The sequence below is a fragment of the Aplidium turbinatum genome, chromosome 17 (genome assembly GCF_918807975.1).
Source record: "Aplidium turbinatum chromosome 17, kaAplTurb1.1, whole genome shotgun sequence".
Lineage (NCBI taxonomy): Eukaryota > Metazoa > Chordata > Ascidiacea > Aplousobranchia > Polyclinidae > Aplidium > Aplidium turbinatum.
Window position 1 is genome coordinate 20,967,473 of NC_137488.1, and position 143,409 is coordinate 21,110,881.

The window sequence follows — 143,409 nt, forward strand, 5'->3', positions numbered from 1 at the left end:
ACCTAGTGGATGGAATAATTCTCCGGCAACAAGACTTCAACAATCGGAAATTTCACTCTGTCAGTCTCGGTAACCGGCCCTGCGTCAAGAGCCTCTACAAGTATGCGAAACTAGCAGGAATAACTTGTCAAGGCTCTGTCAGTCCGAGGATAAAGATTCAAAACCAAACCAAGTGCCACGGCTTATATGAACTTTAGTGCGAGAGTGAAAAGGTCGTTGGGTTTGGAAAAATTTCAATTTCCAACTTTGAAACCTTCCTGCTGGTTTCATCTTTTGCAGGTTGGTGATATCGATGGTGTATTATGGTCTGTCGTTGAACGCGGGCGCGCTTGCGGGAGATATCTTTCTGAACAATGCTCTCAATGGAGTTCTAGAAATTTCTGGCTACATATTCGTACAACTGACAATGAACAGGCGAGTTACCACACAACTTGAAAGTGGGTGATACCAAATTTTCATTAATATCAGTAAAAACTCACTTCCTCTCTCTCTTGGTATGTTAAGCCTTGTTTTTTACTTTTAAATCATATTGAGCCTGATCATAGCTGTATGAGCCACGGAGAAAGAGAGAGCCATAACCCTAACCCATATTCGGACAAAAATATGTTACATAAAAAGCTATAAACTGCCTCCTTGATTCTTTTATGAAACTGTTCAAATCAATAAGTTAAATTGGGCATCAACAAAGAATGAATTTATCTGAATCTGACTAATCTCTCTATGAAACTGTTTTAATCTGTGATTCGCAACCTTTTTCAGCACAAAGGCCAAATTCAAATTCTAAATTTTAAAATTATTCCTAAAAGGCTCTTTACTCGCCACGTTTAAAAGTAATGTTAACCTCCACAGATTAGGTCGGAGAGTGCTTTTGGTCGGCATGATGGTTCTTCAAGGAACGGCTTGTTTGATCAGTACTATCCTTACAGCACTGGCCGATGAGAATCAAGGTAAAGATTTCATTCGGCGTTTTTCTGTTTGTTATGTGTCTTGTTTTACAGTAGCTAACGAAAATTTTGTTCTGTTAAAACTTAAGCCTCGCAAATTGGTCTTTTTTATGTTGATATTCATTGTCTGGAGACGCAAACGTCTGCAATGTTAAAAAAGACCTGGGTTTTTTTGACAATTTATAAGCTATCATCCAAAGTAAACAAAGTACAACCTGCTTCCTTTAAGATTGAAAGGCATACTCATTACTCATTATTTCCCACATTCCCATTCAGCGATGATCACCGCAGGAGTTGTGTTTGCTTTCATTGGGAAGGTGGGAGTGGCGAGCTCATTCGCGATCATATACAACTATACTGCCGAACTATTTCCCACTGTCGTCCGGTAAGGCTGAACGCGACTAAATATTCTGAACAAAGCCAGAGTCCTACTTTGTTTCCAACTAATTGGACTGGTAGTCATTGTCGTTACATTGTCGGCCCCGTTAGCTCAGTGGTTACGCGCCCAGCTCAAAATCACGCGGCGCTGGTTTGGCACTCAGGGTGTGTGTTTGAGCAATGTATTTCAGAACTGCTCTCCATTCAGCGGCACCTAGTGAATGGAATAATTACCTGGCAACAACACTTCAACAATCGGAAAACTTCACTCTGCCAATCTCGGTAACCGGCCCTCCGTTAAGAGCCTCTACAAGTATGCGAAGCTACCAGGAATAAACAATCAAGGCTTTGTCAGTCCAAGGATAAAGATTCAAAACCAACCAACCACAAAAATTCAACTCAGACCTGTAAGGTCAATGTTGGCAATGTTTTGGACTGCGCTGAGATCAATCTATCTAATTGGAAGTTTGCTTGATTACTTCAATTTATTTTATTTTTCTTTGCTGAAACGCAAAAGAAACAACACTGTAAAAATAAAATACAGCAACAAAACCAACAAAAGGAAAAGGTGACAAAACCGTAATGGTTTAAGACGTGCATGTAGAAATTCTAATTTTGTGCTATCAATTAATGAATATAGGCTAGTTAGGCACGGCTATCAAACTTGATAGTTGAAACAAGTAGTCTAAATGGATTAGTTGAAGAAATTAGTCGTCTCCTCGGTTCCTAAAACCTCTGGATTGCCAATTGTTGAGACGAGAGTCTATGCATCTTTTCACCACCCCATGTTGGTGGTGCTTTCCCGGACCACTAGAGAGCACCCAATAGACCTTTAGTCTCATCGTCCAAGAAAAACTATGTTTTGATTCAATTATTGTCGACACTTCATTGACTAATGATTGTTTATACAGCGGAAACGCAATCGGAGTCGGATCGATGGCAGCTCGTGTAGGCAGCGTCGCGTGTCCTTACATCATCTTGCTCCAGGACTATGTTTCATGGCTCCCAACCACCATCTTTGGAACGCTTTCGGTAGTTGCAGGATTCGCAGCTCTTACCTTTCCTGAAACAATGAACAGGGGAATGCTTCAAACAATACAAGAAGCCGAACTCTTTTACAAAGGAAAAAGTTCAGCGTAAGTAGACAGGGCTATTTGACACGGTAGCCTACTAACTCAACCATGAAACTGTAGGTACAATATTCCAGCCAGCAAACCCGACTGGGCCCAGTAAAAATTCAAGTGAGCACTTGGGATTGTGAGCTCACCATGTAGGTTATTTATGGGTCACAAATGGGTTAACGCAGGTCCAGCTTTTCATGTTTGTTTAATTAATTGCCACAAACAGAGGCCCATCTCTTAACTTCAACTTATTATTATTTTATTTCAGTTTGAAAAAGAAAGCAGAGAATACGAGCACTAATGTGGGTTGAATTTGGGCAGCCCAGTTGTAAAATCACCCAAACATGGGTGGTAAGTGGGTTGTTCAATATTAAAAAATGTTTTTACAAAACAAAAATAATTATTGGCAGTATAAAAACAACTTTGTCAGTGTTGTTTTAATACTGCCAGTAATTATTTTTGCAAGGGTTCATGTGAGATACCATGTGGGTTCAGTCTGGGCAGCCCATTTGCGCAACATTTTACAAAATTTAGTCTGAGTTGAATTTCCCACATTAGCTCAGAATATGAGTGGGCTAATTCAAATTATAAAGGCAAGATAGATATTTTTACACATTTTCTTCTTTCATCTTCCTTTCAACTACGAAGAAAAGATGGTTTGATTCTAGATTCGAAATGCTTTGGAGTAAGGTTCAGTGGCGTATCGTCTGGAATCCAGTTACCAAAGACATCAGTTCGACACCGCTCGGAAGCGTTTTTTTCAAACATTTTTAAACTGGGTTGTCTATAATTGGGTAGGAGCATGAGCCCGCGGACAAATAGGCTACAACAGGAACCCAATTGGGCAGCTCAGTTGGGGCCCAACATGTTGCCTGATTGGTACCCAGTTGTCATTGCTGGCTGGGATAAAATCGATTTGCAAATCTAAACTCAACTTCAAATATAGGCTATTGTTTTTTGATGTAGGCTAAGTGATCGGAAGAGTTAGGAAAAAATAAAGAACAGGCTAAGTAAAAAATACCGAGGTTTTTCAGTTCCAATAAAAACCCTTATTTTGTTTGTTTCACAACAATGGAGCTTTATTTCTATTTATTTTCAGTTCATTGGAAAACAAAGAAGAATTGATTGGAGAAATAAATGGAGCTTTCAAAAGCACACAACTCTAGTGTTTGTTTCTTCTATTGATCATATAACTTACTCTGCACTTGACAGTTTATGTGTCTATTCCTTCGTTATGCACTGCATATTGTTGTCATTTTCGTCAGTACAAATTCTAAAAGCGGTTGCCCTCATAGGCTAACCAAGGAAACTCGGTCTATTGCAAATTATAGCTAAGTTGAAAACAATATGACCAAGGAAAAAAGCAGTTTTTCTTTTCTGGTGAAGTATAGGCCTTCCATCATGCATTGAAATGGTTTATTATAATGCAGCTCAAAAAGAAACTGGTGTCTTCTCATTTTGTTCAATAAGTAGACGACGTGTCTTCCGTAATAATATTGTATAGCCTAACCAACGTATTCAAATTACTTTGATGGTATTCTTGTTTAGGTTGCACAATATTAATTTGGAATTCTTACTTGTAATTTGGTTTGCTTTGGCTACACGATAATATATCACAGTTTGATGTGAAGAGCAGCCATGTTTATGGTAGTTGGATTTACCGACAGCAGGCTGCAGAAGCTTTACAAATAATCTACCTCTCTCCGTGGTGGAATCTACTTATTCGTTTCACACAAAGTCGTACAATAGGATGTGACCAGTTGATTGTGATGTCAGAATTTTATTCTTCGGGCTGAAAAACTTTGTGCACGAAAAAATCTTGAAACCAAGCGGAGCCGGTTTGGCTCTCGGGGTGTGCGCTTGAGCAACGCATTTTAAAGGACATTTATTCGTTTAGCGGCACCTAGTGTATAAGTTGATTTCAGACAACAACAATAGGAAACTTCACTTTGTCAAATTTTGTGATCAGTATTCTGTCGGTGATTTCGAGCCTATGCAAGTACACCAAACTGCTACAAGTAACTTGTCAGAGGATTTGTCACACCGAGAATAAAAACTCAAACCCACTGTGGCGCTTCACACACGTTTCGAGAAGTGGTCGGAAGTTGTATAAAAAATCATTGAATTGCAAAACTAACCACAAAAATAACGGCAGCAAAAGTAACAAAGCAGTGAAGAAGTGAATTTCATGATTTTTTTCGACAGACCAACAACAAAAACTAACTAACGTGACCATACCACTTACCAAAACGTTAAACCATTACACATGAATGACATGACCATAGAATTAACAAGAAGGAAATTTTAATTTTTCGTTTTCGAAATACCTCATATTTCCTTACAGCTCATGCTTAGACTATCTTTTTTTTGTAGGTAAACCATTAGACACAACCATAGAATTAACAAAGAAGTCAGAAATCAAAACCCCAGACAGTAAAATTTGTCACTTTAACATGCTGTCTGGGATGTTTATTATAAAAAAAAAAGTAAACTTTCTGACTTCCTTATCACGGGAAGCAGCTGACTCAGTTCAGTTCAGTTGTTTTTTATTTCTGACCATCATATTATCAAAAACAATACACGTCAACATAACAAAGGCCGAGAAAAAGGTAGAAGCGACAAAACGCGGACGTTAACCGTATTAAGACTGGGGTTGGGCATAATGTGCCCACCCCAATTTCAAACGAATGTATTTTAATGGGCATACGTGCTAATAAGCTGAAATTTCTTGACTTTTCCTAAATATTACTTGGCTAAACGTATTTAAAGTTTCGTGGCTATACCTGATTCAGTTTGGGAGATATTCTACTGTTTTTAGCTTGTACCTTGAAATATTTCATTGATTTGCTCCTGGAGTGAGAGCAGATTGCGCTTGGTTGGTTTCTTTTATAAAAAGAGTGACAGATCATCGATCGTTTATTCAAAGGCGCCAAGCCGCCAAGTCGAGTCGCCTAATGAGTTTATCGCGCGTGTAATTTGATTAGTTGTGAAGAAGACACTGCATAATGATTTGCGTCTGGTGTAAATTGCATACAATTACTTCTGTCTGTGACTGAAATAAAAGCATTTATTTTACGCAACGGATATATTCTTCTTGGAATAACCTACTTCAAAGTTTGGTTGCTTTGTCTATCAGTTTTCAGTCTTTAGATGTTCCTCTAATGTGAAATTGGCGAAATGAAGCAGATATCGACAGAAAAAAAATAACAATATGTTGATGAAATGTATTTTAAAAATGAATTCGCATATGTATATGAAGGAATTTCGAACTAGATAAGTTGTCTAATACAAGTCAAGTGCATTACTTTACTAATTGGGGAATGGTATATAATGCTATGAATGATATATCTCTAACCTCGTACAAGCCTGATGGCAGCAAGTGCCATGTTTTCATCGATTCAATATCATCAGCTGTTGAATCGATTTAATAATCGACAAGTTTGCGATGAGAGAATGCTTGCACACGATCGCTTATACTATAAGATTCTTATATCGAATCAACGTTAGACGAGTTTGATTTATCGTAAACTTGGCTGCCTCCAATCACTGCACAAGTGGACGTCGCTTATTGTTATGTTTCAAAAGATAAGCGTTAGAACAGCACACTGCTGTTTCAGCTTTGATTTATTATCATCATGGTTGAACCGATGTAAAATGACGTAACTCGTGGGTATAGAATGCGAAAAGTCTGTAACTTTATATTTTCGCACTACGTTTTTGTTTTGCATCTGTTTCTGCAGAAACGTGGTAAATAAACAATTCCTGATTTCGCTAATTGGATTGTTCTAAACATCGGCAAACTGTTGCAATTTATACCCAGCTCGAAAACTCGATAAGTTTGGCATTAGTTCTACGTTGCTAGACGTTGAATCAACATAAATATGACAAATTGTACGAGCTGTGTATCAGCGTGTAGATTGAGTAACAACGTGATTTGTTTCTTTTTTCACTCTGAAATGCATATAGTATATAGCTAACGGAGGTTACGGTACACAAGCCATGCATAAGGATAAGCTGGTTTACACTGGCGCGAGAGAACAACCATCAAAATTAATTTAGTCGAGTGTTGTGATGCCAAATAAAAGATTTCACAACGCGGGCGGTCGCTACGCATCATTGTTTGACTTATAACCCGTAGACTGCTGTCCTCCGGTTTGTTTTTCGCACCCAGGAATGGGGGCGACTGGAGTGGCCTCTCCAGAGTGCTGGCCTGGGCGTCTGTATGGAGGTCTTGCGCTGCCCAAAAACACAACAGGACCCTCCTCTCTGCCTCTCCGGCGTGGTCCAAGGGAATGCAAAGCGTGACACTCGGCGACGGTTTGGCTGCAGGAGTTGCCGGAAGGATGTCAGAGTTTGACAGTCGACCGCCTCACGTACTCCACTCCGGATTTTCTGTCTGGGTTGTCTCCCGTAGCCTTTCCCAGGACTGGATATAGCCGCAAGACAGCGGAGGTTTTTGAATCAGGGTTTGCCTTCCCCGAGACGAACTGCCGTCCAAGGCTGACGGGCTCCGTCTGCCCGGCTGTTGTACTGTCTTTTGTCTGGCCTCTCACCTCTAACCTGCCCGACATGGTTAAACCTGCCAGGGGCTACGAGCCCCCTTCGGTATAGCCCACAGGATCCTTGAGGTACTCAAGCCTCCCCACCGCGGCAAGGTAACAGTACGGGGAGAAGAACATTGTAAACCGACTCTATTAGCTTGTATCATGCAACTACAAAACAAACCGTGGTTATTGTTCAATGATTTTGATGTAACGCTGATGTTCAATCGATATAACTCGCTCGCTGTAATACGGTATTGAATAGAATCAACGTATTTTGATTTCATTTGCATTTGATAGTTCAATTCAATTCAATTTATTTTTCTTTGTCGGAAAACAACAGCAATGATAAAGTTACACCATTGTCACGCAGATCCAACGTCAAACGACGTAAAAACGTTGCTGCGATTGAAACAAACAGAAATAAAATCGTTTCCATCCCAGCCAGCAAGCCCATATGGGCCCCATATACTATTTTAATGGGCTTGTAGGCATGTGGGTTCTATGTGGGTTTTTGCCATATGTGCCCAATATGGGCTTTCTTGCAGAATGTGTTGCTAAATGACAAGGTGGAATATAAAACTTCCAGTCTTCAAATGCGTGATCATATAAATGCATTTTAATAAATTTAGCCACATAAAATTATTGATCATGGGCTAAGCATGAAATATTGATGGGCTTCCCACTTTGTTTATGGGCAGACCATGGGCTGCCCACATTTTTTATGGGCAGAACATGGGCTGCCCACATTTTTTATGGGCAGAACATGGGCTGCCCACATTTCTTATGGGCAGAACATGGGCTGCCCACATTTTTTATGGGCAGAACATGGGCTGCCCACATTTTTTATGGGCAGACCATGGGCTACCCACATTTTTCATGGGCAGAACATGGGCTGCCCACATTTTTTATGGGCAGACCATGGGCTACCCACATTTTTCATGGGCAGAACATGGGCTGCCCACATTTTTTATGGGCAGACCATGGACTGCCCACATTTTTTATGGGCAGACCATAGGCTACCCACACAGTGATTCAAAGATTTGTGGGCAACCCATACTAATATGATATACACCTCGATCAGCATTTGTCTAGACTTTGAGATTTTTTAGTTGTCTCAAACGACTTTTATTGATCTTTTAAACAAACACAAAATGAAATTGAACAAGCAAAATTACTGAGGGCACCTTGCTATGCATTGCGCAAAACTCACTGCTTGCAGTTGGAGCACTTTGGCAAGTTTGCCAATAGTACTATTTTTGGTGCTTACGTACCACAAATAGAAAAATGTCACGTGGAGCTATATACCTTCATGGCCATTCCAGTGTATAAATTACTAAACGGTGGTCACTCTCTGTTACGCTCTTGGCTTACGCCGATTGAGCACTTTACTGGGGGCACCTTGCTATGCATTGCGCAAAGTTCACTGCTTGCAGTTTGAGCACTTTGGTATCTGTATGCAGTTATATATATACCTGATATTCATATGGGCAGCCTGTATTAGATTTATAGGTTACATATGGGCAGCCCATATTAGATTTGTGGGTTGAGTGTGAGCAACCCACATGAAACCCATAAATGAATATGGGCAGCCTATATGGGGGCAATGTGATGCCCGCGGACACAATGTGTATGGGCCCCATATAGGCAGCTCACATGGGGCCCGTACATCAGCCCATATGGGTCCCCATGTGGGGCCCATATGGGCTTGCTGGCTGGGATGTGCTTGTTCTCCACTGGAAAATCGGTTATTTTTACGTCGATTCAACGACTAAAGACGTTGAATCAACGCAAAAGGAGTGGAATGGTTAGCTGTGTAAGAATATATTTTTTGCTGCTTGTAGCCAAATCTGCCTACATCTCAAGCAACACTTGTTTCCGATATTCGCATCTTTTCTAACAAACTGAAGTCAAATAAACAATTTTTACGTCTAAGCACTGTGGTCAAACGTTGAGTCGATATAATAATGTCGCACTTTTGCCGGCTGGATGATTACAGAATAAATAGTTTCTCGGCAGTTGATGAGCCGTTACGGTTGTTAGTGTGAGAGACATAACGCAAAGTGTTATTACCGTGGGAATACCGTGACCTCATTATCTCAAGCCGAGCAAGATAAAGCCTTGTTTCTTTATTATAATTTACATCTAACTTTGGCGATTTGATGCCTGTCTAATAAATCTATTATAGCTATAGATATACACATGATTCGAAGACAAGTTTGAATTTGTTGGAAAGTCAGATAAATTTTCTTTCACTTGGTAAAATATCTAACTGACAGCATGCATATCAAAGGCGTAATAAACGTTCAAAAACCGTGGGCATTTTATGCCCCCCCTCCCAACTCAGGGAATCCCTTCAGAGCCCAGTCTTAATACGGTTAAAACGTGCTTGTGACCGAAACTCGATGACTGATATAGTCTTTCGCTGTTTCCTGTCTGTTGTGGTATCTAGATTGCTATGGTGCTGTTTCATTCGTATTGTTTATAATTGTACCGTACTATTCTCGCAACGCACGAAATAAAGGTTTCTCTCGAATTTAAGAAACCTGTGAAAATGCTTCGCTCGGGTGAGTTTTGCAAAGTTGCCATTTTTTTCAATGGGTCATTAAGCAATTTCAACTGAAAATCTAACAGAAATCAAACTGCCAACACACATAACAATATACACAACAGAAACACCAATAAATACGTTTAGTAAAATTTAGGTTTTCAATATTTGAAGTTGAATTTGAATTATGTTGAAAGTTTAATTTTGAGTTGAATTTGAGGAGCGGATTAATCTTTTTTAGCCAAAATGCTATGGTTAAAACAGGTTAAAATCCTTTTCAGAACTTTCCAATGTTTTGAATTGAAAAAAAGCTGTGTGTAAGGATTTTTTTATGTTTTGTACACGCATCTTTCTGCAATTAAGTTAGGGAAATTTCCTTAGAACTAGGAAAGTATTTTGGCAATAATTAATTAAACTACCATTCAACGTTTTATAGGCAGAGAAAACTTTTTCTCAAACCGTAGAAAATTTCATTATCAGATCATCGCTTCAATGCGTGATGGAAATCTACAGATAAATCTGCAATATTTTTGCAATATCAGCAGAATTTTTGTTGTTGGTAGTGGGTGTCTGGCAACTTTGGGTAACCAAGTGATTGCAGACCACAGTCATTCTGGCAGAATAGTTCTTCCGCTTTCCGCCTAAAAAAGTTATCCGTGAATAAGTGCGAGGCATACACTGCGACATGACATACTTTCGAAAAATCTTAAATAAGGAACGGTTCAAAGATGGAGAATATATTTACGATATTCAAGAAAATAATACGATTTTGCATAAAAAACACATCTCCAAACATCTTCGAATAAAACTATATTCCGCAACACGTGCCACTTAAATTTTGCATGCATCGGATTCAGTATTAAATTACCTTTCCAGAGATGTGCATCAATAGGTCGGCATTTGGGAGGAACATCCAGCAGAATGGTTCAAAGATGGAAAATATATTTACAATATTCAAGAAAATAATACAATTTTGCATAAAAAACACATCTCCAAACATCTTCGAATAAAACTATATTCCGCAACACGTGCCACTAAAATTTTGCATGCATCGAATTCAGTATTAAATTAACTTTCCAGAGATGTGCATCAATAGGTGGGCATTTGGGAGGAACGTCCAGCAAAATAGTTAAAACATGGAGGATATTCTTAAGATATACAAGAAAATCATACGATTTTGCATAAAAAACACATCTCCAAACATCTTCGAATAAAACTATATTCCGCAACACGTTCCCCCAAATGCCCACCTATTGATGCACATCTCTGAAAAGGTAATTTATAATACTGAATCCGATGCATGCAAAATTTAAGTGGCACGTGTTGCGGAATATAATTTCATTTGAAGATGTTTGGACATATGTTTTTTATGCAAAAATCGTATTATTTTCTTAAATATCGTAAGTATATTTTCCATCTTTGAACCATTGTGCTGAACGTTCCTCCCAAATGCCTACCTATTGATGCACATCCCTGGAAAGGTAATTTAATACTGAATCCGATGCATGCAAAATTTAAGTGGCACGTGTTGCGGAATATAGTTTTATTCGAAGATGTTCAGAGATGTGTTTTTTTTTGCAAAATCGTATTATTTTCTTGAATATCGTAAATATATTCTCCATCTTTGAACCGTTCTGCTGGACGTTCCTCCCAAATGCCCACCTATTGATGCACATCTCTGGAAAGGTAATTTAATACTAAGTTCGATGCATGCAAAATTTAAGTGGCACGTGTTGCGCAATAAAGCTTTATTCGAAGATGTTTGGAGATGTTGTTTTTTTTTAAACTGTATTATTTTCTTGAATATCGTAAATATTACCTCCATCTTTGAACCGTTCTGCTGGACGTTCCTCTCAAATGCCCACCTATTGATGCACATCTCTGGAAAGATAATTTAATACTAAGTTCGATGCAAGCAAAATTTTAGTGGCACGTGTTGCGGAATATAATTTTATTTGAAGATGTTTGGAGATGTGTTTTTTATGCAAAAATCGTAATATTTTCTTGAATATTATAATAATATTCTCCATCTTTGAACCGTTCTCCTAAACCTTCCTCCCAAATGCCCACCTATTGATGCACATCCCTGGAAAGTTAATTTAATACTAAATTCGATGCATGTAAAATTTAAGTGGCACGTGTTGCGGAATATAGTTTTATTTGAAGATGTTTGGAAATGTTTTTTTTTTGCAAAATCGTATTATTTTCTTGAATATCGTAAATATATTCTCCATCTTTGAACCGTTCTGCTGGACGTTCCTCCCAAATGCCCACCTATTGATGCACATCTCTGGAAAGGTAATTTAATACTAAGTTCGATGCATGCAAAATTTAAGTGGCACGTGTTGCGCAATAAAGCTTTATTCGAAGATGTTTGGAGATGTTGTTTTTTTTTAAACTGTATTATTTTCTTGAATATCGTAAATATTACCTCCATCTTTGAACCGTTCTGCTGGACGTTCCTCTCAAATGCCCACCTATTGATGCACATCTCTGGAAAGATAATTTAATACTAAGTTCGATGCAAGCAAAATTTTAGTGGCACGTGTTGCGGAATATAATTTTATTTGAAGATGTTTGGAGATGTGTTTTTTATGCAAAAATCGTAATATTTTCTTGAATATTATAATAATATTCTCCATCTTTGAACCGTTCTCCTAAACCTTCCTCCCAAATGCCCACCTATTGATGCACATCCCTGGAAAGTTAATTTAATACTAAATTCGATGCATGTAAAATTTAAGTGGCACGTGTTGCGGAATATAGTTTTATTTGAAGATGTTTGGAAATGTTTTTTTTTTGCAAAATCGTATTATTTTCGTGAATATCGTAAATATATCCTCCATCTTTGAACCGTTCTGCTGGACGTTCCTCCCAAATGCCCACCTATTGATGCACATCCCTGGAAAGGTAATTTAATACTGAATCCGATGCATGCAAAATTTAAGTGGCACGTGTTGTAAAATATAGTTTTATTCGAAGATGTTTGGAGATGTGTTTTTTTTGCAAAATTGTTTTATTTTCTTGAATATCTTAAGAACATCCTCCATGTTTCAGTTCAGTTCAGTTCAGCTGTTTTTATTTCTGACCATCATATCAAAACAATACACGTCAGCATAGCAAAGGTTGAGAAAAAGGTAGAAGCGAAACAAAACGCGAACGTCATAACGTGCTTGAGACCGAAGTAAGTTATTGAGTTGAAAGAAATTTGGCACGGTCGCAACACCTTCAGAAAAATTTAAGATATAAAGGGAAAATAAAAAAAGAAAAAGTTACGAAAACAACATATATTTAGGCTATAGCTTTATTAGCCCACATAGCTTTAGCTGATATATTTAGGATTTGTATGGACAGTTGCTATGAAGATCGGCCATGGTGCGTTATCAAGAGTGCTGATGGTCATAAGGGGAACACGTCTTGATGCGTTTAGCTCATAGCAAAGAAGAGCAAGGCAGGCAAAGAAAACCCCACAAAGAAATCCTACCACGGGCAAAGCCATTTCAAGCGCAACGCACCATAGGCCTTGCACGACTCACAAAATAGATAGGCTATAACTTGACGACATAAAAACAATGACAAAAACAAGTAAAACAAACTAGCAAAAACAACATCATCATCTTGCGGAAATTTTATTATACCCAGGGAAGTTATGTCTTGAAGATATCAAGCGTGCTTTGATAAAAGTTGCGTTGATAAAGCGATAATTTTAGACCTCAGTCAGCTAAACTCGTCACCTCCATTCTGCTGGACGTTCCTCCTAAATACCCACCTATTGATGCACATCTATGGAAAGGTAATTTAATACTAAATTTGATGCATGCAAAATTTAAGTGGCACGTGTTGCGGAATATAGTTTTATTTGAAGATGTTTAGAGATGTGTTTTTTATGCACAAATTGTAATATTTTCTTGAATATTATAATAATATCTTCCATCTTTGAACCGTTCTCCTGGACGTTCCTCCCAAATGCCCACCTATTGATGCATATCGCTGGAAAGGTAATTTAATACTGAATCCGATGCATGCAAAATTTAAGTGGCACGTGTTGCGAAATAAAGTTTTATTCGAAGATGTTTGGAGATGTGTTTTTTATGCACAAATTGCAATATTTTCTTGAATATTATAATAATATCTTCCATCTTTGAACCATTCTGCTGGACGTTCTTCCCAAATTCCCACCTATTGATGCACATCCCTGGAAAGGTAATTTAATACTGAATCCGATGCATGCAAAACTTAAGTGGTACGTGTTGCGGAATAAAGTTTTATTTAAGATTTTTCGAAAGTATGTCATGTCGCAGAGTATGCCTCGCACTTATTCACGGATAACTTTTTTAGGCGGAAAGCGGAAGAACTATTCTGCCAGAATGACGGTGGTGATTGCAGCAAGGTGCATAATTGCATTTTGCAAATACAAAATTCACTGACAACCGAATAATGAGTTTGTGTTGGGTTAAATAGCAAGAAATTGAATGGTTTCCTTTATGTGTGAATTTGTTCAACTTGGTTGGTTTTCAATCTCTATCCTCGGACTGACTAAGCCTTGTTAGGTTATTCTTGGTTGTTTCGCTTAGGCTACGGAATTTGCAGAGGCTTTTGACACAAGGCTGGTAACTGGTTACCAAGATCGGCAGAGTAAAGTTTCCGATTGTTGAAGTGTTGTTGCTGGAGAATTATTGCATGTACTAGGTGCCGCTGAATGGAGAAGTGAGAACAGTCCTGAAATGTGTTGCTTAAGCACATACCCTGAAAGCCGAATCAACGCCATGTACGGTAATCTTATGTCGAGCGCTTAACCACTGAGCTAACTCTGGCGTATGCCGTTTAAGGCAACCTATTCTCATTGGGCATGCAAGCTCGATACTTCAAGTGGCATTTACTACCGTACTCTTCAGTTGAATGAGGAGACAACTGATTTTTTCAAGCAATTTACCGGTATCTACGGTAGCCTATCGTACCTACCGTACATGTTTAAACCATTAGGTTTAGTGGTTGTCGTGCCTTAGGCTATAGTCTATACACGTATTTGCGACCATTTTTTTCAAGGACCTCCAAAAATCATATTTGTTAACCTAAACTGTTACTCTATTTTTATTATAAAAATCGGAGTTTTTCTAAAAATGTAATTTGAATTCATTGGTGAATATACCATACATTAGATTTTTTTGCAAGTACATCTTAAGCTATTACAGTTTTTACACCTTTTGTTGCCTTCAATTCATTGTTATTGTAAGGATATTTGACAACACCTGCTGTGTAAGTTACGCCTATATTAGACTTAGCGTTAGATTGGAGATTCTGGAGATGTTGCTTTGCTGCAATACTACATTATGTATTGAATACTAAAAAGTTTGGGTGTTAATTAGGATTAGATACTTCATTTTTTGATTAATTAAGATATATGTAAGTATTGTTTCTAGCACCAGTTGCAATTTTTATCTGATGAAAGTAAAAGCAAAGAGAAACAAGTTAATTCATTGCTTTACTGATGTTTTATTCACCATGACAATGAGCATCCTCAGAGCGAGTAACATACAAAATAAAATTTAAGAAGTTATATAGCTTCTGCAAAATCTGCAGTGCGGCTAAGGGCAAGAGAAAAAAAAGTGAAACTCACATCTTAAAGTGTACGGTACGGTATATATTTTTAATACATTACCAAAATCTGTTCAACTACGTTCTCAATTATGGTACCATGCTCGCTTTAATTTTTGGATCAATAGCGTTGCCAGACAAGGAATTCTGCCCTAATTTGAGAAAAGTTTAAAGCTGTTGAAAACAAAAACTTGTATATATTTTGGATTTTTTTTAGTCCTGGGCAAAGAACAAAACCCTCTCTCTCTCATACGACGAAGAAGAACAAAACCCTAACCTTATTCCTAACTCTAACCCTTACCTTAACCCTTCCTAACTTTAATCCTAACTCTGGCAACACCTGATTGTAACCATGGCAACAAGTGGGTAAAAATAGCCGCTTTGTTAATTTTTTGATTGAAGTAATGCACTGAAGTTCTTACCATATTTGTACAGACAATATATAATTTTCTTTACTTCATTGCAAAATCAAAGTTAGGCCTGATAATGGAATTTGACAGTGTTGAAAGTTGTCTCGAAAAACATATTCCTGAAGAAGAATTGAAAGAAGTTAAAAGGATCTTGTATGGAAATGATTGTCCGTGAGTATTACACTTTGTACCTTCAACATTTTCCTGATATATCAGGCTATATCAGGGCTTCTAATGTGTCCACAGCTCAAGCGTCAGATTGCATAATGCATAGCCCTGTAGATGGTGGGATTTGTAAGGAAGTAAAAACTAATTTGTATTTAGAAAACTTGATATCCCAGCCAAAGCACAAGATATAAGTAAATCAAGAGATTTTGAAGTTGCAGCCTACGAAATTCCTAGTTCAACTTCAATACCACGGAGAGTAAAAGTTGGTGCAATACAAAACAAAATTGTTGCTAGCACGAATTGCTCTGTCAAGGAACAGGTACGTTGCCACTCAGCTTACCAGTGATTGGTAACTCAATGTTGTAATTTCGTGCAACAACGTTGCATAGTAAATCAAAATACATTACATTTCAGCTGTTCAATTATTTGATAGAAATTTTTTATGACTAGCTTTTTTACTTGCCCGATATGCTGGTGAAAGTTAGTAGTCATGAACCTTCCTATTGGCATGGTTTGTCTCTTCAGACTTCGTATTCTCTAATATCTTTGCATATAAGAATATATGAAATTCAATCACTATCGAAAAACATGGCAAAAACAGAGAGAAATGACTACAATTGCTAGTGGCTGGGATTTAACCAATGTTGTCTGTAAAGCAAATTGTTCTGAACTTAATCGTAGGTGGGCTTGCAGCTAATTGGTAGGAAGCATGCACAACCAGACATCATATCTTGTGAATGAGCAAGACAATTGTATGATGCGATTGGTGGTAAAAGGAGCACCATTACTTTTTTGTACTGGCTGCTCATTGAAGTGACTTGTTTTCTTTAGATTAATGCTTTGCACAAGCGAATCAGTGAGATCTGTGAGGTTGCTTCGATTTGTGGGGTCAACATTCTTTGCCTGCAAGAAGCGTGGAGTGAGTTGGACTTTAATGGCTGAAGTGTTATGCTTTTGTCTAAATATTTAAACGACTAACGTTTGTTCGGTCGGTATAAAGACTTATTTGTTTTGTTTTGTTTTCCATAAATTCATTTTGATTACAAGCCACCTTTCTTCTCAGCGATGCCGTTTGCGTTCTGCACTCGTGAAAAGACCCCATGGACAGACTTTGCCGAATCAGCAGAGGATGGAAGGACCACAAAGTTTCTCCAAGAGGTAGTTTGGGTTGGATGGACATTTCGACCCTGTAGTTGTAGCTTAGTGTCTGCCCCATCACTGTGACGATCTTTTCAACTCGTGACGTCTGGTTTAGTTTGGTCTGGTTTTATCCTCGGACTGACAACGCCTTGATTGCTTACTCCTGGTAGTTTGGCATACTTGTAGGTAGAGGCTCTTGACGCAGGGTCGGTTACTGAGATTGACAGAGTGAAGTTTTCCGATTGTTGAAGTTTTGTTGCCGGAGAATTATTCCATCTATTAGGTGTCGCTGAATGCAGAGCTTCCTCAGAATGCGTTGCTCAAGTGCACACCCCGAAAGTCGAACCAGCGCCGCTTGATGTTGAAGCTTTTTTGTTCACGAAGTCATGCGCTAACTAACTAAGCTATCGCGACGGACTCCACACAAACCAATCACGTGATGTTGTTTATTGAAGATCGCGCGACGTCACAACATGGTTATTGTATCTCCGATCCTGGAGCGGGATGACGCGCACGGCGGGATCTTGTGGAACACCGCGGTCGTGATCTCGAATACGGGGAAAGTATTGGGGAAGTCCCGGAAGAACCACATTCCCAGGGTCGGCGATTTCAACGAGGTGCGCGATGCTTGAAGCACTTCAGTGCTTTGTTTCGATTAATTATGATTTCATCACTTTCACTTCCACCACAAGGGTGGAAGTCATTACGTCATTATGGCGATTTGATGAGGCAAGACTGGAAATATCGGAAAAATATTCGTCAGTCGTTGCTATCGCTACCAACTTCTTTAGAGAAATGCAGAAAATTCGCATTTGTTTTCATTGTTTGCTCATTGAAATAAATTGTGTTTAAATAATTAAAACAACTTTCGCGAGGACAACTAATTCGAATTCGGTTGATTCTATTCTTCAGTCAACTTACTACATGGAAGGCAATACTGGCCACAAAGTGTTCCAAACTGCTTTCGGGAAAATCGCCGTTAACATTTGCTATGGGAGACACCATCCTCTCAACTGGTGAGTTGCTTGAGTTCAGAAGCAGCAATAAACCGCAATGAATACATTAAGCTAATCAAATCAAAGTTATAACTTTGTAACTTTAGTTAGAATTTTTGAATCTGGTTTCAATTTCTAAAAAAATCCCCAGATTTGGATCTGATTCCATTAGTTTTCGTAGATATTTTTGTAGGCCTGTTGGACCTGTACCACTTTGCTTTATTTGTTTCATGGAATTAAATTTTGGGATTTTTTGGCTTCAGAAACGACTTTTCAGATGTGGCCATAAAATATTCAAATATAGCTCCTGCTTTCAACGTTGAACCTTGTTGTCGACATCGACGAAATTCGGTGCTTGTGTCGCAATACGGAATTGGCGGAGATTAATGTCCAGTCCAAGTATCTTTAATTCTTAAATTAATTTCTAACCAGATCTGCAAATTGCTAGATCAAGAAACACCAGTTCAATTGCTGCTGGCATGTACGCTCAAGCAACGCACAACTGACAACTCTACATCCAGTGATATCTAGGGTTTGAAAAATAATTTGTATCACCTCTGTCACCTTTTAAGTACTCAAATACTCAACCTCGGTGGCCGGGCAGGCGTCACTAGTTCGAGGCCAATCCGAAAGTTATTTGCAACATTTGTTGTTGCACAGCGGCTTCATACTCTGCTGGTATAATGGTGGCAATATATCAGAACAGCGTATATTTATGTTCTTTTTACGTTGTGTAGGTTGATGTACGGCGTCAATGGAGCAGAAATTGTGTTTAACCCCTCAGCGACAGTGGGGGCTCTATCTGAACCCATGTGGCCTGTAGAGGCTCGCTGCGCTGCCATAGCGAACCACTACTTTACCTGCGCCATCAACAGAGTGGGATCGGTGAGTGGCTACGGTTGTTACGTCACTGTGTTGCCAATAGTTGATTTCAGTTACTTGTGATATTTTGTTACTTATGAATACAACCAATTGGTACCAACGGTTATGCGTCTATTCAAAGCCGATAATTCAAAGTGGTAAATTCAAAGCCGATAATTCAAAGATAACAATTCAAAGCGGTCGATTGAAAGCCGATAATTCAAAGACGACAATTCCAAGCGGTCAATTGAAAGCCGACAATTGAAAGCCGGCAGTTCAAAGTTGACGATAATTAATCCGCTTGATTGGAAAAGTCAATAATTGAAATTAATTAATCTTATTGTGATGTGATAAGAGTGCGAGCTCGTACTGTACTCAAAAGTCCATCGTTTTGCAATGCTGAAGTTAGTCAGAAGTCGAACAAGGAGTAGTATGGACGTTTCTTTCACGAAAACGGAAAGAGGAAGGAATAAAGCATGCCATGGCGGCTACTGCTATAATCACGACAGGGATAGTAAGCTTGGTGAGGGGTTAAGCTTCTGGTTGTGTGAAGAGTATTGGAAGGAAAATAAGTGCAAAGCAAGAATGCATGTCTGCAATGAAAAGGCAGTGAAATTTGTTGGAGAACATAACCACGCTCCAAATGGTTAGCGTAAGCAGGTTTTGGACGTTTGTGCCCAGGTTAAGTTGCAAGCAGCAACGTCTTACGCTACAACTCAGCAAATCATTACGGCGGCAACAGCAGATTTGCATCCAAATGCAGCAGCTCAAATTCCTGAGGAACGTGTTTTGAAACGCAGCATTCAGCGAGCCAGAAGGCAAGTACAAAATACTCCTGTGGAGCCGTCAAATGCTGAAGAACTGGTAATTCCATTACAATTCAAGAAATTGGATGATGGTACTGTGTTTCTGCTTTATGAGTCTGGGCCTGGAAATGATCCCATATGCATCTTCAGTACCCAGCGTAACCTTGAACTTCTCTCTCAGAGTCAAAGCTATTTCTCTGATGGAACGTTTAGCACAGCTCCAAGCCATCTCTTTCAACAGCTATATACCATCCATGCTATTGAATTAGGCACAATTGTACCTCTTGTCTATGCTCTTCTTCCGAACAAAGCTGCTCAAACCTATTGTCGACTTTTGCAGGCTATAAAAAACTTTCGACCTCAAATAAATCCAATGTCCTGGATGACAGACTTTGAGAAGGCTGCAATCAATGCCATTCAAGACAATTTTCCCGCAACTTCACTGACGGGCTGCTTTTTCCATTTACAGCAATGTGTTTGGCGTAAAATACAGCAATTTGGATTGGTAGCAGCTTATAAAGAAGATGATGGAAAGTTTGCAATGAGTGCGCGGAGCCTGGCAGCACTAGCTTTTGTACCAGAACAAGACGTTGAGAACGCATTACAAGCCCTAGTGACAGATGAAGAATTTGATCACCGAATTCAACCTGTAGCTGATTACTTTGAGGACACTTGGATTGGTCGACCAACTCGCCACGGGCATCGAAGACCTGCTGTGTTCCCAAATGAACTTTGGAATGTTTATCAGCGCACTTTGCGTGGAGAGCATCGTACCAACAATAGCATTGAAGGGTGGCATAGACGTTTTCAATCAACTGTCGGTTGCTTTCGTCCGTCTATCTTTCGCTGCATCAACGCTCTTAAGAAAGAGCAAAAACATAACGAAGTCCTAATGGAACGTCTTGTGGCAGGTCACAATCCTCCATCTCGAAAAAGGAAATATGAACAACTGAATGAACGGATCCTTCGCATTGTGCAACAGTATGATGCTCGAACAACGGCTCAGTATCTGCGTGGAATTGCTCACAACTTTGGCATGTAGTTTTCTTGCGAACTATTTTCTGTTAGAATTGTCGGCTTTTGGTATGTAATTAAAGTGAAACTGTTTTCTTATGAACTATTTTAGGTTTGAATTGTCGGCTTTTCTCTGTTTTGTTTTTTGTCGTTAATCTCAGCTTTGAATTATCGGCTTTTAATTGACGGCTTTGAATTTTCGTCTTTGAATCGTCGTCTTTGAATCAACCGCTTTGAATTTTCGTCTTTGAATCATCAGCTTTGAATAAACGTTAACGGCTTTGAATTTTCGGCTTTGAATTGTCTGATTTAAATTGTCGTGCTACCGGTACCAACTAGCACATAATCATGTAAATTGGCATGAAAAGGGGAAGGCTTACGCTCTGCAGTGGGCTCTCACAGGCTGAAAATGATGATGATGATGATATTTTGAATGTAAACTATCTGCTATTTTTTCATGAGCATTCTGAGAATATGTGCATCCAATAACATGCCACGACGCTGTTTGCTCCATCAAGCAATCACGCGTTGTTGGCAAGTCGGTGTTCGTCCGCCCCAATAGCTCAGTTGGTTAGCGCTGGTTCGACTCTCGGGGTGTGCGCTTGAGCAACGCATTCTAAGGACTGCTCTCCATTTAGCTGCACCTAATGGATGGAATAATTCCCCGGGAACAACAATCGGAAAATTTCACTCTGCCAATCTAGGTATCTGGTCCTGCGTCAAGAGCCTCTACGAGTATGCGAAACTACCAGGAATAACCTATCAAGGTTTTGTCTGTCCGAGGATAAAGATTTAAAACCAAACTGGTGGAAGATGCTCAGCTCCCACTGACCCTGGTTTAGGCCGCTTTGTTAGCATTCTGACCGTCCGTCATGGGATGCAATCCTGTGTTTGGTATTCTGTACCCGTCTTGCTGAGGTCATTCAACGAACAGTGTTCTGAGAGGGCGCGACTGTATTGTTGACCACAAGTTTCATGTCAGCCCTCGGTCGATCTGTTCGGTCATAATCTGCGGTTTTGTTTAGGAAACTTTTCCAAACGAATTCACATCCGGGAATGGGTTGCCGGCCCATAAAGACTTCGGCCACTTTTATGGTAAGTGGGTGAATGGGGGTTCATTGGTTGCTAAGTGTTCCCTGCTTACTATGGTAACCAGGGCAACCAGACAGCAAGTTGTCGTTTCGTTCGAGGAGACTAAATACCGTCTGTCTAGAGTCTAGACTTCAAAAAATTGTTTCCAAGAGAACCCTGTAGATTTTGGGCGCCTGAGCAGTTTGTCATACGTCATTGTCTCTGACGACAGATGCGCATTGTGTGGTATAGAAGCGTGGAAGTACATACATTTTATTGGCACATTTACTGATTTGGTTTGTTGTGAGGCAGGGCAAGTGTTCTACGGGGAAACCATGACGTCATAATGCTTCTAGTGGCGACACCTAGCGTACCGACCACCTTTATTTGTTCCTCAGGTTCCAGCTACGTAGCGGCACCAGATGGCGCTCGCACACCCGGTCTTTCTCGAACCAGGGACGGCCTACTGGTAACGTCAGTCGACCTGAACATGTGCGAACAGATATCTGACAAATGGTGTTTCAGGGTGAGTGGAATCGCGTAAGGTTTGGTGTAGATTTGTCATTTTCAATGTGTTTAAAAAATTCGATCGAATAAACAGCAGATTGGCACAAAAGCCTCTTTTAAGCATTTCCTCGCTGTTTGCCATTCAAAATGTCGACTCGAGTGTATCTGATGATCTGCTACCAATATTTTTGTACTTGGCTACGTTTCGCGTGTTCGCAACGGCGATGGTTGGGTTGAAACCTGTTATGGTTTATAGACAGAAATCAGAGAGAATTATCAGTCAAATTTGTCTATGGTATTCCAGAATGACTTCTCTCCCTAAAGTATACTGTTGTAGTTTATTAAAACGAGGAGTGGTAATACAATATCACTTGGTGGCAGCGTATTATTATTATCGTCCCCACAGATGACAGCACGCCACGAGCTGTACGGAGATGCTCTGAAGCAATCCACCAGCTTGGACTACCAGCGGGACATCATCAATGAGAAGTAGAAGCGTCGCCAGTTATCGCCTCGCTCGTCTTCGACCGACTCTGACATTGTGATGAAATAGTTTGTAATTATGAAGCAATTAGCGGATGAGGTTCCGAGAGGTTGCATGGCAGGTGCCAAATCTGGGTTATGGAACAATTCCTGCATCAATGCTACGTGTTATGCATCTTAGATTATTATTTTTCTGCGTCGGTATTTAATTTGACAATTTCCGCTTTGAAACTTTCTATCTCCGCGCTGTGTGTTTACATTTGCTCGCAACAGGATTCCCTGCTTCGAATGAATCATGCAACTTATTGTGATGAAATATTTCTATCGTACATTGAAGTATCAGCAGAGTGATGCAATTTAAACGAAATAAAATCTGTCCCAATCGGCTTGTTGCGAACGCTGGATCTACGATAGGATGGATGGATTCGTTGTTGCAATGCTGGTCAGTAGATGCCGCTTAGTGGCGTAATGGAGGTGCCATACTTTAAAAGTTTTTTCTTTTTGCCTCATCCATTCCATCGACTGTCTATTCGATTGCAAATTGATCACAAGCCGCTTCGAAGGCTACCATAGAAAATTGAAGCCATTTTCCAACTGTTCTGTATTCCTCGCTTATGGCTTCAATTGATCCCGTGAGGCTAACATGATGTGCAAATGGGAGCTCAATCCTGGTGGTTTCGCATACTTATAGTGGCTTTGAACCACTGACACAGGGTTGGTGTTGCCAACTGCCCAACGGTATGTCATCTCAGCTATTTATGTTGCGTTGCAGGGCTGCACACCTTGAGAATTGAACCATCGTCGCTTGGTCTTCACTTTACATCTTTCTTATATACCGTAGCCCATTTTAAATCAAATATAGTTATTACTATCTGAAGCCTTTACAAATTGTTTCACCTAACGGATCATCAGAAGGTCTTCACAACACCCATCTATACGAGATGGTTCGTAAGATTAAGTTCAAACCCATTTACAATTTCTTTTCAGAGAAAACTAACTAATGACATTAAGAACATTATTAACTCTCCGGATCTTTTGATATCAGCAGATAAAACTACTAACTTGTACAAAGTTAAAACCCAGGATTATAAAAAATTACTTAATGATAATGTATCGGCAAAATACAAAAAGGTGAATCCTGCTATCAGTGACACAATCAATACTGAGGCTAAAAAGATTGCCAAGGCGTTAAAGGTTGATGATCGGGTTGAAAAAGTATCAAGCAACCCAGCGTTTATTACGCTAAAAGATCATAAACCTAACTTTACATCGAACCCTAAATGCAGGTTGATTAACCCTTCCAAGTCCCAGATTGGCCGTATAAGTAAACAATACTTGGACTCTATTAACGTAACCATCCGTGATGCATCACGACTGAATCAATGGAAAAACACAGACTCTGTGTTATCCTGGTTTAAGGCTATTCCATCTAAACGTCAATGCACCTTTTTGAAATTTGACATTGTTGATTTTTACCTATCCATTACGGAGGAGCTTTTGTGTAAAGCAATTGAGTTTGCCAAACCATTTGTGGATTTGGATGATTGTATCATACAAACAATTTTCCATGCTAGGAAATCGTTGCTTTTTGATGGTGGTGAAACTTGGGCTAAGAAAGATGGTTTGTTCGATGTTACAATGGGCTCATTTGATGGTGCTGAGATTTGTGAGTTGGTCGGCTTGTTTCTTATGAACGAACTTTCTGCTATTGTTGACAGAGACATGCTTGGGTTATATCGTGATGATGGTCTGGCTATTTTGCGTAATTTATCTGGCCCTAAAGTTAATAGTTTGAGAAAAAATGTCATTCAATTATTTAAACAACATGGCTTAAATATTACTGTGGATACTGGTCTAATTGAAACTGATTTTCTTGACGTTACTTTGAATTTGCTATCTGGTAAATTCTGGCCTTATCGAAAACCCAATAATGATCCCATTTACATCCATGCCCAGTCCAATCACCCACCCAACATTAAGAAACAAATCCCGACTATGATTGCTAAGCGATTGTCCGCCACATCATTTGGCCAATATGAATTTGATAAGACCGCATCTCTTTATAATGATGCCCTATTGAAAAGTGGTTTTGCGGAGAGAGTTTGCTACAACCCTGCTAATAACTTACGAACATCTAGGAAAAGGAGTCGAAAAATTTTATGGTTTAACCCTCCTTTTAGCTTGCAGGTTGATAGCAATATTGGTAAGGAATTTTTCAAACTTGTTTCCATACACTTTCCGCCCCATCATAGATTGCATAAAATATTCAACCGTAACACTATTAAGCTGAGCTACAGTTGTACTCCGAATGTTGCAAGCATCATATCCTCCCACAATAAAGCAATATTGCAGACTGATAATGAACCATCGCAGCCTGGTTGCAATTGCAGGGTGAAGACAGATTGTCCTTTGAATGGGCAATGCTTGCAGAAGGCCGTTGTTTACAAAGCTACCATTGATAACGGCCCGAAGGTCCTTAATTACATTGGTTGTTGTGAAACTACTTTTAAAAAACGTTTTTCCAACCATAAATGTACCTTTAATGATAGTTCTAAACGAAACAGCACCGAACTATCTAAGGCAGTTTGGGACCTTAAGGACAAGGGTGTTGATCCTAAAATATCTTGGTCCATCCACAGCTATGCTCGACCTTACAGTGGAGGTGGTCGTAATAATTGTGGCCTATGTTTGGCTGAAAAGCTGGCCATTCTGAAGGCTGATAGTGGCCACCTTTTGAACAAGCGTTCCGAACTGGTGTGTAAATGTCGTCATAGAAACAAATTTAAACTCAAGTACTTCAAAATAAAATAAATTCCTTTTGATTTTCACAGGTTATTTTTAAAAAAAATTTCATTTGATTTTTACAGGTTATAAATCTCATTTAATTTTTACAGGTTTATAAACAGATTTTATTTCATTTATTCAGGTTGCTACAGATTGCATCATCACAGTTCCTTGTGATTTTCACAGGTTATAGTTTTGAAAAAATTAAATTTCATTTGATTCTTACAGGTTATAAATCTCATTTAGTTTTTACAGGTTTTTAAACAAACAATTTCCATTTATTTTTTTCAGATTACTACGGGTTGCATTGATCATCAAACTGCATTTGCTTTTTTGTGATGTCATAGAGGTTGCCATCAATGTTGCTTGGTTTTCAGATGGACAAATCCATTGAAACTTTGTAGTAATGGATGAAGACCTTCTGATGATCCGTTAGGTGAAACAATTTGTAAAGGCTTCAGATAGTAATAACTATATTTGATTTAATTTGCTCTGCTTTGCTTTTTTGCTTAGCATTGAGCACTTTTTTGTAGTATTGATAGTTTTCATTGTTTTAGCCCATTTTATATTTTTATTTATAGTATTCTTATATATCGTTCACATCTTAGATCCAATTTATCTACTGAGAGGAGAATTTCCACAAACATTTCTGATCATCACAACAAATAACAATATATACCAAACATAGCTAAGGTCTAAGAAATAGTAGAAGCGTCAAAACGCAGACTTTATAACGCCCTTGATGCCTAAAAATGACAATCAGTTTAAAATTTAGAAAGCAAAAAGAGTACGGTAGGCTAAGTAAAATTTAAGTGCAAATTGTAGCCTGATTGGTCGAAGCGGATTCGCTGCAAGTTGGATCGGAACAAATTAAAATTTCAAGTTTTTAATCAAATGCTTTTGAGAGAGTAGAACCAAAAGTTATTTGCGAGAGCAACGTTTTGCAAAAGTGGGTTAGTTCAGTGGTACAGCAATCAATTGACCATCTAAACTCAAAGGTTCAAAGACCCATCTACTTGCCAAGCTCTCGCCACAGGTATTGGGTGGCACACATGTCTTGGCAGCCTTAAAACACCAATAAAAATGATAGTTGAGTTTTTCCATCAGAGTTTTTAAACATGACTTAAAATAAGTGCGAGCAATCGATCGAAGATCTGTGATCAGTTATAAGGTATTAAGGTCGACACATTCCATTCCTCAACAATGACATCTTGTTCAACTTGTTGCATGTCTCAATACGTCTGACATTTACAGATGAAGTGTTTCAAACATGATGTAGATATGTTCGCTACAGAAACGAACTGAGTGAGAACGGGAACACGTTCAATAACCTTAGCCAGTGATATATTGAAGACTTGCGTCATTTAACGAAGAGTGATCCGGGATTACTGGAAGCACTGAACGGCAAGCCAGCTACCCAATGGAGTGCGTTAAATAAGTTTCCAGATATCTCTTTGAATTAGGTGAAAGGATGCAGGAAAGGTGAGTCGACCCAAAATTTCCAAAACCAAACAAAATGAATCTGAAGTGCTGTCAAGTCACATATCAATGCAACAGTAGCTATATAAGAATTTAGTCCAGTCAAAACAACTTTGCCTTAAACCAAAATAACGCAACGCTAAGCACAAACACATTAACTATGATTAACAGTTAATATATTTGAAAGAAGTATTCCCGAAAGTACGTGTTATAAAACGAACCTGTATTTCGTTTGCTAAAGCAGCTTCAACTGACGAGCACGAAGCACCATTGCATTTATGTCTTGAATTCTTAAGGTGTTTAGAGTTATGCTGAGTTGATGAATTCTCAAGTCTCTGAATTCTTTTGATGAGGTTTTGTAAATTTTGAGTCAACCATAATTTCTAGACAAGAAAAATAAAATTTGGATTGAAATGTACCCGGCAACAGGAAGCACTGTTTACTTAACGTTTCCTACTCCCAATTGATTGCTTCGCATTCCAATGCTTTTGAAAATCTCCTTAAAAACTATGCATTGAAAAGCAATGACCAACTGATACGTCCCGCCCAGGGGCGTAGCCAGCACAAACTTCATGTGCAACGTCATATGTGCAACGTCACATATGCAACGTCACATATACAACGTCACATGTGCAACGTCACATGTGCAACGTCATAGCCTTTTCTGCTTTCTCAATGTTGCAAAGTTTTTGTTATATTTCAAATAGAAATTTAACGAAAGCACTAAAGTACTTGAGACTTCTCAACAGCACGATCGAACGAACAGCAATTCAAGGAGTTTTCACAATTTGAGATTCTATCAAGTTTCAAAGTACTCGCTCAAGTCAGCTCATGAAGAACTGAAGCCCCAAACCACATTCCAAACCAGGAATATTCAGTTAAACGTAGATTGATTAGCCGATTGCCACAACGAAATCAGGATAATGTCTCTCTGAACCAACTGACGATTTACATCTGGAGTCAAGTCTTGTTCAGTATTAGTAGCAAAGCGAATGGATACCCAAGATGAGCGACTGAGTCCCAAAAAGAAATCATGACGTAACAATTGACCGTGTGTGATTGTATTCTGGATGATAGGATTGCCTTTGACTCCGTGTCTTCAAAGAGCAATCTCGAATTTATTAGTTTGCTTCTCCAGCTCTTCTTTCAACTTCCGGATGTTTTGCTTCATCTTATGGAAAATCTTCTGATGTTGAGGTTCATCTTGCTGACTCCGATGTGGCGAAGAGGAGAAAAATGGGAAAGCAGAAGAGAAGATTTACCATCCGAGAGATCACAAGCTGAGGAGTAACACACTTCATTGTAAACATAGACGAGAAATAACTCCTTCGAACAAATTACAAAACAAAATTAAATGCTTTCGGCGCAACTTATGTCCTCATTAAGAAAATAATAATCAAATACTGAAAGGTAAGTGTGAATAATATTTAACACACATTGGAAACAACGTATTGAGCACACATCAAGCTGATTAAATCTCCGACGATTGAATTTGTTCCGCCACCACTCTTATTTGTTTGAATGATATTGTCCAAACAAAATATTTTGCTGTCTATCAATTGTATACAAAAAAAATATTTTCTAAAGTTATCGTATTGATGTGACTTTGCTCTGGGTCAATCATGTTTGTTGTACTGTTCATCGAAAACTATTGTTAGTCAAAAATGATAATTACAAGAGAACGATAATGATAAAGATGGCTTCATCGCTACATGATCGGTGATCATTATCATTATGATCATCATCACAAGATGATCTTGATCATTATCATCATCATCGACTTCCTTACCTTTGATCAACCTCGTCAACTCTTCTTCCTCCTCCATTTCGAATGTGACGTCATCAAGCATATCCGCGTGCTCGTCGCAGCTTCGTTGCGCTCTGATCAGCGTCAGTTCGCTTCGGACATCCAGCAACATCCGGGCTAGCTTATTATCTTCGATCCTCATCACCATCTGAACCAAGCACGTCATTTGAACAAGCATTCATGACATCACAATAGTTTTAAAGCTGCTACTGGATTATGCTACAACCGGACCAAATAGTCGCCACAAAGTGCAACATCCCTTGGAATTTTATCTCGAGTTTTATTTCTTATGTTTGTCGGATAAATATTTGACTGAAGTGGACGGGTGTGCAAATATACCGACTATAGTGCCCGCTTTTAAGCATGGCATTAGGTGTCTTTCCAAGATACTGACTGATATGCTCTTACTGGGTTTCGAACAGGTACCCCTCCGATCACCAGTTGGATGTGCAATCAACATAAAAGTAATTTGAACTTGAATCGAAACGAAACTTCAAGATATTTTTCCGCTTTCAAACACCTCTAGTGGTCACATTCGAACACAGATATTTATCCACAGTCGTCAGAAAGTCCTCATCAGAAGGTATGCAATATGCTTACGTATGTTGTTTTACAACACGTTGGTTCCTGAGAACCTGTCGTGAGTCGTACAGACAAGATGGTTTGTGGTGATTATAGTGAACATGCGATTCAATGGTTACTCAACGTAGTCGCGACAATTTGTTGCTGCCGTCTACGTCGCAACCGGTTTGTTGTAGTTTCTGTTTATTTGATCGATTTCTTTGCTTAATGTCGCAATTTCAAATCACGTCATGTAAGATCCTGTACTTTTACAACGACATTCAAATTATGACAAAACAATCACTTTATGAGAACATCTAATGGAGGGTTTCTCTTGAAAAGAGCAGTTTTCGTTGGGTAATGTCAAAGGCAATTCATGGATGGTCATCCCTCATTGTTAGCAGAAAACGTTGATGTTCGCTGTTAGTTGAATATTTCCATATTAAAAAATTAAACATTTTTATCAACAAAATATTTCGTTTGAATGGATTTCTCATCACACATCTACATTTGCGATGAGTGTGAGGTTAAACCAGATTCACATTTTAATTGATTTATGGAGAGTTGGTCTTTTCAGGGATTCAGCTCCCTGCTCTAAACATGGAATCCACATCGAAAACTACGTCAACTCACCAAATCGCGTCTCATCTTCTCGATCGATTGATTGATTCTTTGGCATCGTGACGTCATATCAACGCTAGCGACGTCAGAGCCGAGCGGCGACAACTTGTCGCTGGAAGTTTTGTGTGACGTTACGGTTTGTGACAGCGGAGAAGGGTCCGAGGTGGTGTTTGTGACGCCATCGTCACATGGATGTTGGCCAGGAGGACACTCAATTGTGAGCTCAGGGATAGCGATTTGCGCGATGCGGCGTTGTCTTCGGGAAGAAGTTTGTGCTGATGACTTTGCAAGGCTACCAGGCGAAGTTGCGACAGGGACATCATTGAGATTTCGCGATGAGTCATTGTGATGTTTAAATGGGGTGCTCTAGAAATAAAATACCTTTTTTCGAATCATAAAAGTAATTTCCATACAAAATGGCTTGGTAGTTACAAAACAAGGCTGCAAGTTTGTTTTAAATTCTTAGCAAAAATTTTATTTTCATGGAATACATTAACCTTAAAAGAGTTAGATTAAAGTAACTTTAAAGTTTGAAGCAATAATCTTAACCATCTTTTTCACGCCAAGTTTATCGCCTTCCCTTACCGTTTGTTGCGCAACAATGTCCGGATGTTCAAGATGCAGATGCGTTGCGTAATGCCCAGTCGATTTGCGATATTCAATTACCTGGAAACAATCATCGGGTAAAAAGAGCACACAAACACCTCCTCTTCCTAGAGCCAGTATCTGGCCACTATCACCGCTAGAAACGGTTGAAACTGTTACATCATAAACACTTTGAATGGCTCTTCATGTCGCTGTGAAGCACTTCAGCGAACGAAAGTCGTTCAACGCGACAACGCTTGTATTGACAATCAGCCGTTGAGTGTTGACTTACCAAATCTCAAAACTGTCGAGTTCTTGATATTTTCTGCGATTTCTGGTATAACTTGCTGCAATTATGAAGTTCAACAAGTTACTTCAAGTATTTGCTACTTCGATCACTTGAAAATATTCCTTGTAATTTTAATTCGAGATTCCTCGCAACTTTCGCTAGTCAGCAAAGCTCTCATTGTTCAATCACAAAGTTTTTTGTTATCTTAAACAAATTGTGTTCTTGGGTCGTAGGAAACAAAATAAAAATTCTTTCAATGTAAACAATATTTATTGCCAAGCCCAATGTGGCTCAACAATTTCAACAAGATGTCAACAACCAAGAACTCTCCAAATTAAAATATCCCATCACGCGAGTATGAGGTTCATAGCTCTGATAAGGATTCAAGGAAAACTAGTTTTTCCTTCTTGACTTTCAGCTTTTTTTTTTTGTAGAAATTTTGTTAAATTATAATTTTGACGCATTCTAAAGCGCCGATTGCAACGCACGTTGTGAATGTCAGATGAAAGCACATTATTATTATTAGACAATCTCCCACAAAAGGTGGCATTTTCCAAACCTGCTTCCATTGCACGACCGATGGCCTCCTTGTCTCCAGATGAAGCTTCTTGGATATTTCCTTCAACTTAAGCAAATCATTGACAGTCTCCACTCCTTCTAATCCACTGTTGCCTGGTACCCTCAGTGATGTCACAGGTGGCGTAATTGGTGACATCATAGTGGTCATGAAAGATAATTACACAATTACAGAAGAGTGCACTTGCAATTGAGCTTCTTAAAACGTCACAATCAACAATTTACTGATTTAGACTGAAAATTAGAATGCCTTACAATCTGCAGGAATCTACAAAAAGTTTGATCAATAGAACTCTGAGTAAATTTGGATAAAAACTAAACTGTCTGAAGACGTTCATGGACGCATTTCAAAAACAAAGAATGTGAACATGTTTGTTATTCATCTACCGAGCGCTGAAAGAAATATTTGCTTCTTCAAGCACAAAATAATGTCAAACGAGCTAGCGTCGAAACACCTTTCAACTAAACCGGTAATTTGAAAGGTTAATCGAGGCCGTACTGCTCTAAGAACAGCCTTCATAACATGAAGCCAAGCCAGTCAGGCGAAGCAACTTTCCTCATAAACAAGCTCATCCGTTCAATCATTTGTTTCATTTCTTGGTTAATTTGACGTAAATTTGATGTTGAGCACTTTTTAGTCCTATCCAAGATGACGCCTTCTAGCGATGACGGTTTACAATGATAGTATGCAAACGTTGAATCAATGTATAAAGACAGATTTGCTGGCGACCGGGCGGCTTGAAAATCAAAACAAACTCATCCTTCGGCTTACAGTGTTGCTACTGGCTACAACATGGTTATCATTAAAATCGTTTAAATCCTTTCTGGTTTACAAACAAAGCTCTCCTGAGATGCGCCATATTTTCGTGCCTGGTGGTTGTCAGCTTGCAAACGTCGCGCTATCTTTGGGTTCACTGTGGGAAAGCAGCCATGCGCTGTTTCATGTGCAGTTTAATCGAGTCAACGCGTTCATCGTCAGAACGCGACATGAAACGAATACAATTGAAGACATCGCGGGTCGTGCGTCTACATCAGCGGTTGTTAAACTTATTTGGACTACGGCACACAAAGAATTTCAGAATCTACCGAGGCACATTGCCCTTCTGCTTCTCACTTACTTTTGATCAAAGCGGCCAAAAAACTATACGTTGAAAAAACTATACACGATAGAGATCACTTAAGTTGAAACTATTTACTGCAATATAAAAGATTTGCTTGTTCTTGTGCATCAATTGCTTTGATTTCGGGAATGACATCAACAGGGAGAGGCTGAAGATCAAACGTTTGCGCAGCTAATTGTCTGCAAACTATAGGAGCTCACTGTAACATGAAAGCAAACGCTCTTTTAAGACTAATTTGACACTTCGCAGCTTTGAGCTAAGGCTGCAACATTCAACTCACCAAACTTTCGAGGCACAGTTGCTACCCACATTTTGGCACTTGCGTCACACAGTTTAGGAAACTCTGGTCTACAAAATTTGATCGCTTACCGGAAGATAATTCGAAAACTTCAAGTTTGACTTTGGTCAATTCTATGTAGACTTTAAACTGGTGCCAGGTTATTTACTGAGCTATTGATGCACTTCTATAAATGATTTGTGAACCTGCAATGCCCGCCTCCAATGTTTGCAAACAATCCCGGCTTTGATAACTTCAGCCCAACGAACAAGGTCAATGTTTACTTATACAGAATACAAGTTTATTTAGTTACTGAGGCCGCTAACTCTTCTTTGCTCACACGGACAACAACAGATCCCACCAAATGGTAGATAAGACTCCCCTGCAGAATTATGCTCAACATTATTTTCAAAATGTTATTAGCACAAAAATAAGCTTCTTAAATAATTTTGTTTACGTCATTTTTTCGTCATCTTTTGTTGAATTTTGTTTTTAAATCATCTCCAATACACTTCGGTTTTTGTGATGTCATTACTTCGTTTGTGTGACGTCACTCAAAAGGTTGTGGACTTACTCAAGTCTAGAAGCTCGTAGGCAACAGCATTGTTTCGTTGACAATTTAGGGCAACTCCTACAATGCACCGACCCCACGTTGCTATTGAAATGCTTGCTTGTCCAAAGCTACTTTCTCATCTTCCTCATAAATCGTTCTTATTACGACAATTTGGGTTTTCCAAATTGTGGTAATTGTTGCATCACAAGATGAAAGAACACCGCGATTGTTTCGCTGTCAATCACAATCGATAATAGAATTTTGTAAAAAGATGTCGCATGGCGACAGAATTGCTTGTTAAATATAGTTGTAATTTATTTATTCTGCTAAATTGAATCAGTAAATACTAAGTTGCCACAAAATCTGACTTACCGTGGCCTCCTTCTCACTACGGCGGAACTGGTGGAGCTACAGAACAGATTTTCAAACAGCTTCAGCAAACCAATATAACCTTGACATGCACCCTTCACTTTGCCACCGTGCCATGGCACGGCGAGCACCCAACAGAGTGAAGAGTGTTTTGTTTGATTGAGTTTGGGATGTTCTTGTCACGAGTGGTCATGTTTTGTTGATTGTGAGCTCACAATGCCGACAGCTCATTTGTTTAAATTTAGACGATTGTTGCAAGGACGTACCTGGCAAGGACGATGTGGCCCTTGTGAGTAAATTAAAAATTAGTGGGATACTTTTTGAGATATGTGGTCTGAAAATGACGGCATTTTCATCAGAAGCATTGCCCCGATCCACTTTCGACACAGGCCTAATGTTACGTCACACTTGTGAACTGCAGAACAATCAAAAAGTCTTTAGAACTAAGCAGAGCTTTTTCAACATTTACTCGTTTCATTGTGCATCGCCATATCTGGTCTTTGTCTTGTTTTTTTCTTTTTTTTTCTTTCATAAACAGCCGCGCAACAACTTTGTAAACTATACAGACAACCCCTTTTCTGCTTGACTCTACCACCCTTGGTAGTCGAACATGACTCGGTGGTTCAAACACTGATGCAAGTGTCCCAAGTTCGATCTGCAAGTTCTTCTGCAACATTGCGATCTGCTCGATCTGCGCTGACAACATATAGATGCCGTATGACCTTTCGACGATACAGCTCGCTAACCACAGTTGCATTTGGTATTTATAAAGGGGCATCCTGAAGATGATATCAAACCAACAAGGAAACAATGCGTCTGCTCTACGTTGGTCAACGTTATGCCGATGTTACTTTTCGGTTTCTTAGTTTTTTAACTGCTTTAACTATGCAAACATATTGGTATCGTTAAGACGTTGAATAAACATAATATTTCATCTACTCACAGTGAAGTTGTTCGTTTAAATTATCGCAAATTCTCTTCAACCTTCCGCGTGCAAAGAAATATTCTTATCAGTGAATGGGGCGTTCCCAGTGAGCCTCATGGGGGATAGCTGGGAATATCTTTGATCAAACTTGTTATGAAATCGAATACTCAGAAACACTTAAGCTCAACCTGTCAAGTACATTCATTCAACCAACAACAACGTAGATTCAACGGAAACATTGACAACCTCAATCAGGGAATGTCGCGCGTGTAGCAACCTGTTGTCTGTGAACAAACAAAGTGACAACAAACACCAATCCAACATACGAAGATAAACCCTTCTCGGGGTAAAGTTACATGACATGGCTCATCACTTTGAGGGGTTTCAAGCATTCCACTCGCAGCTGACGTGTGGGGGCTTCAATTTCATCACAATGCAACTAAATTATAGAGGCAGGCCATGAGAACACTTCATGAAATATCTGTGTTGCCTTAATGAGCAAAATTGCAAATCCAGAACAAACTAAAAACTACCCTGATGAAAATTTAATTAGCGTATGCATAATAAAAACGTATTATTTGACTATCACTTGTGTGGTCCATTGTTGGTGTTTGCGGAAGCTGGATACCAATCATTAAAGCTATTAATATTGATATCTATGAACAACTTTGCGGTTTTATGGCCAAACTTCTCATATTATAAAAATTCCAACTTTATGTCATTCGGTAGAGGCAAGTTCATTGAGTTGCTTAATTGCTTTATGCTTCAAAGAAACATACACAATGTTGCAATACCCCGACATCAAAATCCGTCTGCAGACGTTGAATCAATGTAAAAATGACAGATTTTTTTGTCTGGGTATTTTTAGTTGAATACTTCTGCGGAAGTACAACGTTAAAATAAACTGTTGTCAATCTTCTATACTACAATAAATCAAACCATCTCCACCTTACAAACCACACAGGTAGTTACATTGATGTGGTATTTGCTTAGTGGCGCATGACCAGATCAGTGTCATGTTTAACAGGATGGTTGTAAATTAAAGATACGGGCAGCGATGATTGTGACGTAACAAAAACTTTCCTGTCCTGTCTGTCAGGGGCGGATCTAGAAAGTAACCTTGGGGGGAGGGGCGATTTCAACAAAACAATGATGTGTTGGTCTCCATTAGTCCGACCTTGCCAATACACCGTTAATAAAGATATTTTTTGAGTTTTAGAGGGGAAGATTGCCCTATTCGCACCCTCCCCCCTTGGATCCGCCACTGTTGTCTATAGCTTTCTACATTCCTGACTACAGATACTCTACAGCAGGGATGGCCAAATAATTTTGGCCATGATCCACTACCGGCAAATCTGAGAACTTAGTGATCCACAATGAGCTGAAGACGACACCCAGCGGCGGGGGGTCTGGGGGGCCTCCCCCAGAAAATTTTTAAAAATTACTTTAAATTCGGTGCATTCTGAGAGCATTTTCAACAAAAATGTGGGTATAAATATTCCTGTAACATAGTGCTGTCCGGTGGCATAGCAAAAGGATAAGATCATGTTTTCTTGGGCATTTTTCGGTAATAAAGCTAAGTCTCTATGTTTTCTTGTTGCTAATTCCTGGCTGAGATATTCGAATGTTTGGTATTGGCAAAACTCGCTCTTTTAAATGCAGTTTCGTGTAAAATTAGGCAAACTTTGTTTTAGAGACATAGAAACTGAAAGCATCATTCTCAATATCGTGATTCGTGACGTCACACGCGTGGCAAAGGGGGGGGTTGTAACCCTCAAAACCCCCCCTTGGCTACGCCACTGGCTGAAGATGTGCATTTTTCCTTTTGTATCATACAAAAAAGATGGAATTATTTGAATACATCTAAAACAAGGCGTCAAGATACGATATATACATAATTTGATTAAAAATCAGTGAATGAGTGTGCTGTAATGAACAGGTCTGGTATTAGAGAGAAAAATGATGAGTGGGCTTTGATTTTACAATACTATCGAAACGTGGTTTCCTGTTACTTACAGCGATTTTTACGAGTTTATGAAGATGAATATTTAAAAAAAAAGTAAAAAAAATTAGCAATTTTTAAAATAAATACTTTGAAGTTTTTTTCAGAGCCAACTTGAAAGATCCACAAAAAAAGTTGAAAAGATCCGGAACCGGATCGCGATCCGCCATTTGGCCATGCCTGCTCTACAGTGTACAGTAGTCGCATAATCAATTCGCCTTTAAATAACAAGCTGAAATGGATAAAAATAAACTAACAACGATTGTTCCTAAAACCTAACGAGTAAGTCACTAGTTTCACTGCACACCCTTAAATACATTGAGGCTCCTTTGGGCTCGTGGTAAGCGCTACTCTGGCGAATATTCTGACGAGAATCTGTAACTTCGACTACCTGATGAAAACTCCTACTTCCCTGGCTATTAATAAACGCTTTTCCACGCACAAGATGAAACCTTTTAGTTTTTCTGACATTCCATGAATGCATTCCAACCCGAATCATCATTCCATACTGGCTGGTGCAATTATTGGGGCGACTTTTTAGTCTCCAGGCCTCAAGCGTCATCGACAAACGCCACAAACTTATGGATTCTATCAAGACATTCTTCTATGTGCTTAAGGGTTCAATAATTAATTGTCTGTCTTCTGATTATCTTAGATGGAAGTTCTTGCATTTTTGAAAAGTAATTTTGTGGCAGCTACGTTCAGAAATATTCTTGGCGCAGTCGCCAGTTATTTGCCATAAAACTTCTTTTGTCCTAAATTTGAATTTGTTTGAGCGGAAAAGCTTTTTCTTTGTTTCTGACTACCTGTGTCCTAGTTAGATTTATGAAATCATCATTTTAGTCGGTTAAACGTTGCACAACGTCGTTTCAACCTTATGTGCAGCACTTTGTGTTGCTGACCCAGACAATTATTTCTATTGATTCGTTTTCGTGCATGGTGACGTCATAATCCCCCATTGAAGCCTTCGTGGTAGCTGGTGGTAGTTGCCACAATAACAATCGTTGCACAAATTCAAATGTATTCTGACGTTATTTACCACAAATTCGCAACTTTTAGCGGTGGCAGAGCAATCCTGTTCAGCTCGTTGGAGACGGCTTCAATATTTGAATGAAGTTGTTGGAGTTGTCTAGCCTCCAAATTAGTTGTTTTTTTACATTGATTCAACGTCTGCTCACTTGTTCACTGCCGTTTTGAGGTTAAGAAAATGAACCAAGATAACCCACCACGGACCCAGAGAGAAGAGGTCGGGAAAATTCGAGTATCATGTTCCTGCTTCACTGTGACGTCACCGTAACATCGAACCAGCAGATCTAGAGAAGTTCTATTGTTGTTTGTCGGTCTGAGAAGCCCCTAGGGAAGTTTTTCCCGGAGTTATCTTGAATCTTGCGATTCCTTGGATTACTTACTTATCCAAGTATAGACCCACCCAGCAGCAGTGGCAAGTCTCACACAAAAGTATCACTACACAGGGCAACACTGCACAAGGCAACACTGCACAGAACTCCACCAAGCATGAGGTTTGTGAGAAGTTAGAAATTTGCGAAATTTAATTGTATTTTCTAACTTGACAAAGTGACGTTCGTCCTAACGACATTTATGTTAATGATCTGAAGATAAAGATTTTACCATTCGTGATGGCAATTTTGTTCATAATTAATGTCACGATTATGAGTCATTTATACAAAAAGTTCATGATCATATGAATGCTTTTAAATTTCTTTCAAGGCACAAGCAAGTTGCAATGCAATAAACTGCGAGAAGAATAAAGTGATGCAATGAAACATTTACTTAAAATAATTTTACAGCAAACAATTTCCAGATGATTCTTGGGGTCAACGGGAAGACATGTTCTTCATCGTTTGTTTAATCCAATTGATCTTTGTTGAAACCTGAAGATGAAATATTTTGTTGAAAGATGAAAGAAGTGTCTCTATGCCACCTAGTGGTCGATTTGGGGTCAAGTGCAAACAAAACCATTTTTTCAAGACGACTTCAAAACACGGCCGTTGTAGATTAGCTGGCTGTTTGTATTGTTACAATTGATACCATTTTGGTAAAGAGGTGACTTTTTTCAACCATAAACAGATGAAACCAAGCAACCACACGCTTCTAATTTCTACCATATATTATGTTAAATGCCGTGTGGTTGTTTGCTTTCATCTGTTTATTACAATTGAGTTGAAAGTTTGAATCGTCGTTTATAGTTTGATGGACGTCATAAAACACCAACTTACTTTCGCGTACAAGCCCGGGCTCCTCTCGTCTGCGCAGCCGTACCCCCAGGACACCACTCCCACCAAGACGTGGCGCATGGCGCCCTTTCGGTTGTATTTCAAAGTTAGGGGTCCACCGCTGTCACCCTGGAAAGAAAGTAAACATTGTTCCAATGTGAAAACTTTCATAAAACTTAACGATGAGATTTTATCCAATTTAGCAGAAAAATTTATTGGTTTTAAATAAGGATCGGTAAAGCAAATATTAAGGAGAGATTGTTTTACAGAAGCATTAGCATACGGAAGTGCCCAACAACACAAAAGCAAGACTCAGTGGGATCGTAGGCTACGTTGCTCTTCAGATGTCATACAAACAACAAGTGTTTGGTCGAAAGCGTTTGTATATTTTTAATTTTCGTTTTCTAACCAAGACCTCACAGTCATGAAACCGCAACATTGATTTTGTTGCTAACAAACTACAATGACGTGACTGTGACGTCACAATACCTGGCAGGCGTCCTTCCCTCCCTTCATGTAGCCGGCGCATATCATGTTGTCGGTGATGAGAGAGTCCTGGCGGCCCAGCTCAGCCATCCACGTCTTACAATTCTTGTTGTCGATGATCTCAACGTCGACTTGCTGCAATATGTCGCTTCGTAGCAAGTAGGATCCTGGAACGACAGTCGCGATTGAAGCGTTTCTACCATTGTTCCGTTTGATGACGAACAATACGATAAAAGGATCCCTCAGCTTTGGTAAGCAAATAATCAAAATGTTTCAAATATCGCTTAATGCTGCAAACATTGAAATAAATGTTTTGAGACTTTGCTAGCTTCAGGATTGTTCAAAATTGCGTCACAAACAAGAGATGAAGATAAACCAGTGCCGGACTTCCTTGCACTCGATGCCATTATGACGTCACTAACTTTCCTGCTTTCCCCATCCAGCAACGAGGGCAACAGCGCCTTCCTTCACAGATTGACCGTTGGTGGGGAGGCAAACTGGTTTGATGAACTTGGTGAAGGTTACTGGCTTCGAGATCTGAAACAAATCATTTCAATGTTCAGCTTCATTGCCTGAAGCGCGGGCGGTGGAGGAGAAAGCCAATGAAAGCACACTGGCGCCATCTATGGAAATTAAAGAGTTTGGGTTTCAATCCGGTCTCGCGATACATTTCACCCGCTTTGTGCCCATACAGTATAAAAAAGAAGACTGCAATAATTATGATGTCATGGCTTATTTATTACTTCATAAGAGCTTTCATATAGTATTATGTTGTTGTGACCATGCCGACGATGTTCGCTTGTTTTCATCACGACATATCCTCGTCGGTTGAAAAGAAAAAAAACTTGGCCTGTTGTTAAAAATCAAACCTCTCCCTTGTGGCAATGGCAGCTTCCTCACAAACTCACCTTCATTATTGCGATATCGTTGTCGCTGGAGAAGTGATTGTAGTCCGGATGAATTGCGTAATCTGAGAAGAGAATCTTGATTTGACCCTTCTCCTTCTTAAGACTGTGGTGCTTCCCCAGGTACCCATAGAATATGTTGACGGCATTCTTTATTAGCTTGTCCTTCCTGAAAACACGAAAACAACAAGCTAAGAAATTTGGAATGTGTATAACTTTAGAAGTTTCATAGTTTGGAAGTTCCCAGACTTTATCCGCCATTCCCATGGGTTATGGGTTCTCGTCATCTGAATACCTAAAGCAGGAGATCCGCCTTAAGTCACAGAAAATATAAAACGATAAACATCTTTTTAATGCTCTTTTTTGTTAATTGCTTCAAAGTTACTTCCAGACGCAATCTTATCCTTCACTCAGCTTTAGTCGTTGCTGTGAATATCTCTCTCATGTTGTTTATCATTATTTACACTTTACAGATGTCTTTCTTTTCTTCAGATGCAGTTGGTTATTTTGCCAAAGAGAGTACAATAAAAACTTCACTCTGCCAATCTCGGTAACCGGCCCTGCGTCAAGAGCCTCTACGAGTATGCGAAACTAGCAGAAATAACCTATCAAGGCTTTGTCTGTCCGAAGATAAAGATTCAAACCAAATCAAGACGCCCCTAAAACTTTCAGACTTGTTCCGATGCTGGGTTCCTTTTTGCTTTATATTATCTGACCCAACTACTTTGTTGTCAGTCATTCTATTGTATTAGCTGTATACAAAATTAATTTTCTCTCAAAGTTACATTGTGTTAATAAGTTTTTGCTAAAAATAAAGCTAATTAATCAGAACAGAACATATTTTACAGTAAACAACGAAGCGTGACATCATCAATGACTGCGTCATAATAAGTCGCGGGAAATTGCATCTATTCGCCGCGGTTACATCGGGAAGTTGGAAGAGCACAAAGTAGTTCCACCTGACCGATGACGCACTCACTTGTCATAGAAGCAATGCGCGGCGGTGACGATGAATTGTCGGTTGATGAGCGACCCGGCACAGAACTCGTAGTCAGAGTTTCGTCGAAGACTCACTATCCACGGGATGGCGCCGTGGAGAGCGTCGATGCCTGCGCGGGAGAAAATGTCAGCATTCAAGTCCAAATGGGGCGACAGAAACTTCAGTTTTTTTATTTTACACGAAATCTTTTTAAAGTTACAAGAAATGACAAAATAAAAAAAAAACGTCCTCAGTTAAAATAGAACACGGCCCATACCAACTTGCTCGGTAATGATCAGGGTCGTTAAAAAACATTTGGTCCGCAACCAATTAGATCCCGAAGGGTCCGTACAAACGATTTTACAGAAAAAAATAAAATTTTAAAGTATATTTAATGCTTTGTTAATTTATGGGCCCGTGAAAACATTTCGATCTTCTAAAATGATGGGGGCAAGTTACAAAAGTTCCCATTGACCCCTCCCTGTCGAGGCTACTGGTAATGACATTGTTACGAATTAGACCCGGATTCGCAATCTTAAGCATTTACAAAGTTAGTTCCTGCTAGTTTTCAACCTCCACGGCCATGTCCGCAATTTATAAAAGAGTGAACGACAAAGAATTGAAATTGAAATTTTCCTCATCTTCTTGCTCTCGATGAGGAACAACCCAGACAGCAAAGTCCGTCATTTTGTTTGTTTGTTTTATTATCTTTATCCTGCATTGCAGGAAAGCGGACTTGAGCGCTATGCATCGGTGTACGCCTTCCGACGTACACCTGACCCACGCTGCAGCCGACTGCAATGTCTGTTTCCGGTTGTCTACTCTACTTATGACTGAAATTTGGTACTACCCATTACTCGAAATCGATGTCATTGATTCAACGTCTGCAGACGATTTTGACAGATTTTTCTGTCCGGGAACAATCAAACCAAGGAACTTGTTACCTCCAACGATCCTTTGTTGCAGCCGGTACTTGAGATCAACTTCAGGAACACCGCATCCTTTGTATGGAACTGAAAGTAGTTCCACCAGTTACTTCAATTATTCCAAGACGACATCATGCTACAAACTACGCCCAGTGTTTCCAAGCCAAAATGTGTCAAAGGAGCGCCAAGCGTTATAGCAATGAATTTATTTTGTTTGAAAAGAAGTTTTTTTTTTAGTTTTAGGTAACGCTGGGTTATGTATTAAAAACTGAAAAAATGCATTTGTTCAAACAAAATGGTTTTCCGCTTGCTCAACTACCACATGAACATATCCGGGCGGCATAGGAGAAGTTTTCCTTGGTGGTCATTTTTGGGGGGTAATATATTATCAGACAACTTCAAGTAAACGATTGAATTATTTCATCCCGTTGGTTAACGTAGGTGAACAACGTCTTATAAGAACTAACATACTTTCGCTACAAAGATAAACATTTCAATGGTTTTGTTGCCACACAAGCAATGGTTATGAACGATGCAAGCTTCAGTCACGGATGCAATGTTCATTGCCCGCGATAATTAACATTATCCAATTCCAAACCAAGGAAAGCACAACATGAATGAAACTTTCCAATGAAATGCAACCACTGAGCATCCGACCCAGAGTTACTGGATCGGAGCATCGAAACCTCCCCCCACCTTCAGCGGTTGCGAGCTTCGGTCCGATGTTCGTTTTACAAAATCCGCAAGATTTTCTGCAATATTTCCGCATGAAAGATCTGTGCTCCTTGTCCGTGCAGAATCCTTGGTTGGCCCATTCATTGCATTTGCTGCGATTATGATGCAACAGATGATTTTAATAATAAATACAATAAAATGGAGAACAGATCTCTCAGTGCAGCCGGTGCTAGAGAGAAGTCCAATTACGAATCCAAAAAATGCAATGCCTGGAAATTTTGTGTTTAACGTGAATCTAGGACAAAGTCCAAATAATCATAATGCAGATTTGCAAGAACACGATGATTTAACATTATTTGGATTTTGCGCATTTACCTCAAACATTATAATAATAATAATAATAATCGTGTATTTATTTGCGCCCATTGCGATAACACACAGTACACTGCGATCACAGATGCGATATGACAGACGACAGGAAGCAGCAAAGTGACATATAGTCTTCGAGTCAGCTGCTCCCATTATTTTGGCTTGCCATTAAGTGTCTTTGCCGAGACACAGCCACGTGCTCTGGAGCAGTGTCGAACCCACGTCCATTTGAACGTCGCGCAGACGTTCTCACCACTCGGCTACGCAGCCAACGTATTCATAAGATTTCCAGCAATGATGCATTTGCCTCCTGAGCTTCGGAGATAGCTATGAATGACGGACAGACGACGCAATGGACAGATGACACAATGGCAACTGGCGCAGGCTACCAACACTGATCATATTAACAACATAACTTGTTAAAATCAATAATCTACAACCTACCTTTGGTCTTGTGTGTCCTTACACTGAGATGTCACCCGCTCTTTTACTCGCAGTGTCGTCGATAATGGCGTGGTAGCAGCGGTTGTGGTTGTGAAGTCATAGTCGCATAATCCGGAAACTCCCGCCTTCGAACAGCTCAGCTTGCAGTGTTTCCGCATGAAGGAAACGAAATCTCCGGATTTGCAGAAATTAGATGTGGCCCAGTTCTCGCACGAGCTGCAACAAAAATAAGCGATTGATGAAATTCTTGAACTCTTCAGGAACTTTTTCTTTGCATAATCGTACCAACAGCTCAATTTCCATCAAGTGAACAAAACATCTCGCCGGATGATTGAATACATAGTTGAACCAACGCTTCTTCCAACGTTTTAAAATAGGCCTACCAACTCCAACAATATAAGTGATACTACTTGACCACGATCCATTGAGAAGCTCATGAAACTCAGGATAAGGCAGCGCACATGGAGAATATCTTCGACCTATAATACTTTCGCATCTCGTCGAAACAAATATTTTCTCAAATTAAGCGACATCCTAGCCACTGAACAATCAATAAGTTGTGTTATCATAAAGATGCAATTGTTTGAAAATCTACTAATCATTATTCTCATTCCCTGAAGCAAACTCACTCGTATCTGTCCTGACAATCAGATTTCCTCAAAACGTCATCATTTGCTGCAATGACATCATAAAAGAAATTAAGATATTTTTTGTTGCATCACAAATTTATACAACCTGGTAACTTAATATTATAAGTTTATTCAACACTTTTAACTCTAGCCAATAAGTCATCTATTGCAGGGTTACCAGTTTGGCAACCTTGATGTATTGTTGGGCCGAACCGTTCAGCTTCACAAGCATAGTTTGCAGTTCCGCCAAGATGCTATCTCAAGCTATCATTTAATCAAAAACTTAAAATTGACAAATGCAATTAAATTTCATGAAACAATGTGAACAATTTAACTCTGGTTCATAGCAGCTCGAACATCACACCAGCTCTTACTTTGTGCGCGGCAGAGACCACAGGAAAGCTTGCAATTCGTTCTCATGAACACAACAAACTTCTCCTTGCAATAATTCTTCTGCTTCCAAAATCCACATGATCTGAAACATCGAAGTAATATTCGCTCAAAGTACATGACATACAAATAATAGAAATTAATTGTTCTTCTTCTTCTTCGTTTGAACCTTCTTCGCCACTCCAGGGGTCGAGAGGCTTTGCCTTTTACCACCCTTGGGCAGTGGCGGCGACTCGGGCTAGATGTTTGGCAGGTGTCGAATAGCCATTGAATTGATTCGTCATCCAGCTTATGCAAACCACGCACACCATTTGGCGCATGGTTGATGGCGCAGTTACAGATGTTGTTAATTGTTGAAATTGGTGGTTTTGCTTCAAAGGTTTTATTCAATTTATCCGGTTAGTTTGGCACTGCAGTATTACATTTAAGGTTTTGAGCACGTTCGCTTGACGTATAGATTTTGCAAGCCTTGTCAGAATCAAACAAAAAGTTTGATATTGACAAGAACTTCGTATATTCATCAAACGAGACAAAGCTAAGAAGATGATCCATGCTTTTCTCCGGCTGAATCTAGAATTGGTCCAATGAAGAAAATGTTTGCCAAGTCAAGTCCAGCATTGATTTGTACTGATCTTGCAGCTCATATACTTGAAGTAAAACTGTGAATGCTGTATCGGGAAGACGTGGCATAAGCACTGGCTACAACCCTGAGAGAATTTGAACAACTAGACCACTCAATGACAGGACAAGGTGTAAATTTGCTTTGAGTATTTTTGAAATATTTCCATTCATTCAATAGTTGGTCGTCCAACCTGCCTGAAACAAGTGAGTTACAAAAACAAACAATTTACTTTTGATTATCTTTGCAAACTTCCTGCGTCTTTGTAGTAGTTGGAGGCCTTCTAGTGGTTGTTGTGGTGCTCCTGGTGACGGGTCGTCTTGTAGTAGTTAAACGTTTGGCGGAGTTTCCAGCTAAATATTTATGAAATTGTACGTTAATAATTACAAAAATGCACACATTGTTGCATTAGCTTTGTTTCGTCAACAATCGTGCAGCGATGTACTGCTCTCGATCTTTACCGCGAAAACATCTCACCTGAACATTTCCCACAAGACTTTTTGCATCTTTTTTGAACATATCCGGAATTTCTACAATATCCGGCCTCCTTCCAGCGCTTGCATCTATGGAACATATTCAAAGTTACGTAATAATAATAATAATTAAATTCGTAGCGTCATAGCAAATGACTAAGGAACTGTGTTCTGAAAGCTACTGCAAATCGCTACTACCACAGCGAACTCGCAGCATCAGGCTAAAACAGGTCGTTTGAGTTTTGATGGCAAAAAATGATTTCTTCTGAAGTTTAATCCTGGCAGTTTCTCATTCTTGTAGAGGATTTAAACCATTGACGCAGGGCCAGTTAGGAAGATTGACAGAGTGAAGTTTCTGGATGTTCCTAAAAAGTTGTCGACCTACGCGCGCTAAAAGATGAGCTCACCTCGTACGTAAATCGCGGCAACTTCCCGCCGATGATGTTGCAGCCACGGTAAGTTTTCTGGGGGTGGTACGCGGTGGGGCTGTGGTGGGAGTTGTGGTGGGGCGGGGTGTAGACTTCCCAGAGGTCAAGTAGTCTGTGGGGAGAGGAATTAATAAATATAACATAAAATAAAAGTTGTTTTTATTAAGAAACGGGTTGTTTGGTCAAATTTCAACTGGAGCATAAAATTGAACATTCATAACTTCAAAGTGCGATAAGCTTCTAGCGTTTGATTGAACAAACACACCCACGACATCTGTAAATGAAGTCATAGAAAAGCTACACATAAATGACCATTGTAAAGAAAGCGTCAACTTCTTTCAATTGTATCCATCACCTGTGCATTTGTACTTTGTGTTGATTTGTTTGATGTCTTCAGGAGAGAAACCTTTTCTTTGGGCAACAACCGCCATTTTAGTTTTTCTGGAATGAAAACAGCATTTAAGTCAGGAAAACAAAAAAGTGAATAAAATCAACCCAGTTCCGTAACTTGTGTAAGTTATAGTTACCGAGTCTGGCTGATTTTATGTACTTGACACATTCATTCTTTCAGCTGCATCCTGGTTGGTCGGTTTTCTATAATTTACAATTCTCTGGAAAATTAAGAAACCAAAATAGAATTTGGTTTGGTTGGTTTTGAATCTTTATCCTCGGAGTGACAAAGCCTTGATAAGTTAGCCCTAGTTTCGCATACTTGTAGAGATGCATCAGCGTCTATTTCATCACTCTGATAAATAAACAACAATTTTTATAGTTTTGAAACTTATCTTGCTTGTCATTGTGACTGCCACTAGCGAATTCAAGAGATACTTGGCGACCAGCAGTGACCATTTCTTGGGTGTTCACATTTTTCAGAAAGTTTCAAACACATGTTTGATTTGCACAGTGACTCTTTATATCACATCAGTTCATTTTGATATGGCAATGACACAGATCTGATCTTATTTTGCGCGTTTTTCTCATGAATGTTCCAAAGAGTCGTTCGACCAGTAGTGAAAGTCACCTGTCCACAATTGTGGGGTTGTCTCCGTAGAGCTGTCCATTGGAGAAAAAGAACCCTCCGTAATGCATCACAGAATTGACGTCATAAGGGGATCCATACGAATTCCAGTCTTTCGACGTTCTCTTCTGGAAGTTGTGCTTGGCAGCTGTAGAAGATAACGACCAGGTGATTAATGGAATGATCGAGGAGGTAATACATGGACATACAAATCTCAACAAATACTATGGTGAGAAAAACCTGGAGGAGAGATGATAAATTGAATGAAGTAGCTAAGGTTTGTAGTTAAGAAATGTATTTCTTGGAAAATGTTAAGAACTTTACAAGCAGCATAACTTATGTGTATTGCTCTTAATCCAGTGGTATGCAGACAGTTTCAGTGCAGCTTTATAGAGATACAAAGAAGTTTAATGTCTATGAATTCATACCGATTGAGAAAAATGGGAACAAAATTCTCGTCTTATTCATAAAAGCGTTGTTATTGTCATACAGTACTATATACCGAACCATTCCTCAAACACAAGCCGGCCCACTGTACCCACACAAGCCGGCCCACTGGTCCCACACAAGCCGGCCCACTAGTCCCACACAAGCCGGCCCACTGGTCCCACACAAGCCGGCCCTCTGGTCCCTGGACCAGTGAGGTTAGTCGCGTGACACTCACATGATATGATGTTTTCAACCTTGATCTGGACGTACTTGTCCCGATCCCCGCGCGATTGTTCGTGCCAGAATCCCAAAGCATGCATCAGCTCGTGGATGATCGTTCCCAATTGTCTGTCACAATTTCTTCCGATTGTGACCTAAACAATGATTTGTTAATCATCGCATTTGGTAATCTATTATGGCGTCAAACTCAAACTCAAATACATTCTTCCAAACAAAACATTATTACAATTATACTACGCACTGGTACATTCTCATATCGTATATGGGATGACGATTTGGGGTTCATGCTGTAAGACACAAATGAACAAGCTTAGCACCTTACGAAATAAGGCTGTCAGAATAGTAGCAGGTGGCAGGTGGTCTGATCATGTCACACCTTTCTATAAGCAACTTAACATACTCAAGCTTAAAGATTTGTACGAACACGAAATTGCTAAGTTCATGTTTAAATTTGATACGGATGTATTGCCTCTGCCTTTCGCACACTACTTTGAAAAAACCAAACTCATGTATAATGCACGTCTTACTAGACACTCTACCAATGATTGTTATTTTGTCCCACGATACGCCTCATCCCGACTCCAGCGCAGCATTAAATATGCCGGAGAGAAAGTCTGGAACTCCTTACCAACGAGCATGGGTAAATTGTCATTTTATTCTTTTAAAAAGCAACACAAATATTCACTCATCGCCAAATATTAGCACGACTAACTTTGTACTATACCTTCATGTTACCGATTGGCTACTTTGGCTACTAAATATATTTCTCTGTCACCATCATCTAACACCTTGTCTCAATTTTCGTTATTGAATTATTCATTGTGTTCTCTATCCTATGTCGCTTATTCGTAGTGATCTTTTAGATTTCGTAACTAACTGTTATCGCAATTTTAGATCTTCTATTAGAATCAGGGGTATCTGTTTGACTCGAAGACCCATGGTCTCTTCGCAGATTCCCGTTGCTGGGAATTCCTTTTTTATTGCTGTATTTATTGTACCATATTTACCTACAACGAAATAAATCAATCAATCAATCAAAAATCAATCAATCAATCGAGTCAAGTGAACACAGATTTTCAGAAAAGAAATTCATTAAACCGTGTGGCGTGTATGGACTTCGCAACTGTGTAATTGTGTAATCGTGTAATTGTAATCGTGTAAGCGTGTAATTGTAATTGTGTAATTGGAATGTTTCATAGACAACAATTTTTCAACAATCAGAATTTTTACTCTATCAAATTGGGTGAACAGGTCTGCATCAGTGACCAAGCGTCTCCAAGTTGCAAAATACCAGGATTAAGCTCAAAAACTCTTTCTCAGTCCGAGGAAGACGATTTTTGCAATTATTCAGAAATGCGAAAACGGAAAGTAACAAAAAAGTTGAAAATTGTAAAATAAACATTACAGCTGTACTCGAAAAATAAGTAATCACTTCAATTCCAGCACCTATCCTACTTGATTGTCACGTAAACTGACGTCACAAACCGATAACGAACTTACGTCTTGACTTCCTCTCCTTTGCCTCCCCACGTAGGAGGAGCATCCTCTAGTCTCGTCGCCGACAAACTGGATGTAGTTTTTTTGGGTGGTCCTCGGTTTGAAGCGGATGCAGGTCTTCTTCCTGTACTCTCGTATCGCCTTTTTAATGTTTTCCTTTTTTGATTTGGCTGGGGAGAAAATAATAAAAAACTTTTAAATGTAAATTCCAGTCTCGTTTTTGTCGTTTAATTTTTGGATATTTTTAGAAACGAGTTATTGATAGCAGCTTCTTACTTAAGATTTGTGCCCAAGAAGCGAATGCAACAAATCTTTATTTTTGCGGAAAAACGCTTCCTCAGTATTCCAGCCATTTAAGCGTTACAGCGTTACAGTGTTTGAATAATCCTTGGAATATCGTTGGAAGGAAAACTAGGTTCTTGCGGCTGCCAGTCCCGTCACCACCAGGAGTACACGAGAGCAGTTATTTTATGACGTAATAAGAGAATCAATCAATGAGCTTTTCACGGCGTCGTTTCTTATTCGTTAAAAATAGAGACCACATTTTAAAATAGTGTGTTAAAAAATCTAATTATTTTTATCTAAATATTATTAATAAGCTTACTGGTCCAGTCATTCCATCTGTGCTATTCTTGCATAACAATAAGCCACTGTGACTAGTGGATTGTCATTGCAAACGTGACAATAATCAATACCGTGTGTTGTTGTATGGTTACTATAATAGCTTCTTACATCCGGGACTGGCGAGCACCGGTGATTAATTTTTCCGCTTTCATGGAAGACGGAAACTTTGACGTCATAATTCATAGGAATTAACAAGGTATTGATACGAGTTTGCAGACGTTATTTTAAACTGCATTTATCATCGCAGGAATTTAACGTAAGTGATGTGACGTCATAAACAAACATTGGCATTGCCAGAGCTTTCCCAACTGTGCCAAGATAGCCGAAGAAGACTTGCAAATAAAAGTTTGACCTGCCTAATACAAGGCCCACAATTAAGGGGGAGTGGACACTTTCCAAATAACTTTCATATCTGAAAACCTCATCAGTGCAACATGTGGACTGGCACCTATTTATGGGTCGCTTCCTTGAAAATTTGGGCGGTTGGTCGAGACTTACGAAGGAGATTCAACATTGTCTCACTGTCTCCGCATTACATTAAACTAAACTCAACGGAACAAAGTTGATAAGATTTGAAAAAATATTAATCTTTTCTTCTAATCAGACTTACTGTGCCATATCTTAGTCCACAGGGTAACGCAAAAACATTCCGTGTCTTGGACAACGAGACTAAAGACCAATTTCTCACTAGTAGCTTCCCAGTGCAGTCCTGGGATGCAAGACCAACATAGATCGATCCCCGGCTCCAAAGTTCAAACGGAAACTACGGCCAACGATCAACCAGACTTTTAATCAAGCATTCTACCAGACAGTTCTAAATTCTTTAAATGCATCGTTCGCAGAGCTGAGGAAAACCGCCAACACCCCCAGACAACAAATACCTTCATTTTTTACAGATTTTGCTTTCTGGAACGTTGACCCCAGCAGCTTAGTTATGACGTCACTTACAGACTGAGTGATGGAATGTGTATCCAATTGTGACGTATTTCCCTGACTTTGGCCACTCCAGTTCTTTTCGTCTAGAGGCGCCGCGTTGCTTCTCCCGATCACAAACTCCTGCCCCATATTCCTTCTCAATGTCTTTGTAGCTTGAGTCTGGAAGAAACAGGAGTGAGAAAATTTGGGAATTTAATTTCATTCCAATATTTTTGATTATACTTTTTTACCAACCCATCTTTCTTCGATATTACATGTTTGGGGAACATTTGGAAAAAGTAATAATTCTTTCACCGTCGACAACGATGTCGCTTTCCATCAATCCTTCTGTGACGCACAATTCACAAATTTCGCAACCATCCGGTCCCACCACGTGACCCATGACGCAATCGTGTGAACATGTTCTCATGTCTGGGCATTCCCCATCAGATTGTTGGGTTGGGATTTTATCTTTTTTTTCTGAAAAAAAATCATCATTAAAATTATGCAACTTTTATGAAGCTCAAGCTCAACATATGATCAGTGAGAAAATCCATTTAGGGGAAGGTGGGGTAAAGCGGACCAACGGGGTAAAGTGGAACCCCGCCTTTTTTTGCTAGTAAAGTTTCACTATTGTGCGGATACCATTAAGTTTAGTAAAGCATGACGAAAAGAAGCTGCACACGCCATTATTCAAGGTTTCATGGTTTAGAAGACACAAAAAAGCACGGAAATTACTTTTTGCACCCTCTGATCTACTGAAAGGTATGTATGGTAACTTAAATTGTATCTTATGTACATAAGGTAGAAGTTTTTTTGAATGATAAAAATGAGCCTCATTATATCACGTACGCATTACGTAGATTCACTCTTGTTGCTGACTAGCCTAAATTTGGCCAACAGTTAAATTAGTAGTAATGTAGAGGTGGGGTAAAGTGGACCAGTGGTGGTCCACTTTACTCCGTCATAAATATTTTTCTTGTTTATGATTTCTTGACCGAATTAGGTGCTGTGTTACTTATAATCTTGTAGCTTATTTTACACAACAGCTGTGTAGGCTAGGCCTAATTAGCACTCAAGTGGATAGTTGTTCTGATATGGTTGGTTGGTTATTGAATCTTTATCCTCGGACTGACAAAGCCTTGATAGGCTATTCCTGGTAGTTTCGCATACTTGTAGAGGCCCTTGACGCAGGGCCGGTTACCGAGATTGGCTGAGTGAAGTTTCCGATTGCTGAGGTGTTGTTGCCTGAAATCATTGCATCCATTAAGTGCCGCTAAATGGAGAGCAGTCCTGAAATGCGTTGCTGAAGCGCATACCCCGAGAGCCGAACCAGCACCGCGTAATCTTGAGCCGGGCTCGTAACCATTGAGCTAACGGGGCGGAATATCCCACCAATCATAATTGAGTAGACGAGCTGGTTCTTAACTTAGTTATATTCTTGTTTTTCAGAATGCCTCGTTATCACCAAAGGACATCCTGTGGGCGCATGAAGCCTGCGCTGGTTGCAATGAAGAGGATGACAACTTTATCTGTGAACTCCGTTTTTAAAAAAAAAATCTTCAAAGTTTGATTCGTAATGGACTTATGAACTGCAGTTGTGAAGTTTCATAATGTCTTCCCTAATGATGCTAGTTGTAAATAATTTGATTGCGTGGAAAAAAATTACGGAATTTGCTCAAAACTTACAACGGTCCAGTTTACCCCACATATGCGGGGTAAAGTGGACTGTTGGAGGTAATTTTAAAATTAAAAAAATTTATATAAAGAAGCTGGCAGTCATCAAAAGTGCACTTTAAAAATTGTCGAAATATGTTAGAGTTAACGCTCAAATAAAAAAAAGTTAAATTTTTTGGCAAATCAGTGAATTGTACTGAATTAACCCTTAGGTATTCCACTTTACCCCACCTTCCCCTACTAATAATGAAGAAAACACAACACTGGGTTGACATTTTATTGATTGTTTGTTTGTTTGTTTGTTTGTTTATTGGCCGCTGCGAAAAATATGTACAATAAATCAAAACACAATGTACAGTAAAACTGTTGAAAAGTTTACAATAAAAAAAAAACGAGTAAAAAATGATGGTAGCATCACAGCAGCGGAAGGCTGCGAAGTGACCGTTCAAGGTCTTCAAGTCAAGCAGCCACTCTTAACTCATCAATGATAATTATAATTGAATAATTGAGACAAAGGGATAATAATACATAAATATCGGTGAAGCTGTCCAAGAAGATAAGAAATCAAAAAACTGATTAGTAGGTTAATTTAGCATTTGTTTAATATGAGTCAATAATTTTCTTTTTGTACATTCTTTTAAAAGTTGTGAATGAGGATTTGCGAATTTCATCTGATATATTATTCCAAATTTTTGCGCCAGAGTATTTTATTGAGCGTTGTAGTTTTGTGGTTGTGTATCGATAACAATAGTAATCTAGGTTGGTCGAGTTTCGAGTAGAAAAGTTGTGAATTTAGTTACATTTTTTAAAGTAGTTTTGAAAAGTGTCGGGTAATAAATTAAAACTAAACTGATACATAGCCTAAACTTAGCAATTTCATAGTTGTACAGATCTTTTAACTTTAGCATATTTAGTTGTTTATAAAAGGGTGTGACATGGTCAGCCCATTTGCCTTTCACAACAGCTTTGACTGCCTTATTTTGCAAAACACCAAGCTTTCCAATATGTGTTTTGTATGACGACCCTCAAATTGTCAGTCCGTATATTAGGTAAGGATGCACAAGAGAATAGTAAAGCTAAAGCATAGCTTTAGTAGATAAACAATGTTTTAATTTAGAGAGTATGCCAACAGATTTGGAGAGTTTGGAAGATAGAGCATCAATATGAGGAAGAAAAGATAGATTTTTGTCAATTAAGATACCAAGGTATTTAGCAGTGTGAACATTTTTTAGTTGGGTATTGCCGTAAAATACTTCAACATTAGTTGATTTTTGGTTGGTCTTGGGTGCAATTATTAAAAAGTTAGACTTAGAAGCATTTATCGTAAGTGAATTGGCTATGATCCAACGTTTGATTCCTTTCAGTTCAAGATTAATTAAATTTTGAAGACTTAATAAATTATCGGCTTTAATAACAAGACAAGTGTCATCAGCAAATAATCTAGGAACAGAAGAAACACAGTTAGATATATCATTTATATAAAGTAAAAAGAGAAGCGGTCCTAATATGGACCCTTGAGGGACACCAAATTTTATTTCTTTTAATGTAGAATAGGGTGGGCCGTTTTTGACTTTTTTTCGAAATTAAAAAACGGCTAGTCATAAAAAGTGGCACATGCATGAAAAAATTACGTGTGCAAAATTTCATCAGTTTGGGGGTGCATCTTCTGCCCCCGCAGGGGGGTCAAATTTTCAATTTTTCGAAAAAAAGTGGGAAATTTCACTTTCCGTTTTAACATAATATTTTTTATAATTTTTCTTATGGCTAGTTATAAACTGTAAGTGGGATGTACCCAGAACTTTCCTATGTAAAGGCATGTTCGAAGCTTAATGTTTACTGCCCCCGCATCGACGACCAAAATGCTGAATTTTCACCAATTTGAGATGCAATTTTGTCATTGTTCGATAAACAAACTTGTCACAAAAGAGCGAGATGGTGTTACCGCAGTACGCTCATTTATGTTCTGTCCAGTAACTTTGCATGATAATACGAATTGACAAACTATAATACGTAGTCTTGCTTATATTAAAAGCAATAAGTTAGTAGCCTAAGCTCGATCAGTTAGAGCTATAAAACGCAACCTATAATTTACTTTAGAATAAAAGCAATATGATCTGCTGGTTCCGTAAATGGAATGTACTGTACAGTTTCGACGTGAATTGTTATCATGATTTGTTTACACAAATTTGTCAGTTACAAACCAAAATTAAACGTTCACTTGATAGGCTACTACTACAAGAACCACATACAGGAGTAAACTTTGTTTGACAGCAATGTAACGATAAAAAAGAACTTGTGTTAACAAAAAAAAAACGAAATTGTGTCAAAAATGCAACAAACAAGAAGAACTTTTAACCAGTTCACCAGATTATTGTTCAAACTTAGTGCTGGTTTAAGTCTAATGAATCATAAAATCTTGTTTCGACTGGAACCGAGGAATTTTTTTCCTTGATTGTAATATTGCTTTAATGTACCCATCTCTTTCAATGCTGTCCACCACATGTGATGAGGCATCTGTCACGAGTTTAATGGCTCTCTCAACGGCTTGTGTGTGGCAGGGAAACATAGGAAACAACTGTTGGGGAGGCATCTTTGTTTTGATGTGCTCTTCTATCACACTGCTGTCAACACCACGCATCATTGGGGGTTCCGTAACTGGAATATTTTACCAGTCTATCATCTCAAAGTAACGTTCGGAACTGAACTGCAATATTGGCAGGGTGAATTTTCGCTGACGAGTGCTGTGAGATGATAATATTCTTGAATTGAAAATTCTTCTCCATCCTAGTTCCCTTACATACTCTTCGGTATCACATATCATTGCAATCAAAATGTTTTCAGGATGGGCATAAAACGCATTCCTCTGTAGTACTTTGTTGACGATATTGCGAGCTTTATTCGATAGCTTCTGAGCAGAGTGTAGAATTTTAAAGAAATGTTTTGGGCCATTAGTGAAATTGCTTTCTTTTTTAATGGCAAGCCATACTAGAATGTAAACATTCATAATACCATAGTCCACAAGTTCCACCAATACAGCTGATTGTACGTTAGATGCAACATACAAACGTAGAATTCTATTGGCTGTGGTCAACCATTTTGAGTGGTTCATCATACCTGGACTCCTAGATGCGAAATGAATTGATATTCCTCCACTTTTCACTGCTCTATGCATGTGTAGAAGATATTTTTGGTCAGTGCTGAGGTCATTTTCATCAATTTCAATCTCTGTTGCCGAAACTGCTTTATATTTTACAACAGCTAGTTGTGTGACAGTGGCTAGCTGCTTTCCAATGGGCCCAGTGAAGCTATCAGGTCCGCTAGTATTGCCATCCAGTTCTTTTATAAGATGCCTAAGAGGCAATTCATTACCGTGGAGTAGGCATATTAACCATTGAAGTGGCTTTTGGAAATGATCTTCCAGGAGCTTTATCACGCCGCCTTTTTGACCTGTGTTTACTGCGGTTCCATCGCATCCAATTGCCATTACATTATCGTAGCTAATTTTATTGGATCCAAGATATTCAAGAATCCCGTTAGCTATTGGCACACTAGATCCTATGCTTTTCGTATGAATTATTTCTGTGTCACAAGGCAATATTAAGCCTAACTAGTCTGCTAGCCTCATAGATTATCGTAAGTTTACACTATATTTACGGAACCTGCAGTTCATATAGCTTTTATTCTGAAGTAAAGTATCTGAACAAACCGACCACTGTAATTTATAAGTTGCGTTTTATAGCTGCAACTGATCAAACTTGCTACTGCTTATCTCTTTTATCTCAGTTCGTAACTACGAAGCAACCCAGTCAGCAAAGTTTGTCAGCAAAGCAAAGCAACATGGTCCAACAAGAGTAACGTGGCGATCAGGGCCGGATTTAGCTGATGGGGGGCCCGGGGCACTTTTAGATCGGCGGGCCCCCTGTAAAAAAAATTTTCGTTGTTCATTGAGCAATGACAAAATTGGATCTCAAATTGGTGAAAATTCAGCATTTTGGTCGTCGATGCGGGGGCAGTAAACCTTAAGCTTCGAACATGCCTTTACATAGGAAAGTTCTGGGTACATCCCACATACAATTTATGACTAGCCAGTAGAAAAATTATAAAAAAAAATTATGTTAAAACGGAAAATGAAATTTCCCACTTTTTTTCAAAAAATTGAAAGTTTGACCCCCCTGCGGGGGCAGAAGATGCACCCCCAAACTGATGAAATTTTGCACACGTAATTTTTTCATGCATGTGCCACTTTTTATGACTAGCCGTTGTTGAATTTCGAAAAAAAGTCAAAAACGGCCCACCCTAATGTAGAATTTGAATTCCATAATGATCAAGTTTATGCAAGTTATTGTGTTGTGTATGATCAAGTTATTGTGTTGTTTGTTTTTCAACTGAAGGTGATCTGATGAGTTTTATCTCCAGTGAACATTGCATGGAGGCTGCAAGAGTCATATTTCGAATGAACAAATTATAAATCGAACTAAATAAAATCATATGCTTTAGTTAATAAGTTAATTATTTGTCCAAGGTCTAAGCCAGGGCTACTCAACTAATTTTAGCAAATTCCATTTTGACAAGTTGAATATTTTTGCGGTCCGGTGAATATTTCATACGCAACCACGAAAATTAAACAACCAGTAGCCTACGAGCACCGAAACACTTTTCAGGTAGTATGTAACACGACTTGGATTTTTGTCTGACACAAAGAAATAAAAAAGGAAAAAATGTATTGCGTTTCTTTGTAGTGTATCTGTGTGGATCGCACATCAGAGAAGAGGGCAAAGCGTTGGGAGGTCTGGGGGCGAAGCCCCCAGCTCCTTGGATAATCACAAAAAATTGCTTTTCTCTAATGGAAATTTGTTTAAAGGCCCTAAAATGTGGCAATGAAGTTATTCTTCCAGAAGCCCGAGGTCCACCTTCAACACCCAGAAGGTCTGGATTCGGACCGCGGTCCTCCAGTTGAGTAGCCCTGGTCTAAGCAATGTTTGAGCAGAGACTCCCAGCCACCACCAACCACCTCTAATGCTGTTTCTCACCTAATTTGGAGTTTATTTCATAAATATCATCGTGGTACAAATCTTTAGATGAAGGGTCAGGATTGAAATATCCTCCATTCGAATCTGGAAATGGTAAGATTTTATTACATAATCAGAGACAGTTAGCGATGGTCTCTTCACCAACTATGACGTCAGATGTTGAATGAAAAACCAAAGTTTAACTCTATATTACCACACATGGCTGATATGAAATCAAAAACTCCAAAAAATCAAAACATTATTTTTAATTTTTTCACATCAAACATTCAACATTTTATCATTGGGATCATGTTGAAAACCTTCACGTGGCGATCCCGTTAATCCTTGGCAGGAAACTAATCGCAACAGCACACTTCAGATATTGCCAGAGAGAGAGAGCACAAAGAAGTGTAAACGAACTTAGAATGATAAAAGTATAGACCCTCGGCCTTATGATGAAAATATTTAGCTTCAATACAAAACGTTTGTCATCCACAAAAGCAGTTGTCATTTCCAACCTACAACTAGACATCTTGTGCTTGTAAAAAAAAAACGCAGCGACAAAATCCCTCCTATAGTATTGCAGAAATGCACTTGGCCATTCAATCTCACAGCGGAACCCATGGTAGTGCCATATATTGGCCTGATAAATTAATCTTAGTTGGATCGGCTAACCTAACAACAAGTCCTATGGAAATTTTGTACATAAAAACTAATTTACATCAAATATAGCTATTACTTTCTAAAACCTCTACAGCCTGTTTCACCCTAAACTTAAGTCCTTAAGGACCTTCTGATGATCTCCCATTAAGGTGAAACAGACTGTAGAGGTTTTAAAAAGGAAAAGCTATATTTGTATGTAATTTGCTCTGCTTGGCTTTTTGGCATTGAGTACTTTTTGTAGTATTAATAGTATTTCTTGTTTAAAAAATAATTTATATAGCCTACCACAAATTTCTCAGTAGGCTACAGTAAACTTCTGCTGATTTTTTTTCTTTTGGGCAAACAATCCCAGCCTCAGCAGGCCTATAAGGATTTCATCAGCCACAGCAGTACCTGGAGATGCAATGAAACATTAAAGATGGAAAGCTGGTAGAAATGTTGGCCTCTAACAGCAACCTGTTCTTGCTTTATTCTCCAAAACTCAGACCAACCTTCTACAGTGCTCGCTGGAAGAAAAGCCATAATCTTGACCTTGCTTTTGTTAGTTCAAAATACATCAACTTCGAATGAACAGTTTTTTCCAGACCCAGCATCTCTCAGTATACATCAACATAAATCCTGTAATCCAGCCCCGAATCTCCAAACCACTGCCTCAGTTTAATTTTCGTAAAGCTAACTGAAACAACTTCGTACAAGCATTAGGCGCAGAAACAGACAATAACTTCTCTTCCACCGCAACGCCACTTTTCAAAAACTAATTGGAATTTTTAAACAGACCATATGGGAGGAAGCCGCGACAAACACATACTTGATTTCTCAAGTGAAATAAAATTATTTAAATAAAATGTACTGAAGATGATCTAACTGATCGAAATCGATTTGTAATTATTTATGATTGACCTGATTCGTGTAAAAATAAATTCGTTTATATTACAAGACATGTAACCGAGTCGTTCATATCAAGCATGGTTGTGGGTTTGGCACCTGTCAGAAGATATTTCATTTTCCTATCTAATTTGTGATTGTAGCTTCGAGTCCTTAGACAATGAGACAATGAAACACATCCCTACCAACTGCCTTTTAGCCCTTCCTGTTGCCACAATGTCTTAAGAAGCGTCATCAACAACGTCTCATCTGGCGCTGACACTGACGTGACAAACAATGAATAAAAGCGCATCCAAACATTCAGAATCAAGTCAGAAAACTGAGAAAATCAAACACAAGTTTCAACAGTTTAACAGATTATAAAATTTGCTGTTTTTCCAATCTCTGATCATGTAAACAAAATGAAATAAGTTGCATTCCTTACCGTGGCTGGAAGCGTGATGAAATATTATCAGGAAAATAAATAACTGTTCAAACATTTCGGTATTGCTCTATATATCCTAATCTATATAAACCAAAGTTAAAATTATCAGTGATGTAAATTGAAGTTATGTTCTCCAATATATCAATTTTGTGTTGCAACCAAGCAAAAGTTAGTGGTCATCTCTTAACCAGTTCACATCATAAAAGCTTATGACGTTTGCTTTCTATTCTTCTCTATATAACTTGCTACATCCCATTTCTTCCACTCTCCTTTGTTTATTTGTTTATTTGCTGTTCATTTATAAAATATCTTTCGGCAAACATTTACCAACAGAGGGACATTGCGATCTCTCATCAAATAATATTCGTGAATACATTTACCGCTTTGAAGTTACGAAAAGTTCAGAAATTGCTTCTATGCAATGCAGCCTACTAACGTAATGGATACCCAGTGAAATTTTTGCAACTAGATATAAGATTTTTACATAGTTGCAATTGTATCTATACCATAACACTTGCTTTGTTAATTTAAATTTAAACATAATACTTAAATTTTAAATATGTTGAAATTAAATATTATCACAGATTTTGTTGAGCGAAGAACTTCATTCAAAATCTCCACTCCCGATTTATCTCACCCGGATGTGGTGCTTGGCCCTGCCGCAGTTGTAGCTTATATAGTTAGTTGTGTTTGTTACGCAATGGCGTTCCCAGCACGATTGAACTGTTCAGTCACAATGGTTGATTGATGATTCATCATCAGACAACAACAAAGATATCAAGTCGATAAACTAGAAAGATAAAAAGGAATTAGTGGTTACACTGGCAACAGTGAAAAAACTGGTGTGATCTTCTTCAGGTCCGGATGGTAATGCTCAGGGCCGTTTAGAAGATACTTCGGGTCCGATACCAATGATATTTTCCGGCCACAAATCAAAATACTTTAACAAATATGGGGAAGTTTCTTTAAGTTCTCCAGGTCCCCTTGGAAAGGTTGCAGGCGACTAAAATCATCCCGGCCCGCGTATAAATGTTTCTCTTCGACCCCTTGAAGCGCTAATGCTACACCGCACAAGGACGAGATGAAATTACATATCGCCGCCTCTAACTGACAACTGCTGCTTGTTGGGGAGTAAGTGTCATCAATGATCTCATTGTGCAAACGCCCAACACATTCAGATTTGTTTACATCAACAATCTCGTGTTGGTTTGAGGCAATCTAATCCAACCGACGGGAATATAAGCAAAAAATCAGAGGTCGCTTATTCTCGCCACATCAATTTCATCACCGAATCCTCGCATCGAAGAATGTTCTAAAAAAAACTTAGAAAAGCAAATTTTGTTTCGCTTTTACTTAAATACCGTTCCTTCCAAATGCCCAACTTCAATGAAACTAATGGCTTGAGGGTTAATGCAGAGTTGTAGCCCCCAGTTCATGTCATGCAATATTTTGTTGACTACTCCACCTTTTATGGCAGCGCTTTGAAAGAAGCAAACACAAAACCAAAAAAAAACAATCAAGAATCGTACAATCTGAACCACAGAGAAACATCGCTTCAAGGATGCGCTTTGCAAGAACGTTGCTGCAACACTTGAAGACGTTTAATTTACGTTTGAAAGCATTAGATTTACGCGGAAGATAAAAATATCTCCACTTTCAATCAAGGGTCGAAGTCGAACCTACAATCTCCAGGAAGCAATCTCAACCAACTCACAAACTTTTATTTTTACGCCGTTTGGACGTTGTGATATTCAAAACATACAATTTGAGGTCTGGGTCATTGGTGAAAGATCACTATTTGTACAGTATGATGTGACAAAAGCAGGACTTGTGAAACAAACATACTTGAAGACACGAGTTACGAATTACGATCTCCAACCCAGTGTTGCCAGGTCCATGGTTGTTCTGAACAAAAGTGATTGAATTCGAAAATTTTTTACAAAGGAAATTGAAGAACAGAGAGACAGACAACCTCCACTCAGACATCAACCTCCACTCAGACATCAACCTCCACTCAGACATCAACCTCCACTCAGACATCAACCTCCACTCAGAGATCAAAGTACAGTGACGATGAACAAGATGATGTTTTACATAGAAAACCACTTTTCGACGTGAGTTTGGAAAAATAAATTATTTTTGTGAAAAAGGATTATTATTAAAGCACACTCAATTGCCACATCAAAAATTGTGATAGTTTTGCTTTGAGAATAATTGGCTTTGAGTAAATTCCGATTAGAACTTTGTTGTGCGAGAGCTTGTACCAAAAACCGCAACTGCTAACTTTTTCCTTAACCTCCTGTAAAAAATTGCTTAATTCCTCGGGAAACTCTTCAACTTCAAATGATTCCATACATTTTGCCTTCCATACACGCCAGAGATGTAGGGTAGCCTACATGGATTTGGATTTAAATCCGACCGGGTTTGAGGTCAGTGACTGAATTTGGATAAAAATTTTGACTACTGCTAATTTGGTTATTTCTGTACTTTATTGTCTTCCTAAAAATTGCTAAAAATGATTTTTCTTCATTGGCTGTTGATAAACTACGGTAGTTGTATTGAAGCTTCAAACCACAGGAATCCTTTTTATTTGACAATAATGCTTTCAGATTTATAATGTTAACTACTGTCCGATTTATAATCCGGATTTAGATTAAAATCCTGAATTTTAATTGACACGCCCCTAATCTTTCTGTATCAAAAATACATGCTTATTACGTCACTAATCTTTTTTATCTTTTTAAAACGGAAGCATAATTACATCATAATGGTGCTGTTGGCCTGATTACAATGACAATGGATAGGAATTGAGGTAGTGTAACAGTTTTACATTTTGATGCTTTCAGGTTATGCAGCAGTTTTTAAGTTATCCTGCTCATCAGGTACTGTACAATAATGCTTTGAAGCTTCAGGGAATCCACGTCTGGAATTTTAGTGGCTCTGGTAAGTTTCATCTTTTTAAATGTAATTTGCATTCGTTGTGATCGCTTAGTTGACTTGCGCGATGGATGTCTATGTGGCTTTCACCGGCATTGTTTCGCATCCGAGGAATGTACAATGCAAGATTCCGGGCAGCGAAATCGCGCTGCGTTACTGATCATTGAAGTCATATTGTTACTTAGCATGTTAACAATATCATCAGTCCACTCACGATATGTTGTCTTTCAACTTCAAGAAATATGAACAAGTTTGAAGTAGCCTAGACTGTTTGTTGCTTTGGAAGCTTACTCTTTTGCTTGAGCTTCTAGGACCCATCGCCCATTTTTTACCAACCGCCCCAAGTTGACAATGCTTCTGGGCCACTCTGAGTGAACGTACTGTGCGTTCCTCACGAGGCTCACGTAGGCTACTGCTGAGCCCTAACCCCAGCAGACTCCACTTATATTTTGTTCTGTTTACCATTTGGACCGAGTGAGTTGTTTCTTGTTAATCGAACGGATACTGAGCTATTTTGTTTCTGCCCCATGATCAGGTGATCCATGATCATCTGATCTTCTTGAAGGCTTACAAGAAAGTCTGACCGTCCAATGCTGAAATGAACATTTTCCCCATGTTCATATTGTTTAATGCGCCACATTTTATCAATAATATCACCTGCTTTCTCTGGGAGATATTCCTCCTAGATATGCGTTGAGGTGCGTTTAGGCGCCTCTTTACTTCTAACACTGGTTGACCTGAGACTACCTCGCCACTGTATCAAATCAGTCAAGACAATATTTGTTACCGCAACCAGCTTACCGACGATTTGTCAGCAACGTCCCCAGACGTTGAATCAATATAGAAACAGTTGCTTTGCTGTCTGAGTCAGTGAGTTGTGACGACTTCAACGCTCTACCCTACATTAGGAAGTAACAGGTTCCATAGGGGAGGCAAAGTACACCTTCCTTTCTTGTAGTTGGTGCTTTATTAGGAAACAATATTCTTGTAAGCACGTCATAATTGCTCAGCAGAATGCAATGCAACCCAAGTTTGATGATTTTTTTTAAACGATCTAAAGTAGAAATGATTTTCTACAAGGTAGCATCTTGGTAGCCGTGGAATCAATCATGTTACATTTGGTTGTTGGGTGGTGTCGGTGACTCACAAGAAAGAGGAGATACCGGTCTGTGTACTGTACAAGGTGTCGAGACAATCCCGTAACTTGGTTGAACTGAGGCATAGGCTGCTTGTTCTGGGTTGCAGTCCGAGAATCCTTCCTACGCTTTCGAACGGAGAACTTAGCGTTCATCCTTCTTGTAACAAACGTTTTCCTCAACTTCTTTGACCGCAAATGTTGAAAGTTGAAAAATACACGAAGAAATGCGGTCAAGGGGTAGCTATTGGGAGGAAACCTTTATCTGATTGAGTAAATGCACAAACTTCTTCTCTTTCAGAAACATTGTGGGTGAAAAATATTGTATCGATTTTGCAACCATGGAGTTACTCTTTTCCTGCTTCACCTTCACCTTTATCTTCACAATCCTGAGTTGTGACGTCATAATATGCTTTTATGTAGCGTTGTATCGATTGGACGACGGGTATCGAACCAATGCCCACATGTCTACGAGTGTTGTGATGAAACCTACAGTTGCTTTATGGCACCTGTCGGCCTTCGTTCAGTAGGAACAATAACTCGGTTTAGTTTCTGTCCTTCTCAAATCAACACAATGGAAAATATTGGCTGGCTTTGTTTTTATGTGAAGGCGAAACGATTCGGTCATCATGACGTAACTATCCTTGCATCGGAAGTGATTGTTGACGAAGCTGGCTCAGGATGGCGCGTTACTTATTCAAAAATAATGTTTATTTTCAAAGTTGTTTGCAGAAAATTACAAACTCAAAAGTTTATAGTTTATAATAAATAGAACGGTACAAAAACGGTGAGAAAACATTGGAAACGTCATGTCATAGTGACGTCATAGAACGAGTCAATGTCACAATACTCTTACAATCGCGTCATCGGCCAATAAATGACATCGATAGGTTGTAAAAAATGAAATAAACTGATTACCGCGGTTCGAACAAAGCTGACAATTGACATCCTCAAAACAAAGGAAATAACGTTTTCAATTGTCTGCGACAATTCAACATAAATAATGCTTTGAAGTCCAATTTTTGTCTTTTTTTAAGAATGTGTAGAAGTCAAACTGCCATTGCAGATGTCGAATATGAAGAGGATTGAAATGTACATGGGAAGGCCGTCTGCCAAAACTAGAGAAACGATGATTGAGTGTTTTCATCCAAAGGTAGGTTTAAAAGTGCGCCCATTAGATGTGGGCTACGATCCAAGGCAGCATTCTTGGAATCTGCAATGGAATGAAATGCATAGTCAGGTATGCTTTTGCAGGTATCACCGAAAGAACTAGTTTATGGCTTTATTACTCCGCATTTTAATGAGGTTACTTCAAAGACAAAGACATATTTTTGAAAACATTTTATTCCTTCCACTACGTACCTTGGTGTAGACCCCAGGTCGACCACTGTTGGCACAACCGTAGCCCCAGGACACGACGCCCAAGAGATAGTGGCGGTTATTGTGCATCACTACGAGTGGACCACCGCTGTCGCCCTGTCAATGCAATGTCGGTTAGTCAAATTGTTCTTGTGCTTCCTTAAAACAGTTGCCGCCTTCTAAAGGCTCTAATAAGAGCCAAGGAACGATGAACCACTCGATGTGTCGAAAGTTCTTTTTTGTGCCTTTGTTTTATAATTTTCTTAAAACTTTTGCATGAAACTCTTCCCAACAATATTGGGTGCAAATAATCGCAACAGACAATCGAGCGAGGCAAATCTTCATTAAAACAAAAACTTTAAAATATTTGAATTTTCACCTGACATGCGTCTTTTCCTCCCTGCCGGTATCCGGCGCAAATCATGTTGGGTGTCACTTCGTTCCTCCTCCCACTGTATCTCCCTAACCACGAATTGCAGGTCTTCCTCTTCACAATCTCCACATCAACTTGTTGGAGCTCCTCGCTGGGTCGGGCGCCTGTGACATCATGAATCATTTCAAAGAGCAGTCACGCTTCATTGATTCGTTGGTGGATGATGTGTGATTAAGTTATCCCGCAAATCGTCAATGGCTAATCAGCTTAACAAAACTTCACCTTCCTGTTACTTCCATTAGAAGCACAACAAAGTTATTTCGACTTTTTGTTGGTTATGGTTTCTTACCAACATGGACTTCTTGGCGAAACATTTCGTCTTGTTTCGAACACAGAATAGTTTTCGTAAAATTTATTCCTCCCACTGTAAAAAGGGTCTGGCTAGTTAGATGAAAATTGTTCACTTACTTCTTTGTTCGCCCCATCCTGACACGAGGCCCAAATCGCCCTCTTCAACATCAAGGCTAGGGCTGGCCAGACACACAGGCCGGATGTACTGGTTGTAGCGCACATTTTCAGTGAGCTGCAATTCGACAAAGTTAAATTAATTCAAGTGCAATTTGAATGATCTTGATCGAGGTGATCTATCAAGCAATTTTAGTTGTTTGTGATTATATGACTTTTACTGTTTATCCTTCAAGTTTATTATGTTCACAAAGCACTTGACCAAGTGACTTGCCACTGTCTCGGTTGAACAATGTTAAACTTACTCTGATCAACGCGATGTCGTATTCGCTTGACGTGTGGTTGTAACGGTCATGAACTTGGATTGAGGAGAACTTCACTCTTATCTGGCCTACGTCATGAGTGCGTCGTCGGTGCTTCCCCAAGTACGCGTACATTGTGTTTGTGTTCCCGATGTATCGGTTGCTGTAACGAAGAAATAACAATGAAATTAACACTTGCTGTTGCAACTAATGTTCATGTCACAGCTTCAATAAAAATAGCAAAATCTTATTGACACTTTGTTCATTGGGTATTCCATGAAAACTGCTGAGCGACCATCAGCCACCAGCAGTGACAATTAGGCCTATGTTGTTTTATATTCTGAAGTTTGTTTTTCGTATCATTCCCCAAGGTAACTGTGCAAATTTTAACAAATTGTTGATGAACAAACTTTGCAAAGTCTCTACTTTAGGTTTCCTATGACGTCATTGTGAATTTGTACTTCGATAAAATTTCCGTTTCTTTTTGTACCGATTTGAGGATTTAATGACTTACTTGCTGTAGAAGCAATGGGCTGCCGTGACAATGAAGCGTCGGTTTATCAAAGCCCCCCCGCAGAAATCGCGTCCATTTCGTTCGATACTGGCCATCCAAGGGATGGCGCCATACGCTGCGCTCCTTCCTGAAAAGAAAATATTTTATTAACCAGTGACCTGCGTTCTGTGCGCCCCATACGATAAACTTATGTGGATTTTTGTTTGTGCCAACCACTAGAATCAGAACATGTACAAAACAGAGAACACTTCGGGTTAAATGCCACTCCGTTGAACAACTTTTTCCGCGCCTTGCCGACGCATGAGGCTTTGTTGCGGATTTGAGTAGCAGTGATGTTATTTTGACGCCAAGGCTAAAATCAAGTTGCTCTCTACTTTTTCTCACCTCCAACAATCCTCTGCAGCATTGTATAGGCGAGGTTTTCTTCTGGTAAGCCGCATCTTCCATTGTACTCTGCATGAAAAGTAACCCAGTTACAAACGCAAGTACTTTACCCACAAACATATTGCTTCTCATCCACGACCCAGATCAGAGATATCGTCCAGTGGAACTCTTTTATACAATCTTACATTATGACAAGCTTTATTATAAACATCTTTATTGTTATTATCGAGGCTAACATTCATCTCAAACAGAAAAAAAAGGATGATATAAAAACACTGCAATGTTGGGTCTATAGTAAGCAACAGGCAACTGTAGATTGTTTGATGTGTACCAGCAGAAAACCTTATATTCGTAATTCCACGGCTTACCAATGATTCCAGAGGCAGCGGCGTTGCTGCATAACTTGCAGGCTTGTTGGCAGTTCTTCCGCATGTATTGTCGGAAGCCTCCTGTTGCGTCACAATGGCCTTGACTTGCCCAGTGTTCGCAGCTGCAACAAGTTAAATTTGGTTTAAAAGATATTTTTGTTTACATCTTGATTTACAAACTATATTTGCAACAATGATCAGGGGACAACCTGTTTTAGTGATGTTGAATGCAGTGTAATAGGAAATAACAAAGGAACAATGTTGCCATATTTTTATTTCCACAAGTACGATGGTTTAAATCTCTGTGCAGTAGGTTTTCAAATTTTGCGTCATATCTGCAACGTGACCTCATCAGGTCGGGTCACACTAAGACTTTAACAACGATGGCGTTCTCTATTGGGTGACATGGTGAGGATAAATCAAGTGGTAAGGTGGTTACATCATGAATAGAACACAGAGTTATAAAAAAATACAGTTTTAACTCTTGGAAGTTGTAGAGTTATAGACATTGTGTGGCACTAATACCAACGTGTTCTCAACAACGTCACAAAATAAAAGTTAAACCACGATCCTCGACGTTGCAGAATGGCAACACACAGAACCACAACGATGTTTGTAACGCCACTCACTCTCGATGGTTGTTGGTGCAAGATTGGGCTTGTGGCTGGGTCATCGTTGTCATTTCTTGAGCGGTTTCAGTTATTGTCGTTGGGGCAGCACCTGTGGGCCTTGGAGTTTGGCCAGACGTAAGACGGCACAAATTTGCAATCCCCTGGTTCCTGCAGCTGAGCTTGCAGTTCTTCCTCATGAAATTTCGATATTCATTATCGTCTCCGCAATAACCTTTCTCAGCCCACGAGTCACAGTGCCTGAAAGTAACCGCACGATTTAATTAAAAGTTCAAACACGGGCCACACTTTCGCATGAGGACGTCGATGCCTTTTTCGGGTGATGAAAGCGAAGGTAACTTATCTGGTGATGTCAGAGTGACGTAATCCAATGCGAAACTATGTTGCATGTGATTGTAAATCTCTGGTTTGTTGCCTGGTAAAAGTGACCAATCGCCGAACACGGTTGTCATCACATGACTATTCTTACAATTGAAATCGTAGGGTTTTGAGATAGTGACAAACCGATTTGCAATCTCAGATTGTCATCAAGCCTGGCAATGGTCATATTCCACAATCAGTAACTTTACTTCAAATCGTTTTTTAAAACAAAAACAGTGGAAATATGTTTCAACAATTTCATCGCTGTTGTGGCAATTTCTGTAAGCATGATTGCTACACGGGGCACTAATTTATTTGAAACTTTATTTTTAAGCTGTGGTACTCACTGGTTTGTGTTGCTGCATAGTGGCAAAGGAGCTGAAACATAAACAAGGATAGTTATGAGCACATTGGTAACAAGCATCCCAGCTCGCAAAATCTCTGTTTTTACGTTAATTCAACGTCTGCCAACATTTAATCAATGTAAAAACAATGATTTTACGAGCTAGGTTGTGATGGTTCAGTGTAACATCCGATAACTTAAACTCCCAGGCAGAGTTACTGAGTCTCGAATCGAAACTGAAAACTACAATAGCACGAATTACTGAACTCGAGCGTCCTAACACAACACGGATAAGTGAAGCAGACCTGGGAATCGAGAGGGCTGATCGCACAAGTCAAAAAATGTGAATTTTGAAGCTAAAACTTTCAGCTTGTTTATGTTTCATGTTGATTTAAAGCAAACAAACCTGATGTGCAAAACCCGCAGGTCTTCCTGCAATACTTCATCATGTGGGTGACATGGCGTTCAACGCAGAAGTTTTGCCTTTTCCAATCCGCGCATGATCTGTAAAAGTAGCCAGTTAGTCCTGCCATTGCCAAGAGTTTGTTGGTTGAATGAGGTATCGATTGGATGAGGTATCGATTGAATGAGGTATCGATTGGATGACGTTTTATCTTATTTTACTTTTGTAATCGAAAATTAGATGCATGCTCCATTGTCTCAGCATATGACTGGTTCATTGAAGACTTTTGAAGAGATGCCGATAACATTATTTCTTGTGTAATGTAATAAGAATAAGTCGAGGGAATATTGTGGTTATGTTATAAAAAAAATGTACAGTGAGAATACGTACAAAACACCACTTGTACAAAGATAGAAGTAACTTTATGTCATTATCATTGCTCTGCAACTCACGTCTGTAAATCTTTGCATAGTGCTGATGGTTGCGGGGTTGGCCTTGTTACCTCGGCTGTCGTTGCAGTTGTAGCTGCTGTGGTTCCTGCGTAACAATACTTCATTGTGACTTGATACTTATGAGTTTTATTGCAATATTCATCAAATGTCTCATTCCAAAATGAATCGCTTCAATGTTTTTCATCACTAACCTCCGCATACTCCACAAGTCTTCTGGCACCTCTCGCGGATGTCTGCGTGGATTTCGCAAAATTGTCTACTTTTCCAGTACTCGCAACTGAAAAAAAAACAACTTTTGTTGGTGAACCAAGAAGCACGTTAGTCCATTAATTCTACTAACTACTATCTGTCACATTTTTGCAGCTTCAGCATTTATTACGACAAATCTGTTTCATTTCAACTTTCAAGGCTACGAAGCAGTGAATGCATTGTAACGATACAAACACTTGAAGCAGCAAACCAGAGAAATATATTTCATTTTGTCATTAACAGAAGGTTTATAATAAGATGAAAGTTTTAATGGATTGATTGCTGGATGACTTTGAAACTGAGCAGATTTGTTTTTTATGACGACACAAAGCGCAGCTTTCCTTTTGTTCAGTTGTCTTCATAAGTCGTTCATCAAACCAGCGGTTGGTGAGGCCAGGTTTAGACATATATCGAACTAGCAGCTATTTTCATAACGATTGGTATTTCTCGGCTTTGGGAAGAGACATTAAAAGTTTGCTGCTCCCAGGTTGCTGCCAGGGAGCATGTTGTGAACATCTTTTTCATCTGTGAAGATCTTGAAATCGATGCTTTGATAGTTTCAAACGTGCGTAGCAATGTGAGGAACTGCAGAGGAAGAGGCTAGAACGTGATGCCCAACATGTTGCAATGGGACACCAATGGTCCTTGAAAAGATTTTGTGATTTGTACTTTTAGTTTATAATTTTTGTTAGAGCGCTCCGAAAAGCACGATTGACAGTTTTGTCTGATAAATGTGAAACATTGTGAACTGTAACTTCGACTTTTATGTTCATCGTGGCCAAGGCTTCTGTGGCAGCCAATGATTTTCGACTTGGGGTTGTCAGGTTAAAGATATTTTGATGGTTGAAAACTGTGTGGTGGTGTGTCTTTCCTGTGTCTGTGATGCACCAAATTGTCTTGTTATTATTTTCGATGTTTCATACTCTATGATGCTGAACATATTTGTAGAGCTTTTTATATGTCATTAAACTGTTATTGTCACAGCCTCACAGATCACCAGAGTGTGTGATGTGTTAGCAACTTTAGTGCTTGTTTTCAATCGAAGAAGGTCGTCCAACTTATTGTTTATTTGTTTGTTTTTTTATGCTGTAAAAGTTAATAACTTTAAAGTCGTTGTGTAACGGTGACAATGATATAGCCTGAGATATGCCACAAAGCTTTGATCTAAATATGCAGCTCACGACACTCACTTATTGACGGAGTCTTCATCTTTGCAATCTACATTAAAAAAATCCTCTTTACTGAGAGAGTAATATTTACGTCACAACGTGTACACGGAAGAAAGAATTGAACGTCTATAAACAAGCGTGATGATTGTGACGTCAGCCGAACGTGGACGTCATAATTGTTAGTTTGAAGTGAAATCGTTACAAATTGCAACATGGAAAAAAACGCGCTCACTTTCACAACCAGTCAACTTTACATTGAATCATCGTCTGAAGACATGGAATCAATGTAAAAGACTCCTCATGATGATCACTGCTTTTAACAGACTTGACAGTTTGAATAATGTGTTTTCATTAACAAAGGGTCCAGCTTATAGATTTATATGAACGCCATGAAATGTCAGCAGGTTGCTGTGTACACAGCATCGGCCTATAAGTCTTAACGTGAGTTTTACTTTGAATACCGCAACTTTACTTTGTATTATTATGCAGGCGAGATATAGTTAGTATGTGACCTGTCCTATCTTGGCAGGCACCGCATGTCTTCGGGCAATAATCCCTCAACTCCTGACTGCTGCCGCAACGTTGGGCGAATTCCGGGCATCTGGTTCCGCATTGTGAGTTTTAGAAATCTTGTTATGGTTGTTGTTATTAGTTTTGTTAGTTTTTGATTAAAAAAACTGAAGTCATGCCCCAAGAACATAATTCAGTTTCTTGTTGTCTTTGCCGCGTGCGTGGTTAGTCGTGTTGGCATTTGCAGATGTTTGTTTATTGTTGTTAGTGACGTTTATTGTTAGACAGCATAGAGAAGTCACGTCCACGCGCAACAATGCATCATGCAGGATGAAGAGTTAGATGGAAAAAAAGAAATAAAGTCAGTTATAAAACATCATCTTGAGTAGGCAAAGATTGCCAAAGAAGATCTTTAGGACTCCAAAGAAAAGTTTGCTGTTAAAGCAATACTTTATCTTATTGGCGCTTGAATATTGGCTTACTGCTGCCCTCTCATGGATGGCTTGACCATTAATTCAATCAACCTGAAAGCAGGGTTGCCAACTGCGGCTTGATTTTACAATTTCAAAACTTCCGAAGACAGAAACTCCTTCATCTTGTTCTTAACAAGAAACGTCGTAAAATACTCATCTCTTGAAGCGCAGGGTGCCAACCTGCCCCAAGCAATCACTTTACCTCCAAGTTGCACCACATATCAAACACAGCATGCTGATTTGCCAAACTATCACATTATGCTGGTTGTTTAGCACGTAACAATACTGTATAACGGTAGTAAAGTAAAGAGAAAGCAAAATATGTTCACCAATATAAAGTGTTGATTTATGTTTAGTTTTGAAGAAAAGTTCACCCGTTGAAAAGATCATTGTTTACACAATTAATTTTAATAAACATTAATATTTCATAAAAAGCGACAAAATGTAAAAATTACTTAGGCCTACGGGTGAACAACCTTTAAAAAATTAATTAAACATTTTTATTGTTGAAGTAAAGAATTTGATGTTTACAACTCACCGATTACTTTTATCTTTGCATTGCTCGCTAGTGCCTCCAGTGTACGTTCCGAAAGTTATTTCAACGTCTCCAGTCACGTGACCTAAAGCGGAAATGGTGTCATTAGAACCGTGACTAGTTTTGTTGAGGTTAGCGACTTCGTGTGGTCATCGCTATCCGGATTATCTCAACGCGCGGGTGTGTCCTTTCCCAACCAGCGATTCAACGTCTGCAGACGTTGATTCAATGTAAAACGGTTGATTTGCTGTCTGGCTTGCAAACACCCACCTCCGCATTCGTACTTGGCATTCACTTGCTTGAGATCTTCTTCTGAAAACCCTCTCCGCTGCGCCACCACTGGCCGGTTGGTAGATCTAGAATAAAAACATGAAAGGGACTTCGTTGGAAAGGATGACAACATTTTTTTGGTTTGTTATGGAATAGATTTAATATAAAGTTGTGGCAAAAGAAAAAGTTAGAAAGTTTTGTTTTTTGATGCTGAAAATCCATAAAATTCATTCGTCGCAGCTACTCTGGCGTTTCCAACTCAAACAAATCTCGAATAATCGCCACTCACCTGTCAACAATGGTGGGGTTGGTACCGTAGGTTTCGCCATTGGAAAAAAAAAAGCCACCATAGTGCATCACAGAGCCAGTATCGTAGGGAGAGCCCAGTGGATCCCAGTCGTTGGCGCTTCGCTTCCGGAAATTGTTTTTCGCGTCTGATAAAGGACAAGTTTACAAATCTGTTATTATGATGCAACAAGTAGTTATTGTAGCATCACAATAGATCGACATGGAATCTATGTTTCAAGCGCGTCAATAATGTCTTGCCGAGACACAGCCGCGTTCTTCGAAAGGCGCCGAACCAACATACACTCGAGCGTTGTGTTGGAACTCTCGCTGCTCAATTATTATGCACAAACTATATCAATGAAACGACGAGTTACAATCATGACGCGTCGTGGCACCATCTCATCACTTACTTGGTTGAATATTTTCTTCGATCACATGAACGTAGTTGTCCCGGTCACCGCGCGACTGCTCGTGATAGAACCCGAGCGCGTGCATCAATTCGTGAATGATTGTTCCCAAGCGTTTGTGACAATTGCGGCCGATTGTTACCTAACAAAAGTTTGTGTTGTGCTAATTAATTGTTATGCAGGAAACAAGGCGCAAATTTTAGCTCTCTTCTCAATTATAACAGTTTTGCCACCCTCATAAGTTGTAGGTAGCAAACTCCTTTAATACAAAGATACTCACATCTTGTTTGCCACTGTGAACACGACCCACAAAGGAAGAGCATCCTCTGTTGTCGTCCCCCACGAAATTGATGTATGTGGTAGTGTGCCCCTGTGGCTTAGGGATGAATTTGACGCAGGTCTTCATGTGGTATTCTCTTATCGCTTTAACGATGGCTTCTGCTTTCTCTTCGGCTGCAGACGCATAAAAACTATTTTCACATCTTCATCATGTTTGTGTTTGTAGGTTATGCGTTGTTTATTTCTGATTATTTGATCACAAATCATTCTTATTACTCATCCAGATTGTGTATTGTGATGTCACAACAACTTACTCAAGGCTCTAGCAGTAGTGCTAGCGCAGAGGAAATGAAGCAGAGTTGATGAATCTTCTTTTTTTTATTTTAGCAATTTGCATTGCTGAGTCATATTACTTATTGCTCACATTTTGAAAGTGACATTTGAAAGCGTATAGCGACAACAATTGTTTGTTCCCAATCATAGGGAAACATTACGCTACTGCGCAGAAACCACTGCATACGTCAGATGACATCTTTTTCACTTCGTTACACAACTAATTCATTTAGTCATATAGATTGGCTTACAAATTAAACGACTTGTACGTTACTGATGTTTTCATCAGATGTTTTTAGATTTTTGCCCAAACTGCCAAATTCACATTAAGTTTCCTGATTAAGTCAATTTTGTTAAACAACGAAACTTTACAAGAATTTGTCATCACTTTCCACGCCATTTTGAAACAATTATGAATTTTGTGGCCACCAACTTACAAACATCTCCGCCAACAGTGAAAGGGATGTCTACTGTTCTTCCACTCTTCGGCCACTTCAGTCGCGGATCGCGCGCTGCTCCTCTCTGAGACTTCTCGCACGTTTTGCGTCCATAGATGGCGCTTGTGAGGTCATAATTGGAATCTGAAACAGATATTGTTGCTTGTTAGTTCCATCGCCATTGCTGTGGAGTTGTCTGCAGTGCAGCATGAACCCTGTGATCAAAACCACTGATGGAAACTTTGGCGATTTCAAAGAAAGGTACAAAGCAATTTCCATCAGTTGTCAAGGTTAGCTCAAGTTTGTTGGAGTTTTAAAATACATCTCAAAGCGGTCGTAAAGTGAACAACAGCATTATGACGCGTTCCTGATGAAGTCACGATTTGCCATCACGTCATGTCAATGACGTATTCACTTGGCAAGGTCACTAGAAGTTAATTGACCGCTTGGTGGCGCTGAAAATCAACCAAAATAAAATTGCCGCGTCATTAATCACGTGACGTACCGTCCACCAACATGTCGCCTTCTAGCGTCCCCTCCGTCTTGCACTTTCCACACATGGGGCAACCATCGGCCCCAATCTCTCGCCCCAACATGCAGTCGTCATAACAAGGGGTGGTGGGGCAGTTTGATGACCTTCTCACCCCTCTTTCCTCTTCCTGTTCTTTTTCTGAAACAATTGAGGTTCATCAGATTCCAAAAGTTATCGACGAATTCTTTGACTTTGCTGTAGCGCAACAATTAAAAGACAAGTTTATTGATGATAACGCGCGAAAGTGGAGTTCTGCTGCTACTTCTGTTATTTGACAAATTGTCAAGCTGCTTGTTCAACGCAATAATTACTTCACTCCTGATGAGTTGGTTCATTCGAACTCACCTATTTGTTCATTGATGTAATAAATATCCAACTCAGGGTCTTCCTCGCTCTCTGGAGGAGGTGGCACTTTGTAGGTGGAAGATGATGCGGCGCCTGAAATATCAATAAAAAGTTTGTTGAAGTTTTCTGTAAACCTCAATTTCCCATATTTTTTGTCTCACCCTGATGCAGACAATGTGAACTTGCACGCTGCATTGTTGCGTAATAAGAAAGATGTACAGTACGCGGGTTATTACAATCCATGTTAAAATTATGGTATTATTGCTAAAACAACAATGAAATAATTATTAGGTCAAATTTAGTTTGCGATCATCTTATCCGTATTTGCTTTTGGAGGTTTAAGATATCAATTTTTTTTTTTTTGGCGTAAGTTGTAATAAAAATGCTTTGCTCTTTACTATGGTGTTATATTAACACAACTTTAAATTATTTGTGAAACATTTGCGTAAAGAAACCACTCAAAGCAATATCACGAAAATAAAGTCGGCCAGGTACAGAAACTTAAATAATTTATTGATGAAGCTTTCGCCGCCGTAGAGAGCTTCAACCTCAACAAACTGGAACAGAGATTGGAAGACATCGTCGCCTCCTTTGTTATGCAATAATTTGTCAAACAAAAACTGAAGCATTGACCTACCGAGTAACCATAGGAGACAGACGCCAGTTAGGATTGCTAGGCGACCAAACTTCATTTCTTGATTTCTTAACTTCTCGTTTATTACGTTTATATTTATTCTTTCACTCTCTGTGTCTAATGCTATACAAGCTCGATATGACTGAGCATTCCACGCGCTTGGCTTATATAGCGTCGCGATTCATTATGACGTCACTGTTGTTCCTTATTAGATCGAGGATTGTTCCCCCATAATAACTTTCTGATTACAGTTTGCAGTGTATGGTCAAGATAAACAGAAACTAATTGAGTTTGTTAATTTCATCTCTGGTAATTATCTCTTCTTCATTCAGATAATTTGTTTCAGGTTTTAAAACACGTAATTTTTTATTCAAAATTTGAAAAAGACCATTTTATTTTCGATTTTATTTTTGATTTTAATTTTGATTGTTATATAAATATATCAAAATGTATCGGTCACAACTTGTTCATTAATTAACAATAAAAAGTTTAAGATGAACCTTACAAACCTTTTTATTGTTTGTTAAAATTTCTTTAAAACTATTTGCTGGGCTTGAAAATTAGCAAACTGTTTTCTAAACAAGAACAAGCGATTGATTTATTTTTGGGCGTTTCTATTAATAATTCAGTGATTGAGAATCAGGTGATGGGGCTACAACAAATTGTCTGTAGGTCCTTATTGGGAAGGCATCGCTGTTTTATATAAAAAATACTTCATAATCTTGCCAACCCCTGTAACCGCTGCTCGTATGTTCCCTTCGTTGCATCAATCATTGCTTTGTTGACGTCACAGTAGATGACACCAGTGCATTGATGAGTTCATATGTTGCCCCTCGTCACAAGCAACATCGGATTCTACGGTTTGAAGGCTTCGAGATGAAATGTGATCGCCTTCAAATCTACGAGATTATTTGATCATTTCCGGCCTCATCGAAACAACGCAAAACGTAATTTATTTAATATTTTTTTCTAATAATTATTTGAACATAAAAAATTTGTACATTTTGTCACCATGGTTTCTTTATTTTATTGATCACTTAATTTTTTACAGTTGTGACGTAAACAATTTGCGTTTGTTATGTCACGACAATTAAAGAAAAGTCCCCATTGCCAAGGACAGGGCTCGGAACTTTTCCTCTTTAGTGGCCACAATGATGCAATTTGTTGGCGAGGTAACTTTGTTGAATCGTTGCTCTGTTCAATCTGCTCGTACAGTTCAACGATGAACTAAGAGGGGGCGACGCACATTTCACCTCGCCAGGGTTGAGAAAATGGTTTCGTATAAATTGCCAACAGGAATCCCAGACAATAAATCAACCGTTTTTTATGTTTATTTAGAGTTACGTCTGTAGACGTTGAATCAACGTAAAAAACGTTTGATTTACTGTTAAAATTATTGTTCGTGGTAATAACATACGCCAAAATTGGGGTCTATGAATTACTATAATAAGAATATTGATCTGTGCTCAGTGCCCGCACGTGTCGCCATTTTATTTATATTCAATTTTGATCTCAAATGTTTTACTTGTTTTGATTGGTGGCTATTCGGCCTCGTCTACTTTTCTTCTGCAATAAGTTGATTTCTTTCCAGATAGTTTCTTTTGCTGCGAGAGATGAAAGTTTATTGGTGGATCATTATTGTATGAGATGTTACCGAAAGATCTTGCTACGTTTAGGTGGCGAAGTTAGTGGCTCCGGAAACATTTCCTGAGTTAAGAACTTGGACCCTATGTAGTTTGCAGAGTTGCCATCAATATTCTGTTGTTATCGTTTCAAATCTTTTAAGAGTTTACAAATTTATGAAGAGAATTTAAGTTCCTAAAATTTATATTTGTTGTTTTTCCTAAAAGAAAACATCTCACAATTTCCAGTTGAGATAGTCATCAGTTGCCGGGCGGTTTCTTGTTGTGACATCACAATGTGCATTGTTGTGGCGGGGTTTGCAGGAGTTTGTCGTGCGTCATTTGGTTATTTTGACGCGGTGAGAACAATCATTGTTGCTTACGCTACACCGGTACTATTGTGGGGTAAATCACTTCCGCTTCTACCCCAACCTGAACGCCATCATTCGCTCTATGACCAAACACGCCGCGTCGTTCGACGCAATGCTTCATTCGCGGTCTACGCGCTCCAACGCAGCATTTGTTTATCTGTCTCCTTGTTCTTCCAACTGTTTTCCAATTAATTTCATTGTTAGGAATCTGGATATTCTTTCCCCATCGAAGGGTAGCTCGGTGCGGCGCCATAAATACAAGTTAGCGGAAGAGCCCATCTTCCGGGGATTGAATTGTGAGCAAACAATCGCAATACAAAAGGAATCGAAAGATTTTGATCGAAACGTGACGCCCCTCATTCCTTGTGACGTCACAGGCACTACAATCGGCAGAACAGGAAAGGTTGCAGGGTTATATGATATTTACCACAAAGTTGTTCTATAGGTGGATTGGAAATGTATTTTTGTTATTCTGTGTAAACTATCTCGACTGCATCCAGTGAGATTTTCTTGTTGTTTTTTCGTCATCAAAGTTTCTTGGTTTATTTAAAAAATCACTTTTTGTATCAAGAAGTTATTGGATTCCCTTGTTAGATCTTTCACCGATGAATAAACAGTAAAGGTTTGTGTGGTCAATGTCCCCGGTGTGTTGAGCCTAAGATTCTTTACGTAATCTTGATGTTTACAAACGTCTGTTCAACGCAACTGGTGGTCTTGTCATTTTTTCAAACTTGTTCTTAGTTGCCAAACAATGATACACAAAATTTATTTTTATTCTGCCATTTCCTGTCGAATCATAGAATCATAAGTATGCAGTTGCACAGTTCAACAATGGCACAGCGCGATATGCCACGGGAGATAAATGGCACGTCTTTCTTGTTAAACTGTTGCGTCATAATCACATGGCTCTGTAGATGGAATAATTGTAGTTATGGTGTAGCACGGTTCGCGGTAGACAGACTTTGTTCACTAATGCAAAGTTAATTAAACACTTTTCTTTAAACTTTTGCTTTTTCGTGTAAACTTTTACCAGGTTGAATTTTCAAGCCAAGTGACATTTATGCGTATCATGCTTTGCCGAACAGTGATTCCTAGTTCCATCAACAACAAAGCAGCAATCTTAGCGAAGCGATCCATCATTTTTACATTGATTTAACGTCAGCAGATGGGTCTGGAAGCTTTGCATACTTGTAGAGGCTTTGACAGAGTGAACTTTCCGAATGCAATCGAATTGATTGCAAGGCTTTGCAGAGAATTGGGTTCGTTGCATTACATACACAACCCTGCCAAGCCGCGTGGCTTCACGGTGCTCTTGAGTCTATCATTACAAGATTTGTGAACTTAATGCAGCAATGTGAATGCGCTACGAATTGTAATTGTAAAGCTTTTTGATTCTGCACCATAAATTGGAACCGTTCTGAACCTGAGTTTCATGAACAGAATATTTGCTTCCAGTGGTTTCGAACCTGGGTCTTCTAGATTCACTCAGGTATCGATGGGCAATATGGAACCATTCATCCATTTTTGTGGAATGCGACAACGACATCTATTTGTGCGTTCCATTAATTTCACTTGGAATATTATTTTCACTTTAACCATCGCTCCTCTTGCATAAATTCACCAACTTACCACAAGTTCCAAAACAAAACTTCGTTCCTAAACTTTTCATCAAATTTTCCTATAATTCAACTGATGATCCACTGGGATGCACGGTGTGACAAAACATTTTAAATAAAGTAAACAATATCACACCAAATCAGAAGAATCGGTTTATTTAAATACAGAGCTTTCTATTTGAATAAGTTTATACTGATGAAGCTACACTTGTGTGGCGAAAGCTCTGTATTTAAATAAACCGATTCTTCTGATTTGGTGTGATATTGTTTACTTTATTTACCACAAGTTGTTCGAAATATTTTCATGTCCGACAACCAAGCAAATTCTGTTAACTACCAACACGGCAAAAACTAACTTTCTTGAGATGTTTTTTTGCAGAATTCCTAATTTCAGTATGAATTGTAAAATTGGTAAAAAGGGAGTAGTATAAAACTATAAATAGCTAAAAGTGTGAAAGGCTTAGAAATGATTCAGCATTAATTTGTTGACCTATTGGTGTTGTAGAACAGCTTCTGCTAAGAGAATACTCTAAAGAATAGAATACTGCTAGAGAATAGAATAGAATAGAATACTGCTAGAGAATACTGCTAAGAGAATACTCGGAATACCTCAAAGCAGGAGGCGAACCTCTAATCACAGCACTGCTTCATCTCTTCAATTCTATCTTAACAACGAAAAAGATACCCAGCAATTTTAAAGAAGCTCTAATAATTGTAATCTACAAGAAAGGCAATATACTCGACTGCAGCAACTACCGTCCAATAAGTCTACTCAGTCATGTATACAAACTCTTTATCACTATCATTGCGGCACGCGTAAAAAATGACCTATATGCATCCCTCCCCCCTACACAAGCAGCCTACCAACCAGGAAGAGGAACAATCGAGCAAATCTTAGCGCTGGAACAAATCATAGAAAAGTCTATTGAATTCAACAATCCCGTTCATATCACCTTCATTGACTTCAAAAAAGCGTTTGACAGTGTTAAATTACCCTACCTTTGGCAACTTCTGGATAAAACTTCCATCAACAAAAAATACATCAACCTCTTGAAAGCAACGTACGACGACTCTAAAGCACTAATCAAAACAGACATCGGAACAACCAGACGAATTGATATTATAAAAGGTGTTAAGCAAGGAGATGTCTTGTCTGCTATCCTGTTTTGCATCGTAGCGGCTGCAATAATCTCAGAAACAGAAAATAAGTGTACAACTGGATTCACCATCGGCGGTCATGCAATATCCAACTTAAGCTACGCAGACGATATGGCCATTTTGAATAATTCTAAACTGAAAATGCAGGAATACCTTGATGCTCTGTCAAAAAATGCTGCTAAATTCGGCCTCCAAATAAATGTGTCCAAAACCAAATGTATGACAACCGACAAAACTAACAACACAATCAATCTCACTCTCTATGGAAAACAAATAGAACAAGTATCAGAATTCATATATCTTGGCCACCGACTATCCGCAACCAACGATGGAAAGACTGCAGTGCAACACCGAATTGGCTTAGGCTGGGCAGCATTTGAAAAGAACAAAAAGATTCTAACATCCAACAGACTCCCAATCAAACTGAAAGCAAAAATTTTCAACACCTACGTTTTACCAGTCGTGCTGTACGGTCTAGAATGCGTAAATTGGACATCATCAACAATGAAAAAACTCACTACCTTCCAAAATCACATCATGAGAAGCATGACCAACAAAAGGCTACTTGATCACACAAAAATAGAAGATCTTCTAACTATGACAAAACTACATCCAATTGCAGCAATAATAAAATCAAAAGTTTTAAAACTGTTCGGCCACACTAAAAGATCACAATTCGGAATCAGCAAAGTTTGCACAGAAGGCAAAGTAGAAGGAAAAAGAAAACGTGGCAGACAACCAAAACGATGGCAAGACAACATTCAATCATGGACCGGACTCCACTTGACGACACTGGGCGAGTTGGCTCAAAATCGCCACTCTTGGAAACAAATAAGCCATGTTGATGCGCAATCTGCCGCAGGCGGAGATAACGACTGATGATGTTCGAAATATTTTCATGTCCGACAACCAAGCAAATTCTGTTAACTACCAACACGGCAAAAACTAACTTTCTTGAGATGTTTTTTTGCAGAATTCCTAATTTCAGTATGAATTGTAAAATTGGTAAAAAGGGAGTAGTATAAAACTATAAATAGCTAAAAGTGTGAAAGGCTTAGAAATGATTCAGCATTAATTTGTTGACCTATTGGTGTTGTAGAACAGCTTCTGCTAAGAGACTATTTTAGATTTTATGGATAGATGAAAGCGACCAACTCCTCTAACGCGTTCCAACCGACGATCCATTGTGATGCAAACACCAACCCTAATCTCGGCCCAGTGTTGCCATTCGAATCATCGGTGGAGTCGATTGAGGTCGTGATGTTGCCTGAGCAGGCCACGGTGCAAAATTGTTCAGTAACCAACGTCCGCAGACATTAAATCAAAGTAAAAATGGTAGATTTTTCTCTCTGGAGTGATTGTTCAGTGACCGATGTACGAGATGATGTTTTCCTATAGTTAAAACGCGGTAAGGGACGCGATGGCTTGAAATCCATGTTGTCTTTAGTCGTCTTCTTCACCGTCGTCATTATCTTGGACATTTTCAAGATTTGTTTTCATAAGCTCCTCGGGACACTTCCAAAGAATTTTTTAATTTCTGCTCTTCACAGATGTTTCAAAGCAGCCATTGTGACGTCATAGTGAATATAAATCTCTGTTGCTTGTGGGTTGTAGTCAGTGGTCGCGACCACCTCTCGCGATGCATCGTTACCACAGGTACCACAGGCCTGACAACTTAGTGAATATGACGTCATAATTATATCACTCTTGTCAGAGAAGTAGACGGGTTCAGATTAATTTGTTTTTATCGTTTTATCTCCGACGATACATCAAAGCGTTGTTGTTTTCGGTAAACTCAAGTCAGTGCAAACCACGATTAAGTTTTCTCCCCCTATGGCCAATGTTGGTCACAATCAAACAATTGTCGTAACAATTGTTTGAGTCCCGATATCGCGCGACAATCCAATATTATAAACGTTAATAGTTTTCAAGTTAATCTTAACTTTTCAAAACAATTTGTGCTTTTTCACCGAAAGCATCGACTTAGTGACGTCACAAATCTGAGTGTCCAAACATCAACCCTGTCAACAAACGATCTGATTGTAAAAGTATTCTGTTCCGATGACGTTGCTCTGTCGATTGCGTCATCACGCTTGAAAAGTTTTCACAGGAAATTAAAAGATTTGATTTTAAGTCAAAATTTAAACCGGAAATTAATTAATAGCTTTGCAACAACGTGAAGTATTTTTTAACAAGTTTAAAAACTCGTTCAATATTTCATAGAGCAACAGACCAAACGTAAATTACGTAATGTTGATGCTCTGATGATAATGATAATGATAATGGTTGATGCTGACTACTCGGTAATTTTTTTTTCAACTAACACAAAAAATTTTGTTAAATTGTAAACGTCAGTTTGCGGCACAGCGTTAGGTTTGTTGACGTCATCATAGAGGAATCCTCCGAATCGACATGCGATTAAGATTTTGCGTAAGTTCATAAGTGACGATGACGATTGCCTTTGTGCTGTCACAATTCCTGTATGCGGGTACAAATTTGTTGCTTTCTTAGTTTTATGGCATCCAGGCTGTTACGCCTAGTGGTTGAATTTTAGATTAAGTGGACAGGAAGGCGAGGAGTCTTCGTGTTCCCTTTGGGCATGACAGATGACAACAATGTTATCGTCACAATGCCAAACCACGTGCTGCATGTTTGTGATGTGAAGTTGTCTTGCTGACTCAGCGAAAAATTCCCGAGTTGCAATTCAATTGTTAAACCGAAATTTGTTTTTAATTTTGAAATTTAAATTTACCTCTAACTGCCACTCGGTGCGCGGAAGTCAAGCGAATTCTGTTCGATTGTTTCAAATAAGGTTTGCCCGCGGAATGTACAATCGTCTGATTGTTTCTATGGTTCTTGGACATATCGGATCTATGCAATCCCAAATATGGCGTTCCCTTATGTTTTGCGAAGTTGAATCCATCTGGAACACGAAGTATTGCCCTCTTGACTTATCACGTGATTAAAATCTGCCCAATGGGAAGCAGACTACACGGAAACGTCATCACCATTCTACCTTCCCCGAAAGTTTGTTGGTCAGGGAAATCAGTTTCGAAACGTTAAAGTTCTTTTTATTTATTGAAACGCAACTAATTAGTATGCAGCGAGTACATCACGACACAGAACCACCTGGGAATGCTGCACACCACAATGTTGCAATTGTCGCAAATGCCAGCTCGAAACGTCTAAAGTTTCTTCATTTATGACGTGCACAATGCAACAATTGTTGAACAGACCTTCCTCATAATATGAACTTGCCTGAATTCGCCTTCAACTTAACAAATCAAATTCATGTCAAAACTTTCATGTTTTGGACAACGAAGCAACTGCCAACAGTTTGTGCGAGTGTGGGACGGGTCAAGTTCTTTAACCACTGACCAGGTCAATGGTGGACGGGCCAGCCCAACATGGTCTTGTCCATTTCGGTTTGATTCCTGGCCAGAAAGTTCGGATGATTGTATATATGACGAAGATTCAAAACGAGTCGAGCTGAAATATCAACAGATTGATTTCCACAAAATCGTAACTTTCCATTGTTGAGATATTTTGCAAGTTTCAAAACAAACAGAAACATTAATTGCTTCTTTAAAACAACCTCAGACGTAAACCTTTTTGGTACTTGTGAATGTATTAAATTTGTTTCAAGTAGTTCCTTTTAAAAACGGGAACAGCTAATATTAGCTTCTTATTTTCATTATTTGTCAAATAACACAAACAACTTTATTTCGCTTTCACCAAAAAGTCTTTTGTTTTAAAGGAAGTCGTTTCACCAATAATTCTTAAACCAATCAGGAGAAACGGGGGATTCCCCTCAGGAATTTGAAACAAAACTAGGATTTGTAATCTACGTAAAATATCAGACATTTTCGAGGAAGCAGCAAAGGTTTTGTTGCAAGAACTGGCTTAGACTGAATCTCCAATTAAGAACAATCTGAATATCTCTGACAGGCCGTGATTTTAAAGTAAAGAGAAGTATCTTGAGGGCTCCATTAGACCATGAGAAAAGTTAGGCTTGTCTTTCAACATATTCGATATGCGTCTTTCTACACACTATTTATTACATTAATTAACGTTGACACAACGTATTGCAAAAGGTGGAATTGCGTCAAACTAACAAATCCGCACTTGGTAAACCAACACTATTTTTTTCTTAAAAACACGTCGTTACATCATCGTTTCCTCACGGGGGTGATAGGAGCGTCCCCCTTAACCCTCCGACTGTCCACCCCTTGATTTTGTGCCCCTTTTGTTCACGTGAAGTTATTCATAACTAATCGATCGATTGTGCCAAAAACGATTGTTGTAACTTTTCACATTATTTTGCTAGTTTCCTCTAAACAAAGCAGACATAGACATGGAATATAAATTAACAAGTTCTTAGTACTTTGCCATTAGGTATAGACTTGTTTTGTTGTACGCATTTGCTGATATTTGTATGAGGTGCAATTGCAGCCTGAATCTTGGCTGCCGAATGCAAATCGTTTTCGATTGTGCAACCCACCGCTGCAATTGTTATTCCATTTGTTATGTATTGTTAACGTCACGTCACAATGCTTGCGCGCTAAATTGATACAGCGAAACCTTGCCATAGCGAACAATGAAAATCTGTGTAAATTATTCGTAGCTAGTGAAGTTGTTTGATTTCTTTCGCAATAATGATGATGAAATTGAAGTCACGGCTTCTTGTTTCATTCGCTTCAGCGAAGTGGCTCTCAACCCTTCATTTGGTAATTCACTTAACATTTTGCCAAAGTGGTTTTCGTTCCTTATTCGGTGATGATCTCACAACCTCCGACAGGAGCCGAAGCTCAGAACATGTTGCGGACACTCTCGCTTTTATTCTCAACTTACTGCGGTGCTATGCAAACAGAAAGCACAAGAAGTCAAATCTATACCACAGAAGTGTGCGATGTCACATTTGGGACCCAAACCATCCACTAAGATACCAATGATTTGAACTCATATCGGCCACCAGCGCTTTATCTATCGCCAATATGCAATCATACAATGTCAGAAAATCCGCATAAAAGCGCACTTATTGGGTTAAAGTCGAAAAAAATACTTTGTTGCGCCGTTGCCGACGGTAATTGTGTTGGTTGCGCCTTTTCAAACCAGTTTTATTTTAAGACAAAAATGATTCTGTAATTAAAGCGTATTAAACAGAATAAACCATCCAACCTTAGTAGTCGAACAAAAATAACTAAAAGGCGAATGCTCATTGCTGTGAGCTTGAGACGCATTGGCCCTCAACAAATATCTTGGCAATAAATAAATTAATAAAGGCAAAACACTTGCCACAGCAAAAAAAACTCTCAAGTCGCAATAACAAATTCTAAAATTAAAAAAGCTAAAATTGTAAAAAAAAACAACTCCCAAGTCTACACAAATACACCCCGTTAGCTCAGTGGTTACGCGCCCGGATCAAGATCACGCGGCGCAGGTTCGACTCTGGGGTTTGCGCTTGAGCAACGCATTTCAGGACTGCTCTCTATTTAGCGGCACCTAGTGAATGGAATAATTCCCCGGCAACAAGACTTCAACAATCGGAAAACTTCACTCTGCCAATCTCGGTAACCGGCTCTATGTCAAGAGCCTCTACAAGTATGCGAAACTAACAGGAATAACCTATCAAGGCTTTGTTAGTCCGAGGATAAAGATTCAAAAACCAAACATCTAAATTTGAGAGAAACCGCAAAGCTGGCAACGGTCGTGATAACGAGTGGTCTCGTTAAGGGACGGTTGCCAACCGGGGTTCCACTGTGTACATCAGCCACCTATGGAAAGTGGTTCCGCAGAACTGGATTGGCAACATGGTGATCTTCCCTGCAGAAGTGAACTTTCAATCTCTCCTACAATCAACCCTTCCGCTGCTCTCTCTTGGAGTGGTGCACCACGAGTGGTGCTTCACTGCACTGTGTTCCATAAAGAGATAGACGGGTATCGAACCTACGCCCTTTGAAGCACAAAACCTCGACCTTAAAATGTACAATATTTGCACTTTGACAACCCCATAGTGTTTTTTTCATTGTGTTTAAAGTTTTCCTTTTTTTTAGTTGCTTTAAAATAGAATCATGCATCTGAACACGAAAGAAGTGACTTTGCAAGGAGTGGAACCCGCCACCTATGACTCGCCAACGTACGCGATAAGGGCCGTTGACAGGATTTCTCGGGCCCGGTACCAATTTATTTTCGGGCCCCCTTAATCGACAATGTTATGAATATAAAGATTGTGTGCATACTTTTATTGATGTCGTTTAAGCATGGTCATTTAACAAATCTTGCACAATCTTAAAATTTCTTGAACCGCAAAACTTACTATTTCTATCTAGCGGTTGCTTTTTTGAACTTTTATTTGTCACATGGCGCTAGAGTATTACTTCTCGATTCCATTGATGTTTCACTGGTCATTCTAGGCTCACTAGAAGAGAATTTACAGCAAAGTTAGTGCAGACAGTCAGAAAGTTTTCAATTTGATTTAGTAAAGGTGTTTGGGCCTAAGTCAAACATTTGCTCATTGTTGCAATCTGAAAAGCGGTTTGGTCTAATTTTTAGCGCAGAAATAGGGACAGCAATCTTCTTACCTGTGCCATTTCAGTTTTTAAGTTTGAACAAATATTAGCCTGTATATTTTGAAATTCGTGTTTCGGGTACCGGTAGCCTAATATTTGTGGTTAGGGAAATCACTATAACTACACTAGACTAAGTTCTTATTTTACTGTTTGGTGGCTGAGGTGGCTATTTTACCACCAGAAAGCTGAAGTGGGCCCGGTACCCAGAATGGGGCCCGGTACTTTACCATCTGACGGCTGAAATTTAGCTGTTTTAATGTCTGACGGCAATTCCTTTACATCTGATTATATTAAGATCTTGATAATGTTTGAAGTCGCGGGGATTATTTTAAATCCGGGCCCCTAAAATATTCCGGGCCCGGGTCCAAAAGTACCACCTAGACCCCCCTGTCAACGCCACTGTACGCGATGCCTTTCAGTTGTTTTATCAGTTCGTGATCAAAGCGTCCAAGCCTAGCGGTTTGTCAGCAACCCCACTTGGCGGTAAAGTTTATTTTAAAATCATTAAAAATACAAACCACAAAGTGTATACAAAGAAAACAGCCGTTTTGTCGTTTGCAAATGTAAAACAAATCGGCCTTTGCAATAAAACGCCATTACATAATTGATCAGTTGATGAATCTGTCACAAAAAAGAACAAACTCGGTTTATAAGTAAAAATCAAACAAAGTTGAGCGGACTGTTTGAAAGTTGCTATGAAATCCAGAGATCCGCCAACTCCAGCAGTCCAACACAATGTTAAACAATGGCTTTATTTTCGCTTTTAGCAGCATGACCGTTTCTTACTTCACAATGTAGATATTAACGACCTGTTTTCACAGCACTGGCGCCTGGCAGCGTCGGGGCTCGGGCCGGGCGGGGGAGCCTCGTGGAACGGCGACTCACTGACTTCAACACCATTCGTCATAGCACACGACTGGGGAGCTGTGTTTCGAAAGCTGGTGCAAATCGTTACTACTACAGCGAACTCGCAGCATCAGGCTACAACAGGTCGTTAGTATCTACATTGTGAAGTAAGCAAACGATCATGCTGCTACAAGCGAAACTCAATCTATTGCCGAGTATTAAAATGTTTACCTTTATAAGTATGGCCATTAAAGTAATCGCAATTTGCAAGAATTGAAAACTTTTTTGCAAAAATAAAAAACCTTTTTAAAAACTTTTTTTAATTTGTTTTCGTTTCGATTCAAAAAGTTTTTCGAGGGTCCCCGCCCACATCTCCCCTGACAAAATTAAACTTGTTCGCCGAAGGCGACACTTAGTGGCGGGGGTCTGGGGGGCCTCCCCCAAAAAATTTTGAAAAATTTGTTTTGTTTTGATCTGAAATATAGGCTGCGTAGGTCTAAAATCAAGCTAAAACAGGTCGTTTGTATCTACATTGTGAAGTAAGAATATAAAACTTTTATTATGCACTAACGTTCAGTACAACAGCGCAATGTGCATCCTCAAAGTGCATCGGGAACGAAACACTTTTCAAAGAGATGAACTGAAATAAGCAACGGGCAAAAATTATACAAATACAACCTGATTCACCAAACAGAAAAATCCGTCATTTTTACATTGATTCAACGTCTGCAGAATTATTGTAAAAATGACGGATTTTGCTATTTGGGATCCTTCTTCTGGATAATTCCGCAAAGAAAAGCAACCATAGCAACAAATCCTTATTGGAAGTGGCCACTTGTCTGATGGGAACGAAAGCCACTGATTGCACAACATCAACCAACTGAGGTTCATCGGAAGATTACTGAATAAATCCGGGAAAAGTCAAAGGTGTTAATTTAAGTTAATGGTCAGCAGATGATGTAAGGTCATAGGTCAGCAGGTGATAAGTTCCATCCGCAGTGAAATGCATCTCGTCCATGTTTGTACAATAATTCTGAAATAACGAGCTGCGATTGGCTGAGGCAACATGTTGGTTTTGTGGGTGTGCATGTCAGTGTTGCCATCGAATATCTACAAAATAAATAGAATTTAAATGTTTGACCTACGTCCATGAGTCAAAGCGTCTGCAACTTTGCAACAGGAATAATTTTGGAAAGATAAATTCCCCACCACCATGTTAGGTGATTGTGTTGCTGATTGCTGTCACAATGAACCTTCTGTGTGTCATAAGTGGCATGCACCGTGCGGTGTGGGGTCAAGCGCAGTGATTTTTCTCGCGTCACCAACTCCATTTCCAGAGTTTTCGCGTTTATATTGAATTGCTTTCCAAGTCGCGATGCATGTAGTAATGATGACGCGATATGTCAACACGTGTATATGTGCTGCATGATTCTATTTGAATAAGAAGCCTCTGATGATCCCAATAAGAATGAAACAGCCTGTTAAGGTTTTCAGTGAATAGTGACTGCATTTGATATATTCTATGCTGCATATATATGCAACCCCACACTCGGACACTGGGATGTGTGGGTGAACATCTCTGAACAAAACTATAGCAAATGTTGTGTTGTTGCTTGGTATTGTTTGCGTATGATTAAAAAATTAGGTTTCTAATATTTTGATAATTAAATATCTTGTTATATTTGGTCATGAAATAGAATTGCGAGTTCGCGCATTAAAGCGACCAACAAATGTTATTATTAAATCTTTTTGTAGAGTATTCCCATGATAATTACTGTACATTGGAATTATTCAAACTGGAACATTTCGATGATTTTCTCTAAAACTCTTTTGATCATTATGACGTACTCACCACGTCATTGTCATGGATTTGCACGTTTTTTAAATCATCGGTACTGTTCCCATATGCAACTTTATAGCCCGTCACCCAGTCTTGTATATTGTCTGACCGCCCCTGGGTGACCACCCCCGTTACCCTGGTGGGGGTGCGAAGGTATACTTGCAACCACTCCCCAGCTTTGCCACCTGGATAACATAATAATCATTGCTTACTTCACAATATAGCCTAGGTAGGCTACAAACGACCTGCTTTAGCCTGATGCTGCTAATTCGCTGTGATAGCAGCAAACTCGCAGCATCTGGTTAAAACAGGTCGTTAATGTCTACATTGTGAAGTATACTGTAATTTATGTTTTGCACAAAGCTGCATCGATCGTAAACATTAGTTTGTTTTCATTAGTTTGTTATTTTGTTTGTTTTTGTTATTTACAAGACGGTCAATTGCAGCGTAATCCAGCATCTTGCATTATTTCTCTACACTTGTTTTTAATGCTTAGTGCTTAGTTAAAACAGAACTCTTGCAAGCCATATTGGAATGTCGCAAGAATAACCTGACGGGGTACCAAACCCAGGTCTATGGGCCCAGGAGCGTATCACTAATCTCGCTAGAATCTAGATAAACCGCTGGGAATTCTTGAACATTCTTTGTTGCTAATACAAAGTAACAAACCAGATATTATTTTCATCATAGAAAACCAATACCAAGTTGAAATGACGATTGTTGCGGGTTTTTGAACATTTGTTGAAACATTCGAAACGAAATCAATGCAGGTAGCTTGCAAATCGGAATGAAAAAGTTTCTAACTTGTAATTCAAACATGAAAAGTTTAAATATCACTATGTGAGGTTTAAGATTTAACTTTTATTGATTTATTGTCAATGTGCCACTCAGTAGCGTAACCAGGAATTTTGAAAGGGGGGGGGGTTACGATCCGGCGGCGGGGGGTCTGAATATTCCTGTAAAATGGTGCTGTCTGGTAGCATAGCAAAAGAATAAAATCATGTTTTCTTCGGCATTTTTTGGAAATAAAGCTAAGTCTCTATGTTTTCTTGTTGCTAATTCCTGGCTGAGATGTTTGAATGTTTGGTATTGGCAAAACTCGCTTTTTTAATGCAGTTTTGTGTAAAATTAGGCAATTTTTTTTTAGACTGAAAGCATCATTCTTAATATCATGACGTCACACGCGTGCCAAAGGGGGGGTTTTAACCCCCATACCCCCCCTGGCTACGCCTCTGGTGCCACTAATGACACTTCTGTGATCTCATACTCCATTGATGATGACGCGAGATTGTAGCTTTGAGTCGAACTGGCCTGAACTGACCTTTGGGCTGCTCAAGTGACGGACTGCTTACGTCATGCGACCTGACCTCCAGCCGCGTCGGGTGGTCCCATTTGTTACGTCATCTATGCAGAAAGGACTCCCTAGAGTTAGCCTACCAGTTGTTTTTGCTATACCTTGTCTTTGCTCATTTGCACAAACAACTTTGTTTGTAAACAATACTAATTATTGCCATCTCATTCACCACTGATGTGTTAACATCCATTGTTATTTGCAAGGTTTTGGAGCTTTCTTACGTCACATTTTATGAACAAGTGGCGTTCTACCTGATGGTGACGCCACACCAGTCTTTTTGACCTAATAAAACGGTGAAGAGTGATATTCATCATCTAAAACTAAAAATCGCAAGTTTTGTTTTGTATTGAGTTTCATCCTCGTAGCATTCCAACGCTGGAATGTTAGTTTCATGTTCCAACTCACAATCTTTTGGTTGCCAGAAAGCGAAAACGGATCCAGGTCGGTCCAGCCTCCCATATTTTGCGCCAAAAGGGGGCCCGTAGTCTGATGACGCGGTGAGGTCAATATCTTTGACTAAACCGGTTTTAATCCCAACTGAACATAACTCAACTGAAAAACAACAAAAGAAACTGAATTATGATAATTGTGGACATCTCTGGATGTTCATGAGATAAATTGATGTTAAACATCAGGTGGCTCTATATTTTCTTTTTAGTTTCATCAAGGAAAGGTCTACTGAGTGTCGACTTGTTAGGTTTAATGTAGGTTGTTCATTTGCTTCAATACAAATTAATACATGTCTGTCAGCTAAGCGTGCATTTATTCTCCGTAGTGATTGAGAAATAATAAATGTATTGGAAACACTGCTCTTGAGTAAGGTTTGTGACGTCAGTGAGATACAGGTCATAAAAAAATCTTTCCTTTAAACCGAAGAATTTCTTTTTTTTTTTTTTTCAGTGCCATTTACACATTTTGTGCACCGTAGACTGCATCAATCAGCTGAAATATCGGCAAACTATTTGTCAAGCAACTAAGCTGCACGTACCCATAGGGCAGCATTAAGATGTGTGATGAATGAGAAATGTGCAAATGGAACTAAGAATATGTGATCAGATGACCGAAATAGCCAACGAACGCATGTGAACATTCTTACGTAATAGAAATAGAACACAAAAACTTATGGCTTTGAAATAGCGCCCAGTGGGGTTGTCGCGATGCTTCATTTTCACCCCAATTAATTATATCTTTTTGTCATTTTCTGAATCCCATGTCACTTATGCTGTGGGTGCCAACATTTCCACCATCAAAAACATGAATTATTGTGTTTAATAAAAAGATTCAACTGTTCATTATGCAAATGGTTTTAAGTTTTGAACATCTCACGTCTACCGCTGTATTTCAATGAGTAGATAGCGCAGCTGGTGACTTACGTAGAAATGAAAGATTTAATAACTATTGCACTAGTGTCTTCAGCCAGTTTATGAATTCACAGGCTTGCTAATAATGAAACTTAGCGGATTATCTAGAAAAGGTGAAAAAGTTATTTCCATGAAACTAGAGACTAATTATAAGTCATGTTAAGTAATAGTTATCCTGTCAGTATTTGGCATTGGCCACTTGAACATAATTTGTAGATAATTTTCGATTAATTTGACGTCTATTCAACGAAATTGTTGACGCTTAATAACGACGATTGGCAATTCCCTTGTAATCAAGTTGTCGCCAATGAGGCAGGTTCGAATTATTTTGAGCGCTTCACTGTCACATCACTACGAATTTCATGTCTTTGATTATCACCCAGTTATGCCGTTTAATAATAATCTCATATAATTGCCTAGTAATCTGCACACTGGAGCTGTGTCTAATCATGCATGAAATATTCAAGTAGGCTACTCATTTATTTAATTAATGATTTCTCTTTTGCTCCATTCTCTATCTTTCGATGCTCTTTTACGACATTCAGCTGCACCAACGCGTTTCCATTGTTCGCACACAGAGAGCACTGTCAGCTCCAGCAGTCTGGTTCGTGTCATCTCTGCAAATCTTCTCAGATTTCCATCTCTTTTTTTACAAACTTCTATTCAATACTTTGTAACGTTTGGTTTGTGACGTAATAATAGCTTGTCAAAGATACGTTTGCCTGCGGATATGTCGTTATCAGGCGTTGTGTTGGCATCATCCTATCAATGAACGTCACTTCCGTTCTGGACGTATGCAGCCTGACCCACTTTTCGTGATTATAAGGTCGAACCTTCAGACCGCGAAGCTACAAGAAACCACATTCAAAGGGTGGTAGAGAAGTTTGTAGGATCAGTTTTAAAAATTCCGAATTATCATAAAACAATCACAAACATTGACACGAATAGAGGGGATTATTGACATTTTATTGTCATTTTCAACTAGCCACACACAATGAAAATCTGGTAGCGAACAATGAATCTCATGGTCAGTTAGTTTCTTAACTGATCATAAACGATTCAGCAGAAACGTAGTGACAGCCACATCGACCCACCTTTGTCACCATATTTGAGGAAGGCGTTTAGAGTCGCGTTCATCTTCTCCAAGGATTTTATTATTTTCTCTTCTGCAACAAAATAACTTTGCTATTCACCAATTACAATCATAAACCGGTACGTCGTTTAGAGAGTTAATTAAATTGTCGAAAGGTTGCAACTATTTAGGTCGTTGCTGTTTATCTGCAAATAATTTTTGTACCCACCTTTGTCTTCATATTTGAGGAAGGTGTTGAGAGTCGCGTTCATTTCCTCCAAGGACTTCATCATTTTCTCTTCTAAACAAAATTACTTTTCATTTACTAAGTTACAAAGATTAACCTACTTAATACAATTTGGGTAGAGAGGTAAGTTTTTTAAATCACAAACAGACATAACTCAGCAACAACACTATATTATAGAAATAAAAAACCGTAAGCAAACGTTTTCGGCTGGCCATACAGCTCTTTTCAAGCCTACTAGAGAAACATTTTAAAAGAAATACTAAAGTATCATATAGTATCACAGCAAAAATATGGTCAAATTTAAACATTTGAGAAACTGCAACTGGCTCACACAAAATAATAACTGAAAAATTACGCAGCACAACGGGTCAAGTATTTGAGAGGTAAAATTAATTGTTCAGAGAAGAAGAACTCAAGCAGATTACGCAAGATGGCAGAAGCACAATACGAGATAGTGGCACAAACAAAGCAAAAATACGAGAAGCGCAACACGTGACAACTCAATCAAAAACTGTTGAAAGATGGGAAGGTCTGCCAGCAAAAATGCCTGTTGAGCCTTGGGTTGTATGACTAGTCAAAAAAGATGAACATCTTGGAAACTGTTTATAGAAGAGACAGTCAATGCTTGGAATTAAGTTCAACAATAAAAGAAGACCCACCTTTGTCACCATAGTTAAGAAATTTGTTTAGAGTCGTGTTCATCTTCTCCAAGGATTTCATCATTAAATAATTTTTGTACCCACCTTTGTCTTCATATTTGAGGAAGGTGTGGAGAGTCGCGTTCATTTTCTCCAAGGATTTCATCATCTTTTCATCTGGAACACGACAACTTGTTACTCATCAAGATAGGAAAGCTATGGTTTGGTCCAAACTATGAAATGTCTCTTCATCGCATTGTGAGCCTCTCTATGACGTTAGTCTTTGAGCTAGGATTCTATGACGTTGTTCGCCATGACGTTCGTTGTAATAAAGTGAAGGCTATTTTACACCAAAAACGTTTAAGCTAGCAATTATTGCATCACAATTGCAGTCAGGACTTGAATGTATTGACTGATCGTGGGAGAAAGGCATCGTAGCAATGCATGGGTTTATAATGTGTTCATTTTTATGAACTCCTCCACTAGGCTACTTGGGCAATTGACAACTTACGATGGGAGTGAGAGGCTGGGATGGTGAGGTTTATCAAGGAGAAAGCATCCGGACGTGGTGCGCCAGCTAGAGGAGAATATCTGTTCTTTTCCAGTACTCTTATCTACAATGAAGACAATTTTGAATTCAGGTTGATTCCAGTATTACTTTTTCAATAGCACATGATGAATGAAGTATCTTCGAAGGACATCGGTTCAGAGCCCATGGAGCACGCCTGGGTCTTCACAAGATATTTAACAGAAGATGAGCACGAAGCTTTCTGACATTCCGTGTGGAAGGTTGAAATCTTCAATTTATATTTCAATTAGCCAAGATGCGAATCTCTCTCTCTTTTGACTTGTAGTAGCTTAGATTGGCAATGTCTCATCGTGCAGCCAAGATGCGAATAGAAACAGATCACTTTGGTTTTGTACTTCGTTGTAAACAGAATGACGTAATGCCAACTTCACATAGGAAGAACACGTGGATTGAAATCACCATCCAGACACCAAATCAGTCGCTTGTGAACGTAAAAAAATGTAGAAAAAAACGACTGATTCGCTGTCTGGATAATATCGGGACCCACCTTAATGAAGAGCACGGTTACGATTACAAGCGCAGCGGTGGCGATTAAGAATGAAAACCCGGTAATGATGGACTTGTAGTTCTTTTGCCTTCTTCCTGTGGAAAAGATAGAATGATCTTTTTATTTGTGTTTCAATGAGTTACGACTTTAATTTGGTAAATCATGAGCCTCAACAATGACTTGTAGAAATGTGATGTTGTTAGGTTCAGTCATGTTCTCGTTGCTTCAACAATTGGCGCTCCAGTTGTTTCAGGAACGAGGAGGCGACTGATTCTTAACTAATTCATCTACTTGTTTTACAGTATCAGGTTTGGTGGCCGTGCGTAACTATATTTATTGATGCATATACCGCAATATTAGATCCTTTCACGCACGTCTTAAACCATTAAGGTTTTGCCACCTTTTCTTTTTGTTAGTTTTGTTACTGTATTTCTTTTTCACAATATCATTTCTTTTGCATTCTGACAAAGAAAAATAAATTGAATTGAAATGTATTGAATTCGAACTCAAATGTTTGTTACAGTTCAGATCATGATGACGTCATGTACATCATTGCTTTGTTGGCGGTTTTGCTGACTCAGCAACTTACCATCAAATGTTTCTGGTCACTAACAAAATGGCGGATAATTTATAAGCTTTTTTTTGTTCTTATTTTTTGTATGAAAGCGTTCAAGTCAAATCTTTGATAAAGTTACTCACTTTTGCCGGTGGTCAGTTCAGTGGTATCCTGTTCCCCTGAAAACACGATCTTGAAAATGTTCATCGGCAGTTTCGACATTTTGATGCACATGAATTCCTACTTGGTAACAGTCTAAAACATTCCAAAGATTCAATCAGACGCGAATCGCACGTGGAATGCGACGACGATCACCATGGCAACGGGAACCAGGTGCCTGCTTTATCAACCACTGCAAACACTGTTGCTTGTAATGGGTGGCTAACGACCAATCCTACCTCTCATAGATTCGTGTTCTACGCGCGATATCGCGCCATTCAACAAAAGCGAACTATGACCTATGTTTGTTATGACACACGACATCCTTTAGGCTAGGCCTACTTGTATTTGATAGAATTCCACAATATAACTTATTCGCATTCGTCGCGTTTGCTGGCATTGTTTTGTAGCCATTAACTATCTTTCTGATTTCCGAATAATATTTGCCTTTTATTTATGAGCGGACAAAACAAACTGCTTCAGACAAGAACATTCTGACACAATAATAAGTTGGTTTGCTTTATACATCCTTCCAGGTCGCCCGCGGCAACATTTCCTCCCACGGCTTCCCGAGTGTTCACGTTACACAAAAGTTTTCTTTCAATATAGGCCTACCGGACATAGCTTCTCGTCACCACCTGTGAGGTAACAATAAGCAAGATTATGTTTCTCGGCAGCCGATTTGTAGCAAGAATTGACAGCGATGTTTCGCCCATGAGGCTGGGCTCATCAGTATCGCACCGTATTCTGCCACAAATTTATTCGACCACCGCTTTACCAGTCAGTTTAACTCTTATCTTTGTGGAAACAAAGAAAGAGCCAACAAAACCAGCAGGCGCCAGGGCAGAGGACATTGTGAAGAAAGAGGCGTTCTTCCCGGCTATCAGCACAAGGCTGAGCACTCACTAGTACAGCGAGCAGCTGCGATTCGCCAACCATAACGGTGTAGCTTCCACGCTAGCCATTCAGACCATCCAATCAACAATATGTTTCTCGGCAGCCGATTTCTACAAATCAGCAAACTGCTCTTTACATTCCATTGCCTTCTATTTAAATTTGAAGGAAGCTTCAAAAAATCTTGTTGCAACATATTCTATAAATGCATCGTGCAGCAACTTCACCCGACTGCGTCGCAAATTGGTTCGAAAGGACACCAGTTCGACACCGCTCAAGAACATGCGATTTTATCTTTGCCAAAACTCAATTGACATGCCTGAAGGTGGACGCGAAGATTGGCTTCGTTGCCTTCCCGCGTCCACTTAATCCAAGTATTCAATCACCGGGCGTTATTGACAATAATTATTACCAGGCGCCTTTGATGCTCTTGGCAACAAGTAAAACAACAATAACATCGTCTCTGATATCAAGGTAGTGTTCTCAAAGCTAAAGAACATTAACTCCTCAATTTCTTTACAAGATGTACATGAACGAGAAATTGTAGAACTACTACCCACTCTCCATCAACAAAAATACGATCCAATATTCACATGGTGTTCCAGCCATTATTAGACATCAGGAAATGAGATGACTGACGAGAAATCAAAAGTGGAAACAGAAAAATAACAAGAGGGAACGGGCGGCCACTACACAGCTGCAAAAGCAACCATAAAACAAACAATAGAAGCAGTAGCGGCGCCACGGGGTGGACTGGGGTGGACATGTCCACCCCAATCATGTTTAGAGTCATTTTCTAATTCGTCGAGATCCGATGAGAAAACTTGGGGGTGTATGCGGGGAGTTAGGGGAGCCTAGTGACAGCGTCATAAATTAATTTCAACTTCTTACGTATGAATTACTATTACTTTTGCAGCATTGACTTAAGCGAAGAAATGAAGAATCTTCGTTGTTATCGCTATGTTGTATTGATTGATGATTGTATAGTTTAATTTTACCATTTGGAGGTGATGGCTTTTGTCACGTCACAGCTGAGACACAAGCTTTTGTGGTATTTGCTAGTTCACTACGTTTTTTTGTTGTTCCGTAATTGTGGTGTAACAATCAAAATATAGAATTAATGAAAAGAGTCGATGCTGGCCACCCTCAGAAGTCAAAATCTTAAATCAGTAATCATTCATGAGTTAAGTTTAAGTGAAGGTCAATTTTATTTGGCTCGAAGAGGTAATTGGAATATTGCTGTCTTGTTATTTATGGAAATGTCTGAAAGGAATTCGGCGTCTGAAGTGATACACAGCGGTAATCGCGAATTTGTTGTTAAATCTGGCCCGATTCAGCCACTGATAGTTTTTCCGCAGTCGGAGCAGTGCAAAAAGAATAACCGATTTCAAAAGAAATGGTATTCAGACTCAGGGTTTGGGCGGGTGGAGTACTCGACTTCGAAAGATGCTGCATTTTGTTTTATTTGCCGATGTTTTGGCACGCTTGGTAAGTTTATCGCTTTCTGATCGCTATGGCATTGAGTTATCCCAGTTAGGCTATAGGCTACCTACAGTAATGTTACAGTTTATGTAGCAGCATTCTTTTGCTCGAGTTTCAATTTATCGGTAGGTCAACCTCCCTACCTGAAATTTAATAGAACAAACTAATGATAGGAAACTGTAAAGCATTATAATATCGGAATAGCGTATAAATGCATTTAACATTTTAAAAGTCATGAAAGCGAAGCTGGAAAGTTTTATTTTAGTCGTCGGAGAAATTTAAACCTTGCACATGTCAGCCTAATTTAAATGGTTTAATATTGCTATTATTATTCACATAAAAAGTAGTAGACCTAAGTGCGAATTCAGTAGACCTAAGTGCGAATGCAGTGATTCTTAACCTATGGCTATAGGTATTATTGGGTAATAGCGAGGCTTTTTTTGAATTCTGTTTAAGGGGCCACCCTATAATTTTTTATGAGGCCGTCTATCATTGCAGCAGCTCTATCACATGAAATAACGAAATGCTTGCTAACATCAACATCGAAAAGTCGGTAATTCTATAGACCGCAGAGGAAATGTATGGCAGCGTTTGGCCCCATAAAACGCCTTATAAAACACTGGTTATAACCAGCGAAAACTGAATTTTGATATGTCACCAAGATTTTGGTAATTTTTGATACCTTCGTACTTTATAAAACGGATCATTTCCGTTTTATCTATTCTATTGTACATAATTCAGAGTGCTCTCAATGGAAAACGAGATTTTGCCCCCTTGCAATTTCTTTTGTTTATTTTTCAATAAATTTCATAACCGAGCTGCAGTGAATCACATCGCAATCGTTAATATTAGTGACCATACTTTACGGTGGTATATTACCTCGAAATATTTTTGTCCACCCCACTCATTTTTGGCTGGCGCCGCCCCTGAATAGAAGGTCCTACAATACAGCACGAATGTTTGCGAGAGGATCTATGGTGAGAGAGGAGAAAAGATCAATCGCATCGAGGAACAACAACTGACTCGTCATGAATAAGTCACGCTAGGCAGACTTCGCAGAGGCCATCATCCGTATCTCCGATACTGGCAGCACACGATTGGAAGATCAGAAAACATAGCATGCCGCAATTGAAAGAGTGGAGAAGAGACTTTCGAGCATGTTCTGTAAGTGCCCAGTTGTCCGTCTGTCGACGCCCTGCCATTTGATTGTTTCAGAGACAGTCGCAAATGAACCACAATTGGCGTTTAAGGTCTGGGGAAATGGAAGAAGTTGGCGGAGATGATCGCGACGACAACCGAACAACAATAAAGGAACCAACTGGAAATTGCTCAAAAACATCAGGAACCTTTATCCTCGGATTGACAACGCCTTGATTGGTTATTCCTGGTAGTTTCGCATACTTGCAGACTTGCAGAGGCTCTTGACGCAGGGCCGGTTACCGAGATTGGCAGAGTGAAGTTTCCGATTGTTGAAGTGTTGTTGCCGGGAATTATTCCATTCACTAGGTGCCGCTGCATGGAGAATGAAAAGTACTATTTTTTTATTTATTTGCAATCAGACTCAAAGTCCATAGAATTCAAATTTTTAACAGTCATCACACAAAATATCAGACTAACACAACATCAAGCAGGCTACATCAAACAACGTACAAAATACTGTTGTAGTGAATATAAACTGTAGAATTAAAGTAGTAATCAGAAGACATAACATAGCGCAAAAGTGGATTAATTGATCTTTTGCAACGTTCTACAAATGCATAGCAATTTTTTCTTAATAGAGCATCAAATGTTAACACGTCGTTCTGTACCTGATACACTCTAGCACTGTCGCATCTCGACAAACTGTGGATAATTCTGTACGAGTCGTTGTAAGCAACTCGTTTGCGATTTAAAGTAGAAGTTTTATAGTTACACCATAGTTGCGAACCATACATTGGCATACAATATGATTGGTACATTACATTTTTAACTTCGGTAGAGCAATTTCCAAACTTGGACCTAAGCTGATTGGCAGTGACATAAAGAGATCGCACTTGCCTTTATCTGCGTCATCACTGATGGTATCATCAATCAGTATACCTAAATATTTCACTTGTCCAACAAATTTAATTTGTGTATTGTACAGCCGCATGCATGGAGAAGTCAAAACTTTAAATTTGTGACATTGGTGGACCAATCCAACAGTTTTGTTACAGTTGAAAATAATGTCATGTCTAGAAGCATAGGATTCACACACATCAATGAGTTTTTGGGTACCTTTAGCACTTGGACTAAATACACACAAGTCATCTGCAAACATTAGGTGATTCAAGTGAGATGAACCAGTATTACATCCGACATCTAGGGAATTCAATTCAGTCGATAAGTCATCTATATACAAAGAAAACAGGTAAGGACTTAAAACCCCTCCCTGCCTTACTCCGTTGGTGACATGGAATATTTGGTTTTGAATCTTTATTCTCGGACTGACAAAGTCTTGATAGGTTATTCCTGGTAGTTTCGCATACTTGCAGAGGCTCTTGACACAGAGCCAGTTACCGAGATTGACAGAGAGAAGTTTTCGATTGTTAAAGTGTTGTTGCCGGGAAATTATTGTCAAAATATTTCATTTTTTGTCATCCTTTTGTTCGTTTGCCTTGCACCATCCCAGTAAACATTGAATTTTCGCATCTCAGTGACTCAATAAACAATAAGCCGGCTTTCGCCACGGTAGATCAACTGTAGACCAGGTCACCCTGATGACCCAAGACATCGAGGACAGCTTCTCGGCAAAAAAGAAGGCTGGCGCCGTGTTTGTCGATCTCACGGCTGCCTACGACACTGTATGGCACAGCGGCCTTACCTGCAAACTACTTCGTCTCCTTCCTGACAGGCACATGGTCCATATGATTATGGAACTTGTGCAAAACCGCAGCTTTACTCTTTCCACCGGTAGCGGCCGACGAAGTAGACTACGTCGACTCAGGAACGGCGTCCCACAGGGCTCTGTCCTGGCTCCCCTCCTCTTTAACACTTACATCTATGACCTGCCTGACACCATCTCCAGGAAGTATGCTTACGCAGACGATCTGGCTCTCCTGCATCCAGCCGGAGACTGGCAGTCAATGGAGAGGAACCTAAGCCAGGACATGTCAACTATATCAACATATCTCCAGAAATGGAAGCTACAGCTCAGCAAGGCAAAGACAGTGTCGGCGGCCTTCCATCTAAACAACAAGGAAGCAAAACGTGAGATCAACATTACCACCGATGACGAACACCTCCCCTACTGCGCCGAACCCACCTACCTCGGCGTAACCCTGGACAGGTCACTCACGTACCGACGACACCTGGAGTCACTGCGCAAAAAACTATCGGCGCGCGTTGCACTTTTGAGGCGGCTGGCGGGTTCCGGTTGGGGAGCTGATGCGAAAACCCTTCGCACAGCTACCTTGGCCCTCGTCCATTCTACCGCTGAGTACTGCGCACCAGTGTGGTGCCGCAGCTCTCACACCCGCCACATTGACACCGCCATCAATGACGCACTACGCACTGTGACTGGATGCCTGCGTCCCACTCCAACGGACTGCCTTCCCATCCTTGCAGGCATCCAACCTGCTGAGCTTCGCCGTAAAGGAGCCATGATTTCCCTTGCTCGTCGCGCACTGGACCCCGACCACCTCCTCCACAGTGCACTCCAGCGCCTACCTGGAGGACAGCAGCGACTGAAATCAAGACGCCCATTTGTGCCCGCCGCACAACAGCTTCTGAACAACGTTGAAGATCTTGGAATAAGTGCGGCACACTGGACGAACTACACATGGAACATGGAGTGGCAAAACAACACCTCCCGACTCCATGATTTCCTACCCGACGTCGATCCCCACCCTCCGGGAATGTCCCTCGCAAGACTTGCGTGGGTCCGGCTTAACCGCCTACGAACCGGCGTCGGTCGCTTTCGTTCAGACATGTGCAGATGGGGCCTGGCTCCCTCACCGGGATGCGAGTGTGGCGCCACAGACCAGACAGTGGATCATGTCGTCCATGACTGCCCAATCCATCAACCACCACATGGAACGCTTGGACTGAAGACCCTGGATGACGAGACTGTAGAGTGGCTGATGACATCATGCCCAAACATATAGTCCCGAAGAACAGCTCATACGACGAAGAATAAACAATAAGAATCATAGTCAGTTGAAGAATTAGCCCAGGAACAACTCAGTAGTGTCTGTCGCGCAACAATAACCGTCAGGCTATGGAAAGTGACTTCACGATGAAAATTCAGCAGTGTCTGTGATGCGTTGACGCGATCTCGAGACGTTTTCGTCATAATCAATAATGACTAGTGAGTAGTGACACTCATAACGTTGTTTACGATTAATAATGTTATATTTACGCAGTACAAAGCATTTACAGATCGCCCCCACTTGAAGTTCGGATTGCAATTTCTGCCACTTAAGGGGGCAAGTTCTACTTAGAAAAAAAAAATTCAATTTTTTTTTATTTTATTGATATATATTGGAAATTTATCGTAGCTTTCGAATATGCAGTCAGTTTTTACCTATTTGCCCTCATTAGGCTTCAAACAGAATGTTTTCTGAACGCACCTCAGTTTAAAATGTGAGTAAAAATTTGCATTTTTGTGAGAACGTTAGTTGCAAGATGTTTTGTATTTTCCCTTACAATTTATGTGTAAACTCAGTATTTTGTTCATTATGTATATTTTAGTTGTTGTGAATAGACATAGAAGAAAAAAAGTCACATTTATAGTCAAAGGCATAAATTTACCTAATGCTATTTTTCAAATGCGATTTACTCAAAATCATGTTTTTGTGCACTAAAAATGTTTCTTCTAGAAAACTACTTGTCAGAAATGGCTAAAATTTTTAACAGATGTACAGTAGGTCCTTACGGACATAATGATTGAGTTTTGTTTCAATATTCAGAGTAATAAATATTTTATTACCAAATCCTGAAGTCAAATTTGCTCTCGATGCATAGCAATTATGAAATTTTTTATATTTAAAAAAATAAAAGAGTTAAAAGAAATCCCTTTTTTCAATTCATGGCTAGGATACCTTACTAGATCACCATGCAGTTTGAAGTCCCTACCTGTAGCCATTTTCGAGTTTTTATGGCTGCAATGGAGACAATCGGTTGATTTTATGTACAAATTCAAAATGGTATAAACATAAACCCTTAATGGATTGCCCCAGCCTAACAAAGTAAATATATTTGGATAGCTTGTTTCCTCCTTTTTCCAGCAATATATGGTTTGTGCGTGAACTTTTGTGTGTAGATTGTTATTTATGACAAGTACAAAAAATGCGATTCTAAGTAGAACTGCCCCCTTAAACCCACCACAAAAGAGCGCACCACTTCCGCAAGCTTGGATGGTTTGTTTCAACGCCACGCAATATTCAGTCAAAGTAAGGTGATTAGAGCAACGCCTACCGAAGTTGAGTCTGTCGCTGACTTGATGTTAAACTTGTTTTCAACAACGCGGCCAAAATAATTTATGACAAACAAGAGCATTTATGAACTTAACTTTTCCGTAAAATTATTGTATTTCAAGTTAAAAGTCTACGGGTAATGTCGAGTCAAAGGTCAACAGATAATGTGGGATCAAAAGTCAACGTGTGATGTGGAGAAAGGTAAGCAGATGATGTGAGGTCATAGGTCAGCAGGTGATGAGTTCCATCCGCAGTGAAACGCATCTCGTCCATGTTTGTACAATAATTCTGAAATAACGAGCTGTGATTGGCTGAGGCAGCATGTTGGTTTTGTGGGTGTGCATGTCAGTGTTGCCATCGAATATCTACAAAAAGGATTTTTTAGGGGTTAGATTACTCAGTATCAAAAACTGTTTTTAAACTAAACCATTGCTGATATACATCAAACGAACATTTATGATTGATGGTAAAAGAGCTCATAATATAGATACCAAATTCATGTTCAGCAAACGTTTCGAAAACTAAACTGTCTTCATCTTCAGTGCTTCGAAAGTTTGTTTGGACATGAATTGGAACCAAACTATGGGATGTTTATTTTTTGATTAAGCTCAATTTACTCCTTAATTTTAGCAGAGCTGCTTGATGTTGCCACCGAGCGTTTTTTGCATATTACATCCTTGAACTATTATGAATATACCAGGCGTTGATGGTTATTCTAGCTATAAGTTATTATAACTATTTTATTTTTCTTAATGAAAATATTTGCAGTGTCAGTTCAGGATGGCAAAGAGAAAGTATTCATGGAAAACCTCAGGCAAGATTAAGTTTTCTACTAATTTTTTTTTTTGGGGGGGTGGGGGCGTGGAGATTCTTGCAAATATTTGTTACAATCCACTCACCACATCCGTTGCATTGACTTGCACGTTTTGTAACTCATCGGTACTGTTCCCATATGCAACTTTGTATCCCGTCACCCAGTCCTCAACTTCGTCTGATCGCCCCTGGGTGACCACCCCTGTTACCCTCGTGGGAGTGCGAAGGTATACTTGTATCCACTCCCCGGCTTGGGTGCCTTAATAACAAAAGCATTACCTTCTTTGCGTTTATGACATCATACACTGTGGCATTGCTGAATGGCGTTATTTCATCTTTTTAACCACGAATTCATTTCTGAAACCACAAACGCCCTTCTCGAGGTTAAAAATTCCCTTTCGATGTCAGTTGAATCGACCATGGTCGGCTGCATAATCCAATGGTGAGGGCTTTGGCACAACACTCACAAGGACGTTGGTTCGATACCGCTCAAGAGCATGTAGATGTATCTTTGGCAGGACACTTAATGGCCTGACGGTGGACACGGAGACGGCTTCCATGTCTTCCCGTTCACTGAACTTTAATCTTCAACTACCGAGCTTAAGTCTGGATACGACAAAATAAGTTGAGTAGACCGAGTTATTCATTTTTTATCTTCGTTGAATAGTACAGTAGCTATTTCACCGCCACGGCTGCCGACAATCTCACGCTTTCTCAAAGACTACTGGTGGTTTCTTAAACTTCCCTGGCCTCTTGAAAAAGTTATGGGCCTATGAATTCATCCCCGGCCCGGGTCCAAAATATCTCCTGGACCCCCTTGTCAATGCATGTGGATTAAGAAAGAACAGGATGAATGTCTCGATGTGGATCATTTTAAGGCATCCTTTCCTCCCAAAAAAAGAGCAAGCACCACCATTTTAACTCAACTTACATCCGCGAGGATGCCAGAAAGCGAACTTGCTGCCCGGTCTGTCCAGTCTCGCATATTTGGGACTGTATTCTCTGCTGTGAAATGATGACGCGGTGATGTCAGCATCTTTGACTAAACCAGATTTGATTCCAACCGAACACAATTCAACTGGAAAGCAAAGCAGCCATAATGATCATTCCAGAACAAAATTCGTTACTAAACTTTTCGTCAAATCTTGTAACTTTACCTATGATTCAATGGAATGCGCAGTGTGATGAAATATTAAAAAAAAAAAGTATAACATTAAATCAGAAAAATCAGTTTTATTAAATAAACCTTTCGCCACACAAGTGTGGTTTTGTCAGTATGCTATAATTTATACAATTTTGGTAAAGAGGTCACTTTCTTCAACCACAGACATATACAACCAAGCAACCACACGGCATTTAACATAATCGATTAAAAATTGAACAAACTATAAGCTACAAACGTTTTCGGCCATACACACGTTAGCCCTTATCAAGTAACAAAAAACACCTACTTATCATATCTACAATGAAAATGAATAACTGATCTAAACACTGAATTGAAAAACGAAATGCAAAATGAAACGGCAGAACAAAGGAGAAAGGCACATCACATGGCGTTTAAATTACACCAGGCAAAGACGCATCATATGACGTATCAAGAAAAGACGTTGAGTAAATAAGAAGCACCTGAGGCAAACAACTGTGTATTGAGGCGAGGATTGTATGATTTTATTAGCAAAGCCTCGTGGATTTTAGTGTCGAATTCGGTGAAACATTTACGCATAATTCTAAAGGACTCCAAGGATGGTTTGTTATTTGAACATGTTTGACAATCGAATATGTGATCTTTAATGGCACTTTGCTTGTTCAAATTAGTTAAATCTAAGTGCTCCCTCACTCTCGTGGCCAAATGCCGCGTAGACATACCGATGTATGTACAATTCGCGTCATGCGAACAAGTGAACTTGTACACGACATTTGAACACAAGTAGGAGGGAGTCCCAGATTTAAGCTGAAAATAATAGCCAACTTTGAACGTTTTATACACAGGAACAATATCCACGTTGAACTTCATTTTGATAAAACTTGACATATTACTGACAAAGCGTCTCGATGCTTTACCCACAAAGGGAACTGTAAGACAGTTTTTCCATTCACGCTCGTCCGCTTGAGAGTGCGTAGAACGTGAATCCAAAAACCCCCTCAGCACCTTATTGAAAAACCATGTGGGGTAGTTGTTCGCAATAAAACAAGACCGTAAACGATTGACTTCAACATTAAAATTATCAAGATTAGAGCAAATATCTTGTGCTCGCTTGAGCAGGCATTTAATTAATCCAGATTTGTAGGTTGAAGGACATACAGCATTAAAATTGAGAAGGAGGTTGGTATTGGTTGGTTTTCGCCAAACCCAAGTGTCAAATTTGTTTTTATTAATTTTAATTTCGACATCGAGAAAGGGAATGGTCTGGTTGGCTCTACGCACTCTCAAGCGGACGAGCGTGAATGGAAAAACTGTCTTACAGTTCCCTTTGTGGGTAAAGCATCGAGACGCTTTGTCAGTAATATGTCAAGTTTTATCAAAATGAAGTTCAACGTGGATATTGTTCCTGTGTATAAAACGTTCAAAGTTGGCTATTATTTTCAGCTTAAATCTGGGACTCCCTCCTACTTGTGTTCAAATGTCGTGTACAAGTTCACTTGTTCGCATGACGCGAATTGTACATACATCGGTATGTCTACGCGGCATTTGGCCACGAGAGTGAGGGAGCACTTAGATTTAACTAATTTGAACAAGCAAAGTGCCATTAAAGATCACATATTCGATTGTCAAACATGTTCAAATAACAAACCATCCTTGGAGTCCTTTAGAATTATGCGTAAATGTTTCACCGAATTCGACACTAAAATCCACGAGGCTTTGCTAATAAAATCATACAATCCTCGCCTCAATACACAGTTGTTTGCCTCAGGTGCTTCTTATTTACTCAACGTCTTTTCTTGATACGTCATATGATGCGTCTTTGCCTGGTGTAATTTAAACGCCATGTGATGTGCCTTTCTCCTTTGTTCTGCCGTTTCATTTTGCATTTCGTTTTTCAATTCAGTGTTTAGATCAGTTATTCATTTTCATTGTAGATATGATAAGTAGGTGTTTTTTGTTACTTGATAAGGGCTAACGTGTGTATGGCCGAAAACGTTTGTAGCTTATAGTTTGTTCAATTTTTAATCGATTATGTTAAATGCCGTGTGGTTGCTTGGTTGTATATGTCTATGCTATAATTTGCAACAAACAAGTTTGATTCGTTTATTACAGACTATACTGAAGAAGCCACACTTGTGTGGCGAAAGCTCTACTGTACAGTATTTAATAAAATTGATTTTTCTGATTTAGTGTGATACTTTTTTAATATTATTTATAGGCCTAATGATCATTGTCCATCTGAATCTGTGTACTTTTAATGTTTATTATCACCCAACAATGGCTTTTGTGCATTTATCTTCTAACTGATTTGATAAATTTCTCTCGTGATGTAGGTTTGAGTTTCTATCGGTTCATGCAAAATTTTTAAAAACGTTAAAGTTAAAGGAATAAGTTAAAGTTGGAAGTTAAAGCAATAAAGTGTAGATGAAAGTTTGTCGCTAGATGTCAGCATAGTCATGTTATTTAATGCTTATCTGTAAATATTCTTGCCCCACCTTTGTCTCCATACTTGAGGAAGGTGTTTAGAGTCTCGTTCATTTCCTGCAAAGATTTTGCCATCATCTCCTCTGGAACAAAATAATTTGTTATTTGCCAAGATTCAATAATAATCGACTGTGATGTGTTGTGTTGAAATGCTTGTCATAAGAATAAATCTATTAAGGTCGTTACCACAGTGACCTTGTCCACACGACCACTTACGATAAGCTTGAAAGTCTTGACCAGTCAGAGCGGCTGTATTCGGTAACGATTCTCTCGGTGTTGGAGTTGTAGGGCTCCCCAACTAAAGAATAGTCAATGTTTAGAAAATAAGATGTTTATCCGTCTGATTGTTTTGTCTCTGAATGATGCATTGTGACAGAACAACGATGCCGAACATACATATATAGGCTACATGAGAAAGAAGACATTTTATAGTCAGATAGGATTAACCTATCGGACATTCCAGAAATCTCTCTTTGATCCGCATGAGTGTGGACCGATCAGGCGACCATTTCCTTGTATAAGTAAAGACTGTTTTAGAGAGGTTCAAGCACTTTCAGCCACTTGGCACCACTTTAATTTGGAAATTCTCGATGTAGCCCACTCCGCTAATCCACCCTTGTTTGTAGTTACTGTTGCTTGTATACAGCCAGCCTTATATTTAAACAAAAATTTTTTAAACTTCTGCATCATATTTCAGATTAACAATTAATTGATTATGAAAACATAAAATGACAATTATGATTAATGTAAATCAACACAATCTGCGCAGAAGTACATTGCACATAGCCGAGTGATCTTTCATGACCAGACAATGCGTTCTTTTTTAGTCATCTTCGGTTCTCAGATTGCGGAAAAGAGAGGAGTGAACTTTAATTAACGATGCTCAGGTTTGTGTTGAAGTTAAAGAAGCAAAGCAACTATTCAAAATGGTCGGGAAGTCATCTACTTCATGCGTAGCGGACATGAATATCGGCTCCCTCCTCTCCTGTCCGCTCAATTTGGAAGTAATAGTGAAACTTTCAAATACCAACAAAGGGGTTTTACCTTCACGAAAACCACAATTGAGATGATGAAAGCTGCAATGGCGAATAAGAATGTAATTCCAATAACAATGACCGTGTAATTCCTTCGAGGTTGCTCTGTAAAAGATAAATATCTTGGTTAATTATTATTCTGTTTTTTTCAATGAAATGAAACTTTTTGATTGGTTACCAGGAAATAGTTCTAAAATTCCATTGAACTAACATTGTGTTCTTATTTGCAGAAAAGAGTGATTTTTATGCTTACATTTCGCATGTTTATGAAACCGCTGCTTTAAACAAAATCCAGTAACCAAGAAAGTAGTTTGGGATATTTAAGCTACTCACTTTTTCCTGTTAGTTCTGCAGAGTAGTTTTCTTCCTGGTGTTGCGAAAACGCATTTTTAAACACGCCCATCGAAGTCATGTTAGCGAGCAAGTTAAACTTTAAATAGAAACCTGAATGTTTGAATATCTGTAACAATGTGATCTGATATAAGACTGAAGTAAGCTACTTTACAATTACTTTTCTTTACAATGTACACTGTACACTTGTACAGTATAGTTGGTGAAAGGTAGTTGATGTTTGAATTAGTGGCTTTTGTGTTTAGAATATTACACGTGGAGTTATTTTAATTATTGATTTGTTTGTTATAAGTTTTGTTCAGATTCTTAGTTTGATAAAACTTGTAGTAAGATTTTGTTGTGTAGTTTATAACTTAAAACTTTTACTGCGAGTTACGGTACCAGAAATGGCAGCACCCAAGAAACGAAAATTGGCAAATGAGTGTAGAAAATTTTAAACACGGTGGGAAAATGATTATTATTTCAAAGAAATATAATCTCGCCAAACACATGTGGAAAACACGTTAACTACAAAGCCTATTTTTAGTGGGAGGGTGGTCCGTTTGAGCAAAGTAATGGTCTGATTAAGCGAGGAAAATTGCACAGAAAAATGAATTTAGATTCTGGACCAGCGAAAATGGTCTGATCAAACGTGGGCCAATTAAGCGGGGTTGATTGTACAACTGAAAACGTTTCGTGACTGCCTTCCCTACAATATACAGTCTTGAAGCTAAGGCTGAATTTTAAGGACAAAATGAATAAAAAATGTAATGCGGCCCCCAAGACTCACGAATAGCAAAATGCTGCCCGTGGCTAAAAAACTTTGGACACCCTGAGTAACGTAATAATAGCTAATGCGTAGGCCTATAACACGAAGTAGCTCAGGAGTGCAAAAATCTTTCATCGACTTTAATAGCTCGTAAAGGTTTTCAGTGGCACACACTTAGCCCATAGGCATTACCGCAAAGTTGAAAATCGTGGCGACAGTTTTTTTTCTTCTCCAAATAGAGCTAGAGAATACGGGACCATGGCTACCTAAAGGTGACCTCTCCAGGCGGCCATGACTGAACTAATTTGATCTGATTAAAATGCAAAGTTGTGACACCAAACTCCGAAACTTTTGTGAAAAATGAAACTCCAAAACTACCCCATTTTCTGAAAATTGGGAACTCCGGTTTCACTCTATCCTCAACTCTAATACCGTACACATACATATCCAGAGTTTCAAAACAAATTTACTTTTCAAAAGTTTTTTGACTTTTCAAAACAATGAATTAATCTCGGCCTGGAAAAGCTTTTGCATTTGAGATTGATTAGTCTCGCTGCTGTTGATCTACAACCCCATATCTTTCTTCTGTGGTTGGACTGATGTGGCTGAGGTGACTAAGAGCTATACCTTCTTATATAGGGACAAAAACCTTTTATGCGTCACCAATGCTCATGTTGTTACAACATAATCAATCACTTGTTTGCATGTTGAGACTCGATAATTTTGCTGCTGAACGCAACAAGTCAAATCATGTTTCAATAATTAATTATCGTGATGGGGTTTTTGCAGATTGTTTTGATGAAGTAAGATCTCCATCGGTTTCGTAGAAACCGGCGCAGTGGCCGAGTGGTTTCTTCGTCGACTGGTGCTTGTAGACCTGAGTTCGATTTCCAGATTCCAGGTTTAAAACCTGTACCGATCGTGTTCTTTCTTGCATAACGCAGTGAGAATATGTTGGGTAATAATGTGATGACATCGTAAACCTGATATAAAATTAAAAATGAGCTCTGTCGCTAAAAGACCGCATAGCTGCTGTTGCAAAACGAGCATAAATAAAACCACAACATTATTATTAGTTTCGTTCAAACTGGATAGGTTAGTTCTCTCGGTGAAATTCATATCTTTTTCAACAATCTGATGCAGCATAAGTTGAGATGGAGATTGCTAATCCTGACCTTTGCCATGTTCGCCATGTATTGTTTTTGTTATTGTAGAAACAAACTGAACTGAGATGAACCGTATGGTCATTATTGGCGCGACAGTAGTACTAAACATTCGTGTGAAGTTTAATGGGCATTTTTAGATTTTTTGAGCAATTTCAGAGTGATTTTAATCTTTCTAAATCAATAGAAAAAATATATACTGTAATATTATTGTTAGTCTAAATATTTCAAAGTTTAAAAATGCATCGCGGGTCGCACCAAAAGTTCTCGCGGGTCGCACCAAAAGTCCTCGCGGGCCGTTTGTTTGAGTCCTTTAATCTAAAAGTTGTTCAGTTCAGGTTTGTAGAGTAAAGAGCTTAAAAAATTCGGAAGTTAAAAACGTCAAAAATTTGTCATTTAGTCTAAACATTCCATTGCCACTTGTATATATTCTATCAAAGTTACAGCAAATATTGTTTGTTTTTTTGTAGTAACTTCTGCTTCATATTCTGACGTAACAACCTAATCGTGTATATGCGACAGTCTAGTTGCGTGAAGGATTGTCACTGGCATCTTTTCTTGTTCAAGTCTATACAACTTACATTATACGTGGTCCACTTTATCTATTACGTGCCATTCATTGTTAGGGAAAGCCCTCACAAGACTGAGGAGTGTTGTGAGCTAAAGAAAGGAGCAATTCTGTTTTCTCGTTCGGATAAAATTCGATTCCAAGACAGGTTTTTTTTTCAAAGAGATAATTTCTTCGGCTTCGTTTCTATAAGTTGCTGATATCACTCAAGTATTAGGCTACTGTTTGGATCGTTGTGGTATTACTGAACTACTTTTGAACACACTTCAACGGCGAACCATGACAGAGCTTTCAATTTTTCACAAACCATGTGAGATTCGGTAGATGTGCTCGGCAATTCATCAAACTCAGGTTGTTAATCACGTGTTCCAAAGAAGATTCTTGCATTTGATTCATTTCTAAATGCATTTCTCTTGATACATCATGACCCAATTAGCTACACCAAACAAAGGTAGCCATCATTGAAAGAGCATTGTGGTTTCTAACAAACCATCGCTCAGATTTTCTACTGCATCTACGCTTTGAAGAGAATTAAGTTAACCTTGACTTGACTTCAAAATAATAGAAGATGCAGTTTATTTACAAAATCAGAATCTAATAAATTGTCTTTATTCTTTGAAAGTACAGGCATGGACTTCTAAATACACTAGTAGAATCTGGACTGGAAACGCAGTGGGCAACAGTAGGCCAAACAGTTGGTACAACAGTTGGCCAACAGTGGGCCAACAGCCAAGTAACTAACCCTGTTGGTCCACTGTTGTACCAACTGTTTGGCCTACTGTTGCCCACTGCGTTTCCAGTCCAGATTCTACTAATTAGAAGTCCATGGTACAGGCCTATTCTCCGCAGATGAATGATAACAAAACTTAACAGGGTCTCTTTCTCATTACAGAGTTTACAGTATACTCATACACTCATTTTCAGAGCAAACAACGTGTAGTTTTTCTTAAAATCTTTGTTTAGAAACTCGACACTTCAAAAACGAGCTAGTTTTGAGAACAAGATTTCATGTTCAGATACCTGCCTAAAATTGGTCGGAAATCGTCCTAAATTCTTGGGCACTGCTTCGCTTTGTTGGTCAGTGTTATCTGTTTGTGGAATTGTAAAATTAATTCTCTCCCAAAATTGTAAGTTCAGGGAACTTAAACATTTTTGCCCCATTCCTCACTGAACAATTCAAGAAAATGAATTGCAAGTAATTACAATTTTGAAAATCATTCACAAATTGGTTTGCTGCTTTGTGAACTTTCTGTCCGGAAACAAACAAGTTGTGACATCACATAGCTCCACTGTGTGCAAACAACGTCACGGTTGTTTGTTTCTATATTAGATACTTTGTTCAATCAACTTTGGCCAATTTCCAGCCATGATGACAGCAAATTTTATTCTACATTACATTTCTAGAGCCTCTTCTACATTTGCCTTGACAACATCTGATGTTTTATTAGAAAGGAGCACGAAAGTAGTTCATCAATCACCAAGTAAGCACGATTTGTGCTCATGCCAATGTTCAACTTCAGACGCTTCACCCTTATTTCCATTGAATTGTAGTTTCTTCTTCGGATCCATTCCATCGGTTAGCAAGCAAAAATACTTAGTGCAGCCATGTCTGATCTTTCTCTTGCCGTTACTGAGGTACATCGGGTCATTTAAATTCAAGTAATCAGTAAATATAGTAATCATGCAGATGAGCCCTGCTTGGTGTTCTAAGTCAAGAACCTTTTCACCAGGGTTGCATTCCTGGGGGGGCTCGGCCCCCCGAAATACGAAAAAGCTTGATGTAGGGGGGGGCTCAGGGGGGCTCGTTCAAGCTTCCATTTTTCAGCTTTTCTGGCTGAACAACAACTTCTCGACTGAACAAGTAACACTTTAACAGCTTTCTCACAGCAGAACTGCAAAAAAAACACGAACATAAGTTGATAGCAATCGCCAATTATCACTTTTGTCAGAAACTCTCCAGACTGGGAATATCAACTTCGTAGTAGTTAATCGTCACGTCAAATGGGCTGTTAATTCTCTACTTCAAATAAAAAAAAGCTATTCAAGAAGGAAAGTATTCGTTTGATGAAGTTGTTAACTTGAGTCCCGTAAGTACAAAAAACTACTCCTTTAAAGGCACAACATTGGACCAGTTCAAAGCTCGACGTAGAGACTAGCCTTCTTTTGATCGTAATCGGTTTATTCAAGCTTTGGTTGACAACATTGGAAGCAGGATGGTGGACACCAACAATGAAAATTCTGTGAAGAGCTTGAAAATTATTGTACCAGAGTTATGGCCTGCTGCAATCGAAGTTCCATGGCAAGAAGGGGAGCAGAGATTACGAAAAATAGAGGAGAGATTTCATGTCATCACTCCTATTTCCGATTTTCGATTGTATGTTGACAATCCTTGTCATATACCAGATACGATAAAGTTGCTCAAGAACGTAGTACTAAACATGATTGCTATAAGTTCTGCTGAAGCCGAACGTGGATTTTCACAAATGAACTTGGTCATCCCACCGCTACGATCACGGTTGACCCTATCACTTGTTTCAGCATTGTTGTTCATCAGTATCAATGGACCACCTCCTCATTTATGGAATGGCACTGCGGCAACTCAGAAGTGGTTGCAGACTCATCGGTCGGCTGTGGATATTCAAGTTAAGCATTCTAAGCTGCCCACATTGAATGAACTCAGATCTCTGCAAAAACTGTTTGCTGGCTAAAATCAACGACTGTCGTGGTGCTTTTAACTTAGCCCATAAAACCAAAGACCTGGCAGACAGGCTATTTGTTTTGTGTAATCTCGTTTGCACCAACTTGGAATATGTTTTTGCTGTAATTGGAGTTTTTTAAACTGTTCGTAATAACTAAATGAGATTTTAGTGTAACTGTCACATTGGCAGCTTATTGGTTCTTATATAGCAAATCTGCAACCACAAGCGAGGAAATTAAGGAAATGCAATTCATTTCAAGAATTGCATTTCCTTACTTTCCTATTGCAGTCAACGTTTTTGCAAGTGTGCTTAGGATTGGCTCATACAAATAAGTTTACAATTGAGTTAAGAGATTGGAATTAGCTCATGCAAATCGAGTTTCAAGTGTAGGCCTACGCAGTAAAAAAAAGCAAAGGAAATTGCAGTGTAGCAACCAAGCCAAATTTCAAACTTATAATTTTATATCGGATTCAACCACGTTTTCACGTTTTGTTGCTTCTACCTTTTTCTGTACTTCAAGCTATGTTTTAGCATGGGTTGTTTTACGACATGATGTTCAGAAGTAAAAACATACTGAACAGTGTTTCCTTTTAAAAAAGGTGAACATTGTTGGCTAATCTACACTGATTACTTATACATACTTTGTCTATAACAACACAGCTAAGTGTTACAGCCCCCCCATAAAAAAATTTAGAAATGCACCCCTGCTTTTTACACCAATTTATCTTCAAGGACTTGTGTGCTTTTAAGAATTCGGAATGCCACATTCTTGCAACCGGCAGTTTAACATTTACGACACGTAGTTTAACGTCTTTTTTTGCGTTGTAGCTCACATATGTTGCATGCCACAGTGCTTTTCCATATCGTGATTGTAGCGTCGCTCAGGGCATTCCTATCAACTTTGGAAACTTCTTAAACCAAGCGTCTAGCGTTGAAATTAGGGTTGCCCAATTGGGCGCTTTTACGCCCAATTGGGCTACTTTTGATTTCTCCAGGCGCCAAAAATTCGCGTTGGGCGCGCTTTTTTGGATGGCGCTCAATCGGGCTACTTTTTTTTAAACTATAATATAACTTTTTATGTAAAAATTGTGTCATGTTTAAGATTTTTATCTAATTCGTAGTTATTTCATTGAGGAGGAGCATTTTTGGAGGCTGGTTAGGCAGGGTTACCAATTTGGTAGGCTATAAAGATGCCAATTTTCAAAAATGTGCATATTTATTCTTTAGTAACTGGCAATCCTGGCAACTTAAGTGATCCAGGTTTTCATGAAAATGCAGTGAGTGGACATCAGTTCAGGTTTGTTTTTATTTCTGACCATCGCAACGAAAAACAATGTGTGTCAAACATAGCAGGGGTCTAGAAAAAGGTAGAAGCGACAAAATACGGACGCTATAACGTGCATGATGCCAAAGCAGGACAATCAGTTATGGCATGGTCGCAACACCTTAATAAAGTTTTTACAAAATGTAGGAAGATGAGAAAAAAAGGCTAGTGAAGGCATTTTTTGTGTTTAGGTACCGGTGCCTGTTTGTAGTTATTTTAACAAACAGTTGATTGATTGAATCTTTATCCTCGGACTGGGAAAGCTTCTTGAATAGCTTAATCCTGGCAGTTTCGCATACTTGTAGAGGCTTTAAATTACTGACGCAGGCCCGGTCACCAAGATTGACAGAGTGAAGTTGTCGATTGTTAGGCCTACCATATTTTCATCGCCTAAAAAGAGGATACGTTTCGCGAGCGAGTAAAATACAAATAGAATGTTACGCATGAAGAATTTTTTACATCCTTGTTGGATAAGTATAGACGTATGCAGCAAAAGTTACAGCAAAAAAACAGACAAGTTTGTTTGTTTCTCGAAAGCCGATTTGTTAGATTTGTGTGACAAAATGAAAATGTGATGTGATAATGTCATAAAAATGTGACAAATCAGGCAATATCTGCATGTAGCCATGCATTAACTTTTTTCAGAAAAAAAGGATCAGTTTTAACGAAATCATTAAATTAGGCTACTTGCACGAAATATAATTGAAGTTGTATACAGCTGTTAATGAGATGCTAAGGACAGACTCAACTAAAAGGCTGTTTCTTTCCTTGTACCATTGTGGCTGCATCATAGATTAAAGTCATTCAATTGCACTCACATAAGTTGTAGCCTAAGTATCCATGTCACAATTTATTTTGAAATAGGCTGTATGTTATGCATAGTGCACTTGGAATTATTTTTTCGATTTGACAAATTAGTCAAACTATTAAGTTGGTAATCAGCAACGTTTACAAGCACTGAATCAATACAAAATAAATCTGGGTAAAACAATAGTTTATTGTAAAAGTGTGAGAACTTTTAAATGTATATGTGTCAAACTCTTTTGCAAGTTTTTGCGTTTTTTAGTGTTTCATTTCTTTGTGATTTACTCCATTTTTTTATTTTTTTTTTCAATTTGTCAATTTTTCATTTTCATAAATTGGTTGATCAGATCTCCTCAAATGAGGAAATTTCCTCACAAGTAGATTTGCAGATCCATTCGCACTCACCCGACCATTATTTGGTTTTTAAGACAATCGCAAAGCCATGTAGTATGTTTCGATTAGGGATTGTAGATCATAGGGATGCGAAACTTCATCCGCTTTTGGCTTATCCGCAACACTAGAAGGGTTACGATTTTTTCTAATTTACAAAATATTTTACTTTTTATGGGTTATATAAGAAGAGTTAAGTTGGTTTTAAAGTAATTTAAGGTTTTTAGTTGAAAGCAAGCCTGCAATAAAGCGTAAAAAAATGTCAAATTGGCAATTGACCCTTCTAATGTTGAAGGAACAACGGAGTTGCGCGTCCCGTAATGTACCGTCCCTAGTTTCGATGAACGTCTAAGATTGTTTAGAACAGCAGATCAAATAGTAGTCTAGGCTACGTCCATGTTTTTTTGAAAATCTATAAATCAGAATGTTGCATTGGTACAGAAATGGTTGGAAATTGCGAAAAAGTCACATAACAATGAAATCCTGTTGAAAATGTGAGCAAGAAAACTAAAATTGTAAAAAAAGAGGACATTTGAGCATTTTTGGGTGTCCTCGGAGGACAATTTATTTTTCTTCAAAAAAGAGGACAAATCCTCTTAAAAGAGGACATATGGTAGCCCTATAGATTGTTGAAGTGTTGTCGCCGAGGAACTAACCCATCCATTAGGTGCCACTGAATGGAGATCAGTCCTGAAAGTGAGTTGCTCAAGCGCACACCCCAAGGGTCGAACCAGTGCCGCTTGATCTTGAAGCTTCTTCGTTCTTGAAGTCACGCGCTATGCGCTAACCAAGTACCAACTGAGCTATCGGGTGAATGCATGGTTGCCAATCTGTTTGAAAGATGTGAAGAACTGGAAAAACACTTAAAATTTGGAACTGATGGTCAAGCGCTCCGGAATAATTTTGTATATTAGCCTATCTTTTTGCTCGGGCTCCATTTTAGAACCCCCAAAAAATTGGGCTACTTTTTGCATCAGCTTGGGCTCTTTTTTATATTAACCTCTGGCAACCCTAGTTGAAATGCCATTAGTAAGCTATGATTTTTTCTCAGTCGTTCAGCACTATTTTGTTTCCCAGTCGTTGAGTGGTGACATCGTTCAATCAGCCCGCCATGTTCTATTCGTAGTCAAGCGACGATTCCAGTTCAGTTGCGGTGATGGTTGAACTGAATTGAGATCGAGACATTTTGCAAGTGCAACCCTGTAAGTTGATGTGATGATTTGAAGATTTGTTTCTACAATAAAATCATGCATGTAATCAAGAAGGCTAGATAGTAGATATTGTTCTCTGGTTATTCCCACCGCACTGCCGCGCTCGGAATGTTGCTATAGGCTAAGTACTCACAGCTAGGTATGAGTGGATAGTCTGGTCTGGACTATACGACGATCCATGGTCTGGACTATACGACGTCCGCTACAATTATCATTCCTTGAACAAATAAAATGAAACCACAGAAGGTAAATTCATGCAGATTGAGAACGCTCACTTTGGGCATATCAAGGTCTTACGTTTTTAGCCAAAAAATCTACCGCAAGAGATCTCCGGCTTAAGATTCAGCAGCCAGGGAAGGTGAGATGTTACTCCCCAAGAACCGAAACCATATGTTCTACTCTAAAATCTCCCTCCTCCGAAAGGGCATTCCTGTCGACTGAAGTCTAATCACTATCTTGATGTTCACCGATCAATGGCGCAGGTGAAGAAGCATTTCTACCAATAATTACAACGTTTATCTGATGAATGCGAAAGTAAAATTTGAAACATACGAGTTGTTTTATTGCTTTACTGACGGTTTGCCCATCATGACAACGGGCACCCTCAGAGCTGTAGCGCACACAGCATGGGGCTAAGGGGGATCAAGCCCCCCCCCCCCAAACCCGCCACCAAAAATCAAGTTTTTGTATGTTCCCCATTTATACCTTTTGCTTACAGGTTAGATATGAATAAGACACAACAATACAACAGGGCTGATCATTATAACAATATATTTTACATATTTACAAATAGTTTTAACACTAGAACCTTTTCGGCTTAACTTAAGCCCTCATCAGGAACCTGAAAATATTTGTAAAAATACAATAAATTTCAACTATTAGGAAAAGGCAACTACGTGAATAACTACAAAAAAATTTGCACCACAGGAAACATGATACCTACATCAAGTAAATGTTGAGGAAAATAGACGCGCCTCCAGCAAATAAGTTAATTTTTTGTTTAAATTTGAGTTGTAGCTTTTGACACTGCTTCCTGAATTTTGATGTCAAATTGGGATTTGCCTTTGCGTAAAATTTTAAATGAGTCAGCAGAGAATTTTCGATCGGTACAAAAAGAACACTCCATGCTATGGTCTTTGATGGCACTTTTAAAGTTCAGATGCTCTCGTCGTCAAATGTTTGGTGGACATACCGATGTAGGCTACGGTACGTCAATGCTGAATCACACGGACATGTAAAACTGTATGCGAAATTTGAGCAGAAAGACGAAGGCGTCTAGGACTTCAGTTGAAAATACGATCTAATTTTGAATGTTTTGTAAGTAGGAAAAACGTCCACATCAAATTTACTGTTTACAAAATTAGTGTTTTGTTTCAAACTGTTTTCGTGCTAGTTGTTGTTTTCGCACTTATTTGTATTGGCAAACAGAAAGCTAATTCTATTTTGTCATACATGAGGAAAAAGTCAAGATCTATAGGAGATTGCGAGAGTAGACGTAGGAATGTGGATGCTGATGGTGCTAGTAACATGGGGTTCACTAGGCCAACTTGTAATCTGATTGAGAGAACAAATCCTGATGTATCGGCAACCGGTGGGTTGTGGGCCGTGAGTGCCTTAAATATTAATCAAAGGGATGGGCATTGGCCTATTGTCACTGTGACTCAGGGGCGTATCCTCAAGGGAAGCATTGCTTCCCCTACCAAAATTGAAGAAAAAGATAATATTTTTCAGTAAAATGATTTCGTAATTTCTTTACCTGAATAGGCTACGAACTAGAACAGTTTTTAACTCATGTCCCCGTCTAGGTTTTAATTTTTAAAAAGTTGGAAGCTTTCGGAAGCAAAGATTCGTACCGCATCCATTGCTCTCGTTTTTGCTATACGAAGAAACAAAGGAAAAAAGCAGAGCAAAGTTTACGCGATTTACGTTTCTTTTAACTAATCTGTGGAAGCAATCTCAAAGTTGCTTCCTGTTGGATATTATTCCGGTGCGTAATGAGAAAATCTAAGGCAGTGGTTCTTAACCTATGGGTAATTACCCACATGTGGGTAATTTCAGGATAGCAGGTGGGTAATCAGCTGAACCAGAATATTTAGAATTATAGATCTATAACAAACAAATCACAACTCATCACTGTCACAATCAAGGCGCAATGCCTCGCGATGGCTTGCTTTGTATCTTCAACGAACGTGTTGTTTTGGTTGTAGAATTCTGGTGCGATGTATTATTATCGGTTATGACCTGAAGTAACCTCTGATTACGAAATCTGTATTATGTAAAATGTGTTTTCTGGAATCATTTTCCCTACGTGACATTCTAGAGACTTCTGTTGTTTACATTTAAATGCTGCTTGATAGAACAATGGTTCTTTATGATGTAACCTTACGTAACCTTCTCGAAGTTACTGGACTGAACAACCAACTATAAATAGTGGTGTAGTTTGTGTAATGTTTATTATTATTATTATTATGAGTTGATTATGAGAGTTGTGCTATGAGTTGTGGATTGGTAGTTGATGCAGAAATTATTGGTGATTGAGACTTGAAGTAATTGAATACAAGTAGATGAGAATTGGTGCTGATATAAATTGTGTTCGAATTTAGAGTTATTTGAGAAGCCGTTCGTTAAAGTTCTTCAAGAAGTCAGATTATCATTTCACTAGTAAAATTATTCGACATTTAATTGACTGCTTTTCGGTTTGACCCATTAAACTACGTCATTGAACCTTTCCAAGTCTTTTTCCTGGTAAGAGATAGAAAGAAATCGTGACATTCTGGGGGCTCGTCCGGGAAAAACCGAAAAAGAATAAACCGAAGAATACCGAAAGATTTATTGAGAGAATAATAAATTAACAACAAGCTGTCAAAATGGCGGATGCCGTCAAACATGAGATGATTGAAGACTTACGGAGCATGGCTGAACAAATGGGGCTGAGTGACAATGAAAAGTCTCAGTTTGTGATGGAAGAGTATCACAAGATAATGGCTCAAAAAGCTCAGCGAGAAGCTGACGAAAGAGAAGATAGAAGAGCTGCTCGTGAAATAAGGAAAGCAGAACTTGAAGCTGAGGAAAAGCGAGCACAACTTGAAGCTGAGGAAAAGCGAGCACAACTTGAAGCTGAAGAAAAGCGAGCACAACTTGAAGCTGAAGAGAAGCGAGCACAACTTGAAGCTGAAGCAGAGGAGAAGCGGGCGCAGCGCGAAGCCGAAGAGAAGCGGGCACAGCGCGAAGCAGAAGCCGAAGAGAATCGGGCGCAACGCGAAGCAGAAGCTGAAGAAAGAAGAGCGCAATATGAATTGGAAAAGTTAAAACTTGAATTAGAAAGACAAAAGCTGGACATTGGTGAGCGATCTAATTCTACTAATGATAATGCTCGAGATGTTATTGTGGCGCAAGTTAGACGCCCAAATTTGCCATCATTTGTTGAAGAAAAAGATGAGTTGGATAGTTATTTGTTAAGATTTGAAAGATATACTACAATAGCCAAATTAGAGAAGTCGACGTGGGCTACCCAGCTAAGTATGTTATTATCGGGACAAGCTCTTGATGTATATTCAAGACTTTCGCAAGAAGAGGCCATGAACTACGACAGATTGAAGTTAGCTCTGTTAAAGCGATACAATTTTACCGAGCATGTTTGTTTGTTTGTTTGTTTGTTTTATTATCTTTATCCTGCATTGCGGGAAAGCGGACTTGAGCGCTATGCATCGGTCTACGCCTTCCGACGTACACCTGACCCACGCTGCAGCCGACTGCAATGTCTGTTTCCGGTTGTCTACTCTATTTATGACTTAAATTTGGTACTACTCATTACTCGAAGTCGATCATTGGGTAGAGGCAATTATCGTAAAGTTTCTTGCCCAGAGAAACAACAGCAAGTGCTGGTGGCTGGAGTCGAACATGCAGGCTCTCGACTGCGAGCCCAAAGCGCTAACCACTCAGCCACTGCTGCCGACAGTGGCTGAGTGGATACCGTGGCTGAGCATGGATACCGTCAAAGATTCCGTGAGGCAAAGCCTGAATAACACGAAAGCCCAGGTCAATTTACTGAACGTTTAAGAAACCTTTTGTTAAAATGGTTTGAACTTTCGGGGGCCGACCAATCATTGGACGGATTGGCAAACCTTATAGTTAAGGAACAATTCACAGATTCATGTTCAAAAGATCTGTCTGTTTATTTAATGGAGAGAAGTCCGAAGACTTTAGAAGACATAGCCAGTGTGGCGGAACAGTACTTAGTTGCTCATGATGAGAAGTTGTCGACTGAAGAGACGTTGTCATTCAATAATGACGAGGAGCAAACAAATAATTTTAAAGGAGGTGCGGTTCCAAGAGAAGTACGTTGTTTTAATTGTAATGGCTTAGGTCATAAGGCTGTTAACTGCCGGAAGAAGACTAACAGAAATCATCAGGAATCGAGGAAGTGGTGCAATCGTTGCAATAGGCAAGGACACGAAGCGAAGGAATGCAAGGACAAGTCGTTTTCCCTATCCAATCAGTCTGGAAAAGATAAAGACACGGACGTTTATCGAGGTGGTTGTGCGATAATGATTCATGAACCAGCGCTTGACGAGGAGAGACCGGATGAAGATGTTTGCGAAAAAATAATACCTGAAGATTACCTGCCAGTTGTAGATGGAAAAGTTGGAAACAAAAGGGTAAAAGTTTTACGTGATTCTGGTTCTACGGGTATAATGGTGAGGAGAGATTTAGTAAAAGACAGTCAATTAACGGGAAAAACTGGAATTGTGATGTCGATAAATAACACTTCAATCCAAGGACCGTTAGCGAAGATATATATCGAAACTCCGTATTGTAGTGGGACTGTGAAAGCGTTATGTTTACAAAACTCTTTAGTTGATCTTATAATCGGAAATGTTATTGAGAGAAATTCTGAAGTTACGGTACTTGTTATTCTTGTGGCAAGAATGGTCACTTTGCTCGAGATTGTTCTGCAGATAATTAGCGACGATCTCACGGTCATGGATACAATGAGCGCGAAGAACCGAGGAGAAGAGGCAGGCGACGACCATTTGGAGTTTGCTATAGATGCGGTAGACGCGGACACTTCGCCAGGGAGTGCGTTGCTGACGGCGGACATTCGGAAAACAGACGTTGCCGTGACAACCACTGCTATCGATGTGGGGAGATTGGACACATAGCCAGGAGCTGCCCTTTTGATGAAAAGGCTTGCTACAACTGTCATAAAGAAGGTCATCTCGCCAAGGACTGTCCGGAGAAGAGGTGTTTCCGATGTAGGAAGATGGGTCATCTCGCTCGCCGATGCACCGAAAATGTTGAGGACGTTGGAGACTTTCGCCGAAAACGTGATTATTGTTTTGAGTAAAGCTATCGTTGGTAGATCATGCAACGATGGACTTATGAGAATTGATTATTGAGTAATTAATTGTTTTATAATATGTTTTGTATTGATTGTGTTGTTATATTGTTTGCAACAATATTCTAAGGGGGGGCGTATGTCACAATCAAGGCGCAATGCCTCGCGATGGCTTGCTTTGTATCTTCAACGAACGTGTTGTTTTGGTTGTAGAATTCTGGTGCGATGTGTTATTATCGGTTATGACCTGAAGTAACCTCTGATTACGAAATCTGTATTATGTAAAATGTGTTTTCTGGAATCATTTTCCCTACGTGACATTCTAGAGACTTCTGTTGTTTACATTTAAATGCTGCTTGATAGAACAATGGTTCTTTATGATGTAACCTTACGTAACCTTCTCGAAGTTACTGGACTGAACAACCAACTATAAATAGTGGTGTAGTTTGTGTAATGTTTATTATTATTATTATTATGAGTTGATTATGAGAGTTGTGCTATGAGTTGTGGATTGGTAGTTGATGCAGAAATTATTGGTGATTGAGACTTGAAGTAATTGAATACAAGTAGATGAGAATTGGTGCTGATATAAATTGTGTTCGAATTTAGAGTTATTTGAGAAGCCGTTCGTTAAAGTTCTTCAAGAAGTCAGATTATCATTTCACTAGTAGAATTATTCGACATTTAATTGACTGCTTTTCGGTTTGACCCATTAAACTACGTCATTGAACCTTTCCAAGTCTTTTTCCTGGTAAGAGATAGAAAGAAATCGTGACAATCACAAATATCAAAGCTTCTCCTGTGTTTGGAATACAGCTTGATGAGTCTGTTGATGTTGCAAATCTTTCTCAACCAGGCCCAGATTTAGAGGGGGGTTAGAGGGGGCAGGTGCCCCGGGCCCCCGACTTTTGAAGGGCCCCTCTACGTAGAAAAAATGTGATTTTGTGTTATTTTTTCTTCCTTTTAGCCTTTGAAGTTTTTGCAAATGCTGTGCAGTGCTGGATTGATGCTACTGTAGACGCAGAGGTGGTTTTTCGCGCCGTAGGCTTGAAAAAAAATTTTGGAGGGGGGCCCCCGATCTAAAAGTACCCCGGGCCCCCCATCAGCTAAATCTGGCCCTGTTCTCAACTGATGGTGTTTGTTCGGTATCTTCGCAACAACACTATTGATTGATTGAATCTTTATCCTCTGACTAGGAAAGCTTCTTGCAGAGCTTAATCCTGGCAGTTTCGCATACTAGTCGAGGCTTTGAATCACTGACGCAAGCTCGGTCACCGAGATTGACAGAGTGAAGTTTCCGATTGTTCAAGAACTATGTCACAGCCACGCAAGCACTTGATTGTGCTATTAAAGTTATGAACTATATAAAAGCGAGTGGCCTTAATACACGACTCTTGTAAAAATTATGTCAAGATAAGCAAGTGGAGTATGATTTTCTGTTGCTTCATACTTCTGCACGCTGGGGTAGGCACTTTAACATTACCCACTCGTCGAAAAAGCGTACTCGCGATTCAGCTGATTTCAGTCATGTGACTCGACACGTGATATTCTGATCGAAAGATTTTGATATAAAGAAATTTAACTGAATGCCTTGCCGCAACCAGCGTTACCTAATGGTTAGGGCAAAGGAGTAGTAATTTCGATTTCGTGGGTTCGATTCCCACTCTCTGCTAATACTATTTTTTCTTCTGCAACTGAACTGAGTGCAAAAAGGATCTTAATGACTGCAATCAATGGAGTTTATAAGGAAAGTTGTGACTAAACCACAAAGCAATTTCACATTGAAAAGCAGGCACTCTTCGATGAGTGGGTGATGTTAAAGTGCCTACCGCACGCTGGCTCTCAAATAGAAATATGCTGATTCGGCTTGTGTGTTTCTCACCAGAGGTTACTGAATTTCTTGAGATGCAACATAAACAACGATTGAAGACGGATATTTCAAATACAATGTTTCAGAACAGGGTGGCATTCCTAGCAGACATTCAAACAAGCTGTTAGATCTGGAGGCAGATTTGCGTTGTGCAATAATTATTCAAAATCGCACCAAATATTGCACCGATTGTAGGCTACACATAAAACAAGAGCAAATGTCTCACTGACACTATTGACGTCCTTGTTTGCATTAAATGTTGTTTTTGTTGAATAACGCTGTTTTATATTTTTAATATGTCAATATAGATAAAATTAAATTTTGGGTAATGGGACTTTGATCTGGACAGAAATGGGTAGCCTAATAAGGGAGAAAAGGTTAAGAACCCCTGATCTAAGGCTTTAGGGTTATATCTGCCTCGCAAGGAAAAGTTTGAGCCTAATGTTAAATTTACACTGATATCCTGGCTACTACAGCAGTAGGTAGCTGTAACTGAGCAGTTAAAGTGCCTCTGACAGGAAAATAAATTTGCTAAATTTACCTAAGATACCAAAGAGATGACACTAACAAACTTCCCTGACCAGCTAATCGTAAAAAATATCAACAGGCTACTAAGTTACACGCTTGCAAACTTTCGTTCACTTTCGGCGAATCTGGCACTCATTCAATTGCGAAAATAAAAACGGCAACCTCGCTGTTACGTCACCATGGGTGGGAAGGATACATTCTTTCTCTGTGGTGAGTTGGTAAGGTATGGTACGACTGCTCCAAAACGTCAATGTGTGGGGTTCTATTGGTCTAAAGCATGTGAAAAATGATAATTACCGAAATGAAAAAGTCAACTTATTATTACTATCAGGTTTAGATCAAATAGATTGAGTTTATTTTTATCAAACAGCATCTCAATTCAATTGAAATTGCAATTTTTCTAAACTCTTGTAGGGCTACAATTTGGATAATTTTTTATTTGTCCTAATCTGGCTATAGTCATTTGCAGTGTAACAGCAGTATCTCACAGACAGTACCCTTAATTTATGGTTGAGGTAATGCCTGGAAATTGCTGTATATGTGACAGAGTCAGTGACAAAGACGTGTGCTATCTTTTCATGCTTTCAAACAAAACAAGGTGCTGAGAAGAAAATAGTTAAAGTTTTCTTCAAGTGTTCGAAAGTGGGCCATACAAAACTAGTCGTATATGTTCTCTTCACTTCACTGGAGATGATTTTGTTAACACCACCAACCGATTTGGATCTTCTCAGCAATGAGTGGCGTGTTGGGAACTGTAGGTGGTGCGTTTGCCACAAGTGCGAGTCTATGTCCCAGCCCAATGAATGTGTATGTTGTCATGAAGTGCCACAGACGAAAGAACTTTTGAAGAAAGATGCATCTAGCTGTGTTACCAATTTGACCGATTTTGAAGCACACTTACATCCTGCAGTTCTGAGGACTTTTTTTATGAGGAGCAAAAAGAACTGGAGAAAAAGCAATAAACCGAAAGGAGAAAACGGAGACCTATCAAAAGAGTAAGGATGCTACATTAGGCTAAAAATACCCTAAAAAGAATGCACACTAAACGAAGTGATTTTATTTCCTTGCAGGCAGTATCGGTAATTAGTCGCTTACAGGCATGTATTGGAGTGGATACTACAAGGTGATGCTCTCGGAGCAACAATCGGATTGTGCGGCCATCGTGCATTGTTTGGCGAATCCGAAACAATTTTCAAGTCCAGATGGCCGTTACACCGGATTTCAATGGCCAACTGAAGGCACATTATGAGAGAGAGGGAGAACTTTTATTTATTTATGAATAGTGATGAATGATGATGAATTAAATATGAATGATGATTCGTACGATTTCTTCATTTTTCACTTCAAGTATAGTTTAGGTTTTGTAGGAACGTATCCAGTACAGTTTTATTAAACTGCAAAAAAAACAATAAATCGTTAAAAAAAGCAACCGCTTGTACCAACTCCGACCAAACTGTGATCCACCAATTACATCTAGAAAGCATTTGTTTCATCCGTCGTTAACGACGTCCACCCAGGATGAAGTAACACCACCAAAGTCGTCCCAGAGCAGTGAAATATGGAGTTTCGCCTGTGGTGGCGCTGCGGAACTGTCGTTTTGTATAAATTTCGCCCTAACCAGTCGAGCTTCGAGGTTAAGATTAAAAAGTTCGCTAAACATAATTCTGCGCTAGAAAATGCTTAGAAAAGTTATTATACGTGGGTCCAACCTGTCAGGGGCACTTTAAGCTGAATTTTTGGTGTTCTCTAATTTGAGCCACAGTTTTTGCCCGTTCGTGTAAGAGCTACCTTTCATTTAAGTTAACAGCTGTTTATCTGCTAATAAATTTCATACAAATATTACCCTGAAAATGTTTCCAGAAAGCACTATAATCCATTATTTGAGTGTAATTTTGCAAAAATTTTCCGGGGAGGCATGCCCCCGGACCTCCCTAAAATACGCGTGCCCTTGGCACGCTTTTACCTCCACGACTTTTATTGCTTTCCTTGCTCAACCCACTAGGATACGCCACAGCTGTCACTATTGTCGCAAATCACTCAACCGACATTTCTGAATTAGCCCCCCCTTAAACTTTTTTCTGGGGGCGCTACTGCCTCAGAGCAAATTGTGCGCAAAATGAAAGCGCATATACTGATGCAGTGCGGTTGAAGCGAAGAGAAAAAATAAAACATAGATTTTTATAATAGAGAGATATGCGAGCGGTTATTTTCTACGTTGGAGGAAAAATTATGTTTGAAAAATTAAATTCAACGATGAAGCAGTTGAGAAAAAACATTCGAGGCGACGAAACTGAATAACGAGGAAGTTTTCAAACTGTGCCAAGAGCAGAGATGTACGTATACGCCGCAAACTTGCGGCGTAGACTTTTTGTTTACGCTAACGCTTGCGGCCACATTTTTGGATAGTTTGCGCTTGAGGCTACGCCGTAAAGTTTTCGCGGTTTTTTAGCGCATAGCGTCAACGCATACTTTTTAATGTATTTTTTTCGCTATAACACGTCAATACCTTGCAGCGCTGCAGTTGAAAGAATGTTTTCAATGGGCAAAGACATATTGGAACCAAAACACAGCAAAATGTCCGATGAACACTTGCAGATGCTTGTGTTTCTTCGTGGAAATTCAAAATAAAACTTGTTTGTTTCGAGTGGTTTATACCGTGTGAACGTTTGGCACCTAGCAAACAAAATTAGTTTACGCTGGTGGATGCGCTGACGCCGCCAACTTTTTTTACAAGTTACGTTGACGCATGCGGCGTATGATTTTTCGAACGTTTGCGTTTACGCTGACGGCGTCAATATTTTTTGTATGCGCGTACATCACTGGCCAAGAGGCAGCCTATTAAGTTTCTTGTGTCCAAACTATTGCAAAAACATAATTAAGTTATAATAATTCCAATGGTCATCTAAACTTTGCCACTTCTAAGAAGCCGAGGTTCGATACCTTATCAAATCATACCAAAAACTAGAGCAATAGAGTGGATTGTCATTTATGTAAAACTTGGTTTATCAAATCATCGTTGAAGAAAACTCGGGAGAGAATTTAATCACAATTTATTATTTTAAAAAGAATTCATAAATTTTCTTTCACAGATTGCTCGTGTGTCATGCGAACACAATATTTGTACTGTGTATTGCAAATTCACAACTATCGCCATAATATATTTGCCTCATGTGCAATATGGCCGCATAAAACAGCTCAGGGAAACTCCCCTTCAAACACTTTAAACGAGAAGATCATTGGAAGAATCGAAAGTATTGCGAAAACCAGACTGTAGACAACAAGCAGACAAATCAAACATGTCAAATCAAAGGTCAGCAGATGATGTCAGGTCAAAGGTCAGCAGATGATGTAAGGTCATAGGTCAGCAGGTGATGAGTTCCATCCGCAGTGAAATGCATCTCGTCCATGTTTGTACAATAATTCTGAAATAACGAGCTGTGATTGGCTGAGGCAGCATGTTGGTTTTGTGGGTGTGCATGTCAGTGTTGCCATCGAATATCTACAAAATAAATAGAATTTAAAAATTTTCAAAAGTATGGTAATAAACCGCTACACTAACACAGCAATAAAAATTTTGCAAAATACTTTGCTTGCTTTTTACAGTATATTTGAACGTGTTTAGGCATGAGAAGCAACAGATGAAAGCGTATGGGTGACAGACTGTGTTTATGTAAGTTATTGTTTGAGACTTTTTAAGAAACTTTTATAAAAATATTCTATAAAGTATTAAAAGTATACGTTGCTTCAATTTAATTCTTAAATGAATCAATATTGGTTGTGGCCAATGATAGGTCGAAGGTCGAATTGAAAGTCGAAGGTCGAATAGGTCATAGGTCGAATTGTTTGTCATTGTGTGTTTCCAAGGGCCACTTTGGTTCAGATGTTTCATCGGACGCATCTCATAGCAATCCACTCACCAGATCTATTCCATTATCTTGAATATTTTGCAAACTTGTTGTGCTATTCCCGTATGAAACTTTGTACCCCGTCACCCAGTCTTCCAAATCATCGGACCTTCCCTGGGTGACTACCCCTGTCACCCTTGTGGGGGTGCGAAGATTAACTTGCAACCATTCTCCTGCTCGACCTGTTCGTCACAGAACGTTTGAAAAGTTAGATGAGTAAAACTCAGATGATTCGAAACAAATATTTGTTTTAGACAAACAACGCCCCAATAGTTTAGATGTTTAAGTACCGCACCCGAGTTTTTACAATAAAAAATACCAGGTTGAGCAGCGCCGGTTAACTCTTGAGGGATGCATTTTGGCATTTTCAAGCACAACGCATTGTATGGGCATCTCTACTCAATGATCTAGAGCACTGGTTCTCAACCTTTTTGACCCACATCCTACTTTTGTTTTCAAAAAACCGCAGGCTCCATCAGAACCGCTGCAGGCTAGCATTTGTTAGCATTTTGCACTGTAAGCGTAGATTGTCTTTCAGCAGTTGAGCTATTTATAGCTGACAGAACTACCTGCTCGTGCGTGTCTTTTTCACGCAATCTTGTGACGTCGCTTCTGACGTAAATCGACGCGGCATCTGATTGGTTGGTGTTTGAGACAAGACAGCAAATACAGAAGTTTCGTCAATATGAGAACGGGCCTGTGTCGGTGAGTCAAATTGTCTACAAGTATGCGAAACTGTCAAGAATAAGCTTCCAAAGAGGCTTTCTCAGTCCTAGGATAAACATTCAAAACCAACCAGTTCAAACAGTTTCGAAAGTATTCACGGATAAGGGGAGTAATTAATTGACAACGCATGTCGAGATTAGAAATGATCACATGACTCAGTGGCGTAGCTAGGAGGGGGCGGACCGCCCCGGGCGGCACTTTCAGACTACGATTTTTGACTTTGATTATAATCTGATAAAAAAACGCATTTCATTTTCACATGCTTTTCCTTGAAGGTGAGGCAAAATCTGAATCCGCCCCGGGCGGCATATTCCGGCACATTCCCTAGCTACGCCACTGACGTGACTTCACGTAAACCTTTCACGAACCAACCTACATATTTTCGGATGCCAGAAGCCAAACAACGTTCCCGGTCTGTCCAGCCTTCCATACTGGGCGCCATACATCCTGTCATAGCTTGACGACGCGGAGAGGTCAGCGTCTTTGACGCGCCCGCTTTTAATTCCAACCGAACATAACTCCACTGAAAGTCAATTCATTTGATTTAAAAAAACAAAACTTGTAACAAACATTTTTCTTTTGTATTTCTGTAAAAGTTGAAATCAATGAAGCGATACGTAGCCTACTCGAACACAACTTGCCCCGTTAAATAAAGCATAAATGAGCTTTGTCGTGCCATAACATGCAAAGACTTATTGACGGTTTGTATGTTGATGAACCTGACCTTTATCTCCGTACGTGAGAATCCTATTGAGGGTTGTGTTCATTTCTTGCAAGGACTTCTTAGTCTCCTTTTCTGGAGAGAGAAAATGTTCTTCATTGTAAGAAGTGTAATTTTTTTTCGCAAAATTAAATTTATTTTTTATTTGTAGTTTCAATAAAAGAATATAAAACAATGAACTAAGAACGAAATTGGAATCAAGAAAAGTCCAATCCATCACCATGACGACTCACGATAAGATTGAACATCCGGGCCATTGAAAGCAGCTGTACGTGGGATGGGAGATTGGAGCATTAGTGTTTTCATCTGAAGAAAACAGTAACACTTTATCAGTTCAGTTCAGTTGTTTTTATTTCTGACCATCACAGCAAAAACAATACACGTCAACATAGCAAAGGTCGAGAAAAAGGTAGAAGCGACAAAACGCGAATGCTAAAACGTGCTTGTGACCGAAGTAAGTTACTAAGTTGGAGGATTTCGCACGGTCGCAACACCTTCAGAAAAAGTTAAGATAAAAATGGAAATGAAAGAAAATGTTGCAAACAAAAATATTAAAAAAAAACAGCCCATAATATTATAGCCTTAGCTGATCTTTTCAAGCTTTGGCAAGTATTATTTATTCCCAGTGATTTAAGTGATGTTACATTTTGTTGAATGGATTGATCTAAAATGAAGACGAGTCTCGTCTACTCAGCAGTAAACCGTTTTAATGTTTTAATCGATGAGAGTGGGAGATAACTGTATTTTTGATCACCAAAGGTCAACGAAGGTTTTTTTAAGTGCTGCGTTTAAGCATGTAATCAGTTTGTCATTCAATATTTCATCTCAGTGTTCACTGAATAGAAAACTGGAATCACAAATTGTTTCTGGTCTACAGATCTTGCGGGAACAGTTTGTGGAAGGAAACAGCTTCCGATAAATTGTGGTGGACCTGATACTATAACTGATACTGTAACTGTGGGGGTTTGTTACTGTAACACTTCATCTACAAGCAAGAACGTTAAACTATCAACTGTGGCGATGGGTCCTGAGTTAGGGGATCGAAACTTCAATGAGTGGTTTAGCAATGCCAAGCTTAAAATATTTTGTCTAAACAGAATCTTACTTTTGCAAAAACCACAATTGAGACAACGAAAGCTGCAAGAGCGATTAAGAATGAAATTCCAACTACAATGGTCGTGTAATTCCTTCGAGGTTGCCCTGTGGAAATGAAGCATTGAAAAACTGTTCGATTGGATATTGAACATTTTTAATCATTTCATTTGTTACTCGTGTCACAAAGATTCATAGTTTTATACTTTTTTCCCGATGTAGTTCAGTGATATCTTCTGGATCTCCTTGTGAAAGCGGATTTTTGAAATTTCCTGGTGCAAGCCTTGATGTCATTTTTACGCTTTCGTATAAACCTTACCCTGTGATCAATGCAATAATTCGGTGATTATAAACTTTCCACTAACGGCCACTGACAATTATTTGACGTGGATTAAAGAAAAATCTGACAAAAACGTATTATTGTTTTATTGACAACAATCCAACCAGCAGTGATTCTTTCTTTCGTATGAGACAGGGTTGTTCAGATTTCAGGGCAGGTGATGGAAAGCCATGTGAGCGTAGCTTCGTCCAGTGCTGCTATACCATGCTTTCCATTAGGTGCTTTGTAAATGGGGCATTCAAGAACGACATGATCAGCAATTTGTTCTTCCGCGTCGCACTCACAAGCCGCCGAGGGAGCCAAACCTTATTTGTGTATGTTGGAATGTAACCGGCTCCTGTTTAATGCTGCGGCTTCGTAACTAGTGTTGCCAGTTTTCATATTTGCTTTTGTCTATTGTATCAACAATAACGACGAACAAGCAATTTGCATGAGACAAAGTAGTTATTGACATCGTCTTATCAAGCCTCATCTTTGCGCTACACTACTTCACAACTTCCGTCATTAAATTGAGGAAATCAATTTATTTTTCCTATTATGCAATTGATTTGGTTGGTTGGTTTTGAATCTTTATCCTCGGACTGACAAAGCCTTAATAGGTTATTCCTGGTAGTTTCGCATATAGCCTACTTGTAGAGGCTCTTGACGTAGGGCCGGTTACCGAGATTAGCAGAGTAAATTTTTCCGATTGTTGAAGGGTTGTTGCCGCTGAATGGAGATCAGTCCTTAGAATGCGTTGCTCAAGAGCACACCCCGAGAGTCGAACTTGCGCCGCGTGATCTTGAGCCGGGCGCGTAACCACTGAACTATCGGAGCGAACGAATAAAGTGCTCGACGAGTTCATTGTTTGTTGATCATTATCCTCGGACTGAGAAAGTCTCTGAGAGCTTAATCCTGGCAGTTTCGCATACTAATACAGGCTTTGAACCATTGAGGCAGGGCCGGTCAGCGAGATGACAGAGTGAAAGTTTCCGATTGTTGAAGTGTTGTCTTGGAATTACTTTATCCACTAGGTCCCACTGAATGGAAAGCAGTCCTTGAAATTCGTTTCTCAAGCGCATACACCAAGAGTCGAACCATCGTCACTTGATCTTGAAGTTTCTTTGTTTGCTTCACTTTCTTGGAGCTTCACCGACTGAGCTATCGGGGGGACCGACTATAGTTCATTATATTCAAGTCATTCTAATAACAGCAGCATTGTTTACTTGCACAACTTTTGTTCAGAAATTCTTGTTGTTTTGTTGCAGCCTATTGATCTGTAGGGCAGCAAAGAAGTGCAACGGAGCATTTCAGCCGCATGCTAATTAATTCAGCTGCACACTCCCTTTGTTGGTTTCAGTAGTTGACAATCGCTCCTCACGAACCATCTCTACCCTTTCATGCAGTGGAACAATATGAGGTGACTACAACGCGGCTGGTCTTTATGTGAGTTTGTTTAATTGGAAACGTGCGTGTCAATCACCAGCAAAGTCATGTGTTGCCAAGTTTTATTTTTGATTTATTACAAACTGTCTTCTTTTTCTTCTGTGAAAGCGGAAACTGATTTCATTGGTGTATCGAACGGTTTTTGATAATTTATGTGTCGATTAAAATATTGGCACTTTCTGAAACCGAAGCCAGAAAAATTGCACGAATTTCTTGTTTTAATTCCTGAAATAAATTCAGGCTTGCACCCAGAGCTGTATTTACTGAAGTTTTTGAAAAGCAAATCATAAAATAGATTTGGAGCGAAACTCGTCTCGAAACTGCATTGTAATCCATCGATGCATTTGATAGTCGGTGATTTTGTTTCAGAACATCCACAATTGGCAAACGCAGCCACTGGTAATTACTCATTAGGCCATATTGCCGAAAATGGTCTTAATTTTTTTAACTTTAAGGTTAAAAGTAGGGCCACATGTTATCATGGCTACCTAGAGATAAGACCTGATTTGTAACATTCTGCAGAATTTTCTCGATTTTGCCAAGTTTTGGCGACTGTTTGAATGAAATTTGTCAAAAAATTATAATTCAACATCTTTCTACTGTCTTTTCCAGATGATAAATTGGGTTTTAGCATCATCAGACGTTGAAAAACAAAAACAATTTGTTCCGAAAGTTTCGGTCAGACTGTTAATCGCTTTTCAAATTACATTACTTTTTTTTTCAGTTTTCTAGTGCTCCTCCAAGGCAAAAAAGCTTTTATTTTGCATCTTTACGAGTTAGCAAAAAGTAAAATAATCTTAAAACATTTCAGTCAGTCACTGGCAGTAGCGGTAATTAAAATTTTCAAAATGTTTCACGTCAAGCCGTAACCTCAGGTGGCCATGGCAATATTTATATAACTTTCAATGGTATCCACGAAATGTTAGAACTGATTTAAATGACTTTCAAAGGTGACCCCATACTCGGTAATTAAATGACTGATGTGAGAAGATGTGGCTTTCATCAGATTGAACTTTCGGAGCTAACAAGAGTAGGGTGGCCATTTCTTTCGTTCGCCCCTCCTTTGGTATCTACACCCACCTACAGTAATTTATTACACCTGGGTAGAGATGAGTTTCATCTTCCACCTTAGGCGGGTATCGAACCAGGATGGTTTTGTTCGAAGCCACGCGACTTTTCCACTCGGTCACCTCATTGCTCAAATCAAGAAGCAAGCCACAAAGAACATGAAGCACCTCACCAGGGGCGTTGACAGGGGAGTCTAGGTGGTACTTTTGGACCCGGAACCGGAACATTTAAGGGGCCCGTATTTAAAAGATTTCCCGCAACTTCAAACATTATCAAGATCTTAATATAATCAGATCTAAAGGAATTGCCATCAGAGGTTAAAACAGCCACTTCAGCCGTCAGATGGTAAAATACCGGACCCCCTTCCGGGTACCGGGCCCACTTCAGCTCTCTCGTGGTAAAATAGCCACTCCAGCCACCAAACAGTAAAATAAAAATTTAGTCTAGTATAGTGATTTCCCTAACCACGAATATTTAGTGAAATATAACCCGAAACACGAATTTCAAAATAAACAAGCTAATGTTTGTTTAAACTCAAAAACTGAAATGGCGCAGGTTAGAAGATTGCTATCCCTATTGCTGGGCTAAAAATTAGACCAAAACCCTTTTCAGATTGCTGCAATCATCAAATGTTTGACCTAGGCCTAAAAACCTTTCTCAAATCAAATTGAAAACTTTCTGACCATCTGCTCTAACTTTGCTGTAAATTCTCTTCTGGTGAGCCTAGAATGATCAGTGAAACATCAATGGAATCGGGAAGTAATATCTCTAGCGCCATGTGACAAATAAAAGTTCAAAAAAGCAACCGCTAAATAGAGATAGTAAGTTTTGCGGTTATGGAAATTTTAAGATTGGGCAAGATTTGTTAAACAACCATGCTTTTGGCATATCGGGTTTGATCTATTCCTCTTAATTTTCCACTTTGAACGGCATGTGTCATCCTCATTTTAACAGCAAGCTTTATATTCATAACATTGTCGATGAAAGGGGCCCGAAGATAAATTGTTACCGGGCCCGAGAAATCCTGTCAATGGCCCTGCACCTCACAAATCGCTTTCTGCACAACAGACTACCACAGATGCACATTGCACAAGGAAACACAATCAAGAAAATTCTGACATAACAGTTGATGCGTTTCATCGATTCTTACAATACCGACAAGTCAGGGATGTGGATTAGTGGGGTTGGAATGGAAATTTCTCGCCCACAATCATAAAGAAACAACTTTAGGAGCGCAAAAAGTCACCCAAACCACTTTATGACGCAACAAACAAATTCGAAATAATCAGATTAGAAGCCTGTTGATCATTTTAATTGCAACAATCACATGAAGTTGGCGGCTTCTCTGTCAGTGGACCGCCAGCAAGCAGAATCATAGAACCTGTAAAGTTTGTGCTGACGTGCACACTGCACAGGCTAAAACGCTGATTCAGGTTGAAAGATTGGGTTGTCAACTACAGTACTTTAAGTTAAAGAAGAGAACACAGATATAATTTGGTTTGTTTATCGTCAAAGCGCGCTAACTTGGAGATGAATTGGCTGAGTCAATAGATGTTCAATATATTTGCTAATGACGCCATTCAAGCAAAATTGGGAAACATTTTTATGGGACGAAAAATGCGGTGGTGAGTTTCTTCCTACTCCGCTATGCGAACAAATTATAAGCAGGATTGAAAGCATTCTTGTTTACAAGGATCGTCAGAAAATGTCGGGTCAAAGGTCAGAAGATGATGTGAGGTTGTAGCGCCAGAGAGCTCTGTCTGTGACGTCACGCGCTCCACGTCACTAGAATTGTATTCCAGAAGATTCTGGCCCTTGAGCGCATACCGCAGACTGCTCTTCACGTCTCGAAAATTCAATCTAGCCATGAACCTTTTGTAAGGCGCCTTGCTGAATTCCAACTATAGTTCATCGATACGTAGATCTGCCGTCGTGTTGCGTTGTATGATCGTGTGTAAAGCTCGCAATTTCAAACTAGAACCTTTCCTAAGAAGCTTAAACCATGATTCGATACAATCAGTATTATTGTTGCTATTGCTTCTACTGCTGCTGCTGGTATAACGTTTTTGGATCAGTATAGTGTTATGTTTAGAACTTGTATGCTATGATTTTGGTGCAGCAGTAATATGATTTCTGACTCAAGACTCAATTCTCAAGTCGGTTCCGGTTGTAATCGAGCTAGTTAACAATGTAGAAGCGACAATAGATTGTATCCAGTTTTGGTGGTGGAGCGTTAGTCATTCGGGTGTTTTCTTACTTTTTGTGTTACTGGATTCTATTCCTTGAAAGCGCTACTCAGTCAAAGATTAAAATCAATAAACAAATACACTTCTTCTTCTTTCGTTTGAGACCAGATCAAATCAAATTTCAGGGCAGGTGATGGAGAGCCAGGTGAGTGTAGCTTCGTCCAGCGTTGCTATACCATGCGTTCCATTTGGTGCCTTATAGATCGGACATTCGAGAACGACATTGTCAGCAGTTTGTTCCTCCGCGCCGCATTCGCAAGCCGGTGAGGGAGCCAAACCCCACTTGTGCATGTTGGAATGGAAGCGACCGACTCCGGTTCGGATTCTGTTGAGCTTAACCCAAGTCGGCCGAGGCAGGTCCATACCAGGGGGGCGCGCCACCGGGTGAGGTATAAAACGATGTAGTTTCGTGTCGGTGGCACACCACGCTGCATTCCAATTGTCTTCCATGAAGTGTGCTGCGCTGATGGCATGATCGCTGAATGGATGTAGTAATTCAACAGCAGCTGGCACAAAGGGGTGTCTTGACTTTAATTGCCGGGGAGATTCCTGTGAAAATGCCCACACCCGTCTCATCGACAGCCCAATCAACGACGCATTGCGAACTGTAACTGGATGCCTGCGCCCAACTCCAACAGAGTATTTACCAATCCTCGCAGGCATCCAACCTGCTGAGCTTCGCCGAAATGGAGCCCTTATACACCTGGCTCGCCGGGCGGGGGATCCTAACCACTTGCTTCATGCAAAACTCAACAAATAGCCTACACTTATAAGCACGCACTATTCGGTTGAATTTGAGTCAGTGAACGATACGGCAGTAAAGACGACTTCGTGTCCGATCATTCCTTGCCGACTTTGCCCAGGAATGTTGCCGTCCCTCGTCCTACTGATGGCTATGTATGAGCGTGTATGCTGAACAGCAGCGTCCGCTACAAGGTCATAGGTCAGCAGGTGATGAGTTCCATCCGCAGTGAAATGCATCTCGTCCATGTTTGTACAATAATTCTGAAATAACGAGCTGTGATTGGCTGAGGCAGCATGTTGGTTTTGTGGGTGTGCATATCAGTGTTGCCATCGAATATCTACAAAATGAAACATAAACGATTGTTGGGATAGGTGCAATGAATCGTTGTAAAAAAATACGAAACAGCTGAAGTCAGCATCAATATTCCTTCAAGCTCTATCTATCTGGGGCGTGCCACGTTAGCTTTGTGATGCAACACTGTCGCGATCGCCGCGGTACTCAATTGGCAAAAGCTCTGATTGAATCGCGTTAGAAAAATCATGTGATTCGAAGTAGACCTTGCACAGAAATAATGCAAACTTGAAGTGTGTTGCCATTTGCGGCTTCCGAAAGTCATTACTGCAGTTCTAGTCAGAATCTAATAAACTTGCTGATAGTTGAAAGACATTCAGGAGAAGGAAAAGATTTTGAAAAGAACGATCAGCCAAGTTGTAAACACCAGGGAAAGATCTACAGATGGTTGTTTACAAATATTTGTTGCAATCCACTCACCACATCTGTTCCATTGATTTGCACGTCTTGTAACTCATCGGTGCTGTTCCCATATGCAACTTTGTACCCCGTCACCCAGTCCTCAATGCTGTCTGACCGCCCCTGGGTGACCACCCCTGTCACCCTCGTGGGAGTGCGAAGGTACACTTATATCCAGTGCTGTATTCGTAAAAAAAGCACAGGGTATACTGTCAGATTTGCCAAAATGATAAATACAGATACATAACTTGCAAATACTAATCTTTGTTTTATTTCTACCATAACATGAATTATCAACATCAAAATTAGACGAGAGGTACAAAATTGTTTATTTTTCTATAAATACATTCCAACCAGTCTACATCTTTAACCTCTTTATAAAGTTGGGATCTAGTATTCTTAGCTTGTTGTTGCATCCAGGCTTACCCTGGTGGTTGAAGATTTAGATTATGTGGACGGAAGACAAGGAAGCCAATCTTCGTGACCACCTTCAAGCATGCCTTAAAATGTCCTGCCAAGACACAGCCGCATGCTCGTAAGCGGTATCGAACCGGCGCTTTTCGATTGCCGTTCGAGGGCTCTCACCACTCGGCAATCCAGCTGGCTATGCAGTCAGCTCGGCTATATATCTTTAGCTGATCGGTGGTTTAGCAGCCAGGATCTTACATATTTTTTAGCGGTAAATTGATAGCCACAGGTAGTCCATTGCAATTAATAAACATCAAACAGCTCACATTATGGTCCTCAAAGGGTTAAGTAGTTAGTTAGTAGTTGTCAAGAATTAAGGATAGCATACGCGCTATCTTTGGAAAACCAGAGGGTATACTAATAGTTGCTCGAAAAAGCAGAGAGTATACTGCGTATACCGCCGTATACCCTCGAATACAGCACTGCTTATATCTACTCCCCGGCTTTGCCACCTGAATAATGAGAAAGCCACAAAACATAATAACAAAATTTAATTTTAACATTTCAGTTTGGTTTCGTTTCATTGTGTAAATGAACTTGTCCAAGAGGAGGCAAGGATGGAAGCATTGCAATGTCAAAGTAACCGATTACGATTACTTGTCTATTTTACACTGACGATTGCTGAGAATTATCTCAGACACAAAACCGTCAATTTTACATTGATTCAACGTCGGCAAACGTTGGATCAATGTAAAAGTTATAAATTTTGTTGTCTGGGATAATAATGGTGTAGCAGTAGGCTACTAGGCCTACATATCATTTACCGCCAATGATGTAAACAAGCCTGACCTGGCACATTTTCAACCCTTGAAATGTTCAATTTCGATCCAGGCAAAAATAGCAAGAAGTGAAAACTCAAATGGAATTAATCGATTTAAATATTCAACTTACATATGTAAGAAACCCAGAAAGCAAACTTGGTGCCCGGTCTGTCCAGCCTTGCATATTTGGCACTGTATTCTGTGCTGTAAGAGGATGAGGCGGTGAAGTCAGCAACTTTGATCAAACCAGTTTTGATTCCAACCGAACATAACTCAACTGGAAAATAAGGTAACAAAATCTCTGATTGACATACCAGGGTGACCCAAAAAAAAGGGCCCCGCGTACACTTTATGTCATACCTCCTTTATTTCTTCACCGATTGCCTTTATTTTATAGGACATGGCAGAATCAACAACCGTAAGTACACCAAGACCCCAGTGGGAGCTGGGACAAAGAATACACTGTGTTAAATTTTACTGCAAAACAAGCTCGTTTAAGAAAACCCAGCACAGTTTCATGCATCAGTTCGAATGTGAAAATGCTCCATCCAAACGCAGAATTCAGAACTGGGTGGACCACTTCGAGAAGTATGGGACCGTGGAGAACCTCAACACTGCCAGTGAGAACCGTCCAGGCCACTCGGGACGTCCCAAGAAGCGGACAGCCGAGCTGGTCGAAAGTGTGAGGGAGTCTCTCCAGCAGAGTCCGAAACGCTCTGTGCGTAAACGAAGTCAGTCTCTCGGTATGTCCTGTGAGACTTGCAGGAGAGTGCTGATGAACGAATCAGGGCTTGCCACCCATACAGAATACAGACGATGCAGACCCTTACAGCCTCAGACAAGAAGCAGAGGAGCGCTATGGCAGTCAAGATGCTCGAGAAGATCGAGGAGACATCAGGTTGCCTTAACCTCCTTTGGACCTCAGATGAAACCCACTTCCATCTTGACGGAAAGGCGAACTCCATGTCTTCTGGGGGTCCTCCAGACCCACTGAAGTAGCCACCAAGCTTCTGCACTCTCCTCAGTGCACAGTGTGGGCTGCAATCTCAGTCAGAGGCTTCATCGGACCAATCTTCATCGAAGAATCTGGCGCAGCAGTGACGGTCAACAAGGAGCGGTATGTGGAGGTCCTCAAAACCTTCAAGAGTGAGCTCCAGACCCTCTACCCGTCGCTCATGAGCAAGTTCTGGTTCCAGCAAGACAGGGCAAGTTCTCACACCTCAAACCTGTCCCGAGATTGGCTGAAAGAGAACTTCGGAGGCCGAGTGATCAGTCTCAAGACTGATTTTGAGTGGGCACCCCATAGCCCGGACCTAAGCCCCCCAGATTTTTTCTTTTGGGGCTATTTTAAGGACAGAGTGTACGCAGGGAAACCCAGAACCATCACGGAACTCAAGGAAGCCATCAGGGAGGACATGAGAGCCATTCCTAAGTCAGTCTGTAAGAACGTCATGGACAACTTCGTGCTGCGCCTCAACAAATGCACGGAGGTAAATGGAGGCCATCTAGAACACATGCTGTAGAACAAAGAAAAAAAGGCCAAAGACCCTAGTGTTTTGAACATAATAAACTAGTTATAACCAAAGTTTCATTTCATTTGGACAAAACACTAAGAAACGGGACCTAGTTAGAGTTGGGGCCCGTTTTTTTTGGGTCACCCTGTATTTCTGCATTTTCACTATTAATGCATTTTCATAATGGATATAAATAGCTCCTGTACCTTTCTTTTTTTTTTCTTTTTTCTCGCTGCTTTCTATTCCTGCTTCCTCTCCATCCTTTCTCATCCTTCTTTCATATTTTGCTTTTTTTCCGTGGTTTCCTCTATGCTTTTGCTCTCTTCTTCCTCACCATGCTTTGCAAATGGCACAAAAAAATGTCGAGCTTGCAAAAACCCACAGTCTACTCTTGTCCATTTCTTCAATTTCTGAATGATTCTTCTTAAACGAAAATGAAAAACATAACAAAAGTTTCACCCACGCAGTTTCCACCCAACAAAATCCGTCTTTTTACATTGATTTAATATTTGCAGATATCGAATCAATGTAAAAAGGACGGATTTTACTGGCTGGTTTCTTCACTGGAATTGTTGATCTCCTCAACCAACCGCATGCTAGTCACGTGATGCAGTAAAGACTTTCTTTTCACTTCTCATAAAGAAAACTTTGATCGTTTACATGGAAGTCAGACGATTGAAAACAGTGGACCTGCAAAAGCGACGCATATTTTGTCGAGGGCTGTTTCTAAAACAAATCTTTTATTTTTGCAGAAACGTAACGAAGTTACAGAGTTTGAGCTTGGAATGTTGATATGACCTTGGGTTTAGGGCGTTCCAACGAAATATCATGGTCGTTTCTGTCGCTCTGCAACTGCTGAGGCTTCATTACCACTTGCGAGTTTGATCTTTGCATCTTCTCAACTAAATACATTAACTAGCCGGGAAATC

General features: G+C 39.4%; 9 protein-coding genes across 9 annotated transcripts in view; 2 read left to right on the plus strand and 7 right to left on the minus strand.

Moving 5' to 3' along the window:
• The window catches only part of LOC145786635 (organic cation transporter protein-like), a 10,482-nt gene extending 6,320 nt beyond the window's left edge, over positions 1 to 4,162 (plus strand). The window contains exons 9-13 of the mRNA XM_082598327.1: positions 280 to 414; positions 850 to 947; positions 1,221 to 1,329; positions 2,234 to 2,458; positions 3,543 to 4,162. Of these exons, the coding sequence (XP_082454453.1) occupies positions 280 to 414; positions 850 to 947; positions 1,221 to 1,329; positions 2,234 to 2,458; positions 3,543 to 3,609 (634 nt within the window). The 3' untranslated portion in view covers positions 3,610 to 4,162. The remainder of the gene's footprint in view (positions 1 to 279; positions 415 to 849; positions 948 to 1,220; positions 1,330 to 2,233; positions 2,459 to 3,542) is intronic.
• An 11,399-nt stretch (positions 4,163 to 15,561) lies between these two features.
• On the plus strand, positions 15,562 to 22,968 carry LOC145786409 (beta-ureidopropionase-like). Its single transcript, XM_082598057.1, has 10 exons — positions 15,562 to 15,708; positions 15,862 to 16,024; positions 16,537 to 16,624; positions 16,769 to 16,863; positions 17,301 to 17,462; positions 17,758 to 17,861; positions 18,578 to 18,725; positions 21,547 to 21,616; positions 21,991 to 22,118; positions 22,506 to 22,968. The coding sequence occupies exons 1-10, from the start codon at positions 15,614 to 15,616 to the stop codon at positions 22,590 to 22,592; spliced, it is 1,140 nt and encodes a 379-aa protein (XP_082454183.1). The 5' UTR covers positions 15,562 to 15,613; the 3' UTR covers positions 22,593 to 22,968.
• A 2,963-nt stretch (positions 22,969 to 25,931) lies between these two features.
• LOC145786565 (protein FAM167A-like) lies at positions 25,932 to 31,547 on the minus strand. Its single transcript, XM_082598243.1, has 5 exons — positions 31,268 to 31,547; positions 30,420 to 30,500; positions 29,847 to 30,200; positions 28,635 to 28,800; positions 25,932 to 28,125 (listed from the first exon to the last, which is right to left on the minus strand). Exons 1-5 carry the CDS (start codon positions 31,433 to 31,435, stop codon positions 28,013 to 28,015), a joined length of 882 nt encoding a protein of 293 aa, XP_082454369.1. The 5' UTR covers positions 31,436 to 31,547; the 3' UTR covers positions 25,932 to 28,012.
• Positions 31,548 to 37,545: 5,998 nt separating this feature from the next.
• LOC145786304 (uncharacterized) lies at positions 37,546 to 63,947 on the minus strand. The gene is made up of 23 exons (XM_082597943.1): positions 63,829 to 63,947; positions 62,869 to 62,999; positions 57,519 to 57,602; positions 51,127 to 51,291; positions 50,845 to 50,991; positions 49,276 to 49,442; positions 47,771 to 47,909; positions 47,110 to 47,254; positions 46,444 to 46,529; positions 46,068 to 46,200; positions 45,665 to 45,750; positions 45,420 to 45,540; positions 44,553 to 44,653; positions 44,179 to 44,224; positions 43,550 to 43,765; positions 42,758 to 42,888; positions 42,080 to 42,148; positions 41,136 to 41,265; positions 40,160 to 40,325; positions 39,674 to 39,788; positions 39,255 to 39,418; positions 38,769 to 38,894; positions 37,546 to 38,423 (listed from the first exon to the last, which is right to left on the minus strand). The coding sequence occupies exons 1-23, from the start codon at positions 63,945 to 63,947 to the stop codon at positions 38,367 to 38,369; spliced, it is 2,844 nt and encodes a 947-aa protein (XP_082454069.1). The 3' UTR covers positions 37,546 to 38,366.
• Positions 63,948 to 64,271: 324 nt separating this feature from the next.
• Positions 64,272 to 75,016, minus strand: LOC145786777 (uncharacterized). The gene is made up of 20 exons (XM_082598519.1): positions 74,949 to 75,016; positions 74,444 to 74,587; positions 73,675 to 73,847; positions 73,398 to 73,536; positions 72,989 to 73,133; positions 72,700 to 72,785; positions 72,433 to 72,514; positions 69,685 to 69,770; positions 69,494 to 69,578; positions 69,045 to 69,142; positions 68,643 to 68,673; positions 67,936 to 68,175; positions 67,307 to 67,428; positions 66,939 to 67,007; positions 66,555 to 66,681; positions 66,044 to 66,203; positions 65,742 to 65,856; positions 65,280 to 65,437; positions 64,904 to 65,017; positions 64,272 to 64,754 (listed from the first exon to the last, which is right to left on the minus strand). Exons 1-20 carry the CDS (start codon positions 75,001 to 75,003, stop codon positions 64,716 to 64,718), a joined length of 2,268 nt encoding a protein of 755 aa, XP_082454645.1. The 5' UTR covers positions 75,004 to 75,016; the 3' UTR covers positions 64,272 to 64,715.
• A 13,942-nt stretch (positions 75,017 to 88,958) lies between these two features.
• Positions 88,959 to 96,532, minus strand: LOC145787004 (uncharacterized). Its single transcript, XM_082598757.1, has 9 exons — positions 96,424 to 96,532; positions 95,725 to 95,819; positions 95,160 to 95,262; positions 94,754 to 94,825; positions 93,993 to 94,064; positions 93,786 to 93,857; positions 91,736 to 91,882; positions 89,989 to 90,161; positions 88,959 to 89,246 (listed from the first exon to the last, which is right to left on the minus strand). Exons 1-9 carry the CDS (start codon positions 96,512 to 96,514, stop codon positions 89,109 to 89,111), a joined length of 963 nt encoding a protein of 320 aa, XP_082454883.1. The 5' UTR covers positions 96,515 to 96,532; the 3' UTR covers positions 88,959 to 89,108.
• Positions 96,533 to 104,261: 7,729 nt separating this feature from the next.
• Positions 104,262 to 110,176, minus strand: LOC145786995 (lactadherin-like). Its single transcript, XM_082598747.1, has 7 exons — positions 110,059 to 110,176; positions 109,736 to 109,830; positions 108,908 to 108,989; positions 108,703 to 108,774; positions 105,995 to 106,141; positions 105,150 to 105,322; positions 104,262 to 104,615 (listed from the first exon to the last, which is right to left on the minus strand). Exons 1-7 carry the CDS (start codon positions 110,135 to 110,137, stop codon positions 104,478 to 104,480), a joined length of 786 nt encoding a protein of 261 aa, XP_082454873.1. The 5' UTR covers positions 110,138 to 110,176; the 3' UTR covers positions 104,262 to 104,477.
• Positions 110,177 to 130,041: 19,865 nt separating this feature from the next.
• LOC145786305 (lactadherin-like) lies at positions 130,042 to 133,457 on the minus strand. Its single transcript, XM_082597944.1, has 7 exons — positions 133,370 to 133,457; positions 133,177 to 133,271; positions 132,305 to 132,377; positions 132,075 to 132,146; positions 131,727 to 131,873; positions 130,637 to 130,806; positions 130,042 to 130,218 (listed from the first exon to the last, which is right to left on the minus strand). The coding sequence occupies exons 1-7, from the start codon at positions 133,455 to 133,457 to the stop codon at positions 130,081 to 130,083; spliced, it is 783 nt and encodes a 260-aa protein (XP_082454070.1). The 3' UTR covers positions 130,042 to 130,080.
• A 5,724-nt stretch (positions 133,458 to 139,181) lies between these two features.
• On the minus strand, positions 139,182 to 141,368 carry LOC145786306 (lactadherin-like). The gene is made up of 4 exons (XM_082597945.1): positions 141,344 to 141,368; positions 141,097 to 141,243; positions 139,759 to 139,904; positions 139,182 to 139,324 (listed from the first exon to the last, which is right to left on the minus strand). The coding sequence occupies exons 1-4, from the start codon at positions 141,366 to 141,368 to the stop codon at positions 139,187 to 139,189; spliced, it is 456 nt and encodes a 151-aa protein (XP_082454071.1). The 3' UTR covers positions 139,182 to 139,186.
• Positions 141,369 to 143,409: the final 2,041 nt, after the last annotated feature.

Bases quoted from the DNA above. Each gene is read 5' to 3' on its own strand.
- LOC145786409 (XM_082598057.1), top strand. From the start codon at position 15,614: ATGGAATTTGACAGTGTTGAAAGTTGTCTCGAAAAACATATTCCTGAA. The intron at 16,625-16,768 runs GTGAGTTGGACT...CTTTCTTCTCAG, and splicing joins TTGCCTGCAAGAAGCGTGGA to CGATGCCGTTTGCGTTCTGC. The intron at 18,726-21,546 runs GTGAGTGGCTAC...GGTTTTGTTTAG, and splicing joins CCATCAACAGAGTGGGATCG to GAAACTTTTCCAAACGAATT.
- LOC145786565 (XM_082598243.1), bottom strand. From the start codon at position 31,435: ATGACCACTATGATGTCACCAATTACGCCACCTGTGACATCACTGAGG. The intron at 30,501-31,267 runs GTTTGGAAAATG...GATTGTTTCCAG, and splicing joins CGGTCGTGCAATGGAAGCAG to GTAATTGAATATCGCAAATC. The intron at 28,801-29,846 runs GTGAGTTGACGT...TGCTTGGTTCAG, and splicing joins AGAAGATGAGACGCGATTTG to ATGGTGATGAGGATCGAAGA.
- LOC145786304 (XM_082597943.1), bottom strand. From the start codon at position 63,947: ATGACGTCACAACTCAGGATTGTGAAGATAAAGGTGAAGGTGAAGCAG. The intron at 63,000-63,828 runs GTTTGTGCATTT...TGTTCATTTCAG, and splicing joins ATGTTTCTGAAAGAGAAGAA to CATTGGACGGTCAGACTTTC. The intron at 45,541-45,664 runs GTGAGATGTTTT...ATAAATATTTAG, and splicing joins GTCTTGTGGGAAATGTTCAG to CTGGAAACTCCGCCAAACGT.
- LOC145786777 (XM_082598519.1), bottom strand. From the start codon at position 75,003: ATGTGTGGAAAGTGCAAGACGGAGGGGACGCTAGAAGGCGACATGTTG. The intron at 72,786-72,988 runs GTGAGTGGCGAT...TTTTTATTCTAG, and splicing joins AACCCCACCATTGTTGACAG to ATCTACCAACCGGCCAGTGG. The intron at 64,755-64,903 runs GTACGTAGTGGA...ATTCCATTGCAG, and splicing joins GACCTGGGGTCTACACCAAG to ATTCCAAGAATGCTGCCTTG.
- LOC145787004 (XM_082598757.1), bottom strand. From the start codon at position 96,514: ATGTGCATCAAAATGTCGAAACTGCCGATGAACATTTTCAAGATCGTG. The intron at 91,883-93,785 runs GTGGGTCGATGT...GTTGTTTTTCAG, and splicing joins CCTCAAATATGGTGACAAAG to TTGAGTTATGTTCAGTTGGG. The intron at 90,162-91,735 runs GTGAGTTGGAAC...TATGTTATCCAG, and splicing joins TTTCTGGCAACCAAAAGATT to GTGGCAAAGCTGGGGAGTGG.
- LOC145786995 (XM_082598747.1), bottom strand. From the start codon at position 110,137: ATGACTTCGATGGGCGTGTTTAAAAATGCGTTTTCGCAACACCAGGAA. The intron at 108,775-108,907 runs GTAAGTGGTCGT...ATTTTGTTCCAG, and splicing joins TCAAGACTTTCAAGCTTATC to AGGAGATGATGGCAAAATCT. The intron at 105,323-105,994 runs GTAAGTTGAGTT...TTTGTTATTAAG, and splicing joins TTTCTGGCATCCTCGCGGAT to GCACCCAAGCCGGGGAGTGG.
- LOC145786305 (XM_082597944.1), bottom strand. From the start codon at position 133,457: ATGACATCAAGGCTTGCACCAGGAAATTTCAAAAATCCGCTTTCACAA. The intron at 132,378-133,176 runs GTAAGATTCTGT...TGTTTTCTTCAG, and splicing joins CAATTGTGGTTTTTGCAAAA to ATGAAAACACTAATGCTCCA. The intron at 130,219-130,636 runs GTGAGTGGATTG...TTTATTTTGTAG, and splicing joins AAGATAATGGAATAGATCTG to ATATTCGATGGCAACACTGA.
- LOC145786306 (XM_082597945.1), bottom strand. From the start codon at position 141,368: ATGTCCTATAAAATAAAGGCAATCG. The intron at 139,905-141,096 runs GTAAGTTGAATA...ACTGGATATAAG, and splicing joins TTTCTGGGTTTCTTACATAT to TGTACCTTCGCACTCCCACG. The intron at 139,325-139,758 runs GTGAGTGGATTG...TTCATTTTGTAG, and splicing joins AAATCAATGGAACAGATGTG to ATATTCGATGGCAACACTGA.